This window comes from Megalops cyprinoides, chromosome 7 (genome assembly GCF_013368585.1).
Source record: "Megalops cyprinoides isolate fMegCyp1 chromosome 7, fMegCyp1.pri, whole genome shotgun sequence".
NCBI lineage: Eukaryota > Metazoa > Chordata > Actinopteri > Elopiformes > Megalopidae > Megalops > Megalops cyprinoides.
Window position 1 is genome coordinate 12,346,464 of NC_050589.1, and position 117,271 is coordinate 12,463,734.

Below are 117,271 nucleotides of genomic sequence, written 5' to 3' on the forward strand. Positions count from 1 at the left end.
ATGTTATATAAAATAGTACAGTCATGCAGTGCTGCAATATAATTGTTATTTAAATGGTACAGTGATACAGTGGTGTACAGTATGCTGGCTCCCTGGCTGCATGGCACAAAGCTTAGGAACACAGCTCAAAGTGTGCAGCAGAGCTGTTACCTGGTATGGCGATACGTTGGCCATAGGATATAGAGAACAAGGTCACTTTTTGTGTTTGAGTGAAAATGAATCTTCCCTGGCATTTAAACTCCTTGCTGCCAGTACTGTGCACATCTCTCGCTCCAGGTTAAGCCTAAACCAGTGTCCTTGCCCACCAGCCAGTTCTGCACCTTAAAGACAGACTTTATATCATCTACTGTGGAAGACCCCAGTCTCAGGTGAGGAAGGCTCAAGCCTCAATCACCAACGCCCGAGCAGAATGCCTGATTTGGACACCACTGTTGACACGTCAGACTGTCCTGGCAGGTTGAGCAGGGGAGTAAGGTCCACGTGCAGCCAAGACGCAGCTCTCGAAGGAGAGACATACAAAAGACTTGAAAGTGCCCCCTAGTGGCTGCACCATCAAATGCACATATCTGTAAATGCAAATACTTACTTCGTGGCATACGTGGATCACCTATTTCAAACAGCAATGATATGATTCCAGAAAGCTGTAAAAAATTTTTAAAAAAGCTCTTTATAATTACGTATGCCAGGTTGTCCCTCAGTGGTCTGGGTACAGGAGAATCAACACAGTAATAAGAGAGGGGAGAATGACACAGCAATCATCTCTGCGTACAGGGCGACCAGCAAAACTGCACCTACCTACTTGAACTCACTACTGCAAGCGTATGTTACCTCCCAACCGCTACGCTCTGCTACAAAAAGGCGTCTGGTGGTCCCATCGCATCGCTGCACAAAATTACTATCCAAAACTTTCTTCACCGTTGTCCCCCAATGGTGGAATGAACTTCCACACTTCATCCGTTCTGCCGAGTCCCTTTCTGTCTTCAAAAAACACCTGAAGACGCAGCTCTTCTGCTCTCACCTGAAACACTACTCCTAAAGCAATTTCTCATGTCTCAAAGCTGTTCCCTACTAAATCATAAAATAAAAAAGAAATATATGTAGTCAAATGGTTTAATGCACTCATTAGCTCTACCGGCTAGCTGGTACCTTGTCTGGCCAACCATTGAAACCTGGTCATGCAGCGCTTCTAATATTGTTGATTACTTACGGTTTTTTGCTTGTGTTGTACTCTACCTCACTTGTAAGTCACTTTGGATAAAAACGTCTTGCCAAATGAATGAATGCAAATGTAAATCTCTGGTATGACTGCTGTATAGTATGATCAAAAGTTCACAGGAGGATGTTGTGGCGATTCTGAAGTCTTTTCACAATAATGAGGTGGTTGAAGGTGCTGCACCACAGTAAAGATCATGCCAATTACAACAAAAACCAGTCTGTGTTTTGTTGTCCATTATAGCTTACTGAGATCGGGCTGTACTAAAAAAAACACATTTAATAAGCTTTCTGTAGCTAATGGCTAGTGCTTATGAAAGTACATGTTGATATCCATTTAAGCTCTCCAAACAGTGTTCATCCATGCAAACACAGTCTGCCTCTGTGCAGTCTCCACAGCACAATGACAGTGATTAACAATTGAAGGACACCCCTCAGCCTAGTTTAGCCTACAAGCCCATGCAGTTTCCCAGCATGCAGTTTCTACAAAGCCATCGCACTATATTACTAAAAGACTGTGACCCTTTACACACAAACGCACACAAACACACAGGTAATTTAAACCAGTTTAAGAGATTTACATTGTTGGCCTTTGTTTTTATAAAGGTGGATTAATCAGCCCATTAAAGTTACTTAAATGCAAGGAACAGTTGAAAGATCATTTCACAGTCAGTGCTGCTATGATTTAAAGCAACATTCATGTGATACTGATGTTTTCTAACATCATGCTACATACTGTTCCTGCCCCCACAGTTCTACTGCTGATGTAACCCATGGTCAACTGGAACACTGCCAGGAATGGGCTAAGCACAGCAGGTAGTAAGTGCAATATTATGGAGGCACCATGCTGTATCAAAATTCAGCTGAGTTTCTGTAACCTGGGTGCAACAGTCCCTGCAGACAGCATCAAAATTCAGCTGAGTTTCTGTAACCTGGGTGCAACAGTCCCTGCAGACAGCATCAAAATTCAGCTGAGTTTCTGTAACCTGGGTGAACAGTCCCTGCACAGACAGGCAAACCTTGGTAACTGTGTTCTCCCCACTGCAGGAATCCCCTGGACCTCTTCGGCTGTTATGACAAGTACGTGAACGTGTGGAACACTGTGTAATCTTCTCAGACTGGAGAGACGACTGCAACATTTTCATACTCTGTGTGTGCCTGTGGTCGTTTTTGTGCTGTTGACTCCAGGGTTGATGGACGCTCTCTTAGTCCTGTGTGACTTTTCATACTGGAAATGTGTTTTGTATTGTAAATATAATTTTTAAAAAGCTTACAAACGTTATCTCAAAAAAGACAAACAAAACTTCTAAAAAGCATGTATTTTGGCTTTGACAACAAACGAAGACACAAAAAAGCGTACAACATCGGTTTGTGAATCTGATGCCCATCAGTTGGGTAAAGATGTTTTGAGAATTTTGATGTCATCCACTGGCCGGTCTTGTGTATTTGTCTCAACCATGCCGATGCGGTTGAGCACAGCGATGCCCTGGCAAACCCTCCCGAAAATGCTGTGTTTCCCATCCAGCCACTGTGTTGGCCCCAGAGTTAGGAAGAACTGGCTACCATTGGTGTCTGGTCCAGCATTGGCCATGGCAAGGATCCCAGCTCCTGAAGAGATTGTAGAGAGAACACAATTTCAGTCATAGGTGCAACTGCAGAATTATGCTTTAACTCCTAAAGCTTGATTCTAAATTATACTATTGAACACAATCTCAGACAAGAGCAAATGCAATCACCTGTGAATTTCAGTTCTGGATGAAGTTCATCTTCAAACTGCTTCCCAAATATAGAAGCACCACCCCGCCCTGCAAACGGTGACATCAGAGGGTCAAAACTGAGCACAAGACACACACCTTACCCAGTTGCTGTCAACCTCAAGAACCAACTGAAACCCGAAATGCAATGCTGCTCAGCTACAATATATAAATAACAATAGCCTGTATCTCTACTCATCAAGACTAATTTGAAATCAATAAATGCCATTACACAATGATTTGACATTCACTTCATCGATAAAAAAAATTCAGCTACTGAACTGTTTCCCTTGTGTTCAGAATTACTCGCATGCCAGAAACACAAAGCTCTGTCTCTTTACTAACTTCATATGCAACATTTTGAATTTGATGAAAGCAGAAGTGAATGACGTGTTTACAAGAAACAAATCATTCCTTTAGGTTCTCTACCCAAAGTTAGGGACAAGGAGTACTGTGATTGACATAAATAAAAGTCTCTTTGTGGAGCTCTTTGTGGAATGTAAAGCACAGTGCATAGGCTTTGCTTGCTCCAACCTGCTACAGCAACACTTTAAGAAAAAAGGATGTCAGGATGACCTCAGGTATAGGCTACGGTGGCTGTGACTCTTGATGGTCTTGTTCACCTGTTCCAGTTGGGTCTCCGCCTTGAACCATGAAGTCTTTGATGATACGATGAAACTTGGTGTTGTTGTAGTAACCTCTTCTGGCTAGCTCAGCAAAGTTTTTACAGGTTTTAGGAGCATGCTTCCAATAAAGCTCCACAACTATTGTGCCCATTCTGAAACCCAAAACACAAATGTCATTACATTTTTCTACGCTGTTTTATAATCCGAAGACAACTGCCCCAGGTTCACCTGCCGGTTTGGTACCCCTTTCGAACAAGTGCCCAACAATCTATCCAGCAAACTTCCTGAAAGAATATGACGTCACATCACTGCGAGTTTCGTGTTGCCCACACTAAGCTCAAATTCATCTGATCAAATATTGGACTTTCCATTGCTACCTAGCGAGCTAACTAGCCCCGCACTAGATCTTGCTTCACCGGCATTCTGCCATTTGATGTAGCTAGCAAGCCTGCCTAGGGCGCTAGCCACTTCGCAAGCCACCATGAAAGTCTTAGCTAGCTAACTTGTTAACATATTCGCATTAAAGCGTCTGTTGAATGGATAAAGGGCGAGTAATATACTGTAGCCTACTATGTTACCCTCAATACAAAACAGGTCGGCAACGGTGTGTGAGCTGTAAGCTCGTTGCTGGCTGGCTAACTGGATAGCGACCTGGCTATCTGGCATCCTAGCTCGCTGGCTAAAAGTTGATTCAGTGCAGGCAGGAACTACATTAATCGGTGAACAGTTCGCTTACGTTGTCTCTAGTGACACAGTGGATGGCTGCCACGAATCTGGTGGAATTCCCGACATCTTCACCAGTTATAGTAACTACAGATGAAGGCTGCCAGATAGCATGAATGAATGAGTGCCGCGCGGCGTACGTAGTTCCAGCAGAGTAGAGGCTCGTGTAGATTCAAGGGAATTAAATTGAATGGTTCCTGATAGACTCGGCAAGTAAAAAAATAAATTAATTAATAAACAACCGTAACAAGTGAACTTTACGGTATTACCATACACAACACAAGGTTAATAAATAAGAAATATTTTTGATTAGCTTCAGACACATTAAACAAATATGAGAGTATGATGAGTTTCTCGATGGTACTGGTGGGAAATGAAGTCCATAGCTCATGGCCGTGTTTTTGCCTACCGTAGAGTTTTGGATACCTCACATACTTCGCCTTTTCAGTCTGTACCACGGATGTTATAAAACACCAATTTGCCCTCATATATTATTTACTACATATTATATAGTAAGCAACCACTTGCAAAACAGATGTGCTATTTAACATTACTTCACACAAAATAAACAACCACACTTGCAAAGCAATGCTTTACACTGTTTGCTAAATCCTTTCAGGTAACCTGGCCCTGAGGGTTTTTTTATTATTATTTGTACCATCTGGAGACAATGTGGTATGCTCCATAAAATAAAAAACAAAAAAGAAATGAATGTTTTTATATTAAATATGTCACTCTGACCTGCTGGTAGATCCAGACAAAATAATTATTAGGACTGTTTATACAAGGGACTCTTTGAGAGGTCAGAAGTGCTAGTACAGATGTGTACCACTCACATCTCCATTTCTGGCAGAAACCACATGCTGAGCAGAAGTGTATTCCACACAAGAAAATGGCTTCCCTCCAAAATCTCATGCTGTGAGCTCATAACTTAGGCACTGGTTTGAAGAAACACAGCATATTTAGCACATTGCTCTGGTCTCCAGATCCAGGTTTATTTTTCTACATATGCCATGGTGAGCAAGATAGTTTCTTTACACAGAAATAGAAAAAGAATAGATGAAAAAAGACCCCATGATGTTACAGAATAGGCTTTCAGGGAATGCACATCAAAGGTCATATTTGTGCCAGGTTTTAATGAAAGTATTATTAGTTGTTGTTGTTGTTGTAATGTTAGCACTTTAATGAAGAGAGTCAGTTTTGATGTCCAAATACTCCTGTCTGTTATTAAATATGGCAAAGAAAACACCTCAGAAATCTTTGAGATGTTACCTGTAATTTGTATGAAGCTCTTGTATATGTTTTATGTTTAATGCTTTTTAAAAAGTCACACTGTCCTGTGGAAGTATTCAGGGGCTGGACTTAATCCAAAATATTACTTTTTAAAAAAAGAATTCCTGCTAAATGGTGTGTTAAAACATATTTATCACATCTAAACTGATCTGTCAAAACCCTGCCCAAGCACTGGCCCTTGCAATGCCTCCAAGGATTTTTCCCTATGTTTGCAATTGAAAGTTCTCCCCTTTTGCAGTAGTATTCAGCTCATTGGAATGGGGCCCTACCCAGTGTCATCCATCCTTTCCCCTTATTTTAAGTGAGGGTGGCCATTCAGTAGATCCTGCTTCTTTTTCAGTTCAGTACAGTTCAGTTTTTCACACATCTCTTAAATCTAGCAGCACTTCTCTATAGATGCTTATTTTAATAGTCGGTTTGGTCTCTCTTGCTTAGTGCTGTGCTGAAGCCTGAGGTCCACTATTTCTTGATACAGTAGCATCACCAATCAAAAGCACAGTCAATACGCCCACATGTGCCCAAATTTGAATCTTGTGGCTAGAGACGCTGACTTAATGTTCTTACAGCGCCACCATTCGTCATACGCTTATTATTACAATATTGTTTTGGTTATGAATGTAACATAGCTTGATATAACATAACATGAGACAACTTTGAACATCATTCTGATGGAACATGAAAAAATTGCACATTATTTTAATTATGTGGTTTTTCCTATTCATACGAATGTTCTTTGGTGGCCTATAGATTATTCGCTGTACTCACGCTTTCGCTACTATGATACCTCTGCCCCTGCTGCTGATGAAGCAAATTGTCCAATCATATTAATACTACCATATATTCTATGTGTCAGGTTGCTCCATTGGCTCAAGAGAAGACATGCGCAAATGGCGGTACGTCTCAGGACAGGATCAGACGTCAACCATTTTTACAAGTGTGCTTCCGTGAGAACCCATAGGGAAGGGAGGTTTTTCCAAGTCGTGTACACCAGTCATTCATAAACGCTGTCGCGTTTTAGTTGAAGAAAATGGTTCTAGATCTGGACCTTTTTCGCACGGACAAGGGGGGCGATCCTGAAAAGGTGAAGGAGACGCAAGCCAAGAGGTTCAAAGATGTGTCGCTTGTGGATAAACTGGTGGAAGCTGATACAGAATGGAGAAAATGTGAGTTACTACCTGCTAGATACATGCTACAATAATAGCTCAGTTCAGGAATCAGCTTTGTGTCTAACGCGACCTGCACTGTAGCTTTTGAATGTAGCTAGTTACCTGGTTAGCCGTATGTTCTTCGCTCTTGTCTATGAATTTAGGTAAATGAGAGAGTACGGGACGTGTGGATTAAAGGGTTGAAAGCTTTTTTTCGTTATGAAATGGAAAAATGACTGACTTGCTAGCTGGCCAGAATGGGAGGGAAGTAAAACCGGTATCCCCAGTTAGCTGGCTAACGTTAGCTGATCTTGTGTCAACCATAAGTTAACTCATGGGGGAATCAAAGAATTGTCTTTTCTGGGTCTTTGGTGATACTCCATATATCTGTCACGTCGTGGAGATAAGAGAACAAACTGGGAGGTAGGGCGTTATTTAGCAGGAAGGAGGGTAGCTACATGTGGCCGCCGACTCCATAGTCCTGTACAATGCTGATGCAATCCTTTTGCAACAGAATGACGACGCATGCCGCAGTCGCACACTTGACGCACGCCGGGAGGATGCTTCGCTCGTAGATGCAGCTGTAGCTACCTAACCGCACAGTGAACTGTATTCCCTCAAATCACCAAGTCCGTTTACAATGCACCAAGGCGCTTTGTAGGCTATTATTGAGGGTAAACGATGTTTTCACGAACGTGTCTGAATTTGATAACTTACCTTGAAATAAATGACTGACAGCTGGTTGCAGTATTATCAGGGTTGTGTATGATTTTTTTTTTCCAAGGATTGCATGCGATCTAAATTTAGGAAATGTAGAGGCACACATTGGAAGCCTATTCTGTTTTTAAAACGTGAAACCAATGTGCAGTTTCCCTGCATTCGCTTGTATTGTCAAAGGGAAGCTTTAACTTGTTTAAATTGTTATACCATGCACCATTTAAAATTATTAGCTCCGCGTAATGTTTAGTTGTTTAACCTCACTGAAGTGACCCTTCAGCAATACTTTGCGAGAATATTCCCTTAAGTGTCATTATATAATAAATATTTATAAAAATCACGAGCTAGATGGTGGAACAGGAGCTGGAATCAAACCTGTCAGCTTACTCATTGCCTGGCAACATCCTAAATTCAAGGGAGTCATTTTACTCAGGAAAGAATATGTCACCACTAATTGATGGTGCACATGATAGTTAAAATAATGTTACATTGATGGTTTTCTGAGCTCAGCATGTCCTGAAATCGCCAGCCACAGGCCTCCAACCTTTTATATTTTCCTTGGAATGACAAGGCTTTCTTTTGAGTTCTTAAAGCTTGAAGTAGGTTTTTGTAATATGCAGTGTCTGCAGGAAAACTACATCTGATCAGTTGCAAGTGCATATTCTGTGGTGCAGTTACTGAACACACAAGAGGGTTTTTTTTTACTTCAGAGAAAGTCAAATACCAGTAGCAGCAGCTGGAGTGGATATAATTAACATTCAACAAAGTTTGATTTTGTGCTGTTTCTAAAATATCTGTTATTTTGAATTTCTGCCAAGTAGTGAGTGAGTAAGTTGAATTCAGAGAAGAATAATTACGTCTCTGAATGACTGTACCTTTAATATTCAGCCTCTGAAAGAAGATAATGCAACAAATAAGTAAGGCTTGAATATGAGTGGCTTACATTGCAAATAGACATGGTATGGAGTAGCCTTAGGCCTTAACAGTCTTAACAAGGCAGTAATCAGCAGTTTGAAGTTAAGTTCTCCTGATGTGACACGATTGCTACAATATGTTCTACAATGCCCAATATTCACTGCAACACTCTGTGTTGTGTGACTTGTGTCTGTTTTGTATTTGACCAGTGCTCTCGTTTCAGGTCGTTTCTCGGCAGACAACTTGAATAAAGCAAAGAACTTGTGCAGCAAGGCCATTGGAGAGAAGATGAAGGTAAGAGAAGGTCACAGTGTCGGGCTCTGAGAGAGGGCTGGGGTGTTGGAGTGTATCCAGTGGTGAAGTGAACACTACAGTTGACAGTCAAATCAAATTAAAATAAAGTCAGGTTTGTTTGCATGAGAATGAAGCACTGCTGCATTTACTGATACTGTTAAATGTCATGGTAAATGATGGAAAAAATATACAACAATGTAAAGTAGCTACTGATGATAATAAACCATTAACTCTGTTTCTCGGTCCTGCTTGAGTGTGCTGATTTTCAGTTAATTAAGCTAAATTAGTGAAGCACTACATTAATTAAGCAAATGATCTCTCTGTCCTACCCTCTCCAGCAGAGATGTGTGATATGATCTTTAGACAGGGTGATTGTTCTTTATTTAGATGTGATCTGTAGACCTAAAGTGTGTGTGTGTGGCTCAGATTATCTGTGCTTGAAAAGCAGTCTTTCCAGGTGGAAATCCAAGAATTCTCAAACCCCAAGGCCTGCCAGGCGGTGTGTGTGTGTGTTTCTGTGTATGGTTGCAGGTGTGCGTGTTCCTGGGCCTCAGCCTGCTGTTTTGTAGGCATACTGTCTGTTCTGCCGGTTGTGCATTCGGTTGGATACCCTGCTCCAATGTGTGTTGCATTGTTACCACGTACAGTATGTTGTCTCTGGGTGTGACCGGGGTGTTCTGCTTTGTGGGTTTCGTCTGCGCAGAAGAAGGAGCCAGTGGGTGACGATGAGACGCTTCCAGAAGAGGCCCAGAACTTGGAGGCCCTGACAGCAGAAACGCTCTCGGTAGGCCCAGCTCTCCCTGCCTGCAGCACACCTGACCTCATACACAACAGAGCCCTGTCTGTCAGACCTAATCCCGTCAGCTCCATGAATCTGTTCCATATTCTCAGGTTTATGTGGAGACTTCAGTGATGATAGGTGATGAGTTGAATTTATATAATAACCTCCACCCTCTTTCAAAGATCTATTAGCGCTGTAGCATGAGGGTGTAACTCCCTGCAGCACCGGCAGGGTGAAGCAGCCCTAGAGGGAATCACTTCAGCCCCACAGCATCACCTGGAGCAGATGGGGGAAGGATCTGTTCCCCGTTACAGAACTGCAGTCTTAAGACCTGAAGTTCTCACAGGGTTTCGACAAAAATGAAGTTCCTCATTTTTTCCAGCAGAAACCTCACATAAAACTGTGTTGGAGAGTTTGTGTGTCGGTTAGGTAATGCATGTGTTGGAGTGAGCTGCCGGGGGGAGTTTAATAGGTGCATGATGAGTGTGGCCTCTCTCCTCGCAGACCCTCACAGTGACCCAGATCAAACGAGTTCGGCTGCTGGTGGACGAGGCTGTTCAGAAGAGCGACAGCGAGCGCGCAAGCCTGGAGAGCCAGAGGTTTGAGTACCTGCGGGAGATCGGCAACCTCCTACATCCCAGCGTGCCCATCAGCAATGATGAGGTGGGCGTGGTCAGCTGTAGGACTGACCTACATATTGAACTCCACCCCCTATTCATGTTAACTATTAACATAAGTAATGGTAACCTTGGCAGTTTGGTTTGAACAGATTAGCAGTGTATGACAGGTGTAGACACAGGTAGGTGTGAGGCAATCATATTCCTCCGTTCATTCGTTTCTTGTCGTTCCAGGACGCTGATAACAAGGTGGAGCGCACCTGGGGCGACTGCTCAGTGCAGAAGAAGTACTCACACGTGGACCTGGTGGTGATGGTGGACGGCTACGAGGGGGAGAAGGGAGCTGTGGTGGCAGGCAGCAGAGGCTACTTCCTCAAGGCAAGTTCACACCCCTCACCCCTGCCGCGGGAGAGTGCTGGCCGGCGTGAGCCCTCTAACCACACCCTGTTATACAGGGGTCGGAATCAGGAGGATGTGCATCTGAGAGTACATATTTAAGTTTGACAGCTGAGGGTGTGTTTTGTTAGTGTTCCTTTAGCCCACAGTGGTGTCATTAACCAAAAATCATATGTAGGTTCAGGCCTCTACAACACACGCTGACCTCTGACCCTTGACCTTTGTCTTCATTTCAGGGGCCGCTAGTTTTTCTGGAGCAAGCGCTGATCAGCTACGCGCTGCAGACCCTCTACAGCAAGAACTACACCCCCCTTTACACCCCGTTCTTCATGAGGAAGGAGGTCATGCAGGAGGTGGCACAGCTCAGCCAGTTCGATGAAGAGCTGTACAAGGTGTGTGGCCATACCTGTAGACTTGGCTTCACCTCCCCCCTTCCAGAAACCCTGGGATTCAGTACATTATTATTACATATTGCAGACACCGTTATCCAGAGCAACTATACAGCAGTACAGTTTTATCTATTATAAATTTTATGCATTTGTATAAATCCATACCCATTTATTCAGCTGGATGTTTACTAAGGCAGTTGTGAGTTAAGTACCTTGCCCAAGGGTAGAAGTGAACCAGGGTAGAACTGAACCAGCAACCTCTTAGTTTGAGCCCTGCTCCTTACCACTACACCACACTGCTGTCTTAGAAGGCATCCATTCCACAGGGCCATGGCCAGTCTAGGCAGCACTATTTACTGTGCTGTTCAAATGGCACATTTTCACCCAAGTCCTCAAAGGGTATTAACCAGTTTCCCATTTTTAAAGAGACTAGTTTTGTTGCTGTTCCTCCTAGATCACCATGTTCCCCTCCCACTAAGAGCCAACCCCTCATGTTCACATTACACCAGGTTATTGGAAAGGGAAGTGAGAGATCAGATGACTCCTCATTGGACGAGAAGTACCTGATCGCCACATCAGAGCAGCCAATCGCAGCCTTCCTGAGGGAGGAGTGGCTGAAGCCGGAGGATCTGCCGCTCCGCTACGCGGGAATATCCACCTGTTTCCGACAGGAAGTGGGATCACACGGCCGCGACACTCGAGGAATCTTCCGTGTCCACCAGTTCGAGAAGGTGAGCGTTTGCACCCCTCCCACGAGGTGAGAGGTTGCATTCAAAGACTGATATTGTGTTGCAGTCACACACCCTAGGTTGTGTGGGGTTTGAGTCACTTGTCTGTTGCTGTGTGCTGCAGAGTGTTTTACACTTGCATATACTGCTGCCTTCAAAACCACTCCAGGGACCAGAACTCAAAATAAGCAGTGTAGAATAGGTTTGTCACACTTCTTTGTGACACTTTGTAATGAACCATGTTTTCAAGCTTCTTAAGTGGTTTCTTCCTGGCAACTCTGGCATGAACACAAAGAGATGTCACTATATCCAAATTTCTATATGAATTTTTTGGTTAAAGGGGTTTCCCCTCGTTGTAAGCATAGCTCTGGTTCTCCCAACTCCTCTTCGTAAGCTCATTGAAATGAAGCAGCTGCCTGACATGTGGATGCAGTACTATGCACTACGCGGCTCTTCATGTGGTTTCATCCCTCTGCCAAGCACAGCCAATGAGGAGATAGCTACTCTGTTTCTCTGACATGGTGGAGGAATTCCTGATACAGAAAGAAGAAAAACAACTGTTTGAGAGCTGCCTGTTGCTTGGTTACTAACAATATGAAGCCTTTGTTTTTATTTGTTCCTTTCATTTTCTCCTGTCACTCATAGATCGAGCAGTTTGTGTTCTCCTCGCCTCACGACAACAAGTCATGGGAGATGTTTGACGAGATGATCGGAACTGCGGAAGAGTTCTACCAGTCCCTGGGGATCCCGTACCGTATCGTTAACATCGTCTCAGGTTGGTGTGGAAGGCCGCAGCCACCTCCTCTCCAACACTCATTCAGTCACAGGAATCCATGGCTATAGCTGTCCCATGTTTGGTTTGTTCATCTCACCATTGAGATGCTGTGGTCTGAGAAAGAAAGTGAAAGGACCTTAAATTCAACTGTGGTTTTAAAACAGCCATGAGCTCTGATGTAGCTACAGTGCTTAATAAGGTCTTTGCCATGTGGTAGATTTTGAGTACTGCATACAGAGGTGTAAAATACTCCAGTGTTGCTGTGTAGGTTTGCTTAGAAGGCCTTCTCAGAGTCATTTTAAGGGTTGTGGTTAATGAGTGTGGTTGGTTGATGGATACAATGGTGGGATTCCGTTTCCTGCAAAATGCAGCGTGATGTCACTGAGATTAATGTCATAACTGTCTCTCAGGCTCACTAAACCACGCAGCCAGTAAGAAGCTGGATCTGGAGGCCTGGTTCCCGGGATCCGCTGCTTTCAGGGAACTTGTGTCCTGCTCCAATTGCACCGACTACCAGGCTAGACGCCTGCGGATACGCTACGGCCAGACTAAGAAGATGATGGACAAGGTGGTTAATTTTCCCAACATTCACGGTTTTGAATATTTGAGCCGGGCAGCGCTCCCTGTCCCCAAGCTACAGGGTGTTTTGCAAACACCTGTGCTCCAACATTTACTTTCCATATTACATGTTCTTTACTTTTCCATGAATGTAATCTTTACCTCGTCAGGCGGAGTTTGTGCACATGTTGAACGCCACCATGTGTGCCACCACTCGCGTGATCTGTGCCATCCTGGAGAACTACCAGACTGAGGAGGGAGTGGTCATCCCAGAGAAGCTGCGCAACTTCATGCCCCCAGGTGAGTCTTTACTGCCAGCCAGTGTTCCCTGCATGTGTTGTTTGGTTTTGCAGCTCTTTGTGTTGCTCCTGGAAGGATGAGAGATGTGTGTGTGTCTGTGTCTGCCTGCGTGAGAGAGAAAGAGTGGTTTTATAACTCCATGTGTTTCTCCTGGAGGGATGAAAGAGATGATCAAGTTTGTGAAGCCGGCACCCATCGATCAGGAGATGTCCAAGAAGCAGAAGAAGCAGCAGGAGGGAGGGAAGAAGAAGAAGCAGGCTGAGGTGGATGGCGCTCTCCAAAACCAAGTGGAGAACATGTCCGTCAATGACTCCTAGAGACACGCCACCCCCATCCCAGTCCTTCTCCCCAGACGCCCAACTCCCCCACCCCCAGCCCCTACATCTTCCCACAGTTCCTCACGAAACACACAGCTGTTCAGGGTCTACCGGGTATCGCATCTCTCGTTTGCTCCCTGCTGGCCCAGAAAAGAGGACCAGGGTGTGTAAGCTTTCAGCAGGAAACATGAAGTCAAGAGACCGGCCACAGTAAAAAGGGTTAAACTTTTACCTGCTGCATGCTTATAATAACTGACATTGATTAAAAAGGAAATGAAAATTTGGGTGTTTCCCTTGGTCATATCTCCTAATCAGGGCCTCAGCGAATGCACTGGGCTCCCCTGTAAAGTTGGCCAAGTGCTCCTACAGCAGTACCTCTCATTTCAGGCCTTGCCAGTGCTGAGCAGAAAGCAGCAGTTACCTGCTGGTTCAACAGATACACTTCAAAACCCAATCAGGAACAACAAACAAGAGGACTCAACATCCTGACCACACATCATGGGTTTCTATAGCAGATACTTAACTGTCGTGACATGGTCAGCCATCCCCCTGTATGTCCACACTGGCTCCTTTTAGTCTATCAGGGTTTTTGGTGGGAAAACTTGGCCAGTGAGTTTATATGAAAATGGAAAGGTCCACAGATCTGACGGTTAGCCATTGCGTCTCCACCCTCTGTCCACTCGTTGCCTTCCTCCATAGCTAATACAAAGCATCTGCTTCTTGTAAAGGTTATTGTTCTTGTGAGGGATTTAGGATCAGAATTCCTTGGCTGTATTTAATTGTATTTAATGCTGTCGATCACCTTCAGTGGGCAATAGAAGTACTCATAATAAATGAATTGTTTCAAATGTAAAGAAATGTTTCTTGTATTAATGTCGCAGTATCATTCAGGTAATTAGCTTTTACAAGCTGTGGTACATTAACATGAAAACATGTTCTTTTTACATATACTAGAGAAAGACATGTGACTTCAGATTATTTCAATACTGGTTTTACAGCAGGGCTCTTCAACTTCTGTTTCATTGGGGACAAATTTAAAAAATGAAATGGTGGAAAGGGTCATACATTTCCCTCCTTCTGTTGGTGAAGCATGGTGCATATAGGTATGTAATGTATAATGACATTTTTAAAGTATAGCTATTATCACATTCAGAATAAACCACCAGCATTACCTGCTGCTTGTTTCTAATGTGGGGAACATGATCAGTTTCATACAGGTATGTGCTACTGAGATAAAGCAATACTTGGGGTAAAAGGTTTCAAGTCCATTTACAGTATTGGGAAAGCAAACGACAAGCAGTGTCATCACATATTAAATAAGAATGTGTAATCGGATTTGCACACAGTGCTAGAGTCTGCAGCATGGAGGATTGCTGTCATGCTGGAGTTCCATTTCACAATTTTTGAAGCATATTTAAGATTTCTCTGTTTCCTGATGACCAAGGGATCAGCAGGGGCAGGGCAGGCTTTCTTTGGGCCTGGGCTGCTAGCTGAATTGTCCTGCTCTAAGATATAAATTGGCTGTGAGGCAGCAGCCAGTGAAGACCTGTCACAGATGACTAACAAAATCTACAGCACCCCCTAAAGGACAAACGGTGTGTCACGTCCTACCAAAAAATCTTCGTAAGCAGTCACATCAAAGGTAAGCCTTTGGACCAGAAAGACAATGACTGCTATGGCCACTAGTGTGTCCGCTGTGGTCAACCTGATAGAAAGTAGCTTGAGGTAACATGCGAGAGATGAAGCGGGGGTTTGCAGAGGCCCACGCTGTCTATCCAAGAGGTGGCAGTGGCAGCAGTATTCTGGCCTATGGGAGTGTCCACAACATTTTAGATTCTAGCTGTTGTAACATGGGGCAGTAATCCTCACATTTGGAAGATACACTTTTAGTTGCTAGCAGGATATATGCTGTGAGTTTAAATCAAAAAGCACGAGGACCTGCAGTCTAATGGCTTCTTGTCTCAAAGACAACGTTATGGACAAACGTCTTGCCCTTCAAGAACGACGTTCCCTTTCGAGATTCCCATTTCTAATTAAACAGTTAACATTGAAAGACTTTAAAAGTTTTCCTAAATTTGTCTTTGTAACCTCTATGAGTCTGCATGTTGATGTTTATCAGGAAAATTATGTTCCTTGAAAGATGGACTTCAAATTTTCCCCTACAAAATCTTCATTCTCTATGAGCTTTGTGCTGCAAATTGACACCACAGCGAATGTGAGAGGGTGATCTTGAACTGCATGACTGTATTAAAAGACGGAAGCATACGATATGCCAGTGCTTGTTTTAATAATGCAACATAATAGGAAATTGACGACGTTTTCTCCCCTGTCCGTTCTCGGAGGACCAACTTGCCTTGATATTTATTGTTTTTTTTTTTCATATTTACACATCACTTTCAGTTTCAAAAAGAAGGGGATGATAGATACGCACTTTAGGAATTTGAATCCACCACTATCTCATTTTTCACGAAAAATGGTTTTTTGACCGTTTTTGTGGTCTCCTGTAAAGTTGACGCGGCCGCGATTATTTAATAAGCACCGGTGCCGCTAAAAACATGTTCTCATTTATCACAAAAAGCAATTGAAACGCATTTTTTCATGTCTGCAATCATAACAATCATAACGATCCTTACATTTACAAAGCGGTCAGAACACATTTTAATGTAAGCTATATTTCTACATATTTCTACATGGAACTTAGTTAATTGGAGCCTAAATTAACCTAAATTAATTTTTAGAGGTATGATAGACGTAAATAGCAATAGTGACTCCAAGAGGAATTTTCCGATACATAACAATAAAATTAATGAATACTGTGCGCTCGTGCTGCTCAGTAAAAGTTATCATTCTGGCTGCCCTCCCCCCGCTTTCACGGTAGCGTCCGCCCTCCTGTGAACTTGTGAAGGGGAAAGTTCTATAACCTAGTTACTTACGCTTTGCGACGTCACACTTCGCATCAGCTTTTTGGTGGAAGACGCAACTCTAAAACCTTCTGTTTTCAGTTCGTCCTCAGTGCAGGTCAACAGGTGAGAGCTTTTATTTTTTTTCTTTTTTCAGTTATTGCACTTGCTATGGTATTTTTGATTATGCCAGCCTTATTAACAATCTTTGTTCAATATCTGACTATTTTCAATTGTTACTCTTCATTTTACTATTTGTGGTTTGATTTTTTTTATCCCGTGTTTTATTCTGGATATGTATGTATTTTAATTTATATAGTCTGTTAACGATTAATATCGAAGGAAATTACCGGATAAATCAATTTGTACAAATTTGTTTACATTTTGGATTCAAATTGTAAATCAAATGGACAATGATACTTCACAGGAACATAGGAGTAAAACCTCAAGCCACAAAAATAAACCGCATTAAGTCTGTAATGCGATCTTATCTTCAATAGGCTGAGCTTTTCGAATCCTAAAATCAAGTTTTAGACTTTAGAATGTAAATTAGACTAAAAAAGAGCGCGCTAAATTATTTTAGAACTGTTCTAACTGTGAATGTTTCATTTTGAAAAGCTGCGTTTAATTAACATTGTTTCCAGGTACTGTTAAAACTTATTCCTGTGATTACCTGCGTAACTCGATGAACTGTGGCATGGAATTGATTTGGTGTCCACCATATTCTCAGAAGGTTTATTTTGAAATGTCCCGGGGACTATTTGGGCCCATTTTTCATGTCTTTATGTTTATTAGCCTTTAATATCAGTTTTTTGTATTGTAATCAACCATTGCCTTACTACGATGACGTAGTTATTCGTAGAATCTTCGTTCAGCACCTCGAAGGTCTGGACAGCGAGCGTCTGCACTTGCGAGATTGCTCGCGTGTGCTTATCAATGACGCACACAGGGAGGGCGCGCCCGGGCGTGCTGTATTCTACCAACCCGCTAGCCTATTACAGGGGGAATACGCAATTTTATCAAGCAATATTAAAAGACCAACTCGATTATTTTGCCCTTCTCCAAAAAAGTGAAACGTATCCAACAAATTGAAACGTTTTTAGCCATTGAACGTTACGGCCTACTTTGATGGCAGTAGAAGTATAACCGCTTCAAAGCTGCAATGATGTTACAGACCTTTGCTGTGAGGTCTTCATTACACTTCTGCTGCATCTGCATATAGATAAGATGTGATTGATTCAGTGTGTAGATTATTTTGTAACGAGGAGCTGATTATTGATCTGCTTGGTCAGTAGTCAGGTCTGAAGGAAAAGAAAGTCATAAACCCATTAGCAAGATGAACACATACTTTATGTATACAGGAGAATGCTGGAGCTTTTTCTATGCATAGTACTTTACACGCATATTGCATATTATATATCCTACACACTTAATGTGTATCCCTTCCAATGATCAGAGGCCATGAAAACGAGAAATTCTGAATACATTTTAATGTTTTCAACACACCTGACATGTGGGCTACCTTTTCAGGGATTTTTTCCACATTCCCACACAAGTGTGGACTTTACTGTAATATCTGACACCAAAATATATTTCGCAGGAGATCTGATCTATGCTTAATTCAAATTTGATTTTTGAATTTGGCTGTAAATTGATTATTTAAAGGCAGCTTACCACACTAGGGTTTAAATTTCAGGTTGATAGGCAAGTAGCAAAATGACCAAATATAACTCAAGTGTTGCGTTGGTTGAGCTGGTGTAAAATAAACAGAGCCAAATTAAAGAAACCAAAAACATGAGAAGTGCACTTACTTACGGTTGAACTTACAGGTACTGTATTTGAAAATGTCCCCAAATGACAATTCCATGTGGGATTCTACAAATACTTAAATTTCATTTTTTGTTTTCTTTTGCTTTGCAATCCAGTAGGAAAACACCTCTGTCCGCTATGTCTGCCTTTCTGCATCACTGCCCGTTCCTGAAGTCTGTCCCGCGCATGACCTTGAGAAGGTCTGGGGCTTCACTCTTCTCTCTGGCTGACCGATGTCCCATCATCGCACGCCAGGTCTCCACCCCTCCTGCTCAGAGGCCCAGAGACAATGGCCACAGTGGTGAGATATGCAACCACTCAGCACCTGCTACAATACATACTGTAATGCTAACTTCCTCCCACATCACCCTCACAGAGGGCTTATCCAGATATTAGGGCTCAATAATGAAAACGTATGTCATCAAAATCATTCAGCTAAAATACTCATTTCCACAACAGATACCCCTCCCTTTATGCTGATATCCATATTAATACAGAGATTGGTATATATAGAGAGATTTTAGGTCCATAAAATTACTTTTAAAATGTTGTGGGGTTAGGGGTGTATCAATAGTGTTGAGTTAGAGTTAGGGGTGTTGTAGGGTTAGGGTTAGGGGTTTGTGGATGGTTTTGGATTTGGATGTCTGTGTGCTGATGGAATTGTCTTTCCCCAATCCCCAGGCTCCATGGCCCTCTCAGCAGGCCCAAAGCGTTCCCTGGCCCAGGAAGCCTCTCAGGTGGCCATGTCCATGGCCAATGGCTGCCCCTTTGTCTCCTCGCAAATCGCCATGGTGAAGGCCAGCCCTGAGGTACAGGAGGACGTCTGCCCGAGTAAGACAGGTACTGTAGAGATTCCACATCCTGCAACACCACTAAAACAGAGTTAAGATTATTCTTATGGGAAACACTATGCCACAGTCAGCATTGAATAAAGATATTTTTAGTCTTGCTTTTGAGTCATCATTATAATTAACTACCTTTTAAATGTCTGTGCTGAATACAAATAACAGCAACAGAAATGTGGCCTTAATATTAAAACTGAATTAAACTGTTGACTTAGATACTGTATGTATATGTTTTTCAGCAAACTCATATACATCACATTAAATTATAAAATATCTATAAAGAGTATAAAATCATAAAGAAAATATTTCCACTCTGTAATATGGCAGTGCAAAAAATCTGCTTATTCATCATTTCTGAGTCTGTCTTCTACACCTGATGATTATATAGAAAAATCACTTGATCTTCATATTTCCTTTGTGAAATGCATAACAATCAATTGTTTTATTTACACTTTAAAAGACAGGAAAACTGTCACAACTATGCAATATCAAAAGTACAATACATCCATATCAAAACTCAGTGGTGTTAGAGGTGTTTTGAAATGGGTATTGTATTTGTTATTATTTCATGTTGAAGAGTATGGATGGCGTTAACACACTGTTCTCATGTATGTCTGTGCCAGGTGTGGTGAGCTCTTTGTTTAAGGGTCTGCGAAGCAGCATTATGGAGAAGATCCAGCCCCACACTGAACAGACCCCAAGCGTGACTCACCTCCTGAGAGACAACATGGGTCAGTTCTCTGCGTTATGATGCTGGTTTCAATCTAAGTTGTCTGACTAAAATGTCCTTTACCAAAACCAGCACAGGCTTGTCATAACCCCTTGAGCTAAATAATTTCAGGGACCGTGTGTGGTAAACCCAAGCAAGATTTAGACAAGTAGAATGCATGCGCAAGGGTGAAAATATGGGGGTCAGAAAGCAGCATGGAAACGTAATGTACACTGGTACAACACGTGTGTTCAGCTTATTGTTTTTTTATTGGTTTTGTTTGTTTGTTTTACTCACAAAATATATGGAGAAATATGCTCTGGAAATTAAAGCATTAAGCACTGTCATGTTCCATTTCTGTTTTCATACAAGCACAGTTTTAATGTGCTCTTTTTTGTTGTTTGCCCCATGCAGAAGTTCCCAGTTTTGATTACGACGCCTTCTTCGACAATAAGATCTTTCAGAAGAAGAATGACCACACCTATCGCGTCTTCAAGACTGTGAACCGTCGTGTGGACGTATTTCCCTTCGCTGAAGACTACTCCATCACCAATCGCCATGGCGCTCAGGTGTCTGTCTGGTGCAGCAATGACTACCTGGGCATGAGCCGACACCCACGCGTCCTAGATTCTATCAGGTAGGACCACAGAAAAAGCCTAGGTGGAAAAAAAAAACAAGAACCGTATTGGGAGTGATGCACTGTCCATCCATGTAACTGCCTCACTTGACCAATATAGCTGATTGAGTTGATTCATTGACACAGAATTCCCTTGATAGACAAATATACTTTGATAAGCCCTGGGGATCAGTATCAAAATGCAAGAATGAGTATGTTCTTGTGGACCGACAATATCATTGTCATTGAAATTATGATCAAAATGAAGACCTGGAAGGAAAGTTTGCCTATAGAGGTGTCTTTTGAGTTCTGCATGCCGATTGATCCCTGAGACATTTCTGAGGTTGGTTGTTCTCCTGTTGATTGATGAGGTCTGTTGGTATGTAATGCATGCAGAAACGCATTGGATAAACACGGGGCCGGGGCAGGGGGCACCAGGAACATTTCCGGCACCAGCAACTTCCACGTGGCCCTGGAGAAGGAGCTGGCTGAGCTACACCAAAAAGATGGAGCGCTGGTCTTCTCCTCCTGCTTCGTGGCCAATGACTCCACCCTCTTCACCCTGGCCAAAATGATGCCAGGCAAGTTCAGGATCCCCAAACCCCAAAAACAGACAGACATAACAAATAGTTACAGTCTAGATGGTGTACTTGTGTGATTTGGCCTTGGCCCTATGAAGAATGATAAGCGCCAGTTTCACTCAGGAAGCTTTGTCTTGCCAAATGAATGCAAATTATACTTGTTCAGTGAGTGGTAGTGTTTTCCATATAAAAAGTAAAGGGCACGGGGAATAGCAGTTTAAAACTTGCTCATATAAAGACAGTTAACAGCAAAATGACTTGGATTCGGGTGGCAGTATAGCATAGTGGTTAAGGAGCAAGACTCGTAACCGAAAGGTTGCCGGTTCGATCCCCGCTGGGACACTGCTGCTGTACCCTTGGGCAAGGTACTTAACCCACAATTGCCTCAGTAAATATCCAGCTGTATAAATGGATAACATTGTAAAGAACTGTAACCTATGTAAGTCGCTTTGGATAAAAGCGTCTGCTAAATGAATAAATGTAAAATGTAAATTCGAACAGGGTTGAATTCAGCACTCATGTATTTCTGCTTCTGTCTTGATGGCCCGTAGGTTGTGAAATCTACTCAGATGCTGGAAACCACGCCTCCATGATCCAGGGCATCAGGAACAGTGGTGCCACACGACGCATCTTCCGCCACAACGACGTACAGCACCTGGAGGAGCTGCTGAGCCGCTCCAACCCGAAAACCCCCAAAATCGTGGCCTTTGAAACCGTGCACTCCATGGACGGTAGGTATTCTGTCCCTTGTGCCTGACACAGGTGTGTGGCTGCCGCAATCTGTAGGATGACAGAACATTCCTTTCCATTCCAGTTTGACACACGTCTGGTGATTTTGGCTACACAGTTGAGATAGTAATCATTTCATTTGATTCAAAGCTAAGTTGAGCCAGTTAGATGACACTCTTTGGAAAATCAGAGTTGTAGTGCTGCTCAGAGCCTTGACCTCATTGACTGTTTCCATCAGGCGCTATCTGCCCACTGGAGGAGATGTGTGACGTCGCCCATCGGTATGGGGCTTTGACCTTTGTGGACGAGGTACACGCAGTAGGACTGTACGGAGCACATGGAGCAGGAGTTGGGGAGAGAGATGGTGTCATGAACAAAATCGACATCGTTTCTGGAACACTGGGTGAGCACTGTGTAATAACACAATGATAATACTTTATACAGAAGTCTTTCATACAATGACACTGCAAGCCATACAGTCATAATATTTAAAGACAAGTGAATATAATGAAAAAACAGTAATTAAAAATGAATAGCAAAAACAAAATAAAACAGTAAAATAAATACAATAAACAAGTAAAGAAACTACTTAAGATCCCCACATCTGGCAGTATTTCATTTTAAGATCACTTTTCAGACAAACAGAACAAAAGGGTATAGTGTTGGTGTCAGTGAGATCACAGGGGTGTTTTCAGTGCCCTTTTGTTAGAGGAAATTAAAAAGCTAGGCGCGTGCTGTTAGACAATGAAATTTTTGGTAAGCCTGTTCTCCCAGCATGAGATTTGCTCCAGAAATACAGCTGGTATATGTAGAGGGAAGCACTTATCCTTCAGTGATAATTCTGTAGTACTTTAGTGTCCTCTAGAGGGCAGCAGGATATTTAAAATCTATGGCAACTGAGACATGAGGGACCTGGGGTGCGAGACCATTGCAACTGGAGCTAAGTGTAAGATCTGTATCTATACGATGATGTTGTGCGTCTGTGGGTCTACTTTAACAATGAAGTATGAACCTGCTCTTGCCCCTTGACCAGTTGATCAACCATATTGATTGCAGGCAAGGCATTTGGCTGTGTGGGTGGTTACATAGCCAGCACTGCTGCCCTGGTGGACACGGTGCGCTCCTATGCCGCTGGCTTCATCTTCACCACATCCCTTCCCCCAATGGTCCTGGCGGGGGCGCTAGAGTCGGTGAGGGTCCTCCGAGGCCCAGAGGGCCAGGTGTTGCGGAGGGCCCACCAAAGGAACGTCAAACACATGCGGCAGCTGCTGATGGACGCCGGGCTCCCTGTCATCAACTGCCCCAGCCACATCATTCCCATCCGGGTAAGAGCAGCATGCCCTGGGCCCTGGCTTTTAGCTGCCTGATGGGCTATTAGTGACCAGCACGCCCTGGGTTTTAGTTGCCCGACAGGCTACTAGAGAGCAGCATGCCCTGGGTTTTAGCTGCTCAATAGGCTAAGAGCTGTGTGCCCTGAGTTTTGCTGCCTGACAGGCTATTACAGAGCTGCATGTCCTAGGCCCTGGCTTTCAGCTGCCTGACATGACATTATGTCCATATCCACATGTTAGCTTGTGTATGCAACTGCAACAATCCACTTGGACAATCTACAGTGTTCTTTTACTGCTGGATTTTAATAAGTCTGGTCTCATTGCATGTATATGTGCACCAGGTGGGTAACGCTGAGCAGAATTCAAAGGTTTGCGATATCCTGTTGGAGAGGCACAACATTTACGTTCAAGCCATCAACTACCCGACCGTCCCTCGGGGGGAGGAGTTACTGCGCCTTGCCCCCTCCCCGCACCACGATCCTCAGATGATGGAGTACTTCGTGGGTGAGTGACCTGTGTCCTATGACCCAGGCAATCATCTACTCTTTTCCTTGGTAAAACACAAGCCTTGACCCTTTGTCTATAAAGCTTTAACATGGAAGTGTTTGATTTGTTTAAGACACCATCACTCATTCTCCCTTCCCTCTTGATTGACAGAGAAACTGGTAGAGGTGTGGCAGGAGGCGGGGCTTCCCCTGAGTTGGCCAATGGCAGCTGCCTGTACCTTCTGTGATCGCCCACTGCACTTTGACCTCATGAGCGAGTGGGAGAAGTCCTACTTTGGCAACATGGAGCCGCAGTACATCACAGTGTCTGCCTAAAGCTAAAGAAACTGATGATGAAAACAGGAAAATTAAAGTTAAAAGATCAACATTTAAAAAAAAATTAAATAAACCCAAAAAGAAATGTTATTTAATTGTTTAAAGGCCTTCTTCATTTCCAGCAGAATAAGCTTTACTTAACAGTAAAACTGATTTGACTGTGTTTTGTGAACCTTCTGTCTATACAGATTCAAACTGCTTTTGGCATGTCACTGGCTCTGCTTTCCTCCAGGGTACAGTTTTCTCAACTTCCTCTGACAAGGGAGGAGAGGCCTGCAGCATTATGAATTATGATTTTGGAAGAATGCACTTATTTCTGCAAATATTTCTGTGCTCATTCTAAATGGGGGCATAGCCATGCCTGCACTCAGAGCACTTTAATTAACAGTAATTAATGTAATTTAAATTCCCTCAGCTGAGGTTTAGAGACCTGCTAATTTGATTCATCACTCATCTTTTCCCCTGTTATTTCTCTGTTATTCCACATTCATTAGTAAATGGTACCACAACCACAGTTACCAGTTACCATTTTTTCCTTCTAGTGTTATAATGGTATCCACTGTGATGATCAATGGAAGTAAATACCATATTTACCATCACTGTAATTTAAGAAAAATACATCACCCACACAATATACGAAAAAAACATCACACCATGATATGAACCTAAACAATTATTATTTGAACATAATTTGAATATGAAGTGGACAGTTTCAGTCACTGTGCCTTATCAAATTAAATAAATGTCATGGCTTGTAAGACATGTGTCATTGCTAATTCATTTAGAGACAGACGTTCTTCTGTTAACTTCACACTGAGGGATTGCCTGTGTGCATGACATGGCCTGGAAACACTATCACTGGTCTTTAACTCCAACAGTCTTTGATTCCACCATGAATCCCAGTACGTTATCCCAGGAAAGTGTCCAAAAGGATATTCTTCCTTCAGACCACAACAAACTGCAAGATAATCACAGAGATAAAATCCAACCAAGAACATACACTACAGGTAAGAAGTTTTAGAACACCCCGAATTTCTGTAAAGGAAAGACCTACACTTTTAAGGGTTATAATGTTCTGTCTTCCTTTGTTAATTGACTTTTCCTCGCCATTATGATAGCAATATACTACTTCCTGCAGTGCAATATTGTCCAAATAATGCTTCAGAGGGTGTAGTAACACAGTCTGTTCTAACACTGCTTTTATACAGACAGAGGGTTTGTAAGTAATCAACAAAAGTCAGGACACCTGTAGGAATTGTTTGCATCAACTTTCAAGGCTTAATTTACTTCCATTGCTGCAGAAAAGCTGTGAGTTGTTAACCCATTACCTGTTCCCTGAAAAAGGCCTTTTTTATAACTCTGAAATTTACATATTTTTTCAGCTTTTGGTAACCTAACCTTTTTTAACGGAGGTGTTCTGAAACTTTTGACCAGTAGTGTATCAAAATTGAGAACATATTAGTGGTCAAGACTGACAGAACCTTCATTCAAGTGGCCAAACAGACACCACTCACAATTTCAGGACTGGAAAGAGCACTAAGATGATAAAATGAGCTATTATAAAATATTTTATTTTATCACACCTTTATAAAGATGCGACTAACATAATTTATAATCAGTCTAAAATTATAACATAAAACTTTTCTTCCAAGCTGTTGTACAAAAGAAACTGGCCTTTACACATACAAACGCGACACATCATACAAGAGGTCTTTTTGCTACATTTCAAATGACATGTAGAACACACAATTCAGCGCAAGCTGGATTGACCGTTAAAAATGGAAAGTATATGGATGTGGTGGATTATGTAAAAATCATCAGTCTCCTTCAACTGTCCGGCATGTCGCGCCTCCCCAGAGGAGCCTCCTTCACTGGAAACAGGACATTTGTGGTTTTGGGTGCTGTCCTTCTCCTGCCAAGGCCTTCTCACACTCCTACTTCTTTTCCTTTCGAGTCCCTTTCAGAGACAAGAGTGGCAGAGCTAGTCAGTAAGAAACACCAACACAGAACAGACAGAAACTCCACCACTGACAAAACTCCATTCAGTCAAAGCAACCCAAGGTCCTTCACTAAATGACAGAGCACTTTGGGTCAGAGGTGCACACTTCTCACAGTTATAACTTACAGAGCAGAGAAAGCCCACCCTGGTCCTCTGGCACTAGAGATGGCTCTGTTTTTTGTTCCATCTGAATTCATAATTACAAAACTGCATTGGCTATTATGTTAAATTATAACAGGTGACCAGATGCGCAATATGCTCAGCATTTCCCCATTCAGGCACAACCACCTGCATTCATTTAGAATGGCAACCTGTGTTGATGCTGTTCATGCTTAATTACAGGTTAGTGTAAAGAGGGCCAAGGGGAATGTATTGAGGGGTGAGGGAGTGAAATTTATGCACCATATTCTTGTAGCTTTGTGTTCTGCTCAAGGCATGGTGGAGATGGCGCGGGATACGAGGGCAATCCAGGGTAGGTACAGAAACGGTGCTGGGCCTTGCTGGTGCAGAAAATGTCAGAGAGCTTTCCCACCTGGGGTTCCCCAGCGGGCTTGGTTCAGCTTCTCTCCGAGGAGGTAGAGGGGTGCCATGGTGAGGGCAGCCACGGCCAGGAACAGCACTAATCCCAAGGGGCTCAGCTTGGCCATGATGGGGTACACCCAGATCCCCGAGGCATAGTGCACCCACAGAACCCTGCCAGAGACAGACAGACAGAAAGTCATGGCACTGTCAGAGAACCTAATCTATAGCTAAATGTATGCATGTTTTTTATACATATACACATATATATATATATATATATATGTGTGCGTGTGGGTTCAATTCTCCTCTGCACTGCTGCTGTTTTACCCTTGCATTGCCTTGAATTGTCTAAGTAAATATCCACAGTATTAATGGATAGCATGTAAGAATAGTAACGTATGTAAGCCACTCTGGATAAGAGCATCTACTAAATAGCAATAATGTAATATATACTGTATTCATAAATAACTAACTGAAGAGGGACTTAGCTAGCTACACCAAGCTGACAACAAAGGGACAAAGGATATCCAGGATTACACCATAAAATACAGCCTAGATGTAGAGCCAAACTCTAGCCTCCAAAGTCCAATCTACAGACAAGGACATTCTACACAAAAACCCAGTCAATTCTGGATCGATCTGTCCGATGAATGTTAGGCTAATCGGCTTTACCAAAAACAAACGTCAAACGTTTCACCTCGGCCACTGACCAGATGTACTCAGTTTTAGAAACTTCAAGACAATTATCAACTCCAGTTTGCTCATGCAGGAATGGTGCTTTTGTACTGGGAGCAGTGAGGACCTTTTTAATTGTGTGGACCGTGTCCTATCCCAAGGATGGAGTTGAATGAGTATATTGTTCTCTAGTATTTCTGTACCATGACACTAACTATTACAGCAGTGATTGCTGCACTGACACTCGTTTCAATATGGTGTGTGGTGTTCAGATGTGGTCCGTCATGTTCCGTATGGACTCGCGTTCTTTTGACTGTACTAGATTCTCTTCTCTTATTCTGCTTTGTGAGTCACTCAGGATAACAGCATTTCAGTAAGAGAATGGAAATGGAAAAGGTAAATTACCAGGCCAGATACAGAGCAGCGAAGAGTGCCAGGCCCAGGATGCCTTTGGTCCTGCTGGGGTGTCGATGAGGCTGGAGATACAGCTGAACCAGGAGGAGTGGCAAGATTACCGTGTGCTGTGGAGGACAAGACGTTATACTGACTGAGCCAGAATGGAGACTCAATGGTACACGACGCTGACTGACCTCAGTAACCACACGCCAAGTTACACATTAACTGCTCCACATCTTAAAATGAGATCCAATATCCCCAGTTCTTCATCGAACTCTATGAACTACTACTATTTCCTCCATCGACTGCAGTAAAATGAGTAAAAAGGGCCCAGAGTTGCAGTGCATTACGGTCGTGCTCTTGCTGTTAGACAACTGTATCTTCATTTTACTGTTAGTTAGGTTTTTTGGTATTGATGCATTCTTCAGTGGACCTCAGCATCAGCAAAGGCCTTATCGGTCCTCCCTAGTCATCGATCACTTCAAATTTGCTACTACATAAAAACAAACTTTACAGACTTTACAGAGTAGTTCAAGAAAATGAAGACAAAGGTTGAGTGAGGACATTGCAAAATCCCAATGAGTTAACATCAATCATTACTAAACCAATAAACCAGCACTACCATGATTTCATGTTTGATGTCAACAACCTTGCAAGACAAACTTTGGTCGGGTTGTAATGCCTAGTGATTGCATTTTTCAATGAACCCAAAGTATATCAAGACTTACTAATGCATGGTTGAGCCAGATAGGAATGATGTCATCTAGAAATTTGGGATACACCAGCTCCCGGTCATATGCATAGATGGACCAGAAGGACATGAACACAAACTAGGAAAAAGAGCACATGGAGTTAGCATGTGTTATTTATATTCAGCAGCAGAAAATGCACATCATAAAGGTTTTTAAATTTAGAAACACAAAGCAGAGAATCACTCACAGTCCCTATGGGGAAAGCCAAGACGGTGAAGATGGCGTCTCGTATTCTGATAAAAAGCGAGGGAATCCCACCGTGTGCGCTTTTAGCAGGCAGTAGCATCTGGACCATGTCAGTCACAAAGCAGAAGCCAAAGAAGGCGGTCTGCATCACCTGCGGGTTGATCGTTAAAACATACAAAGTAATTTTTGTGACTTTTTTTTCTTTATTAACTGAGATGCATTTCTTTCAATTAACTAGTTGAAAAGAAAAATTTCAGGGGAACTTTAACTGCAGAAATTAGGATGTGGATCCAGGCCGGTAACTACCCATAATGAAAGCCTGGCCATTTATTTTCATAACTAGAAACAAAATCTATTCGTGGCTCCTTAATGTAATTCATGCAATCTAAGCCTCAGAAACAGCCCAAAATGCATTACTCCTGTATTACTCCACCTTTCTTTCTCCTTGGCATCACATCATCTGACAACCAGTCATAATCACTCAAATTCAATCAAAACACAGGCTCCAAAGACCAAGCTAAGCTGAGGAAATAAAGTGCTCTTTGTATGGTAAGCTGTCTTATTGTCTGAATTCTTTATTAATATTTAGATCAATAGCTGCATGCTAACAGAGAGGAGCGGTGTTTCAATGATCTCCTGGGACCGCAGGCACACAGGAACTATGCCAAGAGATTGGATTCTGTGAAATTTCAAGAACGGCCAGCATTTCAATAAAAAAAATGTTCTAAACTGCTCAGACACGTCTTTTAAAGGCTCATACAAATATTATAAAACCACTGGGTTATCACGGGAGGACAGAAATCAAGTGTCTCTTCTACATTAATTTTTAATTCGCTCTGGATCTAAGGGCGGTGTGCAGGAGTGCAGAACTCATGAGAAGCTGGCTCACATGCTTTGAATGCACATACTTTTGCAATTAGAAACGAACAAAATATCGCGCGCCACCTGTCTTCCAAGCTTGTAACATGGTTATATAATGGTTTAAGAATGGCTATAAGGCATAATGTAATTTGTTTCTTATTTACAATATGTAAAAAAAAAACTACTTCTTTCGCGTTACGGACTACAATGAACACTCGGCTCTTCAGAGTCCACGGCTGCGTAATCGGCTCAGATACCAGAAGGAGATTCCGATTTTCAAGATGGTCTTGTTCCACCCGATTGCTATAACAGACCAAATAGACAGCTGGTGCTTGTTGCAGGTCTATACGATATAGGTATATTTATTAGTAAACGTATATTATAACTGTAATCACAAACATAAAAAAAACAGGTTTAACAAGTCTAGCTTGTCTTGCGTAAAGTAGTAAAGTAAACCTTGTCTGCTCAACTCTCTTGTTCACGAATCTGGTTACTTTCTGCTGACAATTTATCTATGATCAGATTGCCAACACAAAACATTTATGTTAAATGTTTTGATCGTATCCAAGATCAGATGCTCAGGGCACAGTGCACCTACACCTGTCGTGGCAGGAGAGAGTCATGCAAGATCACAAACAAGAAATCGTCCTCCAGTAAAGGGCGTCGTATGCCCTTCAGTTTTATGGTAATGTTGCCAAAGCAGAGGCTGTCGTAAGATTCCTGGCTCTACTCGATCAGCCCTCTACTTCCCCAGATCTGACCCAAGACAATCTCAAGAACAATATAATACAATACTCAATATGAAGTACTATTTCCAGCGAACTGATAACACCGTAGCCAAACTGCCAAACAGCCGTGGCAGCTGACTCGACTATGCGTTCACGTGCAGTTCGTCTACCGTTAGAGAAGCGAACATTTACTGCTTCCAATCTAATTGAAAATGACGATAATGGCAGCTTGCAAGCAACATTTGTGAAACAGGAAACGTTATCGCGTTTGTAAATAGGGTGAATGATAAGGTCGCTTGCTGCTGAATTACCGAGAAGCAATATTCAGAAGCCAACCGGCTAGCGGGCAACAGTATCAAGCAACAATTACTGGCTAGCTATGTGGACTAAATTAGCCAAGCTACCTTGAAGTCAACTGTGGCTATATTTTATAAGACCTAAGCTAACAACAGAACTGCAGGATGAAAGCAATAGTCTAGCGACTCTAGCCAGTTTATACCAACAAACTACTTACAAGATTGATAAAAGTCAGATATTTCCATCTTCCTCCATATAATCGGGCACCGGGGTGCCGGTCTGAAATTTCTAAAGAGCAGTTGGCCCTAAGCGTAAATACATACCAAGCAAATATTGCTATATGAATTAACGCACACCATTTCGATCCTACTTCTGTAACGCTCATCTTTCCAATCCTACTTCCTCGTTTAACCTTTCAGCTCCACAAAGAGGTGCGTATGGGGTGCAAAAAGGTCAAAAAAGGTTTTCAAAACGCGAAACTTTTCAGATACACACATTGGACCCATGTGATCTTCAATTTGGGACATGACTTAAGATGGCGGACGCAGCTGCTGTTGTCATGGTAACATAGCTACAACATGGTGGTCCGTGTAACAGGGTTGCTGGATAGCAAGCTAGCTAACTTGTCACACTATGCATTAGCATTGCATTTAATAAGTGAAAACAACAGATTGCAACAAGGTCAGACAGTTGCTTACTAAGAAAGTGATGTCAAAAAATAAGGTATGTGACACTGTTTGAAGTTTTATGAATGTACTGGCATGTTTCTTTCCCTTTAAAATTTGATTACCTAAGGCTACTTACTGTATCTAGCTACCAATCTTGCAATGTGCGGTGTAGCAACTTTGTTTCATCAGGCTAGCGTGTATTGCCAGCAATGTGTAGGTAGGTAGCTTACATAAAAAAAAACTTTGCCAGCTTGTTAGCTACATTTCAGCAAATAGTCACACCGTTTGCTTGCTGAAGTTATCTGGGTGGGCACACTACACAGCGTGCATTCTATAGCTATTTGGTATTCAGTCATACTTCTACCTTGGATATTCAGGTGAGATGGAAGTAAGCAAGTGGAGCACTTGGGTCTCAGTGTTTCTCAAAATTGTGGTGAAACATTAGTCAACTCAAAGTAGGGTGACCATACGTCCTCTTTTTCCCGGACATGTCCTCGTTTTGGGACCTAAAACATGTGTCTCTAAACGAGGACATGTCCAGGAAAAAGAGGACGTATGGTCACCCTAACTCAAAGTGTTTTAAGAGCTAGCTGATTTTTGTAATTAATGAATTTACCATTTTAATAGACCTCGGGATACAAGGGCCCTCATGGCTACCAAAAAAGAAGAGAGGGGTAAGTTTAGTCAAGCCTATACTCTGAAGCTTTTTGATTTAAATAAACAAAAAACAGAAATATTATTAGCCTGTTACATTTTAATGTTTCTTTTTAATGGATAGTTAATTGCCATTGTGAAAGTTAAAAACTTTGTGACAGAAAAAAATGTAATGTTGTGTATCCATGGTGTCGTACCTTCAGGGAGGGAAGAAGCTGTATTCGGTACAGGTGTGGTCTGACCAACACCATACAGGATGTTCTGAGACAGAGACCAGGCTGGGTCGAGGTCAAAGAGTGAGCCTTTCTGTGATCTTTCTGTGAAGTTTTATATCCTTGCCTCTTTAAACCTTGAGAGAGGTTATTAATGTGTGTGTGTGTGTGCATGCGTGTTTGCACACCTGTATGTGTGTGTACTGTTGTTTAATGTTTGTCACCCACAGTGATGGTGAATGGGACTTTAACTGGTGTGATGTTGGTTGGCTGCGGGAGAATTTTGATCACTCCTACATGGAGGAACATGTGCGAATATGCCACTTTCGCAACCACTACGAGGTCAGTGCACACTAGGCATTATGTGAACATATCTCTGTACACCAGAGAAAATCAGGGTCATCCACATGCCTGCATGATACTGAGAGACTGACTATGGCTGTGCAGTACTATGTCAGAAAAAAAGTCACATGTCTGTGAGAGTCTTACAGGCCTGATTATAGTCCTGGTCATGTGACAGGAAGTGTTGGCATGTAACAGCTGTCCTGTTTGCCTCCTGGGCAGCTGACCCGTAAGAACCTGATGGTGAAGAATCTGAAGAGGTACCGCAAAATCCTGGACCGTGAGTCGGGGCGCCTTGAGGCGGCCAAGTGTGACTTCTTTCCCCGTACATTTGAGCTGCCGAGTGAGTACCACCTCTTTGTGGAGGAGTTCAAAAAGAGCCCCGGCAGCACTTGGATCATGAAGCCAGTAAGGAGGACCTACATGTTGTTTTTTCTTTGTAGCTGCCATTGAGAGTAAGTGAATTTCCTTTACAATGTGAGAGATGTGTAAGTGTGCCCTTCTGTCTCCTCCTCTTAGGTGGCACGGTCACAGGGGAAGGGAATCTTCCTTTTCCGTAAACTGAAAGACATCATGGACTGGAAAAAGGTGATTCAGCCACACCTTTATATCCTGTATGCCTACAGCCTGTATCTCTAACCCACTGATCAATGCTAAGGATGCACAGGGACTCAGAGCTCCACCCAGTGCTTGAAATCATTTGTGTCCAATAGTGATGATATCACAGATATCACAAATACTTTCATCTCTGGTCATCCTCCGGCTTACTTAAGCTATTTATGACAGCCGTTTATCATGACAGCATGCAGACTTCTGTCAGGAAGCAGAGTGGCTCATTCACAGAGGGGGTTCATGTCTGCAGGATGGGAGTCGGTCAGAGGAGAAGGACGAGGCCCAAGTTGAGAGCTATGTGGCTCAGCGCTACATTGAGAACCCTTACCTCATCAGTGGTGCGTCTCCCTGTCTCCCTCTGCCGTGTTAAACTGCAGTCAGACCTTACTTTAATTCAAAATCAGGTCCATAACTGAAGTGTTCACACAAAATACTGTGGGTATGGTTGGAACTTAACATTTCATTTATGGTTATTTTGCAGGAAGAAAATTTGACTTACGAGTGTATGTGCTGGTGACATCAGTAAGTATATATGTATATGTATGTGTGTATTTTTTCTGTGATCATGGAATATAAATGTATGAATATTTTTGGAGATAATCGGTGATCATTTGTAGAGAGTAAAAATGGTATCTTATGAGAGACTATGAATAAAGCACAGACAGAGAGAGGGAGAGAGGAGTCAGACTTACTAGACAGCAGAGATTGACAGACATGATCTTACTGCATGCATCGACTTTAAATTCTGTTTTATTGCAAGACAATGTACTGCAGTAACAGCGACACACAGTCCTGAAATTTCAAGACAAAAATCATTTAGATACTATTCCTTTGGGTTTGTTTAAGCAGCACGCTTTATTTGAGTTGCTGTTTTGCTATTGTGTTGATGGGATGTAGCTCCCTAAATGTGATAATATGCTGTTGTGAATAATAGTCAGCTCAGGAGGAGGAGGCCAGGTCAAACATAGACAGAGAGAGAGGAGTCAGGTCCACAGGTGAGATCTTTCCACATTCCTCCCCTGTAAATGTCTTTTTATAGTAAGCCAACACAGGAACTCATTGCTGAATAACCAAACATCTTTCAAAATAGTTCAAATGGCAACCTTTATTTAATTATGTATGTATGTATGTTTTGGAACATAACTGAGGTTTGTGTATGTGTGTGTGTTCGTTCTTGCATGCACTTTTATATACGAAGATGTGCTTATGAATCTGTTGTTTTGGTTGCTCAGTATGTCCCTCTGAAGGCTTGGCTGTATCGAGATGGATTTGCCCGATTTTCCAGTACCCGATTCTCCTTGAGCAGTATTGATGATCACTGTATCCTTTTCATTTGTCCACCCAGACTTGAAAACACTGTCTGTCTCTATCACATTTCCTGTGCAGCATGAAGCCATGCTTTGCTCACACTCCCTCCTGTGTGTGCTGCATTTGGTTTAACATTACTAGTTGCATGGATGGCTTTGCTTCCTCAGACGGACTCTGTATAAGGGGAGTTGATTTGAGAGGAGGTGGGGGGATTAGACTGCCCTTAACTGTCTTCCAGATGTGCATCTCACCAATGTAGCAGTTCAGAAAACAGCACCAGATTACGACCCTGAAAAGGTATGTGCTTCAGAGTGAAAAAATAAAATAAAACATTATATTGTCTAAGAAGATTGTTAGTCATTTATGCAGTAACGCATCTGAACAGGTGAGCAAAAGAACATTCCAATTGGTCAGTCTCTCCTCTTTCTCTCCACAGGGCTATAATTAGTTAACGTGTAGTCTTAGTTGCTCTCTCTGCAAGGCTATAATTGGTCAGTCTCTACTGCCACTGCAGGGCTATAATTGGTCAGTCTTGTCTCATCAGGGCTATACTTGGTCAGGCTCTGGTCTCTGTCTCTCTGCAGGGCTGTAATTGGTCAGGATCTGGTCTCTGTCTCTCTGCAGGGTTGTAAGTGGCAGATGCAACAGCTGCGGCGGTACCTGACAGCGCGTCATGGTACAGAGACAGTAGAGACGCTGTTCAGGGACATCGACACCATCTTTGTACGCAGCCTACAGAGTGTGCAGAAAGTCATCATCAATGACAAGCACTGCTTTGAGCTCTACGGCTATGACATCCTATTGGACCAGGACCTCAAACCGTAAGACAGCCCCTCCCAATACCACTGCATGATAGATATCAACAGGGATACAGTTAGCTCTGTGTGTGACCTTAGCACTGTGGAGCTGCCCGATATGCACATAGCCTTTTGATATTAGGTGTTGTCTCCTTGTCCAAGAGTTTGAACCCTCTCCAGTTTAGATGATGTTTGATTGGCCATATTTGCTTGTTCTGAGGTTGTGAAACTGCCATGCCTGTGCTCCTCCCTCCACAGGTGGCTGATAGAGGTGAATGCTTCTCCCTCTTTAACCGCAAGCAGCCAGGAAGACTATGACATGAAGTACCGCCTGCTGGAGGACACCCTGCACATTGTAGACATGGAGGGCAGGTGGGGATTGTAGAAATTACTTCAGTTTGGTCATTTTCACAGTTTTAGTTGCTTTTAGTTTACTTTTACCCCCACCCTCTCCCCTTCCTAAGACTCACGGGCAAAGAGAAGCGTGTGGGGGGCTTTGATCTCATGTGGAATGATGGCCCAGTCTACCGAGAGGACATCAACCTGGAAACACTGGATAGCTCCTGCTTCACAGCAAACACACATCTAGGTATCTGTTCATGCTCTCTCTCTCTCTCACACACACACACACACAAAATCACATATACCTGGCCACACACACACAGTCACATATACATGGCAATACACGTACATGTACATGCACACACACACATACTTAACCACCTGTGCACACAGAGTCTCATGCTGACAATAACTATAAAGTTTGATCTGAATGAAATGGATCCTCCTGTTTCCTTGGCAACAGGCTGTGTCAATGATCGGAAGCAGCAGCTCAGACAGCTTCTCAAGCCCCTCCCAGGACAGAAGAAGAGCTGACCAATTGCAGCCCACAGCCATGTCAGGGACTGGAAAATCGGTTACTTTATGAATGAATACTTGTCTGGGTTACTGCACATGCAAATAGGGAATGTTCCCAGGCCCAGCCTACCATTTAGGCCCAATATGAGAGTCAAACTTGGAATGGAACTTTGACTTTGCTAACGGAGAAACGATTAATGTTACACAATCACAAAGATACACTAACAGCTACAATGAACACATGCAGTAAAGTCTTCTCTAAACCTTACTATGCTGTAAGAATTCCTTTTCTTGTATTTCTTGTAAAGCACAGAGCCACAACAGATGTTCCCAGTCAGACAGGCTGACAGACTGCTCTGGCTGGGCTTCCTACACTAACAGCTCATGTGTGTGTATACTGTTTTGTTTTGTTTTTTTACTTCACATCCTGTCATGTCCACACCTGCCCATGAACCTGCATTACTGCATTAGCTTTCGTGGAATATTTCTGAACATATTTACTATCATAAAACAGAGCATTAAAGAACAAGAGCTAAGTGATCAGACTGTCTAGCAATTGTACTGAATAGGTTTCTGTAGCTAAAGGTTGAACACTGTACTTGCCTGTTGACATTGTTGTAAAGCTTTTGTTTTGGCTAAATAAAACTTGTATGTATTTCTAAAAATAAAGGTATTTGAAAACTTTGTGGTGGACCCAGTTTAATGGGTAATGACCAGTAAGACCGAATGTGACTTTTACCTCTTACCTAAAATGAATTTGAATTAACCCCCAAAAATCTGATTCCAATCAAAATTCACCTCAAGCATAGCTGGGTCAACAGTCAAAGCCAGCTGGAATTTTGCGTATCGGTAAGAGCGGGCTTCAAAGCGTGCATTTTATTGGGTGAGAGCAAGACTGTGAGAAAGCTTCTAAGAGTAACTATCAAGGTGACTTATCATGACAGCAAATAACAATGGCATCATGGCAGCCCTACTCAAGACGGTAGAAGAGGCTCAGTTCTTTCAGTGGCCTCAGCTAATCCACACCTCATTTTTCATTTGGAGGAAATGTTCCAGTCTAAACCCAGATCAGATTGCAGCAAACTGAAAGACAGTTGAGACAGTTCACTAAGGCAGAAGCTATATCCCATCGTAATGGATGAATTCAAACTCAAAAACAAGTCAGTATAATCTAAGATCTGGATGTGCCAGATTTAAATTTTTTATCAATACATTTCTTGATTTGCATTCTTATATTCAATCATATTAGAAATCTTTTGCTAGCCCAGTTGTAGTCTCAGGTAGCACTACAATACAAAGCAACCATTTTAACACTGAGACATCAGAAAATTAAAGCTGTGGGAGTCCCCCAGTACGGGATGAGATATTAACTTGAAAACGTTATACTAACATTACTTAAGCTTGGTAAATCTGTTCATAAGATCGGAACAAGTCCGATAATACACGTTTGTAGCTTCAAGTATCAGATAATCACATGGAGTGTAAGGATGCAGCGTCCTGCTCTTGGCTTGTAATGCTTCCCGCGGCGCGTGGTGACTGCATTTCGCGCGCTAACGCCTGATGATGTAGTTCGCTCGAGATGAAACAACGCTACTAGCCGGTTAGCTAGCGAACTCCAGACAGGCTCCTAGAAAAGTGGTTAGCTAGTGAGCTATGTAACATTTCACATGAAGGAAATGTTACTTTTAATTTTCTGAACAAAATTTACATGTATTTAACGTACAAAGTAGAGAAAAATCAACGATCAGTTGTAGATTACCCAGCGATCTTAGCGGAGCAGTTGGTGAGTTTGTGATTGGAGACGTTAGCTCGCGTTAACGGCAGGGTGTGGTAACATCTGTTGCGCTTAAATTTATTTCACTTCAAGAATGTCTTCCCTTTAATTGCTTAAACATTTCGTGATGAGATTTAGTTGGCTATATTTAATGCTCTTTACAAACACAAATCGGTGGTCCTGATGGCTCACAAAAAGGTAATGATTAACCTTAGGTTGATGAGATACAAAAAGCTGCGGAATACAACGACTTCCCGATGAAGCGCAGCACAGTCTTCAGATAACTTAGAAACCTCACGTGATTTGTCAAAATCGTCCAAATGTCGGCCTTTGTTCTCTTATTTAAAGTTTTGTTTTGTTATTGATGTTTTGCAGGTATCTTGCCGCTGTGACTATGGCACCTTGCCAGGACCAGCAGGTAAACATGCTGCTTCTGCAGACTCCCTCTGTGATTTTCTGTTGAGCCACGTCACAGCTACCCTTTCCTTAATTATGAGTCCACCATGAAACAAAAGTCTGAGGTAACATTTATACCTGGAGTCAGTTACAAATTACACCGTACACAGACTACACAACACTGGAAATTTAAGTGTGAAGTAATAATCACACCTGGGGTGGACTGCTCCAAGTAGGTGTAAGCCCTATTATTTGCATTATGTGCAAGTAAAAATGATTTAAACGTTGGTAGCAAATTTGATACAGTCTGCAGTGTTAGTTCCTGTGTAGTTCCCACAGAGCGTTCAGGTAGATATGAGGTGTGAGGTGGGTATGAAGGAGGTGTGAGGTTGGTAGGAGGTAGTTGTGAGATAGTTATAAGGTAGATATGAAGTGATTACTCTTCCCTCCCCAGCTGGAGAAGCTGACTGATGAGGCTCTGAAGCACAGTGACTTCCAAGCCCTGGAGACTTTCCTGCAGGATGAGAGCAAGGAGGGAACTCATCCAAAATGCTCCAAGCAGTTCATCAACAAATTGGACAAATTAATAAACAGGGTTAGGAAGAGCATTCTCCCTTTCTTCTCTTTCTTTCTCTCTGCTCCCCCATTGAGCAGGCAGATGCTAATTCAGCTAATTTGATTGAAATGTGACTGGGCTGTTTATGTCTCCAGGAATTGGATAAAGGGAACGTGAAGTTCGCCTCTCTGGGCCTAAGCATTCTGCACAAGTTTGGCAAGTCTTTGAGTATGCCTGGAGGCCAGGGGATGTCAGGGATGGTGTCGCAAGGCCTTGTTAAAAAGATAAGTATTTTCATACTGGCTGCAGCTGCAGTCCTGAAGGACCAGTGGCCAAAAAGCCTCAGTGTTACGTGCCTCCTCCACACATTTACACCTGAAAATACAGTGACTTTCCAAATAATCACCTCACTGAGAACAATGAAGTACTGAGCTACAATAAAATATACCTGACTCTGTGGGACTTATGGGCTCGAATCATCTATCCTGGATGAGTGATATGGTGTCCACCTTAGATGTAGCAGGTGCCTCTGTCATTCATAGCGGTGGTGAGACATAGTGACTGGTGTTGTGTGTCCACATGGTGCAGTGGTTTGAGAAAGCGCGGAAGATGTGGGTGGAGGCCGGGACACAGAGGAATGAGACTCTGCTCAGTCTAGCAGAAGACTTCTTTGATGCTTTACTGGTGAGTAGCTACGTCAGATATTAATGTGAACCCTAGCGAATGTGTAACTTTCCAGACTGTAAATTCAAATGCACATTTGTAAAACACCACCTTAAAACTTACTTTGGGAGAAATTCATGTCAGTATTTAGTCTGAGGTCATACTTAAAGAGTAATTGTAAGCATGATTCTTCAGTCTAGTGCTTTTCTCAAGAGACAACAGGTTGACAAAAAGGCATGGTGTAACCAGTGACATTCTAATGTTATTTTTATACTCCTCTCCTAGGTTGTTCATGAAACGAACAAAGAGGGTAACTATACCTTTATACCTTTTGTGGCTACTTTTCCAAACAGTACATTTGTGGATCTTAAATCAGATTCTGTCTTCTCTCAGGAAGATATCAGGTGACTGAATCCTTCCTGCACCCTGTAGGCCAGTTAGCTGCAGATTCCAGAGTACACATCCTGATTCAGAAGGAGGTCAGTAGGTCACTGCTGGAGCAAAGAGAGAGCCCAGTCCTAGCAGTGAAGCAGGGCGTGTTCGTAAAGACGGGGCCATTCCTCCATGTTTCCATAAGCCCCTGACTGCGCTTTATTTTTGCTGGATATTATTATCATATTACTAGCATACATTATTATATTATTATACATTTAAACTTTTACTGATAAAAATTTGAAAGTGTGGTTTCTGTACCTAGTCTCAGATCACGGGCAATCAAGCTATAGCTTCCTTAGCAGTTTTTTCTTTTGCAAGAATTTAGCGGGCTAACTACATCATTTTCAATTCCTCAGTGTTGCAATCTTTTTAATGTTGCAATTTCTCCCACTCCTGTTTTTTCTGGATTCATCACATTTTCAAGTGTAACCCTTGACAAACATACTTCTTACTTCTTAAAAGTAGGTGTTATACATTCTTCCCCTCAGGCGATTCGGAAACTCAACATCATTCTGGATAAAATCCCCCCTGAACTGAAGAAAGAAGGGAAGATTCTGTTGTCAGCAGATACCTCAGCTCTCATGTATGTGAGGGAAAATATGGCATTCACTGTGCATGATCAGTGGTCTCACTGTACTATATATCAGCACTATCTACAAATCCATGTGTGGTTCCAAAGATTTAAAGTAGGAATACAGCAGTATAGGACATATTAGGAGACTGAAGAAAATGGTCTGTTGGTACTACTATTAACTACTAACCACAAACAAATCCTTTCTGCAAACAGGAATCATGAAAGACTGAAAGATAGAAATAGGAAAAGATAAAAGTGAAAAACAAAGAAACTTAACAGATAAAACAACTGAAAAACAGAGATAAAACTATAGGAAGAAGCTTTGGGCAGCCCAGCCTTCTGGGGAGGCACAGTGCTGGGTGCCTCCTCTGCCCCCCACAAAACCGAAAACCACAAACAGCAAAAACCCTCTCCTGGGTGTTCTGCAAGGCCTCCCCACGGCACAGATCTATGACCACTATAGCAGAATGACAGACTTACTTAGCTTTCCAATAGGCTTTCCTCTAACATGAAATTAAGAGTATTGTAAAATCAAACATTCATGGAGAAAATTCGGTGTGTTCTGTAATGTTGTCTTCTGTCATTGCCACAGGAATAACTTGGCCAGCAGGATCCTGGAAGGCGGAGGTAGGTCTCTCTGTGACCCCTGTGAGGTGAACATTAAAGTGGCTGTGTTTGGAAAGGGGGTGTCTACACACACGCTCACGCACGGCATGTGCACTTTTCACCGGCGTGCAGATTATGACCTGCAGATTGCAGTGGTGGAGGCCCTCTGCAGAATGACCAGTCGTGCACAAAGACAGCAACTGGCAGACACCTGGTTCAACATGGAGTTCATCGCTACGGCCTTCAGCAGGATTCAGGATTCAGAGTTCGAGACGGTAAACACAATCTCTGCCTGGGGTAGCCCTGTTTCTAAATGCGCAGTACAGCATGTACTCATACATACTCAGGCACAACTGGTCGGCTAACTGAAATCGACGGTGTCACGTTGCTTCTCTTTCCCAGGACTGCCGCAGGTTTCTGAACCTGGTGAACGGCATGCAGGGAGACAGCAGACGGTATGGAGCGCTGTGCTGATTTCCACATCCTGTCAGGTGTTCGTTTTACTGCCTGCTCTGAATCCCGCTCTGTTCTTCCGTGTGCAGAGTGTACTCCTACCCCTGTTTAGAGGTGTTCTTGGGCAAACACGAGGTCAGTGTCTCATGTGAGCTTCACATCATGATTATGCCCATATCTTCACACTGTTTATGCAAATAACATGAAATGGGGCGTTTCAGGCTGCTATTTTGGTTCATCACTTGGTCAGGCCTGTGTTGGCTTTTTTTGTTGTTGTTGTGGGAATGCATGCAGCCCATGAATTATTACCAGGGTAGTTTACAGCAGGTAGTTTCTGTGTCTGCAGCTACTGATACCGGTGGATGAGAAACTGGAGGAGTTTTGGATTGACTTCAACCTGGGCAGCCAGAGCATATCATTTTACTTCTCTCTGGCTAAAGAGGAGACACAGGTAGATATCCGTTTCACCTGTTTAGATTTCACACACACACAAAGACATGCACGTACACACACCCAGTCAAAATTGTGTACAGTACAGCAAGTCACATAGTCTATTTAAATTTCTTCATCCTTTTCCCTGATCAGACAGCACTGAGTTGTGTACCTTGTTGCAGAGTGTTTTGTTTTTAAAACTGGTAGTTGGACAAAGGCCTCCCCTTGGATGTTAAAAGTGACTGCAGGGATGTGTGAGTTTGCCACTAAGGCTTGGATAGACAGTGTTATGTCTGTGCTCTCTGTTAGGAGGGCCAATGGGACACCATTTTCGTCCCAGAGAATGAAGTCTGCAGCTACACAGTGGAAGGTAAAGACATGGTGAAACATCACGCTGCTCTGAGTTACTGGCCACTCCAAGAGGGCTCCGCTGAGCCAGCCTAGTCCTTGTGTGCAGTGTGAATTAGCCTGTGGCTTTTCCAGAGGAGTCTGAGCTGTTTGCGATGTGCTTTGTCCTGTGGCTTTTCCAGAGGAGTCTGAGCTGTTTGCGATGTGCTTTGGCCTGTGGCTTTTCCAGAGGCGCATGGCAGGAAGACACTGAAGCTGATGCTGTTGGAGCCTCTGTCTGTGGGCGGGGTGGAGGGCTCTGAGCTGCACATTCACTTCAGCCAATCGCTGGACATCCTGCAAGCTGTCCAAAATGTGTACGGAAACGCCAAAAACAAGGTAGGCTGCAGCTCAGTCAACTGAGACTGGACAAGGTGCTGTTCTCACATCAGCAAAACCACCGATAATGTGCTGTTCTCAAATCAGTGAAAGCATGGGTAATGTCCTCTTCTCAGATCGGTGAAACCACAGATAATGCGCTGTTCTTGGACCGTTAAGAAATAGGTGCCTTGTATATTAACCCTGTTTCCTTCTTCACTTCAGTGCCAGTCCCAAGGCCTCTCCCTCTGGACTCAAAAGTTGTAGTTAATAGCTTTACGTGAAAACACTTGACTGGACAGCACTGTATCTGGACAGTTTCTCTGATGCTTGTGTGTGTTAAATGGTCAAGTGGAGTTCACCAGTTGGTGTGGGATTGCACATTTCTTTTTTGATGTGTTTGTGGCGTATTGCAGACATTTGAGATGCATGTTTGTGGTGTTTTGCTGACCAGGTAGATGCGTGTTTGTGGAATTTTGTTGAAACCTGAGATATGCGGTTGTGATGTTTGGTCTGAAAGCTGAGATGTACGGTTGTGATATTTGGTCTGAAAGCTGAGATGTGCTGTTGCTCTTGATTTCTGGCAGAGGTTTGTGGGGAAAAGGAGCACCTCAGTGGTGAAAACCACAGTACAGATCATCCTGGATGAGGGCAGCTCTCAGGTGAGTGTCTGCCTCCTGCAAACTGGCTCACAGCCATGTGCTCATTGTCCCAGCTAAAGCTTAGACAGAATAGCTCAGACACTGATGACTGAGACACATGGACTGATATGTTTATGTAAAATGAACAGGTCGTTCCTGAGAGCCAGGCCTCCCAGCACATCATCAGGAGCTTGTGTGGGATGGACAAGGGTGTGGCCAGCGAGATGGCCCCTCCTCCAGGGTCCCAGGAGGAAAGAGCAAGAATAACCCCACTCCCTCAGGCAAAACAGCACCCCCTGCAGGTGCCCATCTGTCCTGTTTGTGGGGATCTCTGGTTGTTCTAAATGAGGGGGGAAATGGTCGTGTAACAGGGTGTGCCTGTGTCCTTCCTTCCAGGCGGTGACTCCTGCCAGGAGGAAGGTGTCGGAGTCCAGCACCTTTGTGGCCAGCAGTGGTGGGCGCAGTGTGGGCGTCAGTCCTGTGACCACTGTGCTGCCAGCGTGTGGGTACCTAAGCCTTCCTCAGCCACAGCCCGGCTCTCTCTCTGCCTGCACCTGCCAGCCCTCATGGCTTACTCTCATCCTCTCACTCTCACCCTCTCACATTCCCTGCCTCTGTCAGTGTACATAGGCTTTCATTCACCCTCTTCTGACCCACATTCTACTGTATGTGCCTGATTGTGAAGAAGCAGCTCCTTCCTTTTATAAAAGTTATTTACAGAAGTGCAGAATGTTCACTGGTCTTTGCTCTTTTCTGTCTTCATACATGCACCATTGTGTTGTCTGGGTAACTCTGGATTTAGGTGGGTGTGTCTTTATGTGAGGCATTGCCATGTTTATCCAGCAACCCCAATGCTGAGGGGGAAGATGAAACCAGCCCTGGAGATGGTCAAATCCTCAGAGAGGAAGAAGGAATATAACATCAGAGAATTAATGATGGCCAGAACCTCAGAAAGCCTATCCATTGTCAGCACCCGCTGTTACAGCAGGAGAGAGCAGGTAAGTGCTGGTCATAGGTCACATGCGACAGTGACCAGCCAGAGTCCCTTACAAAGGAACATGTGAAATTCAGATGATTTGGAGTTATGAGTTGGTGAACAGGATCCACATCTGCCCAAAAACAGTTTTACCTCAAGGACTCATGATGTCCACCATATTGGATTTCCTGCCACTTGCCACTGTTTTGAAACCTGTCATGTAGTAACTGTGATGTTACCTCTCAGGACAGCGCAGCTGTTGACCCAGCTGAAAACAGAGGCCAACCTGGGTCTGCAGCAGAGAAGTTCCACAGGGTATGCATCTGTACTCCACTCTCTGTAAATGTCTGTCTCACTTTGTCTCTTTCTTTCTCTCCTTCTTTCTCCTCCGTCATCTGTCTCTGACTCCATCTCTGCCTTTCTGTCTTTCTTCCTCTCCCTGCCTGTCTGTCTGTCTGTTTCTCTCCCTGCCTGTCTGTCCCTCTCTGTCTTTCTGTCTCTCTCCCTCCTCCTGTCTGTCTGTCTGTCTCGCCCTGTCTCGGATGATCTCTTAGGGCTCTGTTTCCTCTGCAGTATATTCCTGTGGACAGAGTGTTGGAGATGGTGCAGACAGAGAAGGAGACTGAAGAGCAGCTTCTGGGTACAAACCTCTTCTTTACCAGCTGACCAGAGACAGTAGCTACTTGTATCACTCTGATGTTAAATGGCAGAGAGGGAACGGTGTTGGATTTGATAAAGACTTTAAATCACCTAGCTATCTTACTACAGCTCTGGGTAGCATGTGAGGTAAGGTCAGCGTTTTCAGCTGTTTAACGCTTGCCTCCACTTTTCAAGCCCATCAGTCACTCCATAATTTCACAATTGCACAGCAAGTACACAATACGAGAGGAGATGTGTTAGCTAGCTAACCAATCAAATGAGGGTAAAAATGATAAACCCTAACCATCATAAACCAGCCAGCAATCCCACCATCTATAAAACCTTGTTGTTGCTTGTCGTTTTACAGATGATAATACATTAGTGTTCTGTGTATGTTACAGATGATAGTGTGTTATTGTTCTGCTTATTTTGCAGATGGTACTGTACATTACTGTTCTGCTTATGTTTCAGATGATAGTGCATTACTGTGCTCCTTATGTTACAGATGATAGCACAAACATGGTGCCAGATTCCCAGCCTCTGGGGAAAAATTCAAAGCCCATGTGAGTTTGTAATCACTGATCTGTAAAAAGTGATCAGTTTTTTTTTTCCTGCGTGTTTGTACTGGACTGTGTGGACTTAGTGATGAGTGTGTGTTTGACTGTGTTGTATGGTGTTGCTGCTGTGGTTATGTGTAATAGTGCAGTGTGATGGCAGTTTCAGAGGTGTGACCCTGTGGTCTGTGTCTGTGTGTCAGGTTACCCTCTGTGGAGTCCAGGAAGAGGATGTCTGTGACTGAGGTGCACCAGGAGCAGAGGAGTCTCTCAGTGCAGCTACAGAGACCACGGAAGCCACCTACTCCACTCCCACTGGCTCCTATGCGTGGGGCTTCCTCTGCAGCTACACCAGGTACACCTGCATTTCCACAGGCTGCTGCACAAAGGAACCCTTTATGCAGATGGATACCTGTAAGCACCATGCATGTCTCCTTCAGACCAGGGCAAACAGCTATCACTGCCTGTGGACCTGCAGAAATTTCCATCCACCACCCAGCTCTGCTCAGGAGACACCGTCCAGTCACAGCCTCATGCCAAGCTTGGGTCCGGAAAGGCCAGCCAATCACAGCTCCGTGCCAAGCTTGGCTCAGCTGAGACCAGCCAATCACAGCTCCATGCTCAGCTCACCCAGCGGCTGGAGGAGCTGCTGAAGGAGCGGGAGCAACCGGAGCGTATGGAGGAGAGGGACCACTCCCTGCAGGCCCAGAAAGCACAGGGAACTGGACCAGAAACAGCAGCCCAAACTAAAGGGACAACTCCATCACTCCAGAAGAGAGAGGACACCCCCCAAAAACCCCTCAGACCAGCACCTACGGGGCCCGGGGCACAGACGTCTGGGCCGGGGATGAAGAAGCAGAGGGTAAGGGTGTGAGCGTTCATCAGGGGCAGGAGGCTCTTAGTGTCAGAGCCTGGGATCGGTTATCACACAGTAAAGGTCAGCTGTTCTCATTCAGTGTAATAATTGAACCGTGAAAGTAGCTAAGGGCTGGGAAGGAGCTGCGGAAGACGTGTGTTTCCTCTGTTACATGCAGAAAGCTGGGCCGGTGGACATGACAGACTGCGTGATGAGATTCATTTCAAGCCAGTACAAAACTCCAGCTGTGGCTGCAGCAGGACCAGGGATTGGATCACACTGCACCCTTGCAGGAGTGAGCAGGTGAAGCATACGTGAAGCATACACACACACACACACACACACACACACACATGGGCACACACACAGATTCAGACTTTGTGACTGTTAAATTTTTGTCAGCACAGTTTTTTCATTTCTGTCTGGATTTTGCAGGTCAGGTAGGAAAAGCTGGCCATTTGCTTCCAAGGTGAGTGTATGAAATGATACGAATGATATGATATTCCAGTGATATTCCTATATAAACGCTGAGCTTGTACAGTAGTGACAGCTCTTTGGCTCAGGTACTAACACTGTCATGCCATTGCTGTTGCATCAGCTTCTGCAGTGTCCTGTTGGCCATCTTGGGATTCCCTGTTATCTCCTGGAGCATTTTAAAGACATGTTTTAAAGTTGTTTTCCACGTTGTAGGAGAAGGGAGCATCCAGAATCTCAGGGTTTCTGAAATCATCCAGTCACAGCAAAGAGACCACAGTACAACCAGAGTATTGAGCTCTTTATTTAAAAATGATTACATCTTATTACATATTAAACTTAGCTAAAGTCACGTTGACTGTTTGGTGAAGTATACTGTAGTATTGAAGCTTTAATTTTTTGCTTCTTCTGTATGCACGTCCTCTGTCACTGTGTCTGATCTTTATGTCTCCCCCTGGTGGTTATGAATAGGCATGACATCTACAGTTTCACAGCTGATTCACCAAGGAGTTGTGAGGTAAAGACACGCTGCACCAGACTGGATGGAAATATAGTATGAATATTCTTACTAGCCGTACCTGCCCTTTATTTTCAAATGTAGTTCATTTGCTGTGTTTCTGTAGTTAGAGTGTCATAAGATTATCGCCTACCAGCCAGGCCTCTGCTTTCATGAAAGGATGTGCGGATTGTGTGCCCATGCCCTTCATTTATTTGTTTATTTATTGATCAGATTAATTCATTAATTATTTAGATTTTCTAAAATGAGAAAAAGACCAGAGAGTTTACTTGCTCTATGAACATCCTACTATGTAGTTCATATTAACAGATAAGTGTGTACTTGGTCGGTGTATAAAACAAAGAGGTATTTCATAAATGTCAGAAACCTCCAGGGTTATTATGAGATTTGAGCATCAGATCCTCTCACTGCAAATCTGTTTCTCCCATCTTCAGCAAAAGGCCATCAAGTCTGCTGAGAAGTCTGTGATGGAGAAGAGGTAACTTCAAACAGTATAATTGTCAGTTAGTTTAACAAAGACCTGCTGAGGCTTAGTGGGATGTAGGTGGAATGTTATTCATCACATGCATTATGAGGTTTGATCACATCTATGAGAAAACTGTCATAGTTGTCAAAAATATACAGAGAAAAACACGTTCAGCTTTCTCCTTTGATGTTGTTTGCTGCCAAGTCTAGTCATGGCTGTGTGCTGATGTTGCTGGCAAAATGACGATGGTCTTTTCCTCCAGTTCCACCAGGGGCTCCAAGAGTACCTCCCGCTCTGTGAAGAAAGGCCAATCAAGAAAGGTAGGACAGAAATGTGCATTTGATCCAACGCTGTTAATGTCACCATCTGACATCCAGTCAGAAACATCATGCTTTGAAGTGTTCTTGGTCATGTTATACCTGGGCCTCAGGAATAACATGTGAGACAGAGCTACTGTAGACAGAGATTTGTATCTCTTTAACCCTCCTGTGACCTCTACAGACACTTGCTGCCTTACAAAGCTCATAAAAATATCACTCTCGTTTGCCTTATGCTGAAATCTGGATTTACCAAGACTTAATCCCGTATTTATGTCTATAATCCTATACTTACAATTTTTTGTTAAAAAAAAAATCTATTTTAGGGTCAGGAGTGTTATCCCTGCTTGTAAAATTGTGTTTATGGGAAATAGGATTTGATTAAGAAACATCTGGTTCATGACATAGATTGCAATCCTGTCAGATATAAGAGTGCAGAGAGCTCTTACAGGCCTTTGTAAATAAGTGCACCTACTGTGCCCCTGCATCCCTGTCTGCCCTCCAGCCCCCCAGTAACTACGCAAAGAAGCACCTCTTCAGTGACACAGACACTGACCACAAGACGGACGTCAGCTGGCTGAGGGAGACAGCCAAGCCCAAAATGGTGGACTACAGCAGGCAGCGCGGCACTAAACCTCAGCCCCCTCCAGCCGACACCACCTGTACGGCCACCTCCATCCCCTCTCTCACTGTGACACATGTAGCAGCGGAGTGCTGGAAGCACCTGTCTGAACCCTACCGATGCACAGCACGACCGTGATCAGTGATGTACCCCCTTAACGAGCATGTGGAGAGATCCCACTGCCACCTGTGTTAGGTTCATTTTGATGCGTACCGTAGTGAGGGTATTTTCCTCACATTCTCTCATCTACTGCAGGTGAAACTCCCGGGTTGGGCCCTCCTTCCCCAAAGCTGCTGGAGAAGCAAGACAAACCAATGAAGGTGGGACAGGGATACCTTCCTGTCTCAGACATGGGGGATGGGTTGCTTTTACATAACATTACATATATAAGTGAGGTTTTATCAGGAAGCTTGATTTTCTAGGCAAACAGTATCATTAATTAGTTTGCAAGAAAAACATCCCGATGTTGTTGAAATATGACAGGATCTTCCTTTTTTCATCCTTTTAACTCCTTCCAGAGCTTTAAAGCTACAGATATTCCAAATGTCTGAGTGTTTGAACACAAATGTGGCCTGAGCCCACAATGTCTCGGTTGCAAACGCAGCTCCTCCACTTCCACACTATGCAGCCAGTGCTCTGTCCTGTGGTGCTCCTGCAGTTTCATGTTGTGATTATCCACAGAAGAAGCAGAGGAGGAACACCAATCAGAGGGAGAAGAAACCGTCAGCAGTGGCGAGTAGGCCAACTGGGAGACCCAAAAGGACTACCGCTATGTCCAAGAACTACAAAGAGCCCTCAGAATCAGGCAGTGCCAGCCAATCAGAGAGTGAGGAGGCACCCAGAAGGAAGGTAGGTCACACCCACAATGTTATGGGGCTTATTTATCAGTCAGCTGAATGTGTTCTTGAGCAATTCTGCAGTAGTGGTTCTAATCTTGCTTGCCACAGCAGACCCATCAAAGCTTTTTTTTAGTAGTGACCTTAGACACATCTTAACAGATATTATTTCCATTTATAGCTGGGAGTTTTGTGCCCATAAGCTTTGGCAGCCAAGCAGGCTGTGATTGTGTGTCAGGACAGAGACTTTTTTAACTGCACGTGTTAACTGTGAACTGATTGTTTGACAGCTAAGATTTAGCCCTCCAACACCTGGTAGACGTATTACTCCTGAGAACCGCACTGTTAAATTAACCCTGTTGTAAAATACACTTGCGCTAATGCAGCCAAGCAGTTGAACAGGGCAACATTGCATTATTCCCAGTAGCTGCAGTGTTAAATTAACCAAGCCCCATAAATAGCTGCTTCCCAGTTCAGCTGATACTCACATTACCCCTAACAGTTGATACGCTAAATTAATTGTTCATGCATCCTTGAAGAGGAGGTACCTATCAATGGACTCAATGGGTTTTGAAATGAAGCAGCTTTTATTCCTGTCGTCCTAGCCCAGACAGAAGCCAGCCAATGGGAAGGTGGAAAGGAGTGTGAAGGCGTGGCCACCGCTGGAGAAGAAAAATGAGGCACATCCTGGAGGGAAGACGTGGGCAGCCAGACTGGCATCTTTCTCCCCCTCCCCACCCCCCATTGAGAGGATGAGATGTAAGACCCACAGCATGCTGAGACAGTGTACCTGGAGAGGTGTAAGAACCACAGTATACTGAGTCAGATATCATAGCTGGAGAGGTGCTGGGCCAACAGAGTCTTAGAGTAGTGTAGTATTGGAGAGGGTAGAGGTTCCAACAACTAGAGAATTCCAAAGTAGGGACAAAGGGGAGAAAAACCCCCTGAAATTTTTGACAAAAAAAATTGGCTTGTAGTGAGTAATGTTACAATAGCATGTTGAGTACCAAAGGGTGGTTTTTGCAATCGCAGTAGCCTGATTTTATATGTGCTAAAGAGGACAACAGATCCAATTACAGAAAGAGGCGGTGCAGCCTTGGGATTCAGAGCTCTGAGAGCTTTACGGCCCTGTCTGTGCTGAATACATCCACAGGGAGCACAGAACACCAGTAATGTGATGAATTAAATAGAGACCCTACTTTATTCACTGAATAATCTATAATGCACTTCATTTTCTGTGGAATTGTCTGGCAGAGAGCCTGGATGATGAGCTGCATTCTGTACCAGAGTCTGAGACTCTGAATTTGCGTAAGAGCAGAGAGAGGAGTATCTGTTGAGACGTGCAAGACGGCATCTGTCTGTGTGCGTTTGTTCCGCAGCTGTGGACAAATCAGCGGAGCCAACGAGATCACCCATCACCCCCCTCCGCTCTCTCTGCGCGTCGCCGCAGGAAGTGACGGCTGCCTTCAGCGGGATCCACGCCTCCTCCTTCTACAGAACCCAGAGAAGCGACAGCACTAAGACTCCCTCTCTGGGTCACACACCCTGTGCCCCGCTGTTGGCGTTGAGCCCCATCCCTACGGTAGCTGTTTGAGTGTCCGGTTATCCTGCAGTATGTGATGAAACAGTGTTGCAACTGACCTCTGACGCCAATGTCTCGCCTACACCTCTCACAGGTCCCCCTCAGCCCCACCCCAGCCCTCCTCACCCCCACACAGCCCCTCCTGACCTCCACGGCTCAGGAGAAATCCGCTGCAGTGTCCTTCCCTGATTCCTCGCGCCGCTCTGCCTCTCTGACCTCTCTGACCACCCAGAGTCGGTCCTCACGGAAGTCCATCAGCGAGCTGGTGGCACTCAGTGCCAGGCTGGAGGTATGCTCTAAAATTATTATTAACAAACGTGTAGACTTACGTCCCAGCGCTGTGGAAGCTCTAACTGGCCGGTGTGTTTTTTGGCAGAAGACACCTCGCTCCCATGGCCAAAAAGAGGCCATCCAGCTTAAAGCACATCTGTCAGGTAAAACCACCTTGATTCAAAGCAGAAACTACAGCCATAAAGCCTTACTGATGATTCACTGATCACTCTCACTGAAATGACACCCAGATGGATCTTTCCCTGATGATCTGCCCACTGTGTAGATTACAGTGAGAGTGCTTCACTCATTGGCCATCATCTGTCATGTCTGTGGGTTTCTGTAATTGGTTGTCCTCTCTCTGTCATGTCTATGAGTTTCTCTGGTTGGTCATCCTCTCTGTTGTCTGTTGGTGTCTCTGATTGGTTGTCCTCTCTCTGTCCCGCAGGCCCCAGCTTTGGCCAGAAGCGCCGTGCCTCATGCCATGGCTCCATCAGCTCTGAGGATGAGGAGGATGAGGAGGATGAGCAGGAGGAAGGAGAAGGCCAGACAGTGCAGGGTATCAAGATGAGGCCCCGGAAGTTGTTTAAGCCCAGTGGGAGGGACTGGCAGGAGGAGGGTGAGTATCAGGCTAGGAGCTGCAGTTTGGATTGGGGGGGGGGGGGGGGGGGGTAAGTGATGTCATGTGTTATACTGCATGGCACTTCAGACTGAAAGTGAACTGAAATTTGGTGCTTTATTTTTTAAATACCTTCCATTCTGTAACAGTGACTGTGACCTGCCAGTCGAAGGAGGAAGAGAGCAGCTATGAGGAGAAGGAAGCTGATGTCTGCCAAGAGCTGACCAAGAAAGTCTACCACAGCGTCCAGAGAGAGAGAACCGCAGATTCAGGTATTGTCCTCCACTACTGTCCTCATTGAGTGGCGTGGCTGTGTGCTCTGTAGGTGGAGATGTTGAGGTGAGTGTGTTGTGGCTGTGTGCTCTGTAGGTGGAGATGTTGAGGTGAGTATGTTGTGGCTGTGTGCTCTGTAGGTGGAGATGTTGAGGTGAGTGTGTTGTGGCTGTGTGCTCTGTAGGTGGAGATGTTGAGTTTGTGCTGTGGCTGTGTGCTGTAGGTGGAGATGTTGAGGTGAGTGTGTTGTGGCTGTGTGCTGCAGGTGGAGATGTTGAGGTGAGTGTGTTGTGGCTGTGTGCTCTGTAGGTGGAGATGTTGAGTTTGTGCTGTAGCTGTGTGCTCTGTAGGTGGAGATGTTGAGGTGAGTGTGTTGTGGCTGTGTGCTCTGTAGGTGGAGATGTTGAGGCGAGTGTGTTGTGGCTGTGTGCTCTGTAGGTGGAGATGTTGAGGTGAGTGTGTTGTGGCTGTGTGCTCTGTAGGTGGAGATGTTGAGGTGAGTGTGTTGTGGCTGTGTGCTGCAGGTGGAGATGTTGAGGTGAGTGTGTTGTGGCTGTGTGCTCTGTAGGTGGAGATGTTGAGTTTGTGCTGTAGCTGTGTGCTCTGCAGTTGGAGATGTTGAGGTGAGTGTGTTGTGGCTGTGTGCTCTGTAGGTGGAGATGTTGAGGCGAGTGTGTTGTGGCTGTGTGCTCTGTAGGTGGAGATGTTGAGGTGAGTATGTTGTGGCTGTGTGCTCTGTAGGTGGAGATGTTGAGGTGAGTGTGTTGTGGCTGTGTGCTCTGCAGTTGGAGATGTTGAGGTGAGTGTGTTGTGGCTGTGTGCTCTGTAGGTGGAGATGTTGAGGCGAGTGTGTTGTGGCTGTGTGCTCTGTAGGTGGAGATGTTGAGGTGAGTATGTTGTGGCTGTGTGCTCTGTAGGTGGAGATGTTGAGGTGAGTGTGTTGTGGCTGTGTGCTCTGTAGGTGGAGATGTTGAAGTGAGTGTGTTGTGGCTGTGTGCTCTGTAGGTGGAAACGTGGAGGTGCGTTCTCTGGTCTCCTCCCACGCAGTGTCCAGTTGCTGGGAGGCCAGTGTGGAGGGCGAGGGGGACTTTGACTTCCCAGACCTCAGTGCTCCCCAGTTCATGGGCTCCTTGTGCCGGCAGTTCAGCTCTGAACTCCAGAGGAAGTTCCAGGTAAGAGGAACACGGAGCCAGGAGACAGCTGTGGGGCAGGGCACTGGCAGGAGGCATCGCACACCCTACTGCCTTCTGAGGAAGAGTTCACTGATGCTGTTCTGTGTTCTGTGTTTCATGTCTGGGCAGAATCGCTCCAAGAGAATGGAACTCTTCACAAAGCAGTCTCTGAAGACTGTTCAACAGCATGCAACCTCAATCAGCGTTCAGGTGCATCAATACAGGTGAGCCTCCATTCTTATATATATCAGTAGAGGTGACTCTGCGTCAGTACCTGCCAATACAGGGGAGTTTCTGTTAGTATAAACCAGTACAGGTAAGTATCTGTCAGTGTATACCAGTACAGGTACATGTATCTTCCCTCTTTCTATGCTGATTTCTCACTTTCTGTTCCCTTCTCTCTCTCCCTCTTTCTCTGCAGGTCTCAGAGGCTGGAGAAGGTCAGGGGTATTTTATTGGAAGAGATCAGCAGCTTAGAGCGGGATGATGCCAATCTGAAAAACATGGAGAAGGAACTAGCTGTACGTCTTAGTATTACTGGAACCGTAGCACCCAAACCTAATGCATAGTGCCAGCTACATGCTGAGGAAATACAGAGTGTGTGTACTAAGACCAAACCAGCCATTTTACATGCTGACTGTACAAAGGAAACAAAGACACAGATGTAAGCAGGAGTATGTGTAGCAGGCCATTGCCAGCAGAGTGCACTTAGCAGCCTCTCTGTCTTTTGCAGACCTACTGGAAGAAGCACACACAGGCCCTCCGCTCCTATCAGGAGAGCGAGACCAAGAGGTGAGAATGTTGCCTGGATGCTTGACACCAGTGTCATTTGCTGGCTGCACTCATATCTTCTTGTGTTTAGGTCACCTGATTGGCTGTCCTTCTTTTCTTCTTCTGTCTCACTTCCTGTTTTCTTTCTGTCAGGCTGCAGCGCTTGAGGAGTACCTTCCAGAATAACGTGTGTCACAGCTTGGAGTATGAGGAGCAGATCTTCACGTCCCAGGTGACACATGCCTCGCTATGCACCTTACCCCTTGTGTGGTGAACACTGCTGTATGCCAGACAGTAGACCTGCACCTGCCTTTGCACCAGTCTGGCCACTTCCTGATCTCACACCAGTCCAGCTAAACAATTCTGTCATAGAGAAAAGATTCTTTTTTTTACCTGTTGATCTGTTTTCAGATGTGTCTGATGAGAGAGGACATGAAGTCAGTGCAGGACAGACTCTTTAAGGATATGGTAAGTCATAATGAGAATGAGGCATGTTTGGGCGTTGTGCTGTTTGCATTCTGTGCAGGGTTCATTGCTGAGCTGTGAGGGTTGTGTGCGCTCTGTGTTTGTTTCAGCGAGAGGAGGAGCTGCTGAGCGTCCGCAGGGGTCTGCAGACTCTCTTCCTGCCGGCTGGGTGCAGCTTCTGATCCGGGCTGTTCTCACAGGTTCTGTGCTGTTCCCCAATACACATTTATGCTCAAGTATTGTTAATGCAGAATTCAGAAACCACAAAAATGTGTTTACTTATTCAATTTATTAACAATACTTTGATTACTAGGAACCACGTTAATTCATCTTACTGTTTTTAGTGTTTTGTGACAGGATTGCTGTGTTCATCGTAGTTTTAAACACTTGGCAGTGTTGTTTTTTTATCTGGGTAATTTCTGTAATAAACGTTCTGTAAAGAGACGTGTGGCATCATCACGTTTCTCTGCTTGCTTCAAGTTACAGTTATAATTCCTGACATGATCAGATGGTAATGAAGTTACCCGTGTGGACAGGTAAACCACACACAAACCCATGAGTGTGTGGAAGCATGGCCCAGTCACTAAGCCGTAATCCTACGCTCGTGTGTTTGGCCAGGGCCAGCACGAAACACTCAGGTGTGTCTGGAGTCTCAGCACAGGATATGTATTTATGTAACATACGTGATTGAACAGTGCCTTTACAAGAAGTAGACAAGTGTACTTGCTTTAAAAAAAATTAGAAATGTGTATTTTGCAGACAAATGTTGCTTACAGAGGGATGTTTTGTGCAAAGACATGGACACAGTGCTTTTATGATTTACATTTATACAGTTGGTAGTTTGAAATTTGCTCTTGATCAATGAGAGCCCACGACTCTCCAGTTGTGACAAAGTTTACAGTGTACAAAAGGCAAAGCTGGTCACTCAAACAACTTCTGCCTGTAATTTACACCCCTTCAAAAGGGGTCAGTAAAAAAATCCTCTTGGGAATGAACAGCAAGTATGGACCCAACCTCTACACCTCAATACCAAACTTGGCCCTCTGCTTCAAGGCATGAGTAAAGATATTTGTTCACTGCCCAACTTCTAAACCACAGCACAGATCTTCACCCTCTGCCCAACCTCTAAACCTTGGTAGATATTTTCCATCTGCCCGAACTCTAAAGCTCGGTAAGGATCCTTGCTACAGCCCTTGGGAGATGTCCGTGTCGCCATATGCGTCGGAGATGTTCTCCAGAGAGCATTCGCTGTGGTGATGCAGCCTCCAAGACTTCAGGACCCCCAGGTTCTGGGCCAGAACACTGGAATTGCCAGGCCCCCCAGGTCCTGGAGGATTTCTTGCCAGACGTCCACTGACAGAAACAGGTTCAGCAATTCTTCACAGAAGAAAGGTCACTACGGCCGGTGGAACCTAACACAGGGCGGGAGTGACATTAATAAAAGGTTTCCTCATTTTTCAACCAAAATTAAACTACAGCACTTCAAGGATCAGCAGGACATCACTAGCAATGTGAAGTATGCAGTTAGTTAAGACACACTGTTACAAACAGGAGCTGCACTTCAAGCTGACATAACCAGGGGTCAAGCAAGATGCAGCTTTTCACTGTGGGCAATGGCAGGTCAGGCGGCGATGGAACAATATGAGTGTTCTGCTGTGTAGAAATTTGTAATGTAAATCCGTGACATACTCTGTGTCTTGCTTATGAGACAGACAGCTCATCAGGACTGTCCAACATAAACAAGTTTAGCGTGGTGCTAAAGCTGGGGCTAACCCGGTAAAGTGCTAAAGCTAGGGCTGAGCCGGTGAAGTGCTAAAGCTAGGGCTAACCTGGTGAAGTGCTTGCTTGAGGCGTGCACCTCCATCTCGCTGCTCTTGAACTCGTTCAGCTCCTTCCGTATGGCTGCCTGTGGGAAGAAAAATCAGGAGGAAGAACCTCACAGGAAGTGAGGGAGGAAGCGTGGAGAGGAAAGGAACGCGCTGGAGAGACACACAGGAGATCCTCACAATTCAAAATGCTGGAGAGTCTCTGTGAAAGGGGATATCTGCTCGGGCCTAGCAGTAATGAAAACGTGTGTGTAAAGCGGGATTTGTTACATGTAATGTAACTGTAATTGCAGTTTTAAGGTAGTGATGCAATAAACACGAGTAATACGTGAAATAAACGTAACATAGCAAGGCCCAGGAGCAGTGTAAAGCCAGGAATCGAGAGCTGCCTGCCCTGACTACTCGAAATCACAAATGCTGAATTATTCTGTTAATGAGGACAGGGGTGGCTTCAGTATAAACAAACCTCACAGCATCGAAACCTGAACATGGTAGTTGACCTGGACATTAGGCCCATGTGCTATGATGGTTCAGCTGAACATGACACTGATGTACCAAGGTGGTTCACCTGGACATGAAGGCTATGCGCTACAGTGCTTCACCTGGACATGAGTCCTTTGTGCTATAAAGTTCATCACATAGCCTGAGGGCCAAGCAGCCGAGGGCAACGGGGCCTTGAAAGGGTGCCATGGTTCTGGCTCCTACCTTATCGGCAGCGGAGAGGCGGGTCCAGGGCTTGTCTGCTCTCCGGTCATAGTCCTGTGCTTTGGCCACCTCCACATAGTCACTGAAGCGGATCAGAATCTTCCTCTCCCGAAGCTCGTTCACCGTGGGCCGCTGGTTCAGCTGCAGCCCAGGAGAAGGGAGCATTGGATTGCCATCAGAGCAGGGATCAGATGAGGACGGTGTTAGGATGCACATCCATGGAGTGAATGCTACAGATGCTAGTCAGTAATAAATTGTTTGCTACAGAAATGAATGCACCTGCACACTGTTGTCATGCTCCCAAGTGAAAATGTCATTTGATAATGAAAAAACATCATTTTCATGTGGGAGTGTTGCTACAGTCTGCCATTACCATTGTATTACCATTACAATACAATTATAGTACCTATGTTATTGAGGGGTGTGAATAGACTCCTAAGGGCACAGTACCTTCCTGTTTAGACGTTGTTTAATTTCTCTCCTCTCCTCCTGTTCCGTCTGGTCGTTCCTCTCTGAGACCCAGGAGAGACAGCAATTTTTTCAACAAACAACATAAATTGCAGAATGTACACTGGGAACATCATGTCTCCACACCTCACAGAGCTCATGTAGTACTGCCAGACACATATTAAGGTGGTTAAGTCTTACATTTCATTAAATTAAATATATTTTAGGATTGATTTTGATTATTATGAGATTATTTTCTCTTTCCATTTTCATGTTTTGATGTATGAAACAACGCACCAACGTTTTAAAATTTCCCAAAAATGTTTTCAAACCTTTAGTAGATGAAAAGAATGTAGCATAGTATAGCATAATATAATATAATATAAAATTACTATACTATAGAACAGTATAGCATAGTATAGAGTGGTAGCTAAAAACTACTTAACATGTTATAATTGTTTTGGGAATAAATTTTACAATGCCTCTATAATATATGTGGTATTAGCTGCTACAGGGCTCCTATGAGAGAGCGATTCCATGTCCAGGCAAACTCTTCAAGGGTGGTACAAGTATAAGGATTGCATTTCATGTGTGCATGTATGGTTTGTTATCATTGACGCATACTGTCCTTTAAATGGCAACTGCATTTCATGGAACTTAATAGCAGAGGTGGCTCGGCCTGCTGTTGCTCAGCAACAGTCCCAGGCCAAATAGGTATGCAACTTGCTGAGCGGACTTACCATCGTATGGCTTGAACAATATGTGGAACAATAACTTAAAGAAGGCTAGCATCCCCGTATTACTGCCTCTGCAACAATGTCCTGTAAGCAGCTCCATTTCATGTGCAAGAACATTTTGAATGAAAAGATGTGATTCAGGGTAATTAGCCTGGAAGGCAGATAGCCTGGAAGGCATACAAAGGGCACTTGCATTGTAAAAAACACTGCATTGCATTGTAAAACACTGTAAAACATCTCTGCCACTTCCATGAAAGGCGGAATGAAAACGGAGCGCTCACGCTTCAGGATGTTCCGGCTCTCCAGTTCCTCCACAGCCGGCCGCTGGCTCAGTCTCCTGCCAAAAAGCACCAGTGTCACCTGCTGGAGCATGCTGATCTGATTCCTGAACGGGCCTCCATTTTATTCCAGTGTTAGTACACAACCTGATGATACGGACAGAGCCCTTCCAACTGCATATTCTAATGGGAACTCTACAAAAGCCCTATCACATGTTTAAAATCAAGACTGTGGTTCCTCATTCGAGCCTAATGCATCTCTCATGCGTTTTGATCACTAGCTCTTGGCATCTGCTTTTCTAACTGCGGTATCCTTCTGCTTGGCTGGAAGTCTGTTTCCCAGGCCTCACACTGATAGAGACACGTTTCCCAAACTCACTTTGTCACACAATAGCGAAGGTGTTCATTTAAAAAGATGTAAAATAACAGGAGAATAGGTGAGAGAGCCACTCCGTGTGGCTGACAGGCTCAGAGGCTGGAGATGCAGGATGACACAGCCCCACAGGCAGATGAGAGAGCCACACTCACTTGGCGAGCTTCATCTCGATCTGCTGCCGGATCTCCTGCCGCTCCTGGTCGCTCCGCACGGGGAAGATGTTGCGCTCCTCCAGCTCCTGCTTACTGGGCCGGTTCCGCAGCTTCACAGCCAAGAGCTCCTCCCTCATCCTGCGAGGTAGCGTCCCTGCAGCACACACAAACACATGCAAGCATACACACGCATGCAAGCATACACACACACACGCAAACGCACACACACAGACACACACTTACTGACCTCTGCCAATATACATCTACCTTGCACATACTTAGTGACCACAATGAATATGATACACACACACTGATCACTAGCAACAGATCAATGATAATGCCACACAGACTTATCGACCACTAGTAATTTAACACAGACACTGGCTGCTAGCAATAGCTCATACACTTACTGATCAATGACAATGCCACACAGACTTACTGACCACCAGCAATGTAACACACATTTATTAACCACTGGTAATACCACAGGCATTTACTGACTGCTGGTAATACTATACATACATACTGATAGCTCACAACGCACATACACACACACACTTATATTGACTTGTGACAGCTCCACCCACATGCACTAACTCTCCACTGACAATACACACCTCCTAAGAACTAGGTCACCAGATGTCCCTGACCAATCAAGGTGTGAGGTCCCTCACTTCCATCAGTAACGTTAATCTCAGTATGAAACACTCTCCTGCATCTGAACATGACCACATGTGACAAACAGAGGCCTTCCACAGAGCTCACCTGAGATGACTGAATCATTCCAGCTGTCCTGGTCGTACTGGAGTCCGCACTCGTCTCTCACGCGGCTATCCTCCACCTGCACGTTTTCCTTGTTCTCGTCTGCGTCCTTCTTCACCACCACCTCTCCACCAGGCTCTTTCTCTACACTGGAGGAGCGGGACGGCTGGCCCTCTGATAGAGGCTTTGCAGAGGAGCGAACTTCTTTGCCATGGAAACTGCAGAACACAGGAAGACAGCAGTCACCCCCTCCACCAGAGAGAGCGTGGCAGGAAGGGCTGGGTATCGGCTCCATTGCTCACCTGTCCTGCCGGTGTTTTGAGGCCAGGGCGCGGTGCAGTTCCTCGATGATGCAGCTAGGGGGCAGTGGAGGGTGGAGGCCGCCTAAGTGGGGCGATCCCGTAGGGGTGGATATCTGTCCTTGCAGGGTAACTGAGCCTGGGGTCTCGACTGGGAGGCAGGAGCTCCTTGGCTGGGAGGATGGGGAGATCTTGCTTCCATCTGCTGAGACAGAGACAGACACATGAGGAAAATGCCTTCTCTGTGTGACAGGCAGCTCAGGCCTCTATCCTGTGAACCAGGTGATTCCACTCACCCTCAGAGTCCCCCAGTCTGAGGAGCAGTTTCACAGGTAAGTCAGGTGGGGGAGGGGACCTGGACCCTCCGTGGACAGCACCCAGGCCACACTCCTTTGTCCCCTCACGGTTTCCATGGAAATCCTCAGGGGCGGTAGTGAATAATGGGAGGGGTGTCTCTTCCTTCTCTGTTGCAGAGCGGGTGTAGTCTACCGTAGCCTCGTTCTCTGTTGCAGTGTGAGTGTAGTCTACAGCAACCTCCCCTTCCATCGCAGTGCGGGTGTAGTCTACATCAGCCTGGCTGTCTTCTACTGCGAAAAGCCCTGACAAGGAAATAGACACACTCACGTCTCACACTTATTTCATCATCTACAACGTGCGATTAATTGTGGTATATGGGACGGTTGGTAATGTCTTTGTTGCCACCTAATGGTGACAGTGTGAACTCTTTCACAGACAGGCACATGATACTAAATTGAACACAAGTTAAAATGGTTCTCATTAGTAAACAAAAGAAAAAGAGTGACTGAATTATGTATCTGTAAATAAATAGATAGCTTTAGCTACCTACATCATATACATCATATATTGGGGCAGCAGTGTAGCATAGTGGTTCAGGAGCAGGACCACAGGGGCACTAGTGCTGTACCTTTGAGCAAAGTAGTAAACCCACAACTGTCTCAGTAAATATCCAGCTGTATAAATGGACAACATTGTAAAAATCTGTAATTGATGTAAGTTGCTCTGGATAAGAGCATCTGCTAAATGCCAATAATGTAATATATTTTGAAACAGTATCCACTGATCGATTATCCCCATTATCTGCCCGTTTGTCTGTGTGTCTATCTATTCATGAGTGCTCCACACTGCAAGTCTGGCACATGCCAAGGGAGATAGCACGGGGGGTCCCATAGACTGGATGAGAGTCAGGTAGATATAAGAAGGCTGGACTACCTGTGTGGGAGTGGTCCTCATACGAGTTCAGGTTTTCAATAGTGCTGGGATTAGCTGCAGGGCCCAGGGTCAGCTCTGCCCTCTCACCGCCATTTGAGGGGCCCTGTGGTGGGGTGCCAGGGTCCAGAGGGCCCCGTCCACAGGCCAGAGCAAATTCTGCAAAGTAGAGAGAGCAGACACACATCTGAGTCTGAGCTGTCTCTGGCTTACATCAATTAGGCTATTTATATTCTTACAGGAAGTTATTATTGAGTAAGATTCATCTGGAATGGACAACGACCCCTTCTTGTCTTCGGTGCTCTCAGCCTCCAGTTCCCAGCATGCATAGTGTCTGGTTTGAGTCCCCTCTCTGTTTTTCAATGCAAACAGTATAACGCTCCCATCCAGAAGAGGAAGTCACACTCAGCTCACCTGTGGAACTCTGCTTCAGCTTGTCATTCTTCTTCTTCCTCCACTTCCAGGGCTTGAAGATGCGCCCCAAGGTGGCCAGTTTGCTGTTGCGCCGGATGGGGGGTGTGCGCACCCCTGTCATCAGGCATCCTGCATGCAGCGCCCTCTGCTGGTCACTCACATCTACAGCACCAAGAGCATAAAGGTCCAGAGGAGCAGTGAACTGGCCTCCAATGATCAGCTTAACTCAGGCTAACTCAGACTGTCCTGAGGAGTGTCAATTTGATTTTTTATTTGTATGGTTTGTTAATAGCTGTGATATAACACAGTACTATAATAGTCCATGATACTGTATTATACATATATTGTGACTGTGATGTATGGTAGTGTGTACTTGGCTTCCCTTAGTTTCTAGGCAGTTGAGTCAAGTATCACAAGTTAACTTGTGGTAGGATTTGAATAGTGTTATGCTCACACTCACTGGTCTGGGAGTGTTAGCCTGGTCTGACACTGTTGCTCATTCAACTTGAATGGATACACTTCTGTTCTTTTGTGCTGGAAGTCGCTCTGGATAAGAGCATCTGCTAAATGAATGCAATGTAATGTAATGTAATATGCAATTTAATCAATTATTTAATGTCAAATTAACTTAAGTGAAATACATTTCAACATGTATACATATTTAAGTAACCATAGTGCAGCCCTACATGTTAGAAAAGAATCCAGCTTTATTTTATGTTAAAACTGTTACACACAAATACAGTGTTACATTAAAATGAAACTGTAGCAAACCTAAATTTAACACTGAAAGCCATGTGGTAGATCTATGCTGGTATTGCTATAGAAATCATCCTGGTTACCTTAATTACGTAATTACACATTCATTCATACCTTAGCAATACATTACCCTATTTCTTCCTTACAGTGCCAGCCAATCAAACCCTTCATTTCCACTACCTGCAGTCATATGACTGGATCTCCACACAGGTTCTCTGCCCACCTATCTTCCATATCCAGAGGGTAATCATGAAGCAAAAGCATTTCTCTGTAGTCGGCATGTGTTGTCTTTGAAATTGTGCCTTACAAGATCTATGTACTAATAAACAAGTCAACACCAGCATTAAGACTGTTCTTCAGAGGAGTTTGTCTTTTAATTTCCTGTAAACATATTTCTGTACACACCCCTCAGGACACTGGGTTTTGTGCCAGTTTCTGGGACTGCTAAACATGGCTTGTGAATTCCATCTCAGTGGTTGAGCCAGGTAATTTGTTAGATCCCAGAAGCCTGTTGTGCAAAGTCAGTGTTGCATTACTTTGAGTTCCCCCAGTCATACTGGTTCCCCTCTTGGGTTAAGTGTAGTGTTAGGGTTAGGAGTTAGTATTAGGGTTAGGATTTGTGTTTGGTACAAAGGTCTCCTCAGCTCCAACTACATTCCCACTCTGTGATGGAAAGTCGTAAGGGAGGAGTCAGGCTTGGGCTCACCAGACTTTACAAACAGCCTCTACCTGTATTTCCCTAATGCACTGCTCTGATGCTGAACTGGACTGCAGAATTGGATTTGGGTAGACCTTAGGGTTGGGGTCCAGGTGAAGGCTGATGTGGAATTATGTTTGGGGTTGTGGTCAGCGTCAGGATAAAATTTGAGTTGGGATTAGGGTTAGGGTTAGTGGACAGTTAGGGCTGGGGTTGAGGTTACTATAAAAGGGAGTGATGGTAGGGTTAGGGTTAGGGTCAGGGCTCAGGCTAGCGTTAGGGTTAGCGTTAGGTGATCCCTTTAGTAGTAGACAGTAGAGAGCAGGGCACAACTCACATGGGGAAGAATTTAAACATGCATTTTGATGTGCTGGAAGCTAAAGAGAACTAAATCAGACAGGGGAACAAAATCCAACAGCAGAACCCACTCTGGTTCAATGCTGGGACTGTGCAGAGGATGTATAACAGAGAACACTCTCTCATGGACGCAAGCTCAAAGCCTGAATAAAGAAATTGAACTGCTGTGCCTCATTAAAATAGATGTTGGTAAAACATTGTTGGTTCTATTTTTAGTCCCTATGTTTGTTTTAGATTATACTAAATACATTTTGGTAACTATACCTACCAATTTTCGACAGCCCGTGTTTATGTCAATATATGTAATTATATTAGTTTAATTACAGCAAAGGCAGCTGTAGTTGTTTTCATTGTTCTCATAAAAGGTTTTTATGTGCTCACGAAAAGCTCTGTGAGTTTCCCGAATCTATTTTTATGTGGTAGGCGATAAATTACGAATCAAATTACAATTTAAATGCAACAATTCTAGGGTGTAGCAACATGGCAGCAACAGATTTGAAGGTGGCAGAAACGTTTATAGCAATGTTGTGAGAAAATATTGTCACCGCATCGTCAAGACATTGACACAATCTTACTCACACGTTGTTCTAGATTGCTTCAACATAAAATTTCACCACAACACAAAGCGTTGTAACAATGTAGGCTAATATTGTTGTTTTGTTACTTGAATGAAGGGCAGAAGCCAATGGCATACCTAGACTTCGAGCAAAACAGTATAGGCGGTAATACGAACTATCCCTTATTCTAACAGAACCATTCAAAGAAGATGCAATTATCATAAAGCATTCTTCTACGAAGGCGTACTGGAGGCTTTCTGAAAACACGCTGAATTTACCAATTACAGTTTACAGACGAAAGAGACGTCTCTGACTTTGCCTTGGACACGTGCAGAGCTAAAAAAAGGCCTTTGTGATTCATCCATTTAATATTGCTACAAAGACAGAAACGATGTCTAAATGCATGAAACATAAATATATATGTTGTATACTGAATCCATATTTGCAATTTTGTGCTTTATGGCTGTGTGTAGCCTACGCTATAAAGGCGTTCAGTGCAATGCAATTCTCTTCGAGACATGGCAATTCTGTCCATGTTCATTCTATTTAGTGCACATCTTTCAATTGTAAAAAAAAAAAAAACAGGAAAAAATCATATATCGCTTGATTCCATTCCGTTTTAATTGTCTCGGTTCCAGAGTGCACCCTCTTTCATTCCTCACAGGGAGAAATAAAACCGTCAAAATCAGACTAATTGCCCGAGTAAATCTGAACCGCAGACATGCGGCTGTAGACATACACTGTGCTAATTATGAAAATGAATTTCCATGCAAGACAATACATTCCCTTTAGCTTACCTGTGCTGTGCGCGAGCTCGATGCTGGACTCGGTGAGGATGTTCGGGTCACTTTGAGATCTGCCTCGATGCAGAACACAATTGTCTATTCCATCCGATGTAGCCATGGAGATAGCGGAGGAATTGTGAATAAAATATTGAAAACCCTATCAGATGCAGCCAAGGTCACTACCATCCACCGGCGGTGCGGATTTAATTCGGTCTGACAACAGCGTATTTGAGCATTTAGCAAGCCATGGGTGAAAAGAAATGCATGCAGTGTGTATTTGCGTGTATGAATGCGCGCGCGTGTTATGTGTGGGAGGGGTATAGGGATGAGTCTTTGTGTTACTGTATATGAGGCATAAAGGCAGCAGTCCGCTCAGCCTCTACGTATATAGGAATATATCCTGCTATAGCCTATGAAATACTGCTGTGCACTCAAAATATATTCTCTTAAAAATCCCATTGCTGGAGATTCAGGTGCACAGCAGGATGACATGGGGAGGGAAAACCCTCCATCTAAAATAGCAGCTGCAAAACCAGGTTCTTAAAATGCGTCTGACGTGTCACTGATCGCACAGAATCTTATCCTCTCAACGATTCCAGCACCCTTTGCGTTGACAGCGCAACGGCGAGGTGACAGGAGACGGAGGGGCGGGGACGGAATCCGGAGAAACGCAGAAAGAGCAGATTTGGACAACAGAGACGAACGTTTAGTGGTACTGAAAGAGAAGATGACGTGAAAAGCTTGATACGTGCTGTCATAAACGTAGCCAATGAAAAAAGTAAAATAAAATAAACGTAGCCTATGGGAAATGCTAACTAGATTATGGTAAGAATAGAGTCATACAGGATATATATGGTTTGTGCAACCTCTAGACACGTAAGCCTACAAAAAGACTAATGGGGTTAGGGGTTATTATTGCACAAAGCCCACACATCATTCCTGACCTGATAGCCTTCAATGTGCTGTTACTGATGACTTCATCGATTAATTAAATAAATCAAAACAGATGCCACTCATTTATGTTGATACATGATTTTGAGAATTGAATTGAATTGAGATCTTCAATATCTGATAGTACAGGCTACATCTAGAGCATCTAAGGGGTTGCTTGCATGTTGCTTTAAGATTCTTGGAGAAACTTAAACGGTCTGTTTCGGACTAGGCCTACAATTTCGTATCTGTAGTGTGAAAAAATGTGCAAATCGTGAATTACATACACAAAAGTAGCTTTCGTTTTGAAATGAAAATGATCCGATTTACGACACGTCGTGCCTAAAAGACGCATTCTGTGGAATACTTGGTTTCCCTGGGGTAGATTTTAAGTTGCAAGATGCATTGCCTTCTATTTAAACGTTTTAGCCAAGGATAGTAGGTACGGGGTTGTCGGAGGATTCAAAGTGGCCGAAACAAGTCATTGATTGTCGGGGGATTCAAAGTGGCCAAAACAAGTCATTAATTGAACGTAAATGGAGAGTAACCAGTGAGTGATAATATGCGACTTCTGAAAAATGAAATGTCAAGAGTTGGTTGCAGTCACCTGGCCATGCTTAAAAACGGTTGCTGAGCTTCTCAGTTAGATATAAAATACGTACTATCCTTTTTCCACAGTTCATTATCCGCATCCTTTCTCTTTTGACCAACACGAATTACGAAGAAGGCTTCTCGTCCTGGAGCGGCCGTATTTCTCTAACGTTCATTGTCTTTCTGTGTTGTCAGGGCTACCGCTTTAAGAAATTTCGTCCAATAAGAAATGCCTACAAAACCAATTCGATTTCTGTCACCGACAACAAGGAAGTAGTCTGTACAGGGAAAATGGCGGCGTGCAGGTACAGCGTCGTTCTGATAGCTTTTGCGCTTCTCGTGTGCGACTCTACATGTGCAACCCCGAAGAATGATGAGGGGGACACGGCTGAAAAAACAGAATCCGATATTGCTGATGACGTTACGCTTGCTGAAGCCGTTCATACACAGAAGTCAGACGCGGTTTCGCAGACACAGGCCGGCAGGACCCCTAACCCTGAGACCCCGGAATCTAAGCAGAAGGAATCGCTGAGGCAGTGGGAAGCAACAGAGGTGACTGTCGACACTAACGCTGATGTCCAGAGCAACGAAGAGGCACCAGATCGGCGCGATGCAGAGGTGATTGATTCTGTACCGCCACCGCCGCCGCCGAAAGACCAGTTTCAAGAGGAACTGGTAATCCGACCGCTTCAATCTGGAGACATTTATGCAAGCTTCCAGTTCCGCACTCGCTGGGACACAGACTTCTTCCAGCAAGGGAGAAAAGGTAAGGCAACGATGGGAACAGGGTGCAGCGTTGTAGCTGTTAGCCCATCCTTGATGTCTTTAGAAGGCAGGTGACTAGCTCATACCGAATCGTTATTTAGCTACATGAAGAACAAGCTGCACCTTTCAAGTAACAGCTTTGTGCATGGGAGTAGTTAAAGAGTCCCGTTTCAAAGTGTGTTCAGAAATAGGGAGGAGATGCCTTCGATTTTGTGTTGTTTTCATTTCATCGTGTATGCAGACGACCATGCAAATTACACTGCGTTTTCCTTTTGTCATCCATTCAAACAGTACAGTGTGTGCCGAGGCAGTTCCAGTACCTTACAGGTACAATGACAGTGTCCCATGACTTACCGAACCCACATTTTGGGGTTAAAGTGAGGTTATCACCTTACAAATACAGGCATCTGGAGAAGTGCCTGTCAGCATCAATGGCTGGTTTTAAAAAGCGTTTGAAACGCGTTTCAGTTACAGGAGATATCAGTTCATCTCATGTAGTTTAGTTAGGCTGATACTAAGTACACCATCAGTACCACAGATCTGGTATTGTTGTTGTGCTGTGTTTACAGTTCTGTTCAAACATCTGTGCTCTGCCCGGACTGCATCAGGCACCTGTTTTAATGTTTTTTTTTTTTTCCTCTGATTTTTTTTTTCTTTCAGTGGCACACTACAGACTGTTTCCAAAGTCTTTGGGCCAGGTGATTACGAAGTTCTCCCTCCGCGAGCTGCACATCTCCTTCACCCAGGGATACTGGCGGACCATGCAGTGGGGGCAGCCCTTCCTGTCCGCGCCCCCCGGGGCAGAGCTGTGGGTGTGGTTCCAGGACACAGTCACCGAGTGAGTGGAGCAGGGAAAGGCAGCCCGAACCCTTACAGGATCAGAGTCCATTTTTATTTGAAATGAACACAGATCACAATGTGATTTAGAGACATGTGTAGGACCTGCAGCAGTCAATCTCCAGTGATCCATTACTGTACAGAGCAGTGCCATAGTTAAGGCTTCGGTAACAGAGCAGTGTCATAGTTAAGGCTTCAGTAATGGTGCAGTGTGTAGTTAAGGCTCTGGGGTGGATGCCACTGTGGTATAAGGCTCTGGTAATGAAGGATGCCACTGTGCTATGTGTTTCAGTGTGGACGGAGCCTGGAAGGAGCTCACCAACGTGCTGTCAGGAATCTTCTGTGCCTCCCTTAATTTCATTGACTCGACGAACACTGTTCAACCTAGCGCCTCCTTCAAGCCCCTGGGCGTGGGGAATGGTGAGGGGCCTTGCAGAACCCCAGAGATACACGCAGGCACTAAGCCCATCTCTGCTGTAGTCTGTGTGTATTTGTCTGTTCATGGTGTGTCATTCTGCTGATGTTTTCAGAATTTTCTTTACTTCCTGTATGCAGTGACTGACCAGCGCTTCCTGCGATACGCTGTGTTGCCACGAGAGATTGTGTGCACAGAAAACCTGACACCATGGAAGAAGCTGCTTCCCTGTGGCTCTAAGGTGAACATGGGGCACACTGCCTCAATGACTGTAGCATGCCTGAAGGTCACTAGAGGCATCCAGTGCTACTGTTCAGGGGCTCACCTTCATTTTTAGCTGAAAGCAGCCTGGCCTGCATCCTATGCCAGGTACTTGGGTGTGTAATTGACTCTTGTAATGGGATGTAATGACTCTTTTCTCCCATCCGTTCTGCAGGCTGGCTTAGCTGTTCTGCTGAAGTCTGAGAAGCTTTTCCACAGCAGTTTTCACTCGCAGTCGGTTCACATACGACCAGTATGTCAGGTGAGACATTCCCCCTAAACACTGTTGATTCGTAGACACATCAGGATACGTGTATAACGACCAGGCTTTCGGCTGAACCAGAGGACCTTTCCTTTCCGGAGTAACTCTGGGTGAGAAATACCTCTTAGTGTCAGTGTAAAATACACAGTTCAACTCAGTTTTTCCTAATGACAGAACTCAGTTTTACTTTTAATCCTTGACTTGTAAAGTGGTGTGGCTGCATTGCTGAAACTCAAATATTTGTTAATATAATGATGTGATATTGGAATTTGGTAGCAGTGACTGAAATGCTTTAGTAAGAAACAGAAGAGAACACAGAAGATGGTGCTTTTTATCACTGTGATTGTAGACTGTTTGACAGTGGCTCAGTTTATGAGCGCATGTGCATCTGGCTGTGGTGTGTTGTGGCTGAGGCTGTGTGCTGGTGCTTTCAGGACTGGCAGTGCACATCCACAGCGTGGGAGCTGAGGCAGACGCTGGGTGTGGTGTTCGACATGCACACATCTGGGCAGAGCAGGAGGGGTAAGAGGGAGAGGGGAAAGCGCACTAACGCTGGCTAGGAATCATGGGAAATTCCACCGCTGCCCATTTCATATGGCATGGGGTCATATTTTTACTGTCAATGTAAGGCTCTGCTTGCGTCATTCCTTAGAGTGGTCCCTGTTCAAGATGTTCTCCCGCACACTGACGGAGGCTTGTCCCCTGGCCTCTTCCAGTAAAGTGTATGTGGACATCACCGACAACAGCCAGGTAAGCTCCTTGCCCGCTCTCTCTCTCTCTCTCTCTCTCTCTCTCTCTCGCTCTCTCTCTCTCTCTCTCTCTCTCTCTCCCTCTCTCCCTCTCTCCCTCTCTCTCTCTCTCTCTCTCTCTCTCTCTCTCTCCCTCTCTCCCTCTCTCCCTCTCTCCCTCTCTCTCTCTCTCCCTCTCTCTCTCTCCCTCTCTCTCTCTCCTTCTCTCCCTCTCTCTCTCTCTCTCTCTCTCTCTCTCCCTCTCTCTCTCTCTCTCTCTCCCTCTCTCCCTCTCTCTCTCTCTCCCTCTCTCCCTCTCTCTCTCTCCCTCTCTCCCTCTCTCCCTCTCTCCCTCTCTCCCTCTCTCTCTCTCCCTCTCCCTCTCCCTCTCTCTCTCTCTCTCTCTCTCTCTCTCTCTCTCTCTCTCTCTCTGAGTGTCGGTATCTCCTGCTGATGATGCTGCCATGCTCCCTCTAATGAGATGATTGTTTTTTGCGGTTTCAGAGTTGTGCTTGTGATATTCCCTCTAGGGGGAACTGTTTGACCTGACGCCAGCTACACCCACTCTCAGCCAGGCGGTGGTGCTTGGCGACCGCAGGACCTACTCCGTGTATGACCTCACAACCCCAGAACCCTTCGGAACACTGCGCAGCCTCAACGTTCTGCTGAAGTGGAAAACGACGGACGCAGGTAAGCTCAGCCTCAAACATCACTAATCCTCTTCATACCGCAAGCTATTGCCAGTCACAGTGGTTCCTTAAAACCCTTATGTTTGGCAGTGTGAGAGTTAATGGGAAATTTGTGTCATGTGTCACTGTGCTGCCTGTTCATTTAACAAGCACGCAATAACCGTTAAAAAAACACAGCAAGGTTCATATAACAATAAAAAATAAGGAAGCCTCACTTTTCTCATGGTTTTAATAGAGGGTTGGTTTCCCCTGTGGGGTGCTCTGAAGTTTTCCCTGCACTCAAGCCTCTCAGTCACATGAACTGCGTTTTGAGGGATGTGCTTGACTTTGAATTATAACTACCACTTTGCACATCCATGGAATCCACAGGCCGACAAAGGTCGTCTGAAAGGGCTTGCTGTAGTTTGGGTTAGGTGTATGGAAACATTTACAGTTCACATACAGGATCATAATTGTTTGCGTTCATTCACTTATTCCAGATTCAGTGAATTTTGTTTGACTTTATCTGCTTAATTTGAGGTTATCGTATGTGTTGATTGATTCCAGGGCTTAGAGAGCAGCAGTGTTTTCCCGTAACATTATTGTAATGGAAAGCAGAGGTGTTTGTGAGAGGAGTGGGTGTGAAATACATTTGCCGAGAGTCTGAATGGCATTGTCCTCTGGCGCGCCTGTCCCTCCTGGTCCAGCAGACATGCTGCGGCCCCTTCTGCATGGCGAGCGCTACGTGGCGGGGTACGGGCTGCAGACGGGCGAGATCCACACCCTGATCTACAACAACCACCCGTACCGGGCATTTCCCGTGCTCCTGCTGGAGATGGTGCCCTGGTACCTGCGCCTGTACATCCACACGCTGACCGTCACCAGCAAGTCCCGCGAGAACAAGCCCAGTGAGTCGCACTGTGCAGCATCCTCCTGTGCTCACCTGCCTTTTCTCTGCGACGCCTTCCCCTATTACACTGCTCAGATGCAGTACTTATCGGTGTGTAGATGGCTGCCTCCCTTGTTTGTATTTGCTTTTGGCTATGGCTTTGAATTTGAGGCCTGGATTCAGTCAACATCTATCAATAATTCCGATGAGTAATAACTTTTATGAGTAAGTGCTGTGACTGTGACTTCTTTTATAAGAGTTACATTTGTGAGTTCAGTAATCACCGAAATTTATTAGGGAAAAAGTGTTTTTGATTTTAGGGGGGTAAGTAGCACATGTTTATTGTGTTAAAGTTCAGGAGAAATGGTGACTGAATTCAAGCCAGAGTCTATTCAGATTTATTTTCTCAAGCTGTTTTTACTGTAGTAAAGCAGTGTGCTTGGGCATTGTGTGCCTCTCTCTCCCCATTAGGCTACATTCACTACCAGCCCTCCAAAGACCGCTTACGCCCCCACCTACTGGAGATGCTCGTGCAGCTGCCCCCCAACTCTGTCACTGAGGTAACGGTGCAGTTCGAGAGAGCGCTGCTCAAGTGGACTGAGTACACGCCGGACCCCAACCACGGCTTCTATGTCGGGTGAGTCTGTGACATCAGCTAGGGCACAGATTTTCTACATACTGACCAGATATTCAGCTCAGTGTGCTTCACACAGAGAGCTCTGTGTCTGCCACTGTGGAAGCTATAGGTGTTCGGATTTGCTGACTCATTCCTGGCTGAACTTTCCTGAATGGGTGTGGTCTAAATTCATCTACATTTAGTATAGGAACCCAGAAAACACCAGAACCTCCTACTGTCAGCAGTTAAGGGAGGAAGGCAGAATGCAGAAGGAGAATATCTGGACATAACAGAATATCTGTGACTGGGTAAACAGTCTACAGCTTGCACTTCCATGGTCTTTCAGCAGTTTGGTGAAAACGACTCTGAACTTGGAAAATGAGTCCTGTCTGTTATCCTGCAGGTCTTCTGTCATCAGTGCCCTGGTGCCAAGCGTTGTCGCCATGGATACCAACAGCACAAAGGAACATCCGCTGTTCAGCAGCTTGTGAGTTGGCAGTGAACCTGTTTCAGCATTTTCATCCACTCTGTCCTTTATGTTTCCATCTCTGGTGATGTGTGTGTGTGTGTGTGTGTGGATCCTTACAATGGTAAAAAAATATTAGTGTTATTTATAACCACACTGATTTATTCATATGCTTTTTGTTTTTGGTTTTATTGATCTTGCTGTGGTCTGATGTGGATAGAATGAGGCATGTGGGTATACACATTTTACACAGCTCTGCATAAACTTTTATAACCTGTGTATATGTGTCTGTCTGTGTCTGTGCGTGCATGCACATCCTGGTCTCCCAGTTTCCCCTGCAAAGAGGAGTCTGCGTACTTTGTGCGTGTGTACACCGAGCCCCTGCTGGTGAACCTGCCCACACCGGATTTCAGCATGCCCTACAACGTCATCTGCCTCACCTGCACCGTGGTCGCCGTGGGCTACGGCTCCCTCTACAACCTGCTCACCCGCACCTTCCAGGTGGAGGAGCCCAGCCCAGGGCTCACCAAGCGCCTGGCCAACGTCATCCGCTGGCTCAGGGGCGTGCCGCCGCTGTGAGCTCAACGTCAAATGCAGCGTCGTCCCACTCTTCAGAAAACACGCAGGGGAACGCCAGCCCGGCACAGCTCATTGCTGCTCACTCTGTCAGAACATTTCACCTGGAGTTGCTGTGTTTCAGCTCTGAGGAGGGAATGAGGAACTGGGCTTAAAGTCCACCAGAAGATCATTGATGGGCCACTTTGCATGGCTGGGACGCATGCATTTTACTGACCATTCCTCTGCTCTGAGTGACTGGGATATGAGTTTCTACAGAAAGCAGAAAGGAGGGGAGTGGAGGGAAGGGGGGATGGGGGGGGAACTGTTTTATTTATTTTTGGCTTTACTGTGAAACCACTCGTACATTTTGAGTGAATTCCTGGTCTGTGACCAGAGTTTGGAGCACACTGTTGAGTGCAAGAAAAGTTGAAACCACTAAACTGTACTCTGTTGAACAGTGCCTGCCATATTCCCCAGCATTATCTGCGTGTAGCTACAGAACTGAAGGGGAAGGGAGCACGCTGTTGCTCAGTCTAGTGTGTTCTGCCTTCAGATTAGTGTTGCACTGTGTACTGGATACTGAACAGGGAACTAGCGGTGACCATCTGTTTTTGATGGAGACCAACATTGCTGAGGTTATGCAGAATCTGTTTTCTCTCCAGGTCCAGTGCTAACAAGTCAGAGACTCAGGGAAACAGCTGTCTTCTTGTTCTGTTAGACACAGTCCCTATCTTCTGCGCTTTACTGGAAGTGCAAAAATGCTATGTGTGCGCAGCAATAACATGCTTTCCAAAAGTCTTTATGCTCTCTTACCCGCTGGTCTGACTGTTTTGCTTGAAGCTGTGCTGGTTTGTTTCAAGTCTGTTTTTATTTCTGTATTTGGGAGAACCGGACAGCATTCCGTTCACAGGAAACATTCAGGAGACGCATTTCCACCCCTCCCATGAAAGTTGTACCTTCCTGTGGACTCTACTCTCTGCTGAAGTGGTCTTTTTTCACTCTTCTCTTTGTATTTTATGTTTCTGCATAATGTTCTCGCTGCACTGGGTGTGACTGTAATGCTCTGATCACATGTGGGATTTGGATGAATTGGGTATTTATTCTTGTTCCCCTTCAATAAACTGGCTGAGACATGAAATATTTCTGTTGTCTATTTGGGATAACTTCCCACTTCCGCATCCTTTAACAAGACAGTCTTTTCCTGTCCAAACTCTAACCCAGAGTCTTGCATACTTTCTGCAACCCAGTCTCATGTCCCAGAATTACACTGTATTGCAAGAGCTTCCCATTCTGTAAAGTTTGTCTGGTGGGAGAAGGATGACAGCTTCCAAAAGAAAATGAGTAAGAAGCTTGCAGTGCTGCTGGTTGGCTGAGGCGTGCAGAGGTGGGCGTTTGCTGTGAGAGAATGGGGTGGTGTGTTCCTGTGTGCATACCCTGCAGCTGAGGGTCAGCGTTTCTGTAATTTGGGGAGGATTGTTGAGGGGAGGAATGTGACGGCTGCTGGGGAGAAGGGAACATTTGGCAGCGGCCTGAGGACTTACGGCACCGTCTAGCAATCCAGCGTTACTCCAGCTAGCAGCACTCCAGGGAGGGCGATGCACACGCTGTTCTGCCCAGCCCAGCTCAGCCCGGCCCCTGCCACTACCGCCCGGTCCACAGGGAACATGGCGGTCTGTCCGTCCTGCGGTGGAACATCACTGAAGACTCTCCCGGGCGTCACTTCGGTGGACATCTGTTTGCACTTCAAAAATATCTTACTGCATCCTCCAGGAATCTGCATTTAATTCGGCTGCAGAGCCCACGGTTCAGTTCTGCCGGCCTCACGCAATGTGCCGATCTGCTCGGCATCCAGCAGAATCAGAATCAGCTCTGGGCTTGTGTCTGGGTGTTTGTTCCTCAGAGGGGAAGGACTGATTGCATTTGCTCTTGATTCTTTCTCTCTCTCGCTCTCTCTCTGTACCCGGCTTTCTCTGTGAACAAACCCAGCCTCACCGGTGCCAAGTTCTCCAAGTTTGGACACAGAGGGCTCTTTCATTGCCAGTAAGCATTTACCGCACAAGTTTTCCTTCCAGTGCCGAGGGGGAAAAAAAACATGTAGCATTCCAAGACGCTGATGGTCTGAAGGTCCTCCTGCCCTCTGCTCATTCTGGGAAGGGGTGCCCGTGTCCCTGTGTGAACGAACATTACCCCCTTTGTGAGGGGAGGGGGCAGCTGAGAGAGTCTGGCCAGACGAACAAGAGGGACAATGTATCACATGAGGACACAAAGGGGTACTATGGTGCCCACATGACAAAAACATGGCTGCCATTTGTTTTTGTTTTTTTGCATTTTTCTTGTTCCATTCTGATTTGTTTAGTCTATGTTCCCACTTGCTGGCTACTTGAAAGCCACATACCTTCCATGCACTGAACACATCATGTGCTTCTGCAAATAAACCAATAAAAACACCACACTGGTAAGTACAGATGTTGGCCTAGCCAGTTCGTTTAATTGGTTGCAACAGAAACATTAAAATTATACTTAAAAAAAAACAAACAAACCCATAAACATTACACTTGGGGGAGGAGATTTTTTTGCCGATTAAAAATGAGGGGTTCAAGTACGAGGAGTAGACTGCCTGCGTGAATGGTCTTCCTACCCCCTGCCTCCAGCACACTCAGCATGGCTCGCTGCAAGAGTGGCCACAGGTGGTCCTACAGCACTTCTGCTCCCCAGGGCACTCGCCGTCATGGTAACAGAACTCAGCACACATCGGGGTCCCCTTGGGACGAGTACAGCGTCCAGGCTTCACTGTGGAAGCAACAAGAGACCACAGGGTTAAATAGCTGGGGGACAAAAACAGGGTGACTTAAATTCAAACTTGGGGATTTAAGTCTGGGGTTCCACCTTCCAAAGGGAATGACACCCACTGAATGTTTTATCAGTAGAGTGCCTAACCACATTTCAGTACCACAATAAACTACCCTCTGTAAGACTTTCATATCCTGTATCATACAAGTGCATAATTTGTTTCTTAAAGAATCAATTGCACTAGGAGTATAGAATCACAGGACAAAAATTGCCTTTGCTTCCACAGATACACCACACAATGGAAGCCAGTCCTGATTCAACTCATTTAAGGTATGCAGTTTACCAGGGTGCATAGTGCTTGTGAGCTAACACTGAAAAACTGTGATGGCACTGAGAAACACTTCAGTCATCACTTCATGGCATCGTATAAGAAGCGATGTTGCAGATTTCTACCTTGGTTATTCTTGTGTGACATCACACAAGGGATGAGGGAGTACCTCAACAGAGAAGCTTTTGTTGAGTTTTTTTTTTATGTATGGAATACATAACCTGGAATCATAGTGGAAGCGGAGATCCTTAGAGCATTCGAGTCATGACAGGCCTGATGCAGTGCTAGATATACTCTAAGACTATAGGCAAAATGATTAGATCTAGGAGAGCTCAAGGGCCTGTTCTCATCATTAAACTTCTTTTCTTGGGATCAAACTTCACACTCCCGTAGATTTTCAAAATGCTGAAATACTGGGAAATTCAAGCGCATGGCCACCTGCTTTAATTTCAATAATTGAAATAACTGCAACTGTTTCACATGGAAGAAAAAAAATGGATGTATAGTCTGCAAACCTTGCTGTCCCGTTTACTGTGTCGCATACTGACCTGTGTATGGTGCAATGCAGGAATGGCCGCATCCGTTGTGGCAGCACTTCTCGTCTTTGGGGCAGTCGCTGTCATTGGCACAGAACTCCGCGCACATTCCTGAGCCGCGCTTTCTACGAGGACAGACCCCCGGCTTTGCTTTGAAACACAAAACGCATCAGAAAAAGGTGCTGTATGAGGTTTGTCCAGCGAGGGCACTGGTCACGGTTCTCTACAAATAGCATCCAAGTCCTATAGACACACACTGACGCAGGGCAACTTCACATATGCGTTCCAAAATGAGCAGAACACCGCAGCACACCTGTCCATATATCAGAAGAAAGGAAGATTGTACGATTAAAAAATGAAGAAGAATGTCGCCTCCACCCATTATATGAATGCACTTAGGTGTAAGAAAGCCTAAAACTAACAGGCGGTCCTGTTCAGACAGGCAGATTAAGCTCTTACTGAAAGCAGGAGGCACGCAGACGGCGCCACAGTCGAAGACGCAGCATTTGTCCGTTCCTGGGCAATCCTCATCACAGACGCACGCCCGTTTTGACGGCACCACGTTCAAGCGCCGCGGGCAGTGACCCGCCTTCGGCACTACAAACGAGCAGGGGAAGATACCGCTGTCACCGGGGTGACTGAAGCAAACTCAAATCATCTTAATAACTGAAATCACTGCGCAGCAGCGAGTACAGCGCGTGCTTGCGATGGTCACATGTATAATCAGTTCATCTCTCGAACATAATGATTCAATTGCATTCCTCGCATGTTTGAGGTCTGGTCAAAAATCCAGGCTCTGTGCTTCACCATCTCTCCTACTTTGAAAGCCACAGCAGTAAAATTGTATATCAACATTTACTAAAAGAATGAACGAGATGGGACAGCAACAACGGTTCATTCTTAGTTTCCATTCGTATGAAATATTACTGCCGTCTTGGATATTGCTCTCCACTTTTTCATTATTTAAAATTTCAATTCGATATCCAGGACCGGGAGCTCAAACAAAAAGTGTTATCACCACCACCATCCTACTTGTAGGTCGACCGCAGCTTGACTTTCTATCCATTGCTTTTATGGTTGACTACAAGTATTCAAACGTTTGTATTTTAATGTATCTAAATGCAGGCTTCATAACTGTAGAAAGTGGGTGCACATAGTCGCGATGTATTTATATATTTTTTGTTTTACAAATTTTTTTACTTTTACTCCATGCCTTGTAAAGAATTTGCACTTTATTTAGATATACAGAAAATATCCATACGCTACATGAATAGCCTGCATTTTCTACGCCTGTAAGGGTTACATGTGCATGTAGACAGATAATCATATTTTCTACGTCAAGTTTAAGTAGCTCAGGTATTTATTACATTATAAATTACACATATGGTTCAGATTACAAGCGTACAAATCAGAGGTAAACAAAATTAGCTTGCTAATTAATTACTTAATAGACGTAATCAGCATGAACGAGATTTATTCAACGCTCACCTGTTGAGTTCCGTCCTGCGGCGCCTGGACCCGCACTTGCCCAGTCCACCAAGGATAATAAAATGATGGCTGAAACACAAACTCCTGGCGCCTTCATTTCTTTTGTTACAGCGGTTTGATTGCAAGACTGAGAGTCTTGAGCAAAGATTTAAAGTTAAGTGGAAAACATTCGGGGAGGGAGGAAGTTGGGGAATGCATAACTGGCACCCCTGGGTCCCTACGCCGTCCGGGTATGTCAAAATGAGACTTCATTGTGCGAATTGGCATTGCAGATAATCCTTAAACGGACGGTCATTCTACAGTTATGATGCAGATTTTCAGTATTTAGGCATTTAGAAGGCATTAGATCCTCTCACGTATTACCGATTTTGATTTGTGGTGGTATACTAACCCGACCCCCATCCCTCACTGTATTTAAGATACTACATATATATATGGAATACAAAAGTGCTTAGGTACTCAATATCTTCGGGTAGTATAATACGACTGTTTATTAACAAGTTATTGCTGCTACGAAAATTGAGTAAAAAGAAGAAAACTAAACGTTAAAAACTGATTGTTGATTTTTGTAAAACATTGTAGATGTAGCCTATCCATAAGGGACTCCTGAAATAAAGGTTTCGGGGTCGTCTCGTGCCTTCCCATGCATGCTCTATGCAGCGGCGCTGGCGTTTTCATGTGAACTTACAGTGGGTGTGATTGCTTCCGCTGGGGGCAGCAGTGAGCTGATTCATGGCCAGCTGTCGAGATGCGATGAATGGCAGCTCTAAGTGCCAGGGCTACGGCAGGGGGTGGAGACTGATTCTCTGAATCAAGGGAACTGTAACATCTTAATTTTGCTGACATTACGTTATCGGCATTTAGCAGATGCTCGTATCTAGAGTGACTTACATCGGTTATACATTTATACAGCTGGACATTTACTGAGGCAATTGTGGGTTAAGTACCTACTCCATGGGTACAGCAGCAGTGCCCAGCAGGAAATTGAACTGGCAACCTTAATAATAATAATGATAATAATAATAATAATAATAATAATTATAATTATTATTATTATTATTATTATAGCAACTGCATCTACTCAAAATATACAAGTGGCCATGACTAGTATCTGTCTCTGCCTCTTTCCCTAATGTGACATGGAAAATGTTTAAAAATGCTGAAAAATGGTGAAAGAATGCATATAGCAAGCATCTAAATGAAAATGTCTACATCAACATCTTTACATCATATTTACCTGTATGTATGTTACTCAGCAGTCAGCATTGTAAATATGTTTTAAAATTAGTTATCAAAGAAGACTATTAAGGTTGTGCAGGCAAACATCATCAATAAAACCATAAAGTCAATAAAATACAAATACTGCAGCTTCATATGAAAATTACATTTCCATATCAGACTTCTGACCTGACAGAAATATGTCATATTCAAATCCAAAAGATAAAAATGTAATGACAGTACTGTTGTTTCATGTTTGCTCTGTTCCTTTTTGATGGTCTTGTTTTCCTTCGATGCCAGTTCCATTCCACATTGCACTACCACAGGGGCCCTCTGCGTCATGTTACCCTCAGATCTGACTGCCATGAGCCAGTCCCCATGGGCATTCCAGGGTCTGTGTCATTTTGCGTATGTGTATGTCAGTTTCCACGTGGATAATATGTCAATCAAGACTCGGTACAAAAGTATACAAAACCATATACATTGAATTCAATACACTTTCAAATATTTATTTCCACTAAAATGCATTCCACACTTTTACATCCACAAGTGTTACAAGGGGGAAGGTTCACAGGCATTTTATACATAGAAAAATAGCATACAACAAACTTTTTTTGTAAAAGATAATCTTTTTGTCAATATAAACAAGGTTTTTCCACCCTTCTACTGGCAGGACAGTGTCTACATGCATAAACTCCCGCCATCCCTGTTCAGTGGTTTAATAGCAGCTGGAAAGTCAGCATGATTGCACTGATCCAGGATCAGGGCTGAGTAGCCCCGAAGAAAAAGACAGATTTATCTGCACACACAGTACAAACCCACAGAGATGACAGAAACACTGAGAAAGGACTGAAACCTCAGACGTCCTTGTGCATCTTTACTGAAAAGTATCTTGGAAAATCCATAATTTTGCCACTTCTTGATTTTTGAGTACATACGGTAAGCGCTCATAATTTTATTTTATTGACATCCCATTCAGGATTTTTGGTTAGTGAACGTGACTATTCAGACCATAGATTGTACCAATCCAGTGGCAGCCGATCTGTAAGGCTTATATGTGCGTATAAAACATGCAGCAAACTTAAGTCTGTCAGGAGCGGAAGTCACATGACCTGCAGGTGTGGGTACAGCATATACTATGGTACATCACATGATCACTGAAACAAAGTGTGGGGCAAGCAGAAATAGTGACTATACTGCCCTGCTGAGAGTATGGGATCAACTGTGTGAAATAATCCAAGTACAATGTGCTATGTCTTTTAGCTAAAAAAACAGCTAGAGTAAACCAAAAACTGCCACGCATTAGGTCTCGGCTGTCAAACCAAGAAGCATCAAAACTTCCATAAGAAGTGAAATCCATATCCACTTTGGGGGAGTACATATTTCAAGTTATTTCTGTCACTTGAAAACAGCATTACAAAACTCAGCTGTACGGGAAAGGCCATACTTAAGAAGAGTCAAATGACGCTTCTAGTTCAAACAAGGCAGACGCTGGTGTTAGGGACAATGGTTAGAATCTCACTTTTCTGTGATATAATTATCTTCTCTTTGTTTGATGATAACTTTCAACATCCTCTCCTGACGTACCAAAAAATTAAACCTCAAGATCATGTAGTGAACCAGGCACTGAGCTCTCATAATCAAAGAAAGGACAGTGGCATACTTGCATCTTATCCAGTGGATTCCACGCAAGGCACACTCATAGAACTCTTGTAGTTTATCCCATTCTTGATGCCATGATAACGTATTAGTGCGTGGGTATACACCACCATGTTTCCCTTTGTAGTCACATGCTTCCCTCATTGTTAGGACTCCCTTAAATGTTAAACAAATGCTACTGTTCCCTTCTAACTGCTCCTTTGTCTTGTACGGAATGATCAAAGGAAAGGCACAATTGTTTAAAAAAAATCACTGTAAACTGATCTATATTTTTTGCACTATGTTATTTTACAAAAGACCAAACCAAGAACGCAAGGTGGAAACATGCACTTGTATTCACCATATGCAGCGTCTCCACTGAGCGCACACAGTAGGCCTAAAGAGCTGGCAATTCCTTTCTGTTGAGAAGTCTGGGTAAAGAAATGAAAAACCGGGATATTTTGCAGCAGTGTTCAGCTAGCAGTGAGTGCATTATAAGGGCACTGGCGTGTCCAGAGACCATCGTACTGGGCTCTGTGGTGAAGGCGAATGCATGCAGGAATCCCACATAGTGATGCTTGCAGTAAGCAGGTGTGGAAGTGAGTGTTTTAGGTAGTGTCGTCTTTGCCCTTGTGCTTGGTGTCACTCTCGCTCTCCTCCAGGACTTCCTTCACCAGGTACTCCTTCAGACTGGGCTGGTTCCCCGTCTCCACCCCCGAGTCCTGGATCTCCTGCAGCAGCGCCTCCCACTGCCGCTTGTCCTTGGAGATCTTCCAGGACAGCCTGACGTTGGCCTGCAGGAGCGGGACGAGCAGCGGGTGGAGCTGCTGCAGCTGCAGTGACTCCTGGGATGGCGCCAGGTGGTGCAGGGCACGGTCGCAGTGCTCCTGGGCTTCGGCCAGCTGCTCCAGCTCCTGGAAGCAGGCCACCAGGGCCAACAGGGTGTAGAGCCAGTGGGAGCACTGCTTCAGCTGCTGCTGGCACCCCAGCTTCTCCTGGAGCCGCAGCGCATTCAGAAAGGACCCCAGGGCCTCTTGGTAGCGCCCCCCTCGGAGCAGCACCTGCCCCACCCGCAGGTCGCCCAGGTAGAAGAACTCCAGAAATGTGGGCGCGCGCTGCAGCTCTGGCAGGGAGTACAGGTGTGTCAGGTACTGCTCGAAGGCCCGGCTGCGCTTGGCGATGGTCTCTGCGGCGAAGTTCCTCCGTAACTTCTTGCGCGGGAAGCACACGCCCTCCATCTCGTCCCCGTGACGACGGCGCAGGCGGGCGTGAAGGCGCTCGAAGTCGGTGTAGCGCCGCGTGATCAGCGCCGGGGTCTTGTCGAATGTTCCAGACTGGATCACGTGGATGGTGTAAAGCTGCGGACGCCAAGCAAATACATCAACAAATCGCTTTGCAGTGGACAGCTCACTCAGCCATTGAGGTTTAGCAAAGCATGTTTCACACTCACCACATACTTGGAGGTGCCCTCTTGCACCACAGCGGCATCCGTCACCTCGAACACCAGCTTCTCCTGGATACAGCGGGACTGCGAGCTTCGCCAGCTCTCCTGCAGCTGCCGCGTCAGCATGGATGGACCACCAGAGGGCGCCACTGGGCTGCCATCTACAGGGCGGAAACAGTGGAGTCAGAGTGATGAACAAGAACTGAAACCAGCGCTGAAAAAACACCACTTTCAGAACACTTCAAAACTGTAATTGAAACCTGCTTGTTTTATATAGGCCTTTCTTTGCTTACTGTGACAATGGCTGGTATAGACGTTCCAAAAGAGATGAGCACTGTGTTGACAACCAAGAAATGGACCAGCAAGCAGTAACCCAATGACTTCTCATATCTTCAAATATTGCATATAACTGGTACAGCTGTTTCCCAGGATTCAAGGTAAACACCACTATTCCACACAGATATTACAGGTGGGACTCACCTGTGCTGCAGGACCCATTCTCTGTAGATTCTCCCAGAAAGTCAGAATCACTGTCCGGCCCTGAGGTCTCCGTCTGGTCTTCAGAGTCTAGCATTCTCTCGCCCTCAAAGCTGAGGGTCCCACTGAGGCGTGCCGAGACGCATTCTGTGTCATCCTCGAGTTCTGAACTCTCCGGGAAGTCCTCGGCTCCGCCCAGCTGTGCAGGGACCGCCCCCTCCTTGAACAAGGTGCGGCGGAGTCTGTCCAGCAGCTTAGACGCCATCCCGCCCACAGAGCACTGTCAGATCACAGCCTCTCACATGCCGCTGCAGACCCTACAGGGTTAACGTTAGCATGTGCAATCACAGCGCAGGAAAGAGCACTCCAAGGCACAACACTGAAAAAAGACTGCTCAGCACCAATGAAAGGCATGTATTCCTTAAGCTTGTACAGAGGCTTTAGCTAGAACCCCATGCTCTGCTACAATGACAGCCATTAACTTGAGAGTGCATAGCATTATTAGGATCATTGTTTGTGTTACTGAATGGGTTCCCTGCCAAATTAGTTTTTTTAGCAAATCACTGGTTTCACAATGACACCTGACTGAAACTGAAGTAGATTAGTGACAATGATCTGCATTGTTGTCAATATTATATTTCCCTGGCAATTGAAAACTTACACCATTCATTTACATGGGCACATGAAATTGTTCCTGGAGTACTGTATCATTGTTACCCCTTTCATAAACCACTGCAGACATGCTGAGGGCATGGTTCTTCATGAGCTGAAATGTCTTACTGTGTGAGTGCATATTAAATGTCAACATCAATAATGAACAACACAGGTCAACAAGATCATTTTCCTTAGGGTGCTTTCAAATACACCTACAGTTTAAATAACACAGCACAGCCATTCTTCAAAAGTTATATAAAGACTCACTTTCAGTCATAAATTCAAAACTAGCAACAAATAACTACAATTAAACAACGGTTATCATAATGGCCCGTTCCTAAATGCAAACTTGATCAGGCCTCTTAGGAACCAGAAGCACCCTCTCCCCTACCTGCCGATCCACTGGCTCTCATTTCTCTCAAATGCTTAGTCATTTGGGAAGTGAAAGTCAAGTGCATTTTCCCATGCATATTTTTTAATTTGAAAAACATAGTAATTGGATCACTGTTGAGGAGGTGAAGCAAATAACTCCTGACTGATGAAATCCCCATGTTCTGCATATTTGTTGTGAAAAATTAGTTTTTACATTGAGCCGCACAACTACGACAGGTTCTCCCACTGAGTCTGCACAAGAAAAACGAAATGAATATTCCAGAACAGGACTGTTTTTTTTTTTTTTAAGTGAGATAAATCCTCACTTAAGCTCATTTCTGAACAGCTAGGATAAAATGGGTATGTACTTGTGACTGTGACTAAGACATATGATGTACAGTTTGACTAACCAACCAGCTAAGAGAAGCCTACATCATTAGTACAGTTACTTTCTTGAAAGTGGGTTACATCTGCTTACAGCCATGTATCAGGGAAATTTTTTATCATGTCAGGGCATGCTGAAATTTGGCTCAAATCAAGAAATTTCTGAGCCTTCATGAGACATGGGACACCTGACTCTACGTTTTCCATTAATCATTGAATGCCGTAAAAACATCAATATTGTAGCGATCACAGCCTGTTAGATAGGGTTAGTCCACAGTGGGGCATTCACTCATTTCATTCTGATCAGCCCACCAGCTGTCAGATCTAATTTACATATTATTGGCGAACTGATTGACTCACAGCGGTGATTTTGGTAAATGCAGAAAAGGTTTGTGAATAACCTTCAACGAATGCAAGAACACTGCGAAAGCCACAAACTGTCCAAACTGTGTTTGCCCCTTGAACACAAACAATCCAAATTATAATTATATGGTAACACTGCAAAAATAAATACTGAAAATACTTAAAATTTCCAAAGACTCATAATAACGAAAACTGTGACCGTACCATACGATCTATGGAGACAAATCGCGGATATTCTTTTTTTTTCAATTATTGAAATGTGATAAAACCCTCGAATGGCCTCTGGCATAAAATTAGCAAAAACAATACGGTCCAGCACATTACAATAATAAAATCACCACAACCGCTACAAATACACTATGACAACCTCACCAGGGGTAGACCTGAAATATAATTCATGGCTACTTGAACTGATATTGACGTAATTTCTAAAAGTGAATGGTAAATTGGCCACATCTGCACATGCAAATTTTACTGGCCCCAGAAAGACCGGTGTTTTAATGCTCCAGACTCAGTTAATGTTATATGAGTTTGAGCTGCTTTTAAATTTAGGTGGTATTACTTGACAACTTTCATCGTTTCCCGAGTTTCAAGCATTCTGTAATCCCATGGGACATCTTGTTGCCTAACAGTTGATACACTAGCTAACTCCGCCTTCTTTCAAAACTGCAGAACCCCACACTGTCCTAAAAGTACTGTAAACCCACAAAATAATATTGCAGCTAGACAGCAGGATTAGTTTTAACACGGATGATTTGCTACTGAAATGTAGCTGGCTAGCTAGCTAACGATCATTTTTTGTTGTTCACACAAGCGCATCAATTTAGCTACGTAGCGAGTTAGCTAATTCGCTTTTTCAACAGTAGACCACTATCAAAAATGCAACCTATATTTAGTTGGTAACAAAATTAAACTAGCGAGAGTGCGCTTTTTAAAATATGGCTAATCTCTTATGAATAACTTAAACAGTCTATAATAATACCCAATAACACTTGTAACTAGCAACCCATGTCATGGGATAGGCTACAGATAGCTGCACGCACCCGATATTTTCCAATGTGCAGTGTGGACACAGAACTCCCAGCGTTAACATCAGTTCTCGCCGTGACCCTTACAAAACTTAAGGAATATGTAACGGTAGCAAACAACGTAACGCTAGTAACAATTAAATCCAACTTACTCGTAGGATGGAACACTCGAAATAACTTTCTGCAGGTGGCTGAGAAAAATGTTTTTGACGTTAGCTAGCTAGCTACTCCAGGCTGACTTTCAGCCGAGTCAGGAATGGGGTTGGATTTCACAGAAGGGAGTATGCTCGCTTTTACCGTAATGATTGTAATTGTAGCTAGTCAGCGTTCTGGAAATGCTTGCACTGAGCAGTTTTGTATTTATAACGTACTATTAGATATACCGCCCTAAATCAACCTAATTATAATACTGGCAGTTCCGTTCCTGCACTTTATATGTACTCTTCCGACTTAAAAGTCATGGGTTGAGCGGTTCTAAACATACTCGCAGTTGTTCGCCATAGCAAGAACAGCAGTCGCTTAGCAGCACGTAGTGGGGCGCGTTCACGTAGCCTGAGCAGGGTAGCGCGCGAGGTGACGTCACGACCGATATACAAACAGTAACGCACACTCGAACAATGTGTCTTCGTGCGCAGTCAGGGGCACAGAAGGCCGTCTTCCCTTTGCAGGATAATCTGATTAAGCGTCAGCGTTTTGAGGAGACGTACTCGAAATTAGCAAGAGATTATCAACATGCCCCGTGTCTATATTGGCAGGCTGAGCTACCATGTCCGTGAAAAAGATATCCAGAGGTTTTTTAGCGGTTACGGAAAGCTTTTAGAAATCGATCTAAAAAATGGGTGAGTGCCATGACTGGAGGTGGGGTTGGCGGTTTGCGAGCTGGTTAGGAAGGCTGTTGGCAGTTGGAGGTTTTCGAAAACCCACCACTGTAGCGAAAACTAGATAATACTTTCAAATTTCCTTCTGTATTTTGTGAAATAATGCGAGCAATATAACTCTGTTGGTGTCATTGAGTAGATATTTAACGTTAGTGTAAATCATCTACAATTTATTGCTAACCGCTAGCTACCTAGCTAGCTAACGTTACTTAGCAGCGAGTGGGTACTATGTCGCCTGAACAAAATGGCTGCTTTCTTGAAATTCCTGCAAACGTTAGATAAGTTAGGGTTGTGAGTATAGAAGGTTGGTACTCAGCTAGTTAGTGACGTTGATACTTTGAAGCCAGTGCGTGGTAAATTAGTTAGACTAGCTATTTTGCTAGTAACCGGCATACCGAGGAAGTCCACTAGCTAGCTTGCTGTCATTTAACATAGACTAATGTTGGCTCTCCTGCCATGCTATATAGCTAGTTAGCACGATACTGATTTGAGCCACTGCAGCTAACTAGCTAGCTAACTGTGACCTACTTAGCTAGATGCATGATTTAAAAATCTTAAATAACTAGGTGAAAACCCTAGGATTGGTAAAGTAACAGACATAGTCGGTTGGGCGTTCTTGACATGAAGCTCAACGTTGTCTGGCTAAGGAGCAAGCTAAAGTAGGTTGTTATCTAAAACTAAGGTGTAGGTATTCTAGCTACATGCACGTCTAGCATAGTGCAGTCGTTTAGCGACCTAGCAACCATTATTGTTAAGACAAAGCTAGGAACTGGTTGACGGCCTGATTCTAGCCAATGTCTGTGCACGAACCAGTTAATGTTGTTACTTGGACTCAATAGCCAAACATGTCTGTCTTGTTCAATCTGATTGTGGCACACATGCTAATTAAGAGTTGTATATTTAACGTTAGCTAGGTCATTAGGTAGACCAACGAATAACCTTATTTCAAGTAGCCTGTTTTATTTACGTTATGCTTATGTGTGGCTAGTTGGCGAAATCTCATTCAATTGCATTTTGGTGTGTTCTCAGGCGCATGTGTGTTACGGAGGCATTTGGAAGCGAGGGCTCGTTAACTTGGGTCAATTTGCAGCGGTAGCAGATTTTGTTTCCCACGGACATGGTGTGCGTGCGAGTGTGTGTGAGACAACAAAACACTAGTTGACAAATCAAAATTGCGTTCTTCTTTCAGCTACGGCTTCGTGGAGTTCGAGGACACGCGTGACGCTGACGATGCTGTTTACGAGCTGAACGGGAAGGAGCTTTGCGGAGAGCGCGTGATCGTGGAGCACGCCAGGGGACCTCGGCGGGACCGGGACGGATACGGTGGGGCTTTTGGGGGTGGTGGGCGCAGTAAGTGCTGTGTACTGCAGAATAAAATTACCAGGTTCCCCTACTATTACTCAGTTAAGATGCATGAAAAATAATAAAAATAAGTGTTTTTACAGTGCGAGCGATTTCACGCATCTACAAAGGTCCTTGTAAGGGACTAGGAAAAGTTTTAATAATAGTGTAGATGAGAAGATGGGTGAAATTAAATATTTTATGCTCTCCAGTATACGGATTTAACCAATGGAACCTATGAAAAATACACTTAATCTTATGAAAGATGGATAAATGGCCAAAATTTCAGTGAAAATATTATAGACTGTAAATTTACATGAATGTACTTAGGTAGGCACACATATCTAACTGCCGTCTAGTTTTCCTTTAGTTGGGTGGATGTTTTGGTCATGTGTCATTGGTGACATCTGGGAGACATCTTTTCTTTGCAGGATGTTGCTGTGGTAAAGGACCTGATAACCCACAATAGTTCATCCTCACCCTTGCCCTAAATCACAGAATGGTGTCCCATGTGGAGACTGAATGCAGTTGTGCACCAGAATTGGGTTTATTGAAGTGGGGGGAGGGGTGGGTAGTTGTAGGTGAGGTGTATTTGCATGTCAGCTGTGTTAACATCATTTTTGGGGGGTGGGTTATGGTTGGGGGAGGCAAAATTCTTTAAATTTGCTAGAGTATATGTAGTGCTTTAATTGTGCAATGAAGAACTCTGGATAAAATGAAATATGGTTACAGGAAAAGACATGAAATGTTATCGGTTAGCTTTGTATGTAATAATGAAAAAATTGTATACCTACCAGCTGTCATGTAAATAACCATGGGTATGACTTGTGACGTTGCAATGTATATACAGTCTGAATTCAACATTAACAAAAGTCCTTGATGTTTCAATTTGAAAGAGTCCAGTGCGGGCTGAGTCCGAGTCCATTGAGGCTAAGATGACTGCCTGTCCCGTTTGGCCTTGGCTTTCACCTTACAATGTGTGTGTGACCTTTGCCCTTTGACCCTTTGGCTGACCTAACCGGAAGCCATGATGACAACAGCCTTTTGCCAATAGACCAGGGTGATGGTGAGGAATCCCATTGGTTTTTATGTTGACAGAATGATGAGAGCGGTTGAAGGTGAAACGTGATGATGCCGCTGTCTTTTCTGCTTGGTTAAAAGAGCAGTTGCCTCCTGTTGTACAATGATTGACTGTCATTGGTCAAGCACTGGATAAGCTTTACAAGCAATTGTCGATTTGGTTCTCAGTAAACAAGATGTTTCATACCGTCCTGACAGCAACTGTGGATAATGCCTACCTGTTTTGTTTTTGTAGTCAGCGTTACTCTGGATTCAAGGTTAAACAGTCTAGGACTGGTGTATTCTAGTCTAGCTATTCTTAGTTGTGAAGTGAGAAACTGAGACAAGCATTGCTGCTGCTTGGCCTGTTAGGCAAAGAACAGCAATGAAAATATGTCTCTTACTGTAAATCTTGGTGACTATTTGTACAGTATACAGGCTGGCATTGACTAGAGGCAGTAGACCAATTCTGCCAAGGTTTGCAGACCTCCATTCCATTATTAAGAAGAAAATGTGGTCTTGTTTCATGTGGGGCATTGAAGCATGAGAAAGCTGATTTGAGTATGAGCTCACTTCGGACTGGCAGAGCCAAACCCGTCATGACTTGTCTTAAGAGCAGCTCTCCCTATTAGTCCAGTAGGGAGCCTGAATTCCTGCCGCTTTGCCCTACTGACTTGTGCTCTCCCCTCCCCGTCTTGTTTAAAGGTAGCAGTGGTTACAGCAGCCGCAGTCGCACTGGCAGGGATAAGTATGGGCCACCTGTTCGCACTGAGTACCGGCTGATCGTGGAGAACCTGTCCAGTCGCTGCAGTTGGCAGGACCTCAAGGTGAGCAGGTGGCACTGTGGTGGAGCGGTCAGGGGAGCAGGGCTTGTGATATTCTGTTGTACTCTTGAACATAAGGCCTCCCCAGTTAAATATCCAACCCGGCATGTCTGTCTCATCTGTAGGAAATGGATTATATGTCATATGTGTAGATGTCATCTTAACGTGTGCTGAACAAATAATGCGGCATAGCAGACTGAAAGTAGTAATTTACCTCAGTGATGGCTGTGAATCTGACTGGTTCTGCCTTCTCTCTGTCTCTCTCTCAGGACTTCATGCGAAGGGCTGGGGAGGTGACCTATGCCGATGCTCACAAGGAGCGCACTAATGAAGGGGTCATCGAGTTCCGGTCATACTCAGACATGAGGAGAGCACTGGACAAGCTGGATGGCACTGACATCAATGGCCGGAAGATCCGCCTCGTAGAGGACAAGCCGCGGCGTCGGCGCTCATACTCTGGCAGCCGCTCCAGGTGGGAACTAAGTTCTGTCCAGTGTTCAGGGCTTTGGCTGAGGTGCGAGTTCTCAGTGTTTAGGCCTTGTGTTGGCCCTTGGTAGGTGCAGTTCTGCTCAGTGTTCAGGTGTGTCCACAAAAGGTTTGTAGTTGACGCGAGGACATGTCTTGTTGCAACTCAACTCTGAAGATGGTGAGCTGCCATGCCCCACGTCCCATAAAGAGTTGAATTTATGATTTTTGTGTCTAAATGTGACTCTTACTGGCTCTCAGTCCAGTCCGCTATTACAGCTGTACTGTGTGGCCATGCCCTGGGGACGGCAGTTTTACCATTACATTCATTTAGCAGACACTCTTATCCAGAGCGACTTCCAGCACTGTACAGAACAGAACTGTATCCATTCAGTTTGAATAAGCAACAGTGTCAGACCAGGCTAACAACACTCCCAGACCAGTTAGGGTAGGTGGTAGATGGAATACTGGGGAATAGGAATATATGCTGAGTTAGTTTACAGGGTAAGGTTCTAGGGTATTAATAAGTGTTATTAAGTAGAGCATTTGGACACATTCAGTACAGTTTAAAGCCAGTTTCTTGTAAGCAAGAAATACCACTGTGTATTACATTAGCAGTAACTGTCCAAATTGTGTATTAAGTAGCTCAGTAAGACTGAATATAATTGTCTGTAATTGCTGTGGTTGCTTAAGCTTTGTAATGGCTTCTGCGCTGTCAGTGTCCCCCCCACCTGATAGTGGGGCACTGCAGTCCAGCGTTGGGAGTAAGGGTGAAGGCATGTTTGCGGTGCCTCACAGGCTTGCATATGACTTCCTGTGCCGTAGGTCTCGCAGCCGTCGCCGCTCACGGAGCAGGAGTCGCCGCAGCAGCCGTTCCCGTAGCAACTCCAGGTCCCGCTCACGGTAAGATGGCACAGTTACTCATCGGAGGTCCTCGACAGCCACAGTGACTGTGGGGTTTTATCATGGTCAAACAGTCATTGGTCTGATCCGGTTTCTCTTTGCTGGCCTCTGCTCAGGTTGTATGTTAGGGTTAATTGTGACTGGAAAAGTTGAGTCACCCTGTCCTAGAGTTGCCACAGTCATATTTCATGTAGTTGGTTGTCAGGCTGATAGTGATTTGAACAGTGATACTAAATTGTTCTTGTCCTCTCAGATCTCGTTCCCGCAGCAAGAGGCGCTCCCACTCTAGGTCTGGCCGCAAATCTCGATCCAGGTCAAGGCGCAAGTCCCGCTCCAAGTCCCCAGTCCGCAAGTCTCGCTCTCGCTCCCGAACCAGGAAGTCCCAGTCTCGTTCTCGAGCCAGGAAGTCCCGGTCCCGCTCCCGGACAAAGAAGTCTCGCTCTCGCTCCAGAACCAGGAAGTCCCACTCTCATTCCCGAACCAGGAAGTCCCGCTCTCGTTCTCGAGGGAGGAAATCCCACTCTCACTCCCGCACCAGGAAGTCCCCGTCTCGAAGCCGCTCTGCAAGCCGCAAGTCACAGTCTCGCTCTAAGAGTCGCTCCAAGGCCAAGTCTGAGCGCGACTCCCGCAGCGCCTCGAAGGAGCAGTCCGTCGAGAAGAAGTCCCGCAGTCACTCCCCTTCCCCCACCGAGAATGGGAAGGGAGAGCTCCCCACGTCCACCTCCAGGTCCCCCTCCCCTCCAGCAGATGGCTGCCGCTCCGAGTCCCCATTCAAGCACTCTCCCTCCCGTTCCAAGTCCCGCTCCAAATCCCGCTCCCGTTCTAGGTCAGCATCTCAGGACTAAAAGGCGGGATCATTCCCTTCCGCAAAACAGGGGGGGCTTTTGTGATTACACTGATCGATTGCAGCTCCAGGTGCTGGAGATTTAGTCAGTCTCAATGGACTTTATTCATGCAGCAGCCATTTTGGACTGAAGACAAGGCTTGATCTGCAGCCTGTTCTTCACTGTCTTGCCAGGCGCATCTGTAGAGTGGGGAGGGGCTTGGATAGGGGGTGCTCTCCTGCTCCACAATGGTTAGGCCCATGAAACACATGCTGCAGAAGGATGAGCAGTATCTTCATGTCTTACACCAAACAAGACCAGGATTAGGATTTTCAGATTGCAAGATTTTGTTTGGAAAGGAATATAATTTACATGTACAAATTTACATTTGTTCTTTGTAAAGACAGTAATGTGTGATGTAGTTATAATTGGTGATATTGATTGGCAGTTGTGTTCCATTGCTGTAAGTGAGAGTTGTGTCAACGTCACGTGTAAAATGTGCTCACTTCCTGCTGGTTCTCTGTGTTGAGAGAAAGCACCGACCCCTGGTGGCTAACTTTGGTAATTTACTTTTGGGATTGAGGCATCTTTGGGTTTGTGAAACCTTATATGGAAAATATACCATGTTATTTTACATTAATTACAGTTTACATTAATATCCCTAAGCAAGATGAGACACTTGAAAAATCAACTTCAGTTTTGAGTGTACCATCCAGTGTCAAATTGTTCCCTTCCCACTGAAAGAACTTTTTTCAGTGCATTTTCTTCAGTGGTGCACCGAAATATATTATCCAGCCAGGGGCTGCATCTTTTGCATGCAAACATTCCTCATTTTCAGTTCAACATGGCTGACAGTGTGAATAGTGTCCCTTCTTTTTTTTTTTCTTGGCACAAAACCTGTTTTGTACTGGTTAGAACATCATTAATGGTTTATACACGCATTGTAAAAATGACTGTGGAATACCTGTGGAACTTCTCTTGAGCCAGTTTTGTAATATAGTAAAGTCCTTCCTGTTGGCTTTCTTTAGAATGCTTAGTCTGACATTTATTTTCCTTTATTTACCCCTTACTTAACTTGTGAGAAATGTACCCAGCAGTTGATGCTTGGTCATGTGATCCCTATAGAAGTCTGTATCGGTCTCTACATCCATAATTCCCTGTGGTTGTAACCGATGCCTCAGTGTAGTAGTGTGAAGTTAATTTTTCATTTTGAATTTTCATGCTGCCTTTTGGCTTTCTACTGGAAGGTTTCTGAAAGGATAGTTGAGTTCTTCTTTACCCGCTGCGAGAACTGCTGATTTCTTCAGGTGTGGTGGCTCCCCTTTTTTTTTATTATTTTTGGCCAAAGTGTATAACCGTGAAAAGCATGTCAATTTTTACTGTACAGTTATTAAAAACTCTTTATAAAACCGTATTGTCGCTTCATATTTGTTAAACGAGATTCCTTTTGAATGAATGTTTAATACTAGGTCTCACTGCGTGTTAAATTTGTGTTGCTTAAGTAGATATTTTGCTTAATGGATGGAGTTCAGCATTTGCTTCAGTCGCCTTAATTGTCTGGACAATATGGAAGGAAGGTATGTTAATATTCATAATATTGTTCATCTTGCAACTGTCGACGTCGCCTTCATCTTGGCTTTAAGGGTGTACGACGATGTATTGAGCTTTTTTCGATATTAACCTTTTATATCTTGTACTCACTCGAGCTGTTCAGATCATTGCGAATATTCATGACGCTTAAACGATTCTAGGTTTCAAAAACGGCACCGGTTACGTCGGCGCTGCATCAAAACGAAACCGTTCTGTAAGGGTTTGTGTGCCATTTGTCCAACAGTACAATGTAAGCCAGTGATTTGTCATAAACCTTTCCGACTGTCTTTGCTTTGAGAAGTACACGAGCAACGCTGATAACCCGCGCATGCGCATTGTAAGGCCCAGATCCGCAAGACAAGCTGCTGGTAAGAATATCTTAATTCCCTTAGCCTCATTGAGAATGTATCATTTATAACTAAGATTTCATTAAGCGAATTATTCGTTCTTTGCAATGCAGAATTATATTCTATGTGTTGACTCTGATGGGATTCTTTGTTGGAATTGCTCAGTTAACATGAGCAAGACAGCGATGTCAATAATCAAATTTTTGCCAGCCAATGTAATTACCTACTTTCTGTGTTAAAAATAGATTTGGGTTAAATTTACCCGTTCGCACAAATTGTTACAGGCTATCATTTTTAAAGCGCTAAAGCTCGTGATAACCCGAATGATAACCGGCTGCGGTATTGCATAACAATGAAAATGATGGTAATTCCATTGATGTAAAATATTCCCCAGATTGCTAACAAGCCAGTAGGTTTTCATAAATTGCTGGTATTTTCCCTCAAAATTTTCCATGAGTGGAGTCCTTCCGCCATTTTTGCTAGCAATGAAAATGCGGGGAATTATACTAGTTGACAAACAGGGTTGTTTGTTGTGGTATAATAAAACAACGGTTATGCCAGGTGCATGGTTCTTCCATTTCAAAAACAGTGACAGGCGAGGGTACGCGCATCTAGTGCCACATTATCTTTCAGGATTGCTCTATGACTTCGACAGTTGCAATAATTTTATCCTTTTGTGTGCCGTTAGCTGGCTGGATCAAACCCAACGCTTTAACGCGTCTGCTACCGCTGAGTACCATCATCGTACTGTAGCTCCCGCGCTGCCCGGTGACTGCCCGGGGTCTTTGGCAGAATCGGAAGTAGCTTACCTTGGGCTAGCCAATGTCATATTCCCGTTAAAGGAAGGCGAAGTTCAGGAAAGGTCTACAGGGTCTTAACAGCTCAGCATGTGGGCAAGGTATCTAATTTGACACAGTTGTGTTATATTTTAAATGTTATTACTGGACGAATACAATCTGTAACAGCGCATATGCCAGTTGGAATTTTAAAAATTGTTAATACTGCATGTTGCTTTGTTGTTATGACGAGCAAGGTTATTTTTTCGCTTTGATGATTATATTATTTTCACTTCTAATTTCACTGCTTTGAGTATCGGAGAATATATCTTTTTTTTTTTTTTTTTTTTTACAATATTAGTGCTGACAAGCTATGCCTCATTAATGGGTATGCATTAACAAAAATATTTGAGTGAGAACATTGTTTGGGGCATGGCTGATTTGGCAGTTGAACTCCAAATTCACAAATTTAAATTCCAGCAGGTAGTCATATATCTGTGACAGATGAATCACAGATCTAAACGTTGTGGTGAGGAAATTAAGACGCCCACACAGTTAATTATATTCTCTCGTAACAAACAGTACGTATGGATATCAAGTAAAAAGTGAAAGTGTAAGTAATTCTGTTCAAGTGTATCAAATGGCATTGATTTTTGTTTTAACTTTGAGTGTAACTTAAATTTTACCTTGAATCTGTTTTGGAAATAAAAGGCTATCTGAGTGTTCACTGTTTGAATGGACAAATCTATGCAGGTAATGTCTATCCATTTGGTCACCTTTGAGGATGTTTTTAAGCCCTTTGGATAATTTCATTTCATTGATTAAATCAGGTGTGCTCAGCTAGTCAAAAGTGCCACTGATGAGTTCAGTCAGGTAGGTAGAGCAGGGAAAGATGGAAAATGTGCTGAGCAGGGGGGCCTCAGGAGCAGGATTGAGAATCAGTGCGATTAGATGAATGTATCACCTTGCAATGTGCTTCCCCATTAAATGTATTTGAGCCTAAAAATCAGAATGGCAAAAAGCTGAGTTTGCTGAATCAACTAGCAGATGTACCTGTTTCATTTACTTGATTTTAACCTACGTCTTGGTTGAGGATTATTTTGAAAACCCCACACAATTATCTAAGTCTGGCTGAACCATTGTATGTAATAGTAGACAAATCTTACACACCTGTATTCTCTGTGTTACCATGAATGCATAAATGCCCAAAAAATAATTTGTGGAGAATTGTCTACAGCAATGATTTATTTAAGTAACATATGGAGGTAGGTTATAGCCAGAGCAATAACTAAATTAATTAATGTTATTTGAAGTGCAGTTTCGTGTATTTGACAAATAATTTAATTAGTTGTCCACACTGTGCTGAAAAAATTATTCTAAACATCCGCTTTGCTATGGAACATGTCTGATGACAGCTAGCTAGACAATTTTTCTTTCCCTTGAGCTATTTATGTACGTAATCAAAGGAACGCAAACATTTGCTGTATTGTGTAGGCGATGGTAGTTCAATAGCAGTCGGTTTGCTACTTACCTTTACATAGTAATGTTATACAGCAGTTAGAAAAAAACGTTTCTTGAAATGAGAAATGCATTCAGAGGAAGAGAAAACTGCAGATAAAATGCAAACATTAGACATCATAGCTAGAGAAATATAACATTTATTTCATTCAGATGCTAGGACTACGGAGATGAAGAAAATGTGAAAACAGTCCAAATACAGGGGCACAGCTACACGTGTGAAAGCCCAGCTGTAGTCCTCTGGAACACATGACTTCTCCAGTGGATCGCACATGCAAGTCCTCAGCAGGGGTGTATTCCAACATTTAATTACAGCAACATCATAATTGTATCAGTTAATTAAACAATTACACAGCTGACCCAAATAAAATGCCCATATATAGTCAGAATTATCACAGAATGCAGGCATTGATCACCAGCAGCAACAGCACATCCAAAATGGTCCCCTAAAAGGGATGTGGAATCTCAACAATGTAAATGGAAATCTTAATACTTGTTTACTGCATGATGAGTAACGCTTTAAGAAAGTCAATAATTAATATAATTACTAAGTAATAACATGTTTATTAAGTATTATGCAATAAACTTACACATAAGAATATATACTGACCCTTCAAGTCAAGTGTGGCCTGAATAAATTGTACTAAATAGATGATGAGGAGGGTAGGAACAATTGTGTGTTTACATCGCTCAGACCCTTAGTCTGACAGTAATGCAGTGCAATGGTGGTGTGTGACTAAGGCTGGTTTCACTCCACCATAAGCGGAGTAGGTCTGTCAGTGGCCTTTTTCAAGGCCTCAACATCACTGGAAAAAAGAGATCAGACTGTTTTCGCTGAAAATTGGCACTTAATGCAGCCCTAATGTGTTTTAGGCTAAGGGGTTTGTTAAATAAATTTTGAAAGGTTATGGATGTAATGTGCAGGAATGTTGCCCCTCAGGGTCATGATTGCATTACATTACGTTACATTAAGTTACATAACATTACAGTTGTTAGCAGATGCTCTCATAGGGAGCAACTTACATGGCTTACTTTTTCACAAGGCCTCCATTTATACAGCTGTATATTTACTGCAGCAAATCAGGTTAGGTACCTTGCTTAGCCCCTTGAGGGTACAACAACAGTGCCCCACCTAGGAATCAGTCCTGCTACTTTTTGGATTAGGAGCCTGATCAATGTAGCCCACTGTTGCCCACATTACAGATCATAGTTTGTGGCCACCTTCCCTCATGCCTCTCTGCAGTGGCAGTGATTGACACCTGTCATGAGTGCCAAAGTGGACCTGGAGGTCCTCGGGGGAGGTGGAGACAACCCTACACCAGATGCCATGGGTGCCGCTGATTCTCTCCCATCCAATGAAAGCCTGGCGCAAAAACCACGTCCCCAGACCACCACCACACTCATTGTGCCAGGTGAGGTGGCTCAGGCTGAATGCATCACACCTGATCTCAGGTCAGCTGGAAGATGTCACATTGTCTGATGTCACACGTGTCCCACAAGTAAATCAGGTTGAGTGGGTGTTTAACTAATGGCCTGTTCATTGAAACGGTCATGATTCAGCATTTACCATAAAGGTGCCGCTTTTATTTTGCACTAAGAACAGGCTATAGCCACAGTGTTTCAAAAACACTGCTCTGGGTTTTTTAATGACTAGTGGATCAGAGGTAACATCCTTCCCTAGCCGTATACTAAAGCGTGTGCTCTCTGCCCAGCCCCCACTCACACTGCACAGAAGGGGGAGCTCTCTCACAGTGCGGTGGAGTCAGCCAAGGACGCTGCAGACCCCCAGAGCTCCTCGCTGCTGCCCCAGGTGGGTGGCACCTGCAGCATCGTTCATGTGCTGGAGCTGAAAGAGGGCATGGCCATCCTTCCAGGCAGTAACCTCAAGGTGAGCCGAGCTTGCAAAGGCTGCGTTGTATGCTTCCCCTCCCCCTCACTGCTCTTCTCTCCCAGCGGCCTGGCGGTTGACTGCAGCTTTGATGTGGACAGTTACATGCATGTGCTGGTCTGCTATGCAGTCATTAACTCATCTCTTCTACTGTGAACAGTGACCTATCTGTGCTGTTCTGCTGTACACAGTTACTTACCTGTGCTCTTCCGCTCTGCAGTTTTAACCTATGCTGGTGTTCTGTGGGTAGTCATTAACCTGGGCTGTTCTGCTGTGGATGCCATTTCACGTGTGTGTTTTTGCGGTTAGAGAGGTAGTCACATGGGTGTGACAGATGCAATATGTGTTTTTCCTAGTATTGTTGACTCCTTATGGTTTTTTCTCGTGTTGTATTCCACCTCACTTGTAAGTCACTTTGGATACAAGCCAAACGAATAAATGTAAATGTAACTGTGTTTTCCAGTTTCGAATGAGAGACTGTGGCACACTTGAAGTGGTAAGTGATGAAAAGGTGACCTGTGTTGACCCTGCAGTAGAAGGGGTTTCTGGGAAGGAGGACACAGACAAGAGGCCTACCCCCAAAACAGGTGAGCCTTTCCTCTTTGAATAAAAAAAATACTCAGCATTATGGTATAATACGGCAAGATATAAACAATAGTATTTTCATTTAAGTCACTGCTTTAGAAATCAAAGTGGCTTATTCATGGTTTAAAAGAACACACATCCAGAAACAATCATTTGTTACACTGATTATTTCCTATGTAGCAGTAATTTTCTTGTCTAAACTTGTAGAAAAGCTATAGACTCAAATCCCTTGCAGATGTGAGTGGCACAGGGGAATCTGACTGGCCCTTGAAGAAGGAGCCAGGACCAGAGGAGAGTGCCGGTCACCGTGTAGGCTGGGAGCCAGGGGCGACCAGGCACTACCCACAGGAACTGCGCAGGGAGCCAGTAACTAAGAAGTAAGGGCATAAGAGTAAACCAATCATACAGAGAGAGCCTCTGAGTGAGCCAATCACTGAGAAGTTCAAACACCCTACTAACAATACAAGGCGTGGCAGAGTTTCACCAGCTTGGTGAGGTTGTTACTGTGTGGCTGAGAGGACCAGTGGCTGGGAAACTGGGCTAAAATAGCAGGGTGGCAGGGCACTGCTGTGGTGCCCCTGAGCAGCCGAACCCAATCTGTACTGGTTCACTTGATGTCTGGGGCTTCAATTTTTTTTTTTTTTTGGCAATCGTTGGACCCAGCAGAATTACCAAACTGACCTTTTGAAATGGAATTTCTGTTGTTTGAATGGAATTGGGGATTTCAAAGTGGAATCAGGTGGTTTCCACGGAAATGCATCAGTAATATGAAGTGAAAAAAGGCAGAAACTGGGCATTTTGGAAAATGGAAAATTGGTGGCTTTAGATGTCTGATGGAAGTCATGTAAGAGTGGTGGTTGAGTCAGAAACCCAACATTAGCTGTACTAATAACTTACAGAAAGATGCAGTGCTCTCATGGGTGGTGCACTATTTTCCACAAAAGGCCCGAGGGGGGAGAGAAGGTCTCGCGGGATCAGGGGACTGTCCTGGATCCAGAGATGCTGAAGCCCATGAAAAAGAGGAAGAGGAAGGACTACCTGAGCCCGTCAGAAGAAGAGTCAGAGATGGAGGCAATGGTGGGAGGGCTTGGGAGGGGCTCCATGTGACTGTACAGTGTGTGTTATAAACCGGTCTGTTCAGGTATTCTGTCAAGCTGTCGCATAATTATCTGTCAACATTTTTTTTTGCTTTTTTGTCTTCAAGGAGGAGAAAACTGAGGATCTAAAGACAGGCAGCCCAACAGGGGAGGGCAGGCAAAGCAGGCCAGGTGTCATTATTATTATTATTATTATCATTATTAGCAGACTAAGCCAGGCAGAGGTGGTATGATTAATCCTTGTACTGAGCTCTTTCTACATTGCAAAGGAATAGTTGCTTCTTGAGAAAACATGGCTGCCACAAGCCAATTAAACCATGGTTTTTGGAACTGAACATGCAAATGGAGTAATGTCATTCAAAATAAGCTCCAGGGCTGCCAGTTATTGGTGTACACACTGTGAGCCACACTGTGAGTTTGAATGCAGTCTAGTAAAAGGTATGGATGGAGGTGACTGAAAATGTCTGATTGTAAATTCACTGTGGCGTGTGATCTCCGCAGGTGCAGCTGACATCAAGAAGGAAGAATGGGCATGGGCTCAGTACCTGGAGGAGCAGAAGGCCATTGCAGCCCCACCTGAGCTCTTTCAGGAGGTAGCCACTGCATCCCACCTTCACTAGCACTAACACATGGTAGCACTCTTGCCTGTTTCCCCATAGTACACAATAATACTAAATTAGTGTTTGTATTATTACATTCTAATCATGGTTAACTGAGATTTCTCAAGGAAATCAGTATGATGATTTTTTAATGATAAGTAGAATATCTGCTACTGTAAAATGCTGCTGTATCTTGCTGAATCTCTGTAGCCCAGCCCTCTGCCATAGCTCTGGGTTTAGTGTTTCTATCTGTTGTGTTTTCAGTCTCAGAGGGTTCCAAAGTGCAAAAATAACTTCCGCCAGGGCATGAAGCTGGAAGGCATTGACCCCCAGCACCCCTCAATGTACTTCGTTCTGACAGTAGCTGAGGTATGTAGGAAAGAGTGTCTACCTTTATATAAACATGGAGAGTATACTGTCACATAAACTACCAAACTACTGCAGCGAGCTGCAGCTAGGGTACTTAACTCTTCCCAGCCTGATTTAGGAGTGTGTGATGTTAACTCCTCCTAACCTGATTTGGGAGTGTGTCTGATGTTAACTCCTCCTAACCTGATTTGGGAGTGTGTGATGTTAACTTGTCACAGCCTTATTATGGGACATGCATTTGGAGACTGCCAATCAAGAAAAGCATTTGAGAGCTGTCTTACCCTCCTTTGCAGGTGTGCGGCTACAGGATGCGCCTCCATTTCGACGGCTACTCTGATTGCCACGACTTCTGGGTCAATGCCAACTGCCCGGACATCCACCCGGCCGGCTGGTGTGAGAGGACAGGGCACAAGCTCTACACACCCAAAGGTCAAAGGCCATAGTGGACCATTGAGTTTCCTCTGAAAGAGTCTGTTAGGGTTTTGGAGTCTTTAAAACTGAAGGTGTCCTGCTCTCTCTGTCTCTTTCACAGGGTGTAAGGAGGAGGAGTTCTCCTGGCCCAGCTACTTAAGAGTCACAAAAGCACAAGTTGCCCCCAGCGAACTGTTCGTGAGCCCTGGCAGTGTGAGTCTGCTAAGCCTGAATAGAACATTTCGCTGTAACAAATTCAGTATTCAAACTGTAGATTGTAAGACATTCAGATTGCCATAGGGTCACATGAACAGCAGTACCTAAGTAAAACTTCAGACCACATGTGAACGTGTTGCTCCACCACACAGCGATGTAATAACAAGTGCCATAGTGAATACAGAACAAGGTTCAACAAAATGTGCCGTAACGCTTTATAATAATAAGTAAAAACTGAGAGATTTCAGTGGTGTAACTATCACACTATAACTATACACTATAACTGGTGTAACAGTGAAAGGTGAGCTGTGCTGAGGTCATGCTGGGTTGCTCCCCTGCTCAGACGGACGTGCAGTGCAGCTTTGAGGTGGGCATGAAGCTGGAAGCTGTGGATCGGATGAACCCCTCCCTCATCTGTGTCGCCACAGTGACGGATGTGGTGGACAACCGGTTCCTGGTTCACTTCGACAACTGGGACGACACTTACGACTACTGGTGGGTCAGCCGCGCGGCAGAATCACTGTAATGACAGTATCTGATGTGATTTACTGATGTCCTATTTAGTCCTCTGAATGAAGCAGTGGGATCTCTCTCTTCATCTCCCCTCTCCCCATAGGTGTGATGCCAGCAGTCCATATATTCACCCCATTGGCTGGTGCCAAGAGAGAGGCCTCCCCCTCACACCCCCGCAAGGTGATTGACAGCTTATGTCCACACACCTGAAGCTCAGAGACGTCTTGTCAAACAGGACACCACGTTTTCTTCCATGTTTTTACATTACACAAACTCACAGGGTACCATGCTGTCTTTCAGATTACCCAAACCCAGATAGGTTCAACTGGGCGAAATACCTGGAGGAGACAGGATCCACAGCTGTTGCTGCAGATGCCTTCAAAGTGGTGCGTCCTCTCTTTCCTGGCTGAAACAGTGTCAAAAGAACCTGGAGGACTGTCTGTGTGTGATGGGGGTTTTTGGGTGATAAGGAGAATCTGGCTGGCCTTTTGGATGGTTAGGAGAGTGTGTTAGGGATTTTGTGCAGGTGGGTGTGTGTCTAGAGGTTTTGGGTGGTTGAGTGAGTGTTTGTTTAGAGGTTTTGGGTGGTTTAGTGAGTGTGTGTTTGCGATGTTGAGCAGCTGGGTGTGTGTTTGGAGGTGTGGGGTGATTGGGTGAGTGTGTTTTGGGGTTTTGCACAGTTTGGAGCATGTAGTCATGGTTTTACCTGGGAGCATGTGTTTATGGTTTTGTGTATTTGGACATGTTTGGAGGTGTTTGATAGTTAGGAGTATGTGCTTTTGGGTTTTGCTTTGTTGGGAGCTTATGTGTGTGGGTGTGGGTGTTGACGGAGTGTGTAGATGTGAGAGGTTAGGTTGTGCTGTATGGGGATTGGGAGTGTGTGGATGTGAGAAGTTAGGTTGTGCTGTATGGGGATTGGGAGTGTGTGGATGTGAGAGGTTAGGTTGTGCTGTATGGGGATTGGCAGTGTGTGGATGTGAGAGGTTAGGTTGTGCTGTATGGGGATTGGACCTAATGCCTCCTCTTGTTGTTCTTTTAGCGTTCTCCGCATGGCTTCCAAGTGCAGATGAAGCTGGAGGCGGTGGATAAGCGCAGCCCCGCCCTGGTGCGAGTGGCCACTGTGGTGGAGGTTGACACCCACAGGATAAAGGTCAGCATCTTCCATTCAAAAGAGAACCCCAGAGTTCTGATTTAGCCAGCCAGTCATGCTGTAGAGGCTTAATATTCTTACCTCCAGTTGGTTATGAAGCAGTCTCAGCCTTTTTCTAGATTAACTAAATCTTGTAGGACATATATATATCAGGTTATATCTGATGATATTTGAACCTACTAGGTTCTAGTAGAATGTATCTGTCATCTTATTTGTTTGTTCAGTATCTGGGCCATTATTCTTGTACTTAGTTGTCTCATACACGTAATTTTTTTCTAATGTTCTTTGACATGTTTTAAATGAAAACATGACAGTGAAGTGCAGGTGAGGATCTTTTGGAGGATCTGTAAAGCATTCTAAAACGTAAGTCGCTGTATTAGTGCAGTTCATAATGTCTAAAGAAAGGCGAATGAAAGAGGTATTGCCTTTTCCTCCATGTAAGAGAATGCACCTGTAGACCCTGACATTCTAAGGTGTGCGTTTCCCTGCATGTAAGACAGTGCAGCTGGAAGCCCTGTCTGTTCTCCTCAGATCCACCTGGACGGCTGGAGCCACATGTACGATGAGTGGGTGGACTCTGATCACCCTGACATACACCCCGCGGGCTGGTGTGAGCAGACGGGGCACCCCCTGAAATCGCCCCTCCGTGAGTCGAATGCCCAGCAGCCCGGTAACAGCCAGCATACTCTCTTCCTCTCTAACCTTCCTCATCCTTTCTACTAGCTTCTGTACTTCTCTCCGTGGAGAAACGCTGCGCTGTTCTCCGAACGCCATGAGCGCCTAGCCGCTCGGCCTGCTGTTTGTGTTTACTGGGCCATTGGCAGGCTTGCCAGGATCTGATTTATTGCTACGTTCAGCTCAGATGGGTAAAGTCACAGAGAAACAGGGGAGCAGCTGTACTTGCGAATATCTGACAGCGGTCTTCGCATGCACGCTGATTGGCAGGAAGTGCAGTCTAATGGGCAGCAGAGACGCTTTGAATCTCACTTTGCCTCATCATTGCTTGGGCAACCAGCCCAGCACACCATGACTGCGGGGTTGTTTCCAGGCAGCAGTAACTTCCTGTTTCCTCCCTCTGACGGACAGCAGCAACTCTGAGCTTATTCTCTGTTACAAAATGGAGTTCAAGAGGTTCATTGCAGCATTCCCTGCATGGGCCCCCTCCCACTTCCCCTGGGGTACTGTACCTCTTCTCTGTGGTGCTGTACCTCTCCCCTGTGCTCCTGTACCTTTCCCCATACTGCTGTCTAGTCTTTACTCTCTACCCACCACGTTTAAAATGAGGCTTGTCTACTGTGCACTGAGCCATTTAAATGGCAGCATCTATGACTGTCCCAACCCATGCAATTTTAGTTCTCTGCATGCCTCTTTCCAAATTTACTAAACTCACTGAAGCATAAACATCTCGTAATTTTACAGTGTTCACAGTCGTTTACCTTTCTTATTAATTGCAAGTTTCTTTTTCATCCATATGTTTAATCCTTCAACAAATAAAAGTTCATGATGATTACTGATGAAAAACGAGTCCTGGCAAGCTTAATTGTTGGCAATGTGCATTAAACTTCTTGAAATTTTCTACAGTAATTAGCAGATGTGGAACTGTATTTGTGTTGGCTACACAGGTTTGATGTTTGGAATTACAATGTCATTGTCACTGTACTGACTGCTTTGTGTATGTATTTGTGGTCTGTGTGCTTTCGTTGTGTCTGTATATTGTGGTTACGTTATGTGTCTGTTGTGGGTAGCAGGCCCCAGGGAGCCCCCGGCTTCAGGACAGACTAACTTCCCTTCACTGCCATGTAAAGGAATAACTCACTCCAGAAACACCAAGTACAGCTTTCACCATAGGTCAGTGCTACATTTGCTAATGACTTGCTTGTGCTTCTAAAACAGTTTAAATTGTATTATAGAGCAAGAAATTTTTTTAGATTAACTCACATTTTTGTGACTGCTTTAGTGGTTACATTTATACTGTAGCGGCCACTGATGGAGCCGTCTCTCTCAAACAGGAAGTGCCCCACCCCTGGCTGTGACGGCTCTGGTCATGTGACTGGGCGTTTCACTGCCCATCACTGCCTATCAGGCTGCCCATTGGCTGAGCGTAATCAGGGCAGGCTCAAGACAGATCTGTCAGACACCGACGGCCCAGGTGGTAAACGAAACCTCCTGGTGTTTGGTCAACGGACCAAGAAGTCTCGCTATCATGGCAGGTAAGGGACAGGAACTGCACTATGCTATGCTACAATAAGGTTTTGCCAGCAGCTGGTAGCTACTGAGGAAAGGAGGGATTATTACACAGTCTGAAATTATCTGAACTGAAAACAGTGTAAAGGTACGTCCACTGTCAATTGATTGGTTTTGTCTGATTGATTTGTTCTTCTCTGTGGTTTTCCTCACCTTCTGCTCTCTTCAGGATTGGGCGTCCACCCAAATACAGGAAGAGCCAACAGAGAACTTACCAGAGTGAGTATCACATGCAAACATACATACAGTATATATATATATATGTGTATGAGACATCTCTTAGACACACACACAGGGACAGAGGAGAGGGGAAGTGGACAGTGATTTGTATTGAATAAAATCCAGTGTTTATACTATGCGTCCTTGAGAATATCATATCAGTTATAGTTTTCCCAAAGACCAAGCAATTCATTCAGTTTATACTGATATTGATATTTGATATACTTCTAAAGGACAACATTCACATTAATTTGTGCCCCAGCAGAAATATGTGTGTTGTGTGTGTGTGTGTGTGTGTGTGTGTGTGTGTGTGTGTGTGTGTGTGTGTGTTCCAGGTATGGCTGCAGAGGGAGTGTACCCTTCGTTGTTCATGTCGGCACTGTCCGCCCATCCTGACCGCTCCCTGTCGCTCTGCTGGGAGCAGCACTGCAAGCTGCTGCCGGGAGTGGCTGGCATCCACGCCAGCAAGGTGGCCACCTGGACAGTGGATGAGGTGAGCACCAACGGAGCTCTCTCATTGCATAAACAAAACCACACTGCTTCTGCCCAGCCCACTTCACAGACCCATTCTGAAAGATAAAATGTGTTAATCTAAATTATTGCATCTAAATCTAATGGAATTGTCGGTTAATGATTGCAAAAATAAAATTACTCCAACACTGAGGAAAAAAAATACTTCTGAAGGTTCTCTGTAATCTTGAAATGTTTTTAAAATGCAGAATTTCTTCACTGTCAGAGAGGAGCAATTGTATCTTTTAAAATCCCAGAATACCCTTATTTTGTATCTGCTCTGAAAACGGCAAGCTGTACAGGATACTGTGAAAGATCTGTGTGCCATTGTTTCATTATCAACCTCCCTTTTAGTAATTTTAACAATGTTTATTTTAAATAGGTCTTCGGTTTTGTTCAGAACCTGACTGGCTGTGAGGAGCAAGCTCGCTTGTTCAGAGACGAGGTGAGAGACTAAATTAGTACCAGCATAAGTGAAGTCATATTTCCATTTGTGCCGATTCAGGCACTCTGTTGGGTCTGAGGCACAGATAAGAAGGATTCGTTCTTAAATTTCCTCACACTATATTCTCAATGGAATGTCTATCCTCCACCCCCCCCCCCCACCCCCACCCCCCGCAAAAAGACTGTTTTATTATTTGGCATTAGACTGAGCTCCTATATCAGCGATATTCAGCTAGAGGCCTTGAGCTGAAATGCAGCCTGCCATGGACTTCCTGTTTGCCCTTTGATCATTGAGAAACAAAAGTACTTTGTATACATTACAAATTGTAACAACGACATTGATACAGTGAGTTAATGAATCCCACATATTTTTCTCTGGTTAATATTTGCTGTTATTCCTATTAGTTTGGTTTCCTAATTGCTGTTGATGGTGGATGTCATATATTGTTTTTTTTTAGTATTGTTGTATTTGCTTAATACGCACTTACCAGTTCTAAATGGACCATTCACAACCTGTGAAAGTAAATGGAAGATGGCATCGCAGTGTGTTGTCGTGGTAATCAGTAGGACTCATAACCAAAAGGTTGCTGGTTTGATTCCCTGCTAGGGCGTGCTGTTATACCCTCAGGCAAGGTACTTAACCCACAATTGTCTCAGTAAATATCCAGCTGTATAAATGGATAAAATTGTAACCTACTGTATGGAAGTTGCTCCGGAGTGTCTGCTAAATGACAAGAATGCAATGTAAGATAATTATACTGCTTTGTCTTCCATGTGATAAGTAACAGTTATGCACATTTTCTGCATCTTTGTTGTTTGCACATGTATTCCTCCTACTTATTTGCACATTATTGTATCTGTAGGGTGTAGAAAATATTTTGCCTGCCTGCACAATTTTGTTTTGAAACCTGGGCTCCCAGTGAAAGAGTAGCTGAAGAGCCCTGACTTGTATTCTTGCATTAGTCTGAGCTCCCATGCTCCTATGTTTCTGATCCTATGTGGAGGGAATTACACTGTGCATCTAATTCAGCCCCATGACTACACAAACTGTCTGTCTCCACAGATGATTGACGGAGAGGCCCTCCTTCTGCTGACGCAAACTGACATTGTTAAGATCATGAGCATCAAGCTTGGGCCCGCCCTCAAGATCTACAATGCCATTCTCATGTTCAAGAGCACTGATGAAGACCTCAAGTGACCCTGCCTGGCGTCACTCGAACTTGTGTGTGCTTAACGTGCCAATCGCCCCACCCCCACCCCGCCCATGTGTTCGGTGTTCAATTCTGCACCCATCAGAGAGAGAGAGCGAGAGCAAAATCCAGGGCCAAAATGGCACAAACCATCAGGAAAATGCAGGACCAAACTTAGATTAAAGGAGATTTTTCACATCAGTTTTTGTTTCCATAATATCTGGGACCATTCTGTTAGGCCCTTCAGTGATGCACACTTAAGTACTGTATCAGAGACCAATCACCTTTACCACAATTTGTGCTGTGTGTCCCATAATGGCCACTAGAGGGTGCAGGTACCCCTTCTGTGTCATCTTTAGACTGGGGCGTTAGCACGTTCAGGAATTGCTGCTTGTTTTGTTGCCTGCCCCTGCAAGTTTTGCATTAAAGTACTTTATAGATATCAGTGATTCCAGAATGTGGTCATTTGAAAAACATTCAATATAATTAAAGAACTTGCCAAATATTTTGATATCTGAGTTCCCTGCGTTCATAAGTAAGCCGAATTCATGTATGTAAAATATGTATAGAAGCTCAATTACGTGTCCTCAGTAACAGCACATTTCTCTCTCTGAGGGGCACAGAATACTGTGTTGGGATTTATGGTTCTTTGGGACAAAATGTCTTTCAAATCATCAAAAACAATAAATGTTCTGTTCAAGCTTTTTGTGTCCAGAGCTCCTGATTTCTGATGTGCACTGAAGCTCAGCTTTAAACCAGAAATTCACAGAAAGGCATCATCCCATTCCACACTGCTGGTGAAAGCAGGTCACTGTTTCTCCAGGTCTTGGAAATAATCAATGCGCATATGCAAGACACTTACAGCAACCCCCCGAGATTCAGGTTTCACTGTCTTAGGTGATCGTGAGAGATTTTAGGAAACAGTGAAATCATTTTATCACAGAAAACTGGACAGCCTGTTTAAATGTTCTAAATTCTGTGTGTTAAAGACAGTGTGATGGTGAGAGTGTTAAGGGTATGCGTGTTAGAGTGCAAATCAACTGCAATGTGTAACTTACCATTTTATCCCAATGTGACGTGGGGAGACAAAATTACCACTGCTGCACCTTACCATACCAATTACAAAGACATCAATTAAACTGACTAGTAGTCTCCCATGCAACTCCATAACTTCAAAGGAAAACTTGTCAGTATATATTGCTTGAATACATCAGTGCTAACAGTGTTGAATAAATAATATGATATCAAACTGATATCAAAGCCCTCATTTACACCATGGCAACATGCCAATAGGTATTTTTTGTGTACCAGCAGAAGTCAGTCCATGTGCATAGGCCTACTCATCTATTTTAGGTTGAAAAGGCCAACATTATCTTCCAAGTGGTTACCTTCAACAGCTTTGTACTACTGTACAATATGGGTGAACTTAACTGTACAATTTAACGCGACGTTATCAGGAAAATCAATGAGGTAACAGAGTTTTTCTAATGGTCCATACTACCACAACATTGCGTGATAACTGCTCATTATCACTACTGTCATCAACACTGAATTAAAAACAATCATGGTAACCCTAAATAAGGTTTTAATTCAAGATGACGGGCTTTATGTCTTTAATACTTTACTGTTGTCCTTGCAAGAGGGAGGCGGTTTAACTTGTTTTGTTTTGTTGCGGCTTTGTGTAGCACGCTAGGCACGCTCGACGACTACATACTGGCACAGAACGACTGTGCATTATGGCATCCAAACGAAAGGCTGGAGCGCTAAAGGGTTAACAGCGCAGCCTCGGGGCTGAGCGCTGAGAGCGCGCGCGTACGCACGGCTCGCTCCTCCCATCTACACACGCGCGCGTCATTCCCGGGAAAACCTACGAGAGACGCTGGGCGCGAGATAGAAACTGTAGCGCGAGAATTGCATGTTGCGTTAAAAGCTCGTTTTGTTCGACGAAAACAAACATACTGTTGCTAATATACAGTGAATCTTAATAACACCACCATAGCCCACTGGACTATCTAAGTTTTATGCGCAACGGTGGTAGCAATATTTTGACTTTTACTGGGCACCCTTGGAAGGCAGTGGGGAAATGTCCTGGTGGCCGCGCGGGTAAGCAAATCGGACACTATTGTTACCTGCAGCTAGTGAAGTTTTAACTTTAGCTAAACCTTCAATAGCAGACAATAACTTAGCAGGCACGCAAGCTGCACATTTGTGGAAGGCTGAGCTTAACTAACAACAACAACCTGCGTGCTAATTAGCTCTTCATCCTTCTCTTTTCACTTAGCTGTCTGGCTAAGTGGCATAGTTATGAACATTTTAAAAACTGACCAGCTTGCAAAATAGCTGCTCTAGTCTTGTTATTGCCTGATAACAACGCGTGCACGCTGGTGTTGCGTGCTGGTTGTATACTTGCCTGGCTACTCGGGTTGCAGACTATCCTGTTACCTAGATGTCGACGGTGCCGAAGTTTTAAGGTATATGTCGGAAGTGGCTAGCTCGCATAGTTCGTTAAAAATATGGAACACGTTTAGTTGGTAAGCCACTTTAGAGTTGTTCTTTGGAGTACTTCTCCGGGTAACTAGCTCGTTAACAAAAATTAGCAGCCATTTGCTAAACAAAGTGCCGTTAGCTAGTTAGCTAACGAGTTAGGGCCACAGTTTCATAGCTAGCTACATTGGTTTCTAACAGGGTACATTCCTTAGTGGGGGAGGGGTCTTGCTTGTGTTCTTAGATCCCGAAGAGCATATTTGAATGAAAATAATGGAAAAAAGTATTATTTTGTATTGCATCGTACGGAATGTTACTTCGCGTGGTAAATGTTACTACACGCGTGGTAAATCAGCTTTCATGTCATTAACATCCTCGAAGCTGGTTAGCACAATGCATGCCAACTGATGTTGGGTCGCTAGGCTTGCTGAACTGCTTGAGATGTCCTCTTCATCACCATGGCCGTGTCAGTGGAGAAAGACGTCGCAAATTTCCTCTTTTTCGGCATTTATTGTGTAGCTTGGTGTGCGGGCAAAATATTTCACAGACTTTGTTTCCCCTGCCTGTGTGAGTTCTACAGTAACGTTAGTGTAATTGGCACGGTGGGTATTGCAACAATATTCAGTATTTATTAGCGTTAATAATCTGTACGTCAAATAATTAACGCGCTTTTTGTTCGAGTGGGGAATTATTGAATTTCCACCCTAAAGGAGAAAAAGTGTGAATGCACTCATGTGTTTAACGCCAGTAACGTCTAAACGGTTTTTCTGCACATGTTCCTTGCACTTGGATCTCCTGGAAGATAGTGGCGTTAATGGTCAAAGGAATTAATTTGTTCTTGTACATAATGTTGGAAAGGATATCATTCTGTTTGTTTTTCCATACAAGGCTTTAATTACATTGCATAAATAATGGTGAATAAATCCAGGAGGCCATGTGCTAGAGGTACTTGGTATCGCCATTCATGCCATGAATTATGCATAATTGATGCAGTTATTTAATGGAGAGAGCCTTCTGCCCTGCTGTTGGTATTCTTGCTTTTTGCTGATTGGAAGTCTTATTATGTTAATTTGTGCTGTGCTGTTGTTTAGTGCTGTAATATCTTATCTGTTTTGTCTTGTGTTAATGTTCAGTGTGTGTTGTTTTGAATTGTGCCCTTGTGTGAAGTTGATTTGTGCTCTGGCGTTATGTTGACTGGTTTTGTACTCTGGCCTTGTGCTGCTGTGAGTTGCACATGGTTTTGATTTGAGCCCTGGTTTTGTGCCACTTTGATGTTTCAGTGAGGACGGCGAGGAGACTCTTTATCAGGACACAGACTCCGATGTGGCGGAACAGCGGGAGAGCGGGAAGGTCAAGGTTAAGTGGACGCGAGAGGAGGTTTGTGACCCCAGGCTTGCCCAACCTCTCTTTAATGATTGGCTTGAGTCCAGAGGTTTTTACCCCAGCGGTGATTGCACTTGTACGTGTCTGAGCATTGTTCCTGTGATAAATAAAAAAATAATGTAACTGCATTCAGTGCGTGACTCATTACACATTATTTCACATCATGATTTTGGGACAACTGAGGTGGACAGCACCCTGGTGTGATATTTTTTTGTCTGGTTCGTAAACATAATTTTCCAGTGCATTTTGATATTATTTTGACAGGTAATACAGTCTAATCCACCCCATTTACATTTAATTACGGTAATGTTTAAACTGAAACATTTAACAGTACAGATACCACCTGCTTTCATGTGGTGGCAGGGACATTAAAAAGTAATTAATGGGTATTTAATGTAATGTTCACACAGTTTATACTGTGCATTTTAATTGCTGTTATATTAATGACTTTATTTTTGCCACAGCATCAGGACCCTTTTGAAAAAGCTTCAGTATTACCTCTATGTCTGTACTTAGAATAATGGTTATAATACTAATAATGGAGACTGATATTACTCAGATGTGTGTGATCTGAATAATAACGATCAATAAAAATAGGGACAATAACAATGATTTAAAGCTCCAGTCTTACCTAAATGCATGTGCTCATAATGAGAAGAATGGTAATAATAATCACGGTCATAATGTAAAGCTATAATCTTACATGAGTTTGCACAAAGTAAGGGTAGTAATAATAGAGAGTTTTGGGAGTGAGTCATGTGTAAGGGGTCTGTTGGAGGCAGGTCTGACCGCCGGGTTAGTGCCCTGCCATTTTAACCAACTTTGAATGGCATTTCCATCAGCTGTAATGGTAATGCATCGTAATGTTTGTGCTTCTCACACCCAGATATCTGCAGGAGTGCATCGCAGCTGAGGCTCAGATCATTAGTTTTACAGTTACCTTTTTATGCTGACATTTATGCCGTGTAACGGTAGCACTGCCTGACTCCCTGCTGCTCACTGCAGTGCTGATACTGCCTCTGTATTTCCTAGGATGAGAACCTGAAAACTCTGGTGCAGAACATGGGCAATGACTGGAAGTCCATTGCTGGCTTTTTACCGGTAAGGGACAAACACACACTCTGGAAGTGAATCTCACTGCCGTCACTACCCTCTGTCTTCAAGGTGCAGTGTAAAATACTTTCATCGCAAAATGCGTCTGATTACTTTGTTGCAGGGACGCACAGAGTATCAGTGTCAGCATCGCTGGAATAAGGTTCTGAACCCAGATCTGGTCAAGGGACCGTGGACTAAGGAGGAAGATGAGAAGGTGTGCTCTGGGGAAGTTTATGCCGGGGTTAACTGTACAGTAATTCATCTGCAATGTGCTGTTTTTAGGAGCCCAAAGGCTGCCAATTCAATTCCCAGGTGGGCCATAGCTGTTGCAACTTGGTACTTAATCTGAATGGCTTTGGTAAATATCCAGATGACTGAATGGATGAGGTGTGAGCTGTGTAAGTTACTGTGGATAAAAGCGTCTGCCGAACAAATGATGTAACTGAAGCTTCAGCTCTGCTCTGTGACCGGCAGGTGATTGAACTGGTGAAGTTGTACGGCACCAGGCAGTGGGCCCTGGTGGCAAAACACCTAAAGGGCCGGCTGGGGAAGCAGTGCCGTGAGCGCTGGCACAACCACCTCAACCCCGATGTGAAAAAGACCTCCTGGACTCCCGAAGAGGACCTGATCATCTACAAGGCCCACTGCGTTCTGGGAAACCGCTGGGCAGAGATCGCCAAGCTTCTGCCAGGGAGGTAATCCTGTTTGGTGTGTTAGCAATGCTGCTGCCACAGGGCAGTACCATGAATCTCTGGTTATTGTAAAGGGAATTGATTACAGGTTGAATTTATTTCAGTCAATTCACGTTAAAAAACAAACTGCTTTAAATGAATTGATTGCTCCAGTTAATTGATGATTTCAGTTGGAAGACATCGGCATTTAAAAGCATGTTGTGGTGAATTTGGGTCTGGTAGGACAGACAACTCGGTGAAGAACCACTGGAACTCCACTATTAAGCGGAAGGTTGAGATGGGCTGCTACAGTAAAGACGATGACATCCCCCTGACGATGGCCCCTCTGCTGGAGCGGGGGGAGGTGACCACCTTCGAGAAAGAAGACAGACAGGTGGGTTGGGGCTGCTTGCTGTTCAGCTGTGATTAAAAGATGTGTCCAGGCCACGAGAGCCTGCTCTTTACGAAATGATGATCTTCATTTTATAGATTCATTTAGAAAATCCCTTTCAAGGTTTTGCTGCTTGGTAACTATTTCTGCCACTAACACACACGCATTGGGAGATACCCGCAGGCCATGATAAACGCAGAGATGTAGAGTGATGCGTTTGTTTGTTGCGGAAATCTGTGTGATGCCCTCCTCACCGTGGCCAGATAGTGAGCTAGCTATAGTACGTCTTCTGAAAATGTGGAGTTTAACTAACCATCTATATCGGATTTTGTGATGGATCCTAAAGCATTGCAGACTTTCTTCGAACATAATGTGGACATGAAGATTTCTTAACTGCGCAGCTATTTTGTTAGGTCTCTTGACACAATTAGCACAGTTAACATATAACACATAATTTAATAAAGGCCTCTTGCTGTCATAAGCTGTGCCTTGATAATTTAGCTGGCAGGGTTGCTACATGGATGACTGCTGGGATTATATGTGTTATAGTGGCTTGACAATGAATATCTTCCTTTCAGGTGGAGTTCCATTGTGATGTCGTCCTGGATGTGGACCCTGAGCCAGAACCTGTTGAACAGGTGAGATAGCGGAGACCTGCTGCATTCTGTCATCTGGAAAATTAGAGGTAGGAAACAATTTCACACACAGAGAAGGGGAGTCTGAAGTGAACAGATGAAAAAACTGATGTGTTAAAAGGAGACTAATAGACATGTAAAATTGGGAGAGTGCGAGTTAAGTTACAGGGCTTCTCTGGGAAGGTGAAAGGCCACAGAGGAATGGAGCCATAGAGACAGGACAGTCAAGTACAGGGGCGAAGAATGGAGACGAGATGGGCAGTACAGGCAGGAAAGGAGCAGAAAGGACTCGATCACTGGTCACACAGCTAAGGGAGTCAGAAACCAGAGAAGAGGTATATGTGTGTATATAAATGACATCAATATAAATGAATATAAATGACAACTTCCTCTGCCTAATCAAGGCAAAAATCTCAGGTCCTTTATAGTTGTTGAATTGTCTGGATTCGGCAGAGTTTTTCTTAGGTGGAGGTTGATTCTGTGCCAGGGGATGCATATCTATAAAAATGTGCAGTTTCTCAGGGGCTTCATTATGAGTGATGCTCTCAATAGAAAGAAGTTGAATTTCGCATTTCATTTTGAGAGTTTTGACTTCCTTAATTGTCGCCAGCCTGCATGAAACTGGAATAGACATCCTGAAAGCATGTACCTTTGTGTACCTAGCTTTGGTGCAAAGCGAAGTCAGCCACCGAAGCTCAGTTTTATTGTATTTCAGATCGAAGCTGATCCTTTTTCCCCCCCCCCCCCCCCCCCCTTTCCCCAGGTTAGACATGGGCGTGATGTTACAAGCCATAAGATGAAGCTGAAGCTGAAGAAGGAGCCATCGACGCCAAAGCAGAAGGCCGTGGTCTCCCCGTCAGTGCCAGTGATGAAAGAGGCCAGCAGCCCCCCCTCTAACACTAGCCCCAGCCCCAATGTGGGCCCCGCCCCCAGCCCCCGCCCCGGCTCCAGCGGCACGCCCCAGCAGACCCGGCAGAAGAGCATCACGGAGGCGATGCTGCGGATGATTGCAGAGGACATGCTCCCCCTCAGCTTCGTGGAGGGGGGCGGCTTCCGCAGCTTCATGGCAGTGGTGGAGCCCCGGTACCCGCGGCTCTCCCAGCGCACAGTGGGGCTGAAGCTATACGACGAGGTGGAGAAGACATTGAAGCCCTGCCTGATCCGCCAACTGAAGAGCTGCGTGGCGGTGGGAGGGGGCGACGCTGTGGTCCACGTCACCCTGGACCTCTGGTCCAGCCAGTACGCCGAGCCCGTCATTGCCGTGCAGCTGCACTTCATAGACGGGGACTGGACCATCCACCGGCCCACTGTGGCCTTCCGCCACCTCAACCGCAAAAACGTGATGGCCGCTGTGGCACGGGAGCTGGAGGCAGTGCTGCTCAGCTATGGCCTGTTCCCCCACAACATCGGCTACGTCATCACCAGCGATGCCAAGAACACCATCGCCACCTCCGACACCTTCTGCGACTACAAGGTTATGTGCTCCTCCCAGAGGGGCGACCCGGACGATGAGGAGCTGCTGGCCTTCCTTGGCGACGTGCTCCCCGCGGATGACTTCTCCGAGGTCCAGTTCGGCTCGCGGGTCAGCTGCATTGCCTACGTCCTGCAGCTGGTCATCAAGGAGGCACTGAAGAACTCCCGGGTGGTGGAGAACCTGCTCTCCCAGGTGCACAACGTGATGGCATTCTTCCGCCGCAGCGCGTACTGGAACGAGGTGCTAGCCAAGGAGTGCGGGCTCTCCCTGGGGGCCCCGCACAACCCCAGCAGCTACCGGTGGAACTCGTCCTTCGTGTCGGTGCGGCGGATGGTGCAGGAGGCTGTGTGGGGCTCGGTGATGACGCTGCTCGCACAGGCTCGCATCGAGGCCAAGGACACGTCCAGCTCCCCTCCGATGGTCCGAGCCAAGCGCGAGCAGGTGGTGGACATCATCGGCCTCCTGGAGCCCTTCGAGGAGGCCATACAGGTGCTGCAGGGGGAGGGTGTGACTTTCTCCCTTGTCATCCCATCTCTTATTGGCTTGGACAAAACGCTGGAGACTCGGTCAACCAACTATTCTCACTTCTGCAAGGCCCTGCGAGCCGGCCTGCATGCCCATTTCCAGAACTTGATCCTACAGAGGGACCTGATCCTGGCCACGGCGCTGGACCCCCGAATCAAGCTGCAGCCCTTCCAGGATGCTAAGCAGGAGGGTGACAGCGCCACTCTGGCTGCGCCCTCTAAGTTCCAGGCCCGCACCCTAGTGGAATCCGCCATGAGCGATCTGAACCACTGGAGCTCGGCGGAGGAGGTGAACATCAAGCAGGAGGACGAGGACCAGTTCGAGGAGGACCCAGAAAACTCAGTCTCGGTTAGCAGCAACATCAAGCGAAAGAAGATCTTCAGCTTCTTCCAGCCGCCTGCTAAGACTCCGAAGCTGTCGGAGCTGGACCTCTACCTGGCAGAGCCCCTGATGGATGGCGACGGCTCTCCTCAGGCCTTCTGGAAAGAGGCACACCGCTTCCCCCAGCTGCAGACCCTGTCCCGCAAGCTCTTGGCCATTCCAGCCACTTCCGGGGGCTTCGACCGGCTCTTCCCCCTGGCTGGGTGCATCGTGCGGGCCAGGAGGAGCAAGCTGCCCCCCCACACCACAGAGAGACTGTTGCTCTACAGAGAGTCCCTTAAGATGAAGGACAGGAAGTAGTCAGAAGCTGACCCCCAGGAGCCCCAGGATTTCACTAAAATGGAGCCAAGTTTGAATGATCTTTTTTGTAACTCAACACCCATAATGTGATAGAAGACCAAAAGAATGATGTATTTCGGATGACCTAAGCTCTAAGCCAGCTGTTTAGATCAACCACTGACTTGCTGATGGTGTCATCATGGAAAGCCAAAGGAAAATGTGGATGTGAGATTGGGGTGTGGCAGCACAGAGATCTGGAATGACATTATAGTCCACATTCCATATTTTTCATTACTCTCTGTGAACTTTGACGACTCTTTAATCGTTAGACTCATGAAGTAGCTGTGAGTTTTCTTTCTGAATTTGCTTTAAGACTCATTCACAAAGCAACTCTGATTATGGACACCAGTTCAGTATAGACCAATGAATGATTTGTTACTTCTAGTTACACTGTATCAGAAACCAAGGAAGTGATTGCTGTTAAGACTGAAGTGTATAGATGTATAAAGAGTTTGTGTCT

At 44.6% G+C, this 117,271-nt stretch overlaps 13 protein-coding genes across 22 annotated transcripts; 8 read left to right on the plus strand and 5 right to left on the minus strand.

Annotated features, from left to right (window-relative positions):
* Nucleotides 1-2,539: 2,539 nt before the first annotated feature.
* On the minus strand, nt 2,540-4,453 carry ppil1 (peptidylprolyl isomerase (cyclophilin)-like 1). Its single transcript, XM_036534007.1, has 4 exons — nt 4,329-4,453; nt 3,590-3,744; nt 2,949-3,017; nt 2,540-2,820 (listed from the first exon to the last, which is right to left on the minus strand). The coding sequence occupies exons 1-4, from the start codon at nt 4,382-4,384 to the stop codon at nt 2,600-2,602; spliced, it is 501 nt and encodes a 166-aa protein (XP_036389900.1). The 5' UTR covers nt 4,385-4,453; the 3' UTR covers nt 2,540-2,599.
* Nucleotides 4,454-6,510: 2,057 nt separating this feature from the next.
* On the plus strand, nt 6,511-14,355 carry sars1 (seryl-tRNA synthetase 1). The gene is made up of 11 exons (XM_036533363.1): nt 6,511-6,771; nt 8,609-8,679; nt 9,383-9,463; nt 9,965-10,123; nt 10,312-10,455; nt 10,710-10,865; nt 11,372-11,593; nt 12,236-12,365; nt 12,776-12,933; nt 13,094-13,223; nt 13,380-14,355. The coding sequence occupies exons 1-11, from the start codon at nt 6,636-6,638 to the stop codon at nt 13,538-13,540; spliced, it is 1,548 nt and encodes a 515-aa protein (XP_036389256.1). The 5' UTR covers nt 6,511-6,635; the 3' UTR covers nt 13,541-14,355.
* A 2,130-nt stretch (nt 14,356-16,485) lies between these two features.
* Nucleotides 16,486-24,608, plus strand: alas2 (aminolevulinate, delta-, synthase 2). Of its 2 annotated transcripts, none has more exons than XM_036533398.1 (11): nt 16,486-16,566; nt 18,369-18,550; nt 18,931-19,089; nt 19,718-19,825; nt 20,218-20,440; nt 20,816-21,000; nt 21,552-21,731; nt 21,968-22,132; nt 22,786-23,054; nt 23,402-23,564; nt 23,718-24,608. In XM_036533398.1, the coding sequence occupies exons 2-11, from the start codon at nt 18,388-18,390 to the stop codon at nt 23,879-23,881; spliced, it is 1,779 nt and encodes a 592-aa protein (XP_036389291.1). In that variant the 5' UTR covers nt 16,486-16,566; nt 18,369-18,387; the 3' UTR covers nt 23,882-24,608. The 2 variants fall into 2 exon arrangements, with proteins under 2 accessions (XP_036389291.1, XP_036389290.1); XM_036533397.1 differs by having other exon boundaries at nt 18,366-18,550; nt 23,718-24,607.
* An 855-nt stretch (nt 24,609-25,463) lies between these two features.
* adtrp1 (androgen dependent TFPI regulating protein 1) lies at nt 25,464-30,708 on the minus strand. 2 transcript variants are annotated; one of them, XM_036533401.1, is made up of 6 exons: nt 30,621-30,708; nt 28,413-28,562; nt 28,202-28,303; nt 27,483-27,598; nt 26,413-26,573; nt 25,464-25,838 (listed from the first exon to the last, which is right to left on the minus strand). In XM_036533401.1, the coding sequence occupies exons 1-6, from the start codon at nt 30,654-30,656 to the stop codon at nt 25,816-25,818; spliced, it is 588 nt and encodes a 195-aa protein (XP_036389294.1). In that variant the 5' UTR covers nt 30,657-30,708; the 3' UTR covers nt 25,464-25,815. The 2 variants fall into 2 exon arrangements, with proteins under 2 accessions (XP_036389294.1, XP_036389293.1); XM_036533400.1 differs by having other exon boundaries at nt 30,515-30,708.
* Nucleotides 30,709-30,910: 202 nt separating this feature from the next.
* On the plus strand, nt 30,911-35,884 carry ttll9 (tubulin tyrosine ligase-like family, member 9). Its single transcript, XM_036533402.1, has 14 exons — nt 30,911-31,020; nt 31,593-31,639; nt 31,823-31,915; nt 32,062-32,173; nt 32,396-32,581; nt 32,693-32,761; nt 33,036-33,123; nt 33,267-33,307; nt 34,018-34,105; nt 34,332-34,390; nt 34,718-34,914; nt 35,149-35,262; nt 35,355-35,479; nt 35,696-35,884. The coding sequence occupies exons 1-14, from the start codon at nt 31,006-31,008 to the stop codon at nt 35,764-35,766; spliced, it is 1,305 nt and encodes a 434-aa protein (XP_036389295.1). The 5' UTR covers nt 30,911-31,005; the 3' UTR covers nt 35,767-35,884.
* Nucleotides 35,885-37,916: 2,032 nt separating this feature from the next.
* Nucleotides 37,917-54,574, plus strand: sycp2 (synaptonemal complex protein 2). Its single transcript, XM_036532759.1, has 48 exons — nt 37,917-37,940; nt 38,373-38,513; nt 38,630-38,758; nt 39,054-39,158; nt 39,423-39,447; nt 39,531-39,616; nt 40,061-40,155; nt 40,739-40,773; nt 40,885-41,027; nt 41,155-41,207; nt 41,295-41,340; nt 41,552-41,656; nt 41,744-41,746; nt 41,947-42,007; nt 42,215-42,363; nt 42,930-43,004; nt 43,133-43,285; nt 43,380-43,485; nt 43,827-43,981; nt 44,206-44,274; nt 44,533-44,599; nt 45,104-45,161; nt 45,356-45,507; nt 45,593-46,014; nt 47,434-47,477; nt 47,728-47,785; nt 48,288-48,444; nt 48,660-48,724; nt 49,086-49,253; nt 49,846-49,999; nt 50,620-50,822; nt 50,881-51,111; nt 51,199-51,256; nt 51,541-51,711; nt 51,861-51,983; nt 52,081-52,094; nt 52,250-52,263; nt 52,379-52,386; nt 52,509-52,522; nt 52,682-52,695; nt 52,814-52,821; nt 52,990-53,156; nt 53,286-53,380; nt 53,578-53,677; nt 53,890-53,948; nt 54,081-54,159; nt 54,339-54,395; nt 54,503-54,574. Exons 1-48 carry the CDS (start codon nt 37,917-37,919, stop codon nt 54,572-54,574), a joined length of 4,590 nt encoding a protein of 1,529 aa, XP_036388652.1.
* Nucleotides 54,575-55,180: 606 nt separating this feature from the next.
* Nucleotides 55,181-65,352, minus strand: phactr3a (phosphatase and actin regulator 3a). Of its 3 annotated transcripts, XM_036533532.1 has the most exons (12): nt 64,780-65,352; nt 61,616-61,777; nt 61,205-61,360; nt 60,271-60,573; nt 59,978-60,179; nt 59,679-59,893; nt 58,914-59,067; nt 58,389-58,444; nt 57,374-57,435; nt 56,924-57,064; nt 56,222-56,298; nt 55,181-55,804 (listed from the first exon to the last, which is right to left on the minus strand). In XM_036533532.1, exons 1-12 carry the CDS (start codon nt 64,883-64,885, stop codon nt 55,789-55,791), a joined length of 1,650 nt encoding a protein of 549 aa, XP_036389425.1. In that variant the 5' UTR covers nt 64,886-65,352; the 3' UTR covers nt 55,181-55,788. The 3 variants fall into 3 exon arrangements, with proteins under 3 accessions (XP_036389425.1, XP_036389424.1, XP_036389423.1); XM_036533531.1 differs by lacking the exon at nt 55,181-55,804 and having other exon boundaries at nt 56,229-57,064; nt 59,978-60,176; XM_036533530.1 differs by lacking the exon at nt 55,181-55,804 and having other exon boundaries at nt 56,229-57,064.
* Nucleotides 65,353-66,570: 1,218 nt separating this feature from the next.
* Nucleotides 66,571-73,877, plus strand: pigt (phosphatidylinositol glycan anchor biosynthesis, class T). Of its 2 annotated transcripts, none has more exons than XM_036533172.1 (12): nt 66,571-67,054; nt 67,714-67,891; nt 68,183-68,310; nt 68,446-68,546; nt 68,742-68,828; nt 69,263-69,350; nt 69,481-69,578; nt 70,087-70,246; nt 70,932-71,132; nt 71,585-71,750; nt 72,133-72,216; nt 72,525-73,877. In XM_036533172.1, exons 1-12 carry the CDS (start codon nt 66,580-66,582, stop codon nt 72,772-72,774), a joined length of 2,016 nt encoding a protein of 671 aa, XP_036389065.1. In that variant the 5' UTR covers nt 66,571-66,579; the 3' UTR covers nt 72,775-73,877. The 2 variants fall into 2 exon arrangements, with proteins under 2 accessions (XP_036389065.1, XP_036389066.1); XM_036533173.1 differs by having other exon boundaries at nt 70,935-71,132.
* Nucleotides 73,878-75,229: 1,352 nt separating this feature from the next.
* On the minus strand, nt 75,230-78,020 carry wfdc2 (WAP four-disulfide core domain 2). The gene is made up of 4 exons (XM_036534197.1): nt 77,896-78,020; nt 76,867-77,004; nt 76,420-76,557; nt 75,230-75,543 (listed from the first exon to the last, which is right to left on the minus strand). The coding sequence occupies exons 1-4, from the start codon at nt 77,990-77,992 to the stop codon at nt 75,410-75,412; spliced, it is 507 nt and encodes a 168-aa protein (XP_036390090.1). The 5' UTR covers nt 77,993-78,020; the 3' UTR covers nt 75,230-75,409.
* Nucleotides 78,021-79,677: 1,657 nt separating this feature from the next.
* Nucleotides 79,678-85,749, minus strand: snx21 (sorting nexin family member 21). Its single transcript, XM_036533778.1, has 4 exons — nt 85,626-85,749; nt 82,676-82,989; nt 82,202-82,356; nt 79,678-82,109 (listed from the first exon to the last, which is right to left on the minus strand). The coding sequence occupies exons 2-4, from the start codon at nt 82,935-82,937 to the stop codon at nt 81,360-81,362; spliced, it is 1,167 nt and encodes a 388-aa protein (XP_036389671.1). The 5' UTR covers nt 82,938-82,989; nt 85,626-85,749; the 3' UTR covers nt 79,678-81,359.
* A 315-nt stretch (nt 85,750-86,064) lies between these two features.
* Nucleotides 86,065-93,121, plus strand: srsf6a (serine and arginine rich splicing factor 6a). Of its 2 annotated transcripts, none has more exons than XM_036533699.1 (6): nt 86,065-86,312; nt 87,541-87,701; nt 89,457-89,578; nt 89,845-90,047; nt 90,866-90,943; nt 91,197-93,121. In XM_036533699.1, exons 1-6 carry the CDS (start codon nt 86,206-86,208, stop codon nt 91,786-91,788), a joined length of 1,263 nt encoding a protein of 420 aa, XP_036389592.1. In that variant the 5' UTR covers nt 86,065-86,205; the 3' UTR covers nt 91,789-93,121. The 2 variants fall into 2 exon arrangements, with proteins under 2 accessions (XP_036389592.1, XP_036389593.1); XM_036533700.1 differs by having other exon boundaries at nt 87,541-87,674.
* Nucleotides 93,122-93,559: 438 nt separating this feature from the next.
* Nucleotides 93,560-108,114, plus strand: l3mbtl1 (L3MBTL histone methyl-lysine binding protein 1). Of its 4 annotated transcripts, none has more exons than XM_036534229.1 (22): nt 93,560-93,725; nt 97,242-97,410; nt 97,711-97,886; nt 98,350-98,473; nt 98,707-98,848; nt 99,416-99,548; nt 99,676-99,739; nt 100,070-100,161; nt 100,432-100,536; nt 100,830-100,965; nt 101,069-101,160; nt 101,507-101,658; nt 101,780-101,856; nt 101,977-102,062; nt 102,716-102,826; nt 103,358-103,496; nt 104,572-104,674; nt 104,836-105,036; nt 105,240-105,289; nt 105,625-105,782; nt 106,182-106,244; nt 107,307-108,114. In XM_036534229.1, exons 2-22 carry the CDS (start codon nt 97,263-97,265, stop codon nt 107,439-107,441), a joined length of 2,487 nt encoding a protein of 828 aa, XP_036390122.1. In that variant the 5' UTR covers nt 93,560-93,725; nt 97,242-97,262; the 3' UTR covers nt 107,442-108,114. The 4 variants fall into 4 exon arrangements, with proteins under 4 accessions (XP_036390122.1, XP_036390124.1, XP_036390125.1 ...); XM_036534231.1 differs by having other exon boundaries at nt 104,575-104,674; XM_036534232.1 differs by having other exon boundaries at nt 103,358-103,472; nt 104,575-104,674.
* A 1,204-nt stretch (nt 108,115-109,318) lies between these two features.
* On the plus strand, nt 109,319-116,847 carry mybl2a (v-myb avian myeloblastosis viral oncogene homolog-like 2a). The gene is made up of 9 exons (XM_036532760.1): nt 109,319-109,536; nt 111,198-111,294; nt 112,333-112,401; nt 112,517-112,609; nt 112,870-113,090; nt 113,310-113,460; nt 114,036-114,095; nt 114,856-116,379; nt 116,485-116,847. Exons 1-9 carry the CDS (start codon nt 109,517-109,519, stop codon nt 116,770-116,772), a joined length of 2,523 nt encoding a protein of 840 aa, XP_036388653.1. The 5' UTR covers nt 109,319-109,516; the 3' UTR covers nt 116,773-116,847.
* The last annotated feature ends 424 nt before the right edge of the window (nt 116,848-117,271 follow it).

Coding starts and splice junctions, on each gene's coding strand:
- ppil1 (XM_036534007.1), bottom strand. CDS start 4,384: ATGTCGGGAATTCCACCAGATTCGTGGCAGCCATCCACTGTGTCACTA. Junction 3,745..4,328: donor ACTGTGTCACTAGAGACAAC/GTAAGCGAACTG, acceptor TTTGGGTTTCAG/AATGGGCACAATAGTTGTGG. Junction 2,821..2,948: donor TCCAGAACTGAAATTCACAG/GTGATTGCATTT, acceptor CAATCTCTTCAG/GAGCTGGGATCCTTGCCATG.
- sars1 (XM_036533363.1), top strand. CDS start 6,636: ATGGTTCTAGATCTGGACCTTTTTCGCACGGACAAGGGGGGCGATCCT. Junction 10,866..11,371: donor TCGATGAAGAGCTGTACAAG/GTGTGTGGCCAT, acceptor ACATTACACCAG/GTTATTGGAAAGGGAAGTGA. Junction 11,594..12,235: donor GTGTCCACCAGTTCGAGAAG/GTGAGCGTTTGC, acceptor TGTCACTCATAG/ATCGAGCAGTTTGTGTTCTC.
- alas2 (XM_036533398.1), top strand. CDS start 18,388: ATGTCTGCCTTTCTGCATCACTGCCCGTTCCTGAAGTCTGTCCCGCGC. Junction 18,551..18,930: donor CAGAGACAATGGCCACAGTG/GTGAGATATGCA, acceptor CCCAATCCCCAG/GCTCCATGGCCCTCTCAGCA. Junction 19,090..19,717: donor CGTCTGCCCGAGTAAGACAG/GTACTGTAGAGA, acceptor TGTCTGTGCCAG/GTGTGGTGAGCTCTTTGTTT.
- adtrp1 (XM_036533400.1), bottom strand. CDS start 30,682: ATGAGCGTTACAGAAGTAGGATCGAAATGGTGTGCGTTAATTCATATA. Junction 27,599..28,201: donor TCTGGCTCAACCATGCATTA/GTAAGTCTTGAT, acceptor TGTCCTCCACAG/CACACGGTAATCTTGCCACT. Junction 25,839..26,412: donor AGCCCGCTGGGGAACCCCAG/GTGGGAAAGCTC, acceptor TGTCTCTGAAAG/GGACTCGAAAGGAAAAGAAG.
- ttll9 (XM_036533402.1), top strand. Junction 34,391..34,717: donor CAGATTACGACCCTGAAAAG/GTATGTGCTTCA, acceptor GTCTCTCTGCAG/GGTTGTAAGTGGCAGATGCA. Junction 35,263..35,354: donor ATTGTAGACATGGAGGGCAG/GTGGGGATTGTA, acceptor CCCCTTCCTAAG/ACTCACGGGCAAAGAGAAGC.
- sycp2 (XM_036532759.1), top strand. CDS start 37,917: ATGGCACCTTGCCAGGACCAGCAG. Junction 39,617..40,060: donor ACATCCTGATTCAGAAGGAG/GTCAGTAGGTCA, acceptor TCTTCCCCTCAG/GCGATTCGGAAACTCAACAT. Junction 41,208..41,294: donor ATGCAGGGAGACAGCAGACG/GTATGGAGCGCT, acceptor TTCCGTGTGCAG/AGTGTACTCCTACCCCTGTT.
- phactr3a (XM_036533530.1), bottom strand. CDS start 64,885: ATGGCTACATCGGATGGAATAGACAATTGTGTTCTGCATCGAGGCAGA. Junction 60,180..60,270: donor CAGACTGGGGGACTCTGAGG/GTGAGTGGAATC, acceptor TCTCTGTCTCAG/CAGATGGAAGCAAGATCTCC. Junction 57,436..58,388: donor GAGCCGGAACATCCTGAAGC/GTGAGCGCTCCG, acceptor CCTGGGTCTCAG/AGAGGAACGACCAGACGGAA.
- pigt (XM_036533172.1), top strand. CDS start 66,580: ATGGCGGCGTGCAGGTACAGCGTCGTTCTGATAGCTTTTGCGCTTCTC. Junction 67,055..67,713: donor CTTCCAGCAAGGGAGAAAAG/GTAAGGCAACGA, acceptor TTTTTCTTTCAG/TGGCACACTACAGACTGTTT. Junction 70,247..70,931: donor GTGGAAAACGACGGACGCAG/GTAAGCTCAGCC, acceptor CTCCTGGTCCAG/CAGACATGCTGCGGCCCCTT.
- wfdc2 (XM_036534197.1), bottom strand. CDS start 77,992: ATGAAGGCGCCAGGAGTTTGTGTTTCAGCCATCATTTTATTATCCTTG. Junction 76,558..76,866: donor CTGCGTGCCTCCTGCTTTCA/GTAAGAGCTTAA, acceptor TGTGTTTCAAAG/CAAAGCCGGGGGTCTGTCCT. Junction 75,544..76,419: donor CTGCATTGCACCATACACAG/GTCAGTATGCGA, acceptor TTGCTTCCACAG/TGAAGCCTGGACGCTGTACT.
- snx21 (XM_036533778.1), bottom strand. CDS start 82,937: ATGGCGTCTAAGCTGCTGGACAGACTCCGCCGCACCTTGTTCAAGGAG. Junction 82,357..82,675: donor GAATGGGTCCTGCAGCACAG/GTGAGTCCCACC, acceptor TCCGCCCTGTAG/ATGGCAGCCCAGTGGCGCCC. Junction 82,110..82,201: donor AGGGCACCTCCAAGTATGTG/GTGAGTGTGAAA, acceptor TGGCGTCCGCAG/CTTTACACCATCCACGTGAT.
- srsf6a (XM_036533699.1), top strand. CDS start 86,206: ATGCCCCGTGTCTATATTGGCAGGCTGAGCTACCATGTCCGTGAAAAA. Junction 87,702..89,456: donor TTTTGGGGGTGGTGGGCGCA/GTAAGTGCTGTG, acceptor TCTTGTTTAAAG/GTAGCAGTGGTTACAGCAGC. Junction 89,579..89,844: donor GCAGTTGGCAGGACCTCAAG/GTGAGCAGGTGG, acceptor TCTCTCTCTCAG/GACTTCATGCGAAGGGCTGG.
- l3mbtl1 (XM_036534229.1), top strand. CDS start 97,263: ATGAGTGCCAAAGTGGACCTGGAGGTCCTCGGGGGAGGTGGAGACAAC. Junction 105,290..105,624: donor CCAACAGAGAACTTACCAGA/GTGAGTATCACA, acceptor TGTGTGTTCCAG/GTATGGCTGCAGAGGGAGTG. Junction 105,783..106,181: donor CCACCTGGACAGTGGATGAG/GTGAGCACCAAC, acceptor TATTTTAAATAG/GTCTTCGGTTTTGTTCAGAA.
- mybl2a (XM_036532760.1), top strand. CDS start 109,517: ATGTCCTGGTGGCCGCGCGG. Junction 109,537..111,197: donor ATGTCCTGGTGGCCGCGCGG/GTAAGCAAATCG, acceptor TTGATGTTTCAG/TGAGGACGGCGAGGAGACTC. Junction 113,461..114,035: donor TCGAGAAAGAAGACAGACAG/GTGGGTTGGGGC, acceptor TCTTCCTTTCAG/GTGGAGTTCCATTGTGATGT.